Genomic DNA, 144,179 nt, shown 5'->3' on the forward strand with positions numbered 1-144,179 from the left:
AGCATCTTGGAAGCTCTCGATGAAAGCTTGATGGGAGTTTATTCGGAGATTCTCGCTGCTCGCGTATTATGCCCTGTTCTTCCCAGGATTCACTGCAGAGAAAACAATTGATGCCAGGACAGTCAATGAAATTGACAGCATCACCTCTGCCCTCAATAGGAGAAGGTGAAACACCACCTCCTTCCCAACCCAGGGAAGAGACATGCCTATAGTTCATCCAATGGTGAGGGAGAAACACTACGCGTGGCACAGCACAGCGCAAAGACGTTGGGTCGTACGTGCAGTTCAACTGTGTGTTCAGGTGCAGTGGTGACACATCGATAGGGCTTGCGGCGCTAGTCAGGCCGCAGCTTGTGGAAAACGATCACCATGAAGGCACCACGGAGTGCATGGGAAACGTACCCGACGACGGGTCTCAAGCTCTCGGCTAATTGTTCGGCGTGTTTCGTAGGACGTCGAACAAAGCAAGCAGCCTCGACTACCAACAGCTCTTCCTAAGATGTAAGTCAGTCGGGCGTGTTCAAAGGGTTTTTGACGAGGGAGCTGACTGAGCTGGAAAATTCCAAGTACTGCTGTCGTGTTGTCGCCGCTTATAGCGCATCCCTGGGAGCGCTAACCTGGAGTAAATCAGAGTAGGCTCAGCCGAAATTTCTCACGTGTCCAAGCAGTGCCAAGCCAGGGAGGTTGATCACAACAGTGCCCACGCATTTGCCAGGAAAACCATTTGCTAGGTCGTGGTTGCCAGGAAAAAAATAAAGCATGAGAAGGCCTTTGTTAAGTGCTGTACGGGGGTTGCCTACTCAATTCCATTATAATGCAGAGTAGTGTACGTCGGGCCAACCGAAAGATGCTGAATAAGCGGCAAAGGAGCATGCGCAAAAAATTAAGAAAAAATGAGGATAAGTACGCAAATGTTCTGGCACATGCTGTGGCATGTGGTTGTCAACCACATTTTAGAGACACGCAGGCTTTTGGAAGAAGCTTGAAGTGATCGGCACGTCTATCATCGAGGAATATTTGGTAGAAAACAATAAGGAGTGTTGTGTTAGCAAGGCATCCGGGGCGTTGCATAAAAAAATCACAGCATATCCACGAAATGAATGATGATAAATGGGGCGAAGCGTCCGTCCGTGCGTCCGGAGAAATGAACGGTCGCATGGATGGATAGATTGACGGACAGAAGCATGGACGCACATACAGAAGCACGGACAGACGGATGAAAGCACGAACGGACAGATGAGGAGACGGAAGTACGAACGGAAGCACGGACAGTAGAATGGACGCGCGGATGAACAGACGGAAACACGGGCGGACGGATGGACATACGGGCGAACGCTTCGCCTCACTCATCATCGTTCACTCAATGGATGTGCTTTGAAAACCAATAACGCCATCCAGTTGTATTCTTCTCAAGGACATATACACACAACGCCATCTATTGACCAACTCATAACTAGAGGTGGCTAGATACTACTACTACAGAGGAGGAAACGACCCATGGTCAAAAAAGCATCGCCCTTAAAAGGAAGTATCTTTTCCCGAAGCCGGTGCACGTTAAAAAGCCCCAGGTGGTCCATATTTTCGGAGCCTTCAACTACGGCGTCTCTCACAATCATATGGTAGTTTTGGGACGTTAAACCCCACATATCTATCTTTTATACAGGCCAGATATCAGTGCCCCTAGCTGGTTTATCTATTGTTTCCATTTTTTATTTTTTTCTTCCTTTATTGCGTGGTGACTGGTCCTTGCATCGATTGTAGATTCTTTGCTCATGCACACCTTTGTTTTAAATGCGAATTCATTTCTTAGTTGGGGCATGTCAGGCGTCTGTCGGTGTCCACACGCTGACAGGTGTTCTCTCCGCTCTCACTCCCTATCCCATAGCAACAGCTGCGGGCGCGTGCGTTTATCATCGCCCCTAGCAACTGGGCAGGTAGTGCGGGCGAAGCAGCGGAGAGTGAGTAGAGGGGAGGAGCGCGCTGTGACGTGTTAGGGCATTGCGGGAGCTCGGTGGAGCTCCCACGTGTGTGGAGAGAGTGTAGAAGAGGGTAAGTGCAGTGATTCGCTGCTACTTCTCTCGCCGTTCTCTCTCTCTCTCCTTCCTGTGCCCCCCTCTCCCGTCCACTCGCTCGTACGTATATAATAAATGGAGTGAAGTGCGCGCCTCACTCTTGACCGTTCGCTGGCTGATGGATGCTTAAATGAATGGTTACGGTACCAATCCTCGTCTCGTCATTAATTTACGCCATTAAAACTACATCACCGTGTATTCTCGCAACAGAATGCAAGAAATGCATTAACATTTCCTCACGATTTCCTTCGAGGAGGTGGGGGCAATTTTCCTATTGCTTCTGTGCATCGTCATTAGGTTTGTAAGATCGACAGTTACGCACAATACACAGTTGATAGTAAGCGTTGCGTGTGGTGAGTGTGTTTTTTTTTTTTTTGAGCGAAAGCGAGTGTGAATGTGTGCGTGTTCCTAGGGGTTCCTTGTGGCGCTGATTTTACTTACAATACACACAGGCGCGCGCTCTTTTCTAACGCGGACAAGAAGCTGCATTGACTTTGCTCGTATATCTGATGCACTGCCATCTCAGGCCCCGCCGCGGTGGCCTAGTGGCTAAGGTACTCGGCTGCTGACCCACAGGTCGCGGTATTGAATCCCGACTGCTGCGGCTGCATTCCAATTGAGGCGGAAATGATGCAGGCCCGTTTGCTCAGATTCGGGTGCACGTTAAAGAACCACAGGTGGTCGAAATTTCTGGAGCCCTCCACTGCGACGTCTCTCATAATCATACGGTGGTGTCGAACGTTAAACACCACATATCAAATTAACTATACCATCTCAGCTATTGTTGTGAGTAGAGAGGACAAACCTACGTAACATACCTTACTCCGCTATTCTGATCACAAAAACGAGCTCGGCGTGGGATTATTTGCTCCCCGGTGCATTATCCCTTTTATACTCTATTTCATAGAGTGCTCATACTGCCGTTTGGGGGCGTACGCAGCTAAAAACTTTCTTGTTTAGTAAATATAAGAAGACAGACACGTGTCTGCCCTATAACCAACTAACGTTTCCGTCGTATGGCTTGCAAACATCCGTGATCAACCTCCCTTCCGATGATACTCGAATGTGCACGGTCAAATACTAATAAAATTTTCTGGTGCTGTAAACTGTGGAACAATTCGCTCTTTGCGATAATGTCTCAAGAAAAGGTGCGAGAAATTTCCATGTTACTTACAAGTGATACCTAAATTCTAACCAGGCATTCTGAATTTCGGTTTGTTCTTAAAAAATTTCTCGTCCTTATATAGTGTATTCTTAGTAATGATGTGGTCATTGTTCTTTTTTTGCATGGCTATTTCAATATGTATAGTATTAATCACTAATGTATATTATTGCTGCCATTGTTCATTTTTTCTTTAAAAATTTCATGCATAATATTAGTTTTATTGTTTTATTATGTTTTTAAAATATATATCTCATTTGCCGCTTATTATCAAGTTTTCAGTGCAGTTTATTTTTTCTGTACAAGGATCTTAATTCTTAAAGCCCTTTTTGTATTGGACCCGTCACTAGCCGTTTAGGCTATGTGTCCAAATATTTCTGTTCGCATTGTTTCATATAGTGCGATAAAATTCTCCTGTTATGGACTGCTTGTGTTGCCCCGTGTAATGTTCTCTCGCAGAAAACAAAGTAATCAACGAAGATTGCGAGCAAAACTCACGTAGAGATCGGGCTGTCATCACCCGTAAAACGAAATGGAATGTGTAGTTCGCGAAACAAAATAGATAAAGAAGATAAAGAAATGTCAACGTAGGGCGTCAAGCACGAAGTGCAAGTGTATGAAATGGAAAACGCAGTCGTTCCTATGTCTTCCAGACGGGCGTGCCGGACGCACTGCTTCTGTCTGAACAAAAAAAAAAAAAAACTACGAAAAATCAACTCTGTGTGTAAAATGTATCCGACATGTGAAACCTTGTTGAGACAAGGTTTTTGCGTGCCGGAAAGATGCGCCTTGCTCGACGTCTGTTTACGAGCTAGAACTTCAAAGAACTGCTGTATGTTTTCACGCGCAACAAACTGATGCATCGATAAATCATCAAAGCATTCCATACTTCATCGCCATCAAACGGCCAATGTTTTACTGGCACGCAGTTTCCGTGGCACTGAAAAATAAATCAGACATCTGAAAAAAATATAGCATGCTCATGTAAGCATATGGACGACATTAGTTTGCGCAAGTGGGCTTTTCTTGCTACTGATCTGTTTTTTCGTGGCTCTCATTAAACAGTTGCTAGAGCCTGCGCTTTATGCGTGTCTACAGTGCCATGTGCACTTGCGAGGAAACCTTGCTCGAGTCAACAGAAGTGCCAGCACCTGTAACCTAGTGGGCGATGTAAGAAACATTTGAGGGACGTAATGTATACATTTAACGTGACACCTCGGATGACTCTAAAACGGAAGAGTTTCGAATGCATGAACCTTTGAGAGTTAGCAATATCCGCAAGGCGTCCGTTTACGGCTTAAACAAGAAAAGTGAACATCTTAAAATTGAGCTTTGCGGCACCCGTCGTGTAATGATTAGCGAGCGATGGAGCATATAGGTCGCTGGTGTGTGAAATGTCATCTCATTTTCTTCGCTTTCCTATCTTGAGCGGAGTCTGGAACGCAGGCACAATAAACGAAAACGTCTTAGCGGCGTCATGCCAGCTTAATGTGCCTATATAGTTCAAGTCCTTATCCACTAAGATGGTTCGTTGCGTAGTGCCCCACCATGTCACAAAGCACGTCTAGTCACACTCGAATCAGGTACCTCCTTTCGGTCTTTGGCGAAGCTTCGTTTCAATTTCTGTACGCTCAGCCCTACACGAGGAGAGAAATCGAAGATCAGCTTCTGGAGGCGACCCTTACACTCGACTGAGGGATTTGGTCGTGGCACTTTCACCTTGGCTTTTGTCTGCCCTCTGGTACTATCCAGGATGGCCCGAACTTCTCGGGCAGACGAATTTGCTTCGAGCTCGCTCTGCGGTGGCCTTGGCATGAACACAGTGTGGAGCGCATGATAGCAGCATTGATAAATATGGCTACAAGAACGCGCGTGGCACTGGCGTAGCCAATGGAGGAGGGGGGGGTTCAACCACCCCCGAAAATTTTCGCGCACCCCCCCCCCCCCCGCCACTTACCCACTTTTTTTTCGTCGCTTTGCACTGATAAGATTTAGAAGCTAAGTGGTGCTCCTATGAAAATATCATTCCTGGGCGCTTTTACAGTGAATGATGTCGGCAAACGAAAAAAATAAACGTGTCACAGGGTTCGTCAAAGCTCTGACCCTATGAGATTTGGGCAGGAATCTCAGCCGCGAGTGGTTTAAGTTGGCTCTTCGCGACGGGATTAATGCTGCAGCGTTAGTCATACTTTTATCCGCCTGAACAGATTTCGCCGGAGTCGATCACTTCGATAATTTTCACTGGATAGATGTTCGTTTTAATGGTAAAAAGCCAGACACAGTTTCAGGGTCTGATAGGCCACGTTCAAGCTTACTACAGTGTGACTCTTCGTACGTGTGCTAAGGTATAGTTATAGAACATAGTCAAGCCAGAGGATAACATTTGTATATTGAACCTTCGCACGTTATAATAACGTCTACACACACACACACACACACACACACACACACACACACACACACACACACACACACACACACACACACACACACACACACACACACACACACACACACACACACACACACACACACACACACACACACACACACACACACACACACACACACACACACACACACACACACACATATATATATATATATATATATATATATATATATATATATATATATATATATATATAGCCGAGTGATTTCTGCAACTAGCGACATAACGCACAAGCAATGCACAAAAGAAAGAACCATGTGTGCACTAGTCATCATGTAAAATTAAGAATATACATAGTAACCCCCATTTTTTATAAAAAGTTATCAATCTGTGCAAGCAATGTTTAATGTAGCAAAGAGACACATGACATACCAGAAAAGTATTGACTATATTTTGTAAGTGACACAAAGATTGACATGCGTATAGACTAGTGGTCTGGTGGTAGTCACACTCGTTGTGACTTCTTAAATTTTCGAGCAGGTTCTTCCAACGCGTGAACGGAAAGAGGACCAAGGCGCGAAAAACTTGGTAAATTTCCTTGACGGAACTTTCTTTTCCAAAAAGCGCTCATTGGTCCCTCCTGATATTTGGAATACACCAGCTATAGGCAAACATTTCTAGCCGGAGAGGTTAGAACTTCAGTTAATGCTTAATAACTCAGGGAGACGTGTAGTACCTGGTTTCCATCCATGGCGTCATTAGCAAACGTCGTCTAGTGTCGTTGTCCTGCAACTCCTGGCGTACTGAGCTGTTAAACACGTAAAGACCAATGTCGTTGTCAAGAATCGCGTTTTTTGAGCATGCATCATGCTCCCATTGGTTTTCATGAGTTCTTGGGCTCATCAGTTGTAATCAGACAGTGCAGAACTACAGCTGGGAACCGTTTCTTCGGCTGCTCTGTAGGTTTTTCACCAGTTGTCGAGCGTGCACTGAGGCAATTTCTCATCTTCGAGAAATAATCATCAAGCATTATATTATGGCCCTTCAGCGTGGCCATCGAGTCTCATAGAAGGCGCTGATTAACACGGAACACGAACTACCCACCAATAGGTGTAGGCAGCGTATTTCAAGTGGGTGATTTCACATTGCTAGGAAGCAACGCGCTCAGCAAAGTTCGGGATGACACTGAATGCGAGAAACGAGAACTTCAGCGACGATACATGTCGGCTGGTATTGTTCCGTCTTAAACACTAGCGCTCGTTTCTGGCGGAAAGATTCGCGGGTATACATTTCTTCCGCTTTCCTTCAGGTGCCGGTCGCGCTCGCCCAGTATCTTGTTCTGCACGCGAAACGTCTCGCGTTTGTGGTAGCGCCCCTACGGAAGGCTGGTAGTTTCTGTGGAGTTCATTTCATACCACAAACGTGAATGAAGGGCTTCAAAAGGGCTTCAAAAAGGAATGCACGTACTAGTTGGAACTGTGAACACATGGCATATCTACGCTGTGCAGTGAAATATTCGGTACAGTTCTGAATCTGTTGATGTAAAAGGAGCCCCGCCGCGGTGGTCTAGTGGCTAAGGTACTCGGCTCCTGACCCGCAGGTCGCGGGCTCAAATCCCGGCTGCGGCGCCTGCATTTCCGATGGAGGCGGAAATGTTGTATGCTCGTGTGCTCAGATTTGGGTGCACGTTAAAGAATCCCAGGTGGTCGAAATTTCCGGAGCCCTCCACTACGGCGTCTGTCATAATCACATGGTGGAGTTGGGACGTTAAACCTCCCACGTCAATCAATAAATTATTTGTGGTTTACTGTATTTTACTGTGATTACTTTACTCTTACTTACTTTCTTTACAAGCATACCCATTTGGAGAGGGGGGGGGGGAGTTTCATGACTTTGATATGCACAATCTGCTCAAACTACCGCTGATTGTCATGCCAATGAGGAAAGCTGATGCCTGTGCCCCCCCCCCCCCTTCGCATATGGTCGGCTAAGTGTGACCCCCCCCCCCCCCCCTCCGAAAAAAATTTCTCGCTACGCCTCTGGCGCGTGCCATTGGAAATGCACGTGCGTCGTTTGCGGTGGTTATCAAAGAAACACAGCGTGCGAATACGCCAGCGCCGCCGCTCAGTCAACATTTTAACAGTGCAGCTACTTAGCGTGATTGTCGCACTGTCTTTTTGCCAACTCAACATGAACCTCGCACAGTGTTCGTGGGCGTATGTCCTCTTTCAGAAAATTTCTTTCGTTCCGCCTGCAGCATGGAAATTTCCACTCTCGAAGGCAGCAAGGGTGCACACGCAGCAATCTCGTGCTGCTCGTTTCGCTTCTGTCAAATACCACAGATAAATATAAGGACAGGTGGTCACCAGGGGCGCTCGCATCCTGGCAGCAATGCGGCTGTGATTGGGTACGTCGTGAGTGCAGTGAAATTGGATGCCAGACATCGTAGTCGCGTGGTGATATCACTTTTACTTATGCGAGTGTGTGTGTGCATAGTCTACGCGACAAACCTGATAGATTAATCGTGCCGCTCGACGTGAGTACTGCTCCTCGGCAAGAGCAAACGTGGTGGGTGGGCGTACCCGATCTTCGCCGCGGGTGTCTGTCAATCAAACTGATTGACGCGTGGACTCGGGTACAAGTTTGTTCATTCGGCGAAGGCCCAAGTTCAACTCATGACTGTGATGGTGCTGGTGTGACTGCATAGGCGTATCAGCCGGGGGGGGGGAGGGAAAAAGAGGCAAGGGGGGCGCTAGTCCCCCCCCCCCCCAATTTCGACAGTGCTCACTGTTGCCTGCCCGCTGAGGGAACCAACAACTAAGACAAAGTTTTCACTCACCACAGTAATAATGCAAATATATTGTTACGAGTAAATGAAAATGCGAGAGAATTTTACAATATATTGAAATTTTTCCCACATTCCTGATGTGACGATTTTTCTTGAAGGCCCTTTGCGGCGTGGTCCACTTACACGTCGCTTTCGCACCCTCTTTTATTGCAGAGCAGGCTATATAGTACAGAACAGGAGCCTTTTAACATTACATGACCTATCCATGCTCTTATTCTGCTGTGACTGGCAGATGCGGTTATAGATGGAAATGAACAAAATTTTTATGGATCGGTAAAAACATTTTCTGCTTCAAGAAAATATTTCTTATTGATCGAAAAAAAAAATAGCATCACGGCTGCTCTGTCGGAGATGCTGTGAGACGGTTGCGACGAATATTTTTGAATGTTTTAGCTTTGCCGTAGTCTACGATCAACCTGATCTGCCTTGCATATGGTAATTTGGAGCGATGGCGACAGCTTGCAAAGTGATGATGAATAAAGCAGTGGACTCGAACAAGGTGGGAAACTTAGCTTTCAACTTGCCCCACAATTTGACCCACTGTCCCATAGACAAGGAGGCTTAATGAAGAGTTAGGCTAGTTTTCATTCGACTTGATTTGTCTTTTAGGCTCAAAATACAAACCTGACGACAAAGACGCACACACGTGCAGCACTGTTTATTTCTCTCTCTTCCTCACGCTCTCTCAACAAGGATGAGCTCACAGTAATGTGCACACGCACAAACTGCTAAACGCGTAATGCTGCAAGTGAAAATACTCTCTTATACTCATATGACTTCATCTCACCAGCTGCTGTAAGTAGCCGCTGCTAATGTGGTCGGCGGTTAACCTAACTGAACTACGTTAAGAAGGAGATGCTCTCTAGTTATTCCAAAAAAGCTTTAGGTATTGTTCAGCACGTGAATGCGCTGTTTATGCGCATACAGTGTATTAGCCGCATGCCATTTCACAGATTCGTGAAGTCATGTAACAAGCACGCGATCTGACCTGACGCTATCTCAGCACTCACATTAGGCGACAGACGTATAAACTTTATTGAAACGAGGTGCACGCTATGGTGCGATGATGTCAGTATCATTAGTGAGCGAATTCCTCCGTTGTCGAGCAACGCTTGATCCTTGCTTGCTGATTCATATGAGTCCTTATATAATGTTTATGAGACTTCTAAAATCGGAGCTGAAACTGAACCTAAAATTGATGTTAACCAGACATGACGTGCGTGTGTGTAGTAGGAGTAAATATGCAATATTTATCTCCTCGTTGTGAATTAAGATAGAGCTGTCGCCATAATCACATTGCAACGACTTGATGTCATCACAATATTTTTTTTCGAAGCAGATTCAAGACCTTGCGTATACAGTTCTGTGGTAGAATACATGACTGCCACACGAAACACTTATGTTCGGTTCCTGCTGGGAACCATGTTCTTATTCTTCGCAGTCGTCGGAAGAAAACTGCAGGTGCCGGATTTTGTAAAGGTTCTCGCGTTTAAATTACCGACACCTGTTGCCACCACTCCAAGGTAGATACTAAGTTTAAGGCGCATACATACCACTTCCCGTGGTTTACTGGTGAAACACACTACTGAAAGAAATAGTTTCATGACGTACGCGTGACTTTCAGATTATTTTCATGGGACGACACACATGTTTTCATCGCCTATTCTGGTCTATACTAAAATGGCAAGGCAACTACGAAAACAACGTGACGTAGCGGGCCATGCAGATTGATAGAAAAGCAGGTAGAAACGCTCAAAGTATCTTTGGTTCTCCAGGGATTGCTTTGCATTTAAGACCTCGTTTTTTGTGAGCTGCTATAAAAAATGTCGCTTGTAATACTAGTGCAAGCATAACATGCATATATATATATATATATATATATATATATATATATATATATATATATATATATATATATATATATATATATATATATATATATATATATATATATATATATATATATATATATATATATATAATCATATAGTTTTCACCCATTGGGGCTTCACCATCGATTATTGCTTTGATGACTGCCTCTCTTAATGTTTGCTTAGAGTTAGCATAATTGGGATGCCATGAAGGCCTGTTGATGTGCTATTAGGAACCGTTTTTTCTGCCCTTTCCAACTCTCCTTGTCCCGGTGGAGACACTGCGCTAATTGCTCCATCCTCATTTGGTACGGTGCATGCAGCGCTTTTTCTTGGTGTTTAAACTTTTTTTGTCATCATTGTTTTTATATATTGCACTGCCGCATCCCCTTCTAGTCTGATTTGATTGATTGATTTGTGGGGGTTGAACGTCCCAAAACCACCATATGATTATGAGTGACGCCGTAGTGGAGGGCTCCGGAAATTTCGACCACCTGGGGTTCTTTAACGTGCACCCAAATCTGAGTACACGGGCCAACAACATTTCCGCCTCCATCGGAAATGCAGCCGCCACAGCCGGGATTTGATCCCGCGACCTGCGGGTCAGCAGCCGAGTACCCCTTTTAGTCTGACCCCTTGAACTGTAGTTACAAACCTCTGTTTCATGCTTGTCTTATTACTCAGAGAATTGAGATGGTTCCAAAACTTTGCAGCTGCATTTCTATCCTTTTTGTTTGCTTCCGCCATCCATTGGGCCCCCTTTCTTCTAACCTTTTGACTGATCAGATCGGACGCTTCCCTTCTGCAGCGCAAAAAGTTATCCATTTTTTTACATCATCTTCCGGTTCACCCCTCTGTTTAGCATACCTGTGTTCCCTGGAGGCTTCCTGACGTCTTACCAAGGCTCTCTTAACTACCTCATCCCACAAGCTCTTGGGTTTGTGTCTCCTTTTCCTGGTTGATTTGACTCGTACCTTAGCAAGCTCTAACTCAAACAATTGAGTTAAATTTGTGTATGTCCACTGTGTTTTAGTAGCCTCGGTGATTATTTTCTCAATCTCTTTAGTTGCTATTTCGTTTTAATAAATATTACCCTGGTTGCTCACAATGCATCCTCTCCATTTTCATTCCTATGGAGGCGGAAATGTTGTAGACCCGTGTGCTCAGATTTGGGTGCACGTTAAAGAACCCCAGGTGGTCTAAATTTCCGGAGCTCTCCACTACGGCGTCTCTCATAATCATGTAGTGGTTTTGGGACGTTAAACCCCACAAATCAATCAATCAATCAATCAATCAATCAATCAATCAATCAATCAATCCATTTTCATTCCTCTTCCAAAACTCAGCTTGATACGTTTGTGCTAAGCTTCTGGACCCATATTCATCTATGTCAATCACCCTTAGCCGGTCATATATCCTATGTCATATCATTGTGTAATCTATCGTAAACTGCAGCCTTTTCACCTCCCTTGTTATCGGCCCTTCGCATTTTCGATGGTGTGGCAAATGATCAAACCATTCCTTTCACACTTATACATTAGCATTCTGCCTGTTGGGTCAGTATATCCATTCATATCTTGTATGTGCGCATTCATAATGTTACGCGTAACTTATTTAATGAACGATATACGTTGGACCGTGCTCGGCGAACAAGATGGTGACAGTTCATCAATAACCAGCAACCGACGTCGTCTTTTCTTTCATGCAACAAGGCTGTGCCAGCTGTTGTGTATCATAATCCCCCGGTGGTAGAAGCGCCGTCTCGGTGCTTGAGCTACTCGGATGCGGTAGAAGGAGGGTGATAAGGCTTGAGTCTAGCTATGTGCACGATGTCGCTCGAAGCTGAACGGGTTGGCTGGAACGATCTCGTATGTAACGTCAGTCACCTGGCGAACGACGCGGTATGGTCCAGTGTATAGCGTGACAGCCGCTTTTCAGAAAGACCTACACGCCGAGTGGGGAACCAAAGAAGGACAAGGGAACCCGGTAAAAAGTGCACGTTTTGATGTTGTGTATCAATATCTCCTGATATAATTACCTCGCACTCTTCTCTATAGTTCGTCAATGTCATTTTTATGCACTGCACCATTTCTTGGTTTTCCTCTCTGGCTTTTGCCCCTGTCTACAAGTATACAAAACCCAGGAACGTCATCTGCCCTGCCACTTTCGCTTTTAGCAATTAATGTTCCCTGCACTCCTGCTTGACCCTTTGCACGTCTGTACTCGGGCTATCCTGCATATATAGCACCCCTGGTGTATTATGCTTGGGTTATGACCATTGTGTTTCGTCGCACTTTTGAAGCATAGACCATGTAAAAAAAAGCGCATGGTTGAGATCGGTGTGACAAGTTGCCGCAACGATTCCACATGCAGCCGCTAGCAATCTGTCAATGAACTGAATTAATTAATTTAGGTTAATTGTCACGAAAGTTAATTCACCTTTTTTTTAAACGGAGTTATTGTTTGGTGTGATATCTGAGAACTCTTAAACCAGAGCCACCAATTCACAATTTTTCGAAGGATTTTTATGATTATATATCCCCAAAACTGAAGGTGCTCGACTGGATATGCTCGGAAGAGAAACAGGGGTGTCACTGAGTGCTCGAACCCCCCCCCCCCCCCCCGCACACGCACACACTTAAAGAAACTTCGCGCGGCTACAGCAAAGCAGCAGCTTATGCAGCCACATTGGTAGCAATCGATTGCAGTCGGCTCAATCTGTTGTATAATCTATCATGCGATTTGCCACATCTTGAGCTGACCACATACGGTTACCCGTACTCATTCATCAAATCAGTTCATCGTCAACTTTCACGGCCCGTCCAACTAAGGTACCTGTCGGCAAAGAAAACAGCGTCGATGTTCGAAGAATCAATGAGGCACTCGCCAGAATTTTGTGCTCCTACAACGTACAGGTCTTATATATTATACCTGCTCAGAAATTTGGAAGCAGCCTCAAGTTAGAACAGGAGAAGTTTCCACGTGTCGTCTACAGAATCCCATGCGCAGATTGCGCACACGTTTATATCGGTGAGAGCGGCAGTTACAAGAGAAAGTCACGAGATACCTGAACTAACGTGAAAAACAAAAAAGGTGACGTCAAATGCTCCCTCATCGGATGGATTGAGGAGTGGAATAATTTGTTTCTTGTGTTTTCATGCGGGATCCGACATTACCATTTAGTGTGTCACTGTCGTTTCGCTTTTCATTCCCTCAGCCTTTATTTTGCTTAATGTCATCTTTTTAATACATTTTTTACTACGTAATATTTTGGATGAAAAAAAGTGCTTATCCCGCAAGCGAGTGAGTACTCATCTCTCAATGAGTCCGCCATGGTACAGAGGCTACGGTACTCAGCTTAGGACCTGAAGGTCACAGGTTCCATCCCGAGTGCGGCATACCGCCGCGGTGGTCTATGGTTAAGGTGCTCGGCTGCTGACCCGCTGGTCGCGGGATCGAATCCCGGCTGCGGCGGGTGCATTTTCGATGGAGGCGAAAATGCTGTAGGCCAGTGTGCTCAGATTTGCGTGCATGTTAAAGAACCCCGGGTAGTTGAAATTCCCGGAGCCCTCCACTACGGCGTCTCTCACAATCATATGGTGGTTTCGAGACGTTAAACCACACATATCAATCAATCAATACATTGACATATGATAGAGAGGAGGGGGGGGGGGGTGTTACGTCGAACCTTCACCTCTGCTGTAGAGGAACCATGCGCACGCTTATGCCTCTTGCTTCACCAGTGAAGCAAATTTTGTGCAGTCCCCCGATTAGCTTAATAATTCCAAAATAGAAGTTTTAAAATGCTAGGCGTATTTACCTCAACTATTTTGTCCTAGAATTGTCACATGAATTACTTCTTGAAAAAAGAAAAAAAAAAGCTGTTAAAAGTCTCATGCGTCGACATTGCTTAAGGTTCTTTCTTTCGGTAAGTAATACGATGTATAGGGCGGTATTTTCTTCTACGCTTCTACGCTCACTGGTGTGGGGAACGACAACAAAAGAAAATATAAAAAAACTACTCTCACTTCAAAATTGTGCAATGCGCATGGTCTTTAAAGCTTCTTACCTGAGTCACACAGAGAGCATATCGGAAAAGTTAAGAATTGTAAATGGGGCGTTTTTTTTTTCTGAGAGAGCCCAATGCAATTCAACAGAAACTGACAAACACGCACTTTCTTGCTACTAACAGTATGGTCGGGCCTGCTAAAACATTTTTTGTCAGTGTGTTCCTCCCCCCCTCCCCCAATACCTCAAACCTATATTGTGACTATAATCTACAAAGCCCACTGTCGTTTTATTCAGGAGTAAGGTAACATAGATCGGAACATTTCAATTGGCCTTGCATTAACTCGCAAAATAAGTCTGAACTGATTTTATTGTTTGCTAGAGCAATATCATGCGATAAAATTAACATCATCCCTGCGCTTCCGTCGGTGCCGTGCTTCGTCGCATGGGCGTAATGGCGATTATTATAGACTTGTACAGTGAGCGATCCTCCCCGGAAAAAGGCGCACTATTCTGGACTATCAGCTGTGTTTTCTGGTTCTCAGCATCTGTGGAAGGCCTCGTAAAGGGCCCCATTTCCTTATATACCACACCGTTTCGGACCGCTTCATTTTTATGGGATAGATCAGCATCTTCGAAGTAGAAAAGTCGGTATATTACTCTTTACGTTCGAGTGTTGTGATAGAACATCGTGTCTTTCAGTAAGTGACAACTCGCCCTAGAATAACCTGGATTGTGGAGCGCAAACACGATAGCAAAATAATCAGGGCACAATTGAAACATTTTGGATAAGACCATGTTGTTACTTATTCACGATTGTCGACGTGGTGCTGTATTGATGAATGTGGCTCAGTTTGATTCAACCAGTTAGAGTGTTTGGCTTATTTTTTATAAGAAAACGACTTTTTGAGAATAGGTTACAATCAGGAATAGCCCCATTTTGATTCAGACTACTTCAGAAGTTACTTAGGCGCGCCTTTACTAATACTTCAGAAGTTACTTAGACACTTAGGCGCGCCTTTACGGTCCTATGAAATTTAGCCCAGTCTCGGTTTGCGCACTTGGCTGTTTCTGCCAAAAAAAAAAAAAAAACGCCATATACGTAAAATTTGTGCACGATTTCAGGGTAGTTCAACAACATAAGCTGGAAACAAGAAGCGAAATTTCCGTTCTGATGTCGTTGGCAAGGTAAAAAAAAAAGTATCCCTACATACTACACGCGCCATCCCGAGGTATGGAAGATTTACAAATGCCGCAAGACCTCAGCAAACGCTCAGGAGCACATTACCGATATTGTTAAATGAACTTGTAAAAAATGCTACGGATGTAGCTTTGATGTCTTTGAATGAGCCACGAAGTATTTATGTACCATTCTTTAAGGCTTCACATTTTGGCATGGTGCATGAGTTGTGTTTGCTTCCTTCAATTGTAAACTAATGAATTTCTCGTAATATTGTTGTGGATTTATGATTTTTCCTGAATACACAAGTTTGTTCTCTGTTTTAACTGTGCTGTACTTAAAAAGTGCAGTTTCGCAACCTCTCTATTTTTTCCCCTGTAGTACACGTGTGTAAGTCACACCACTGTACACCATGGTCTGGTGTACGCACCGACTTTTTGTTCATGCACCAAACGTCTGACGTATCTTGTAAAAAACCTAAATCAAAAGTTCAGTGTATTGTCTAATAATATGACAATTGCTCAGTCAACTAAGTAAACTATGTAATCGGTTTCGAACCATATAAACGATTTTGATAATTGAACGAAACGTGACGTTGAATGTATAGATCTGTTATTGCGCTGTTACTTTCCCAGCTCCTATTAGAGGCGGTGATTTTGCTCTAGAGGGAAAGTTAACTGCTGATAATGGAGTTTGTGGCTGCCTGTATATTGTGCTCCTGTTATGCACCCAAAACCTGTGAAGCAGGGCAACAGCGCCGTATATATCACCTGTGTAGGAGTGAGCGTTAGAGGCATTACAAGTAAAAGCACTGTCGAGGACAGAATTAAGATGGCATGCTGAGAATCCTCCTTGCCTGTGATAACAACGAGCTCAGGTAAGCATTAGTCTCAAATTTCGGGAGAGAAATCGAGTAAGAAATACAATCGGCTAAGATCCTGTGGTAGTTCTTTAATTTGTATTTTTTTTTTGGCACCCCGCCACCAGTTTGCCAGTTTGACCTTACTATGGCATAGCGTCTTCTCTTAAAACCTTAACGGGTATTGACAATTGTCTTTAGAACGCGCAAATTTGCGTTTTGAAATTTCGAGGATAGAGTGTCGCACTGGTCCTTTTGGTAAATTAAGGATAGCGCGCTGTGCTTACGGGACTGGTTTAATAGCTGTGAATTTAGTGTCATTTTATTCAGGTTCTTCAGTAGCTTCCGGGACACTGCGTTACCATAGATTGAGGGCGCCTGCGATCTAATTGCAAGGTTCTCATTTCTTGGAACTTTCCGTGGTAGTGCAATTTAGAGCTTAATTATATGGAACTTCATTGGTAATCTTGTGCAAGCTAATGGGAGGCGGACGAGTGGCAACGAACTAATATATACCCAATCGTTAGTCTGTAGTTTTAGTGGATATAATTACAAAGATAGAAAATTGAGCTGTTTGTGAGAGGGCATGTAGCAATTTAGCTGTGTGTTAGGCCGCTTAAGCCACTGCTTAAGCTAACTGCAAGTTGGAACCGTCACTATTACTGTGTGTGAAAGTCAAGTGCAGTGTTGCGGATTTGCCACTCCGGAATTGGAAGGACTCCGGAATAATTCCACATTTTCACGACCCTGCAATAGGATTAAGCGCATTGAGCTCGGAATGGAATGGGAACGGAATGAAGGCTTTTTTTTTTTTCAAAATTGAGCAAGTTTTCGTCTACGCGATGTTTCTCAAACATCAGTAAGCCAGATCTTTGAATTTAACAATAAAATACTATTTTTAAATTGGCTTGGCTGATTGCGAGGATGGTACATATATAGGAACAATGCGTACAATTCTGCCATTATATAAATTGTGTTGCTGCGAAGTTTCTCTAGTCTTCACGTAACCGTGGTTGCCATTGGCATCCGTCGTGCGTAACTACAACGGTGCATTCCCCCATTTCGCCTTTTAATTTTTTCACCTCAGTGGAAACCCAGCCGGCTGATGTCTTCCCATTTTACACTTCTTTATTTTTGCTTCTGTCACCGTCAGTGACTGTGTTCTCGGATATTCCGTTTGTACTCATCATACAGGTAACGAAAATGGGTTTCTCTGGAAGAGCAGGCCACCTGTCCCTTGCCTTTCTAGTAATATTTGTTTTTATTTTCGCCTAAAAAGCAGCAGCAACAACAACAGCTTTTACAAAGATACCAGCAACATTTTTATTTATAATGTACACACAAGCAGTGCACAATTTCATAAAAGGCTTGTAAAACACACAGATGTAACAACACACTGACAAAAAACAAAAAGCACGTAGACCACCGAATGGATGGGCACCACCTGTTGTTGAAAAATATTCTTTTGCTCTGCAGTCCGTCCGGTCGGCCACGTGAAATGCACATGTAGGTAGAGTATAGAGTAGAACAGACGGGCGTACTCACAGCAGCACGTCTCTGCCGGAGCCGCACTTTTTTATTCATAGGACGATCCTGTACAAACCCAGCAACTGTCTCGCAAGTGCTCGTGGCAGTCAATCCGATACTGGCGTCTTCATCTCCACATCAGCATGGTCGGGACGCGCAACGAATCGCCCTGTTTCAACTGGGCCGCACGGCCCACTCCCTATACCAAAAGCCACCAGGCAGCCCAAACAACATGTTTCGCATTCGCGACGGAGCCACCAAAATCAGTGGTCTCACAGTTCCACACTGAAAACTCTCGAAGCTAAAAAAGATATGACAGAAAAGCCGAAGCTACGACCGTCGGTGGCGGACAGGCAAACGCGGCCAAGCTCTGCGACGCGAGTTTCGAAATGCCCGGCGACTCCCTAAGCGCCACGTTCCCTGCTGTGCGTGTGCGGTGCAACCAGAGAGAACCACGGCGTTGGAAGCATTGGGTGGTGGCGAGGCTTTTGAAACCGAAGTGTCGGAGTCGAATGGTTCGAACTTGGACGCTGTCTACGCGGCGTTTGCGGCCATTTCTCCGGGCACGTGCCCGGACGGGCAGAGCGTCGTGAAAGACCGTTCGCGTTAACCGGTGTGCTTCTTCTTCCCCCTTTTCTGCCTCTGTCTCTTCATCCGTTAATAAAACACTTTACCGCATGCTCTGGTGTGCAAGAGCCTTTTGCTACGAACACATATCCCCCCTTTACCTTCCTCCACGAACATATATGCCACGCAACAATATCAACCCAGAGTTCACGGAGAAGGCGATCGAAGCGAAGCGTACACACGCACAGAACAAACTGCGATCTGCAAGAGCGGCATGTATATGCGAAACGTTCACAGACTTGAACACGCGTGTATTTGTATAAGTCGACAAAAAATATAGACAACATGCTACAGAGTATACAAACAACAACCGGTTCTGGGCAACTTACTGGCGACAGTGTTTGTACAATGTGTCACTCGCAAAAAAGACTTTTGCTCTTTGCTGCGCGCTGGGGAACATTCGCTGGGATGGGTCAAAGGAACTTTTCAAATGTCTTTTTCTTTTTGTTGCGGTGTTACAGCGCATACAGTAAGCTTTCTGTTAGTAATCAGGTCAATTTATACCCCGCCGACGAGCCTGGTGAGCGACCGAACATGTTTCTGCCTGTCTTTTCACCCCTTTTATGAAAGTCGCCTTTCGCCGTACACTTCTTGCATTTGAAAAACAGAACTCGCCGCATGAATTACAACTGCAAATAGTAGGTTATTGGCGCTGTTAATAACACGTACAGCCTGACGCACCGGAGGTCGCATATACAGGGTGCCCCAGCTATACTTACCCAGAGTTTAAAAATATGCTGACACAGGCAATTACGACGCGACTATATATGCTTGTTGCTTACGGTTGCCTGGTGTTAGTCAGACAATTCTTCGTGTTCTAAAGTATTATTTATTAGGATCTGTTTACCTAACTAACTTTATAAAGAACGAAAATGGATAAAAAATTTGAATGAGACAGTTGTAGATCTTTCTGCAAAACGTCCGATTAGACAGTTGCAAACTTTGTATTTGTTAAATATTCGTGTTTTGAAGCTAACCACAAATGCCCGCAAAATACAAAAATTACCACGGGACAAACCAGCTGGCGCGCCTGTGCGCACGATGATTCTAGTGCTCTAACGTTGCGCGTACGAATAGCGTTTGCTCGATTGTGCTGCCTCGACAGGGCCATGACGATGGTGGTGGCTATACGATGAACACTTTTTGCTATCAGCCACAAAAGGGATAACCACTGTGACTGCTTATTGCTGTCGTGAACCTCTGCGAGGAAAGCGTATCGTTCGTACGCGGAGCGTTAGGGAGCACCAGACTCACGGCGCTCGTAGGCGCGTCTGTGGGTTTGTCACGTGGTATTTTTTTGTATTTTGCGGGCACTTGTAATTACCAGAAAAACACTAATAATTAGCAAATATAAAGTTCAAAATTGTGTAATTCGACGTTTTGCAGACCAATCTATAGCTTTCTCATTGAAATTTTTTTATCCGTCTTCGTTCTTTAAAAGGTTAGTTAAGTAAGCAGATCTAATTAAAGAATATTTTAGAGCAAAAAGAATAGTCTGACTAACTACAGGCAACGGTCAGCAACAAGCATTTGGTCGCATCGTCATTGCGCGTGTCGTCATATTTTTAAAGTCTGGCCAAAGATAGCTGGGGCACCCTGTATATAATATTTTCGTCAGACTGATCCATTCATTTTTACATTAGTCCGTATTCGCACGCCAAATGTGAATGCATTATGGCTGCTTACAAAATCTTGGTTTTTTCGTTGTTATCTTCTATTAATTTCATTGTGTTTTGTTTGTCATGCGATTTACAGTTGGATTCACAACACACCTTGCCAATAGAGTCAATCCTCTAGTGACGTCATTCTTTTCACAGAATACACGAAGGGTCTCCGTATAACTAATGGTCTCTGAGATACACTTATGGATGCATATAACATTCCTATATTGCAGTACCATCAAGACAGCAATGCTCAGAAAAACATTGGCAAAAATTTTGTATTTGCTTGTTCCATATCGTTTATTGTAATACTGTATGTTATTTGTTTTGTGTAGCACGAAAAAGTCGCTTAGGCTTTGAACACCATAGATTTACCTTCGTGATCGATCGGCGTGAACTTGTGGGAACAAACTTTCAGTGAATGTTATTCGTGAGAATGATCGAGTCATAATCTACTCAAGGTGCGTGTGTAGAGTAAGTAATAATAACAGCAATAACAAAGATAATATTGTGTGCGCTCGAAGTATACTCTTTAGTTGCCACATTCAGGGTAATGTTAGACCGGGGACTTATAGCCAGTTTAATCATCAACCGGTTGTGGCAACAACAATTTGCGACGCCGTACCCGCCAACTCAACCCCGCGAACATAGCGAAGGCTAAATCCCTACGCGCTTTCCTAAATATCATAATCTGTTTGGTGGAAGGAATCGTAAGTATGCTAACCGGGATGCGCTTGTAAAAGCGCAGACTGCTTTCGATGAGGAAGCAGCCCATACTAATAGGTAAGCAAATAATCCACAACCTATGTGAGCTTTCCTTTCGTCTCCGAAAGGCGCACTGGTGGACGGCGATAAATCACTGCGTGCGTGTGTGTGTGTGTGTGTGTGTGTGTGTGTGTGTGTGTGTGTGTGTGCGTGCGTGCGTGCGTGCGTGCGTGCGTGCGTGTGTGACACTCAACTTGGACAGTGTGCGATGAGGCTTGAACTGATGCTTGTAAGTTCGCGTGCGAAACTGGGTTGTCCATGAGGTGCTGCCTCCCCACTGCAGCGTTTGGGCGGGTGTGACGTTGCCTGGACCTAAATGCAAGACACACTGGGGGCCTCGCTTCTCGTCGCGTGCGAGTCTCAAGGACGGTGTGCGCGAGGCGAAAGGGAACCGCGAGCCGGAGACGAAGCTAAGCCTGACGTGGACCCCCTCCACTGAAGCACGTTGCGCTGCGGCTCACACGTGTGTTCTTGCCTTTTCTTTCTTTTATTTTTTTTGTAAGCTCGTGCCAAGATCATCAATTTAACTAAAGCAGAACTGACATCTGGAAGTGAACTGGGACGTTCTCCAGAACTGAAAGCGGAAGAATTACTCCACTTCTGCCCAGTGTGAAATATGCAGAAACCGCGGAGCTGTGGTTCTCCTAGGTTACCCTTGAGATTTTCTGTGATCACTATGCGACTACCTTTTCCTCCGAGACCGAGGCAGTTACGCTGTCTATGGGTGTTTCTGGAAACCGGAGCGTGACCACAGCGGACACTCATCTGTCGCCAGACCGAGTCCTAGAAGAACTCCGCGGCTAAAAGCGAACTTCGATTCTGCCTTCCTGAAGGTGGACTGTAAGCATAGGACCCAGATCGGGGGGGGGGGGGGGCAATTCAAAACAAAAACGGTCATTTATTGTGCGGTCCTCGAGCATTTACGGTTCTCTTTCTAATGGAGTCTCAACTTCCTTTTCTGACAGAGGGAGGACTGGTGCGTACGCAATACTCGTACGTAGGTGCACATGAAAGAACCACAGTGCAGAAAACGAACAGTAACAAAAAAGTTACCACTAAATGACCATGCCCAGCACAAACATACAAACCTCAGCAGCAAAGTGTTGCACTATGTTTAACGGTGCACTCGCAATATGTGTAACGATAGGTGAAAAACAGGTGTATCAGTAGCAAGAATTCTCGCCCAGCGCATTTGCGCTTCATTTATTGTGCACGCTGACGATGCTTGTAAGGATCGTGGTATGTTTGGCAAGATAATAATAATCACAGGCATATATATGTTACATATACACCAGTCGCAAAGTGGTGTGATGCAATTAACTGTTAGTGTAAATGTTGCATCCACCAGTCAACGACTTTTCACTAATTAATCACAAGGACCGACATGTACACCCAACTGCATGTCTGTGAAAAAGCGAGAAAAAAAATTGGAGGACAAAGTTTCACCAAACTAGCAAGAAAGCGCTATACAAGCAAATTCACTTATATCACCAGACCGTAAATCGTTTCTATACCGCAACGTTCAACATACGTATGAGAAACCATGTGTATTAAATCAGCATCTAACAACCACGTTTCAACATTGAGGAATTATTTTGTGTGCAACTGTGTTCTTCTTGCGAGGTGTGGGTACGTTTTTATTTATCGAGTATAATCAGGCTGTGATGACCTATCCTTTTAAGTGTCTAAAGTGTATAGAAAACAACCGTGATTTGAAAAAAATATAGTAGTAATAACAGCGGGAATATTCATAAAGAAAAAAAAACGAGTGGGACATTTAATTTTTCACCTCTTACTATCAAAACCTACTATGGTAGTTGAGCAAGCTAACTGAAAAGGAAGCGACACATGTACCACATACACCTCTGGTTCAACAAATGAAAGGATGTGATGGACGTGAAATCGACGACACATTAGAGCACTGATGCAAGCGCAGTTTTTCATCCAACAGTTTTCCGCTTTTCGAGCACAAGCGTTCGAGCTGGTATATCAGGATTATAAGGTTGACTGGTTAAATATAAATAGGTTCAACGACATCATAACATGTGTACGAAGCGTTTTTTCATTTGATATGTACGACAAAGACTATATAGAGACACTTCAGGTGGACACGAGAACACACCTTGCGCACGTCTATTGAATGTAGTATTTTTTTTCTTAAAAATCATGTCACGATATAAACATACTAGGTAATTGTTTATTTCGTTACAAAACAACTGATTAGGCGTGCAGTAAACAATCAACGACCACACTGTAAAACATCGAATGCCTAAAGTATCATTGTAAAAAATGCCTTGTATGACTGTCAAAATCTAATGGATTTCAAGGGCATAAGTGCTTGCAGCTCACAGACGCAAGTATCTTTTTTTTTCCTTTTTTTGGGCAAAAAGTTGCCCCACTAGGTGACCGTTAGTGTCGGCCTTATTTAAGATTCGTTGGCAGAACCGGTGCTAAATAAAGAAAGAAAACATGCGATTTCAACAGCGCTGCATTACTTTAGGTCAGTTAAAGATATCGATTGTAATTAGCGTTCTTTAAAAAAACTTTTTTTTGTTGTTCAGGGTCAGCCCTTTATGAGTAAGAAGGGTCACTGTGACGCATAAATACAATCTAAAATATGAGAAATAGGAAAATGAGGATCCTATTTTCACGGTATAAATTATTATGCTACCAAGCGAAAGTGTCTGCTTAAAGGGACACTAAAAACAAATAACAATTTGCGTCAGAGTGAAATCTAAATGTATGACAACGTCTAAAACTACAATATTATCAACAGCAATGCCCTACTTACTGACAAATTAAGGTGAATGCACAAGGACACATGCACCACAGTCAGGCATTTTCAAAATGATCCCGATGACGTCAGACGAACCACCTACAATTAATCACTAGTAATCAATCTAGCTGCACTAAATAAAAAACATTCCGTGCATCAAGAGACGCAATGAAATTCTGCTTGTTTGTTTCTGTTTGAATCATGGAAAAAAAGAAGCGCTGGACGTTATATGGGGAATGGCACGAGCGGTTCAAAAATTCAATTGACACCAATTCAATTTTCGCGTGGTTAAACTAGACAGGTCGTGCCAACTAGCGGGGCCTGGTTGAACCAATCACGCCTGCAACTTTGAAGGCTATCGATAAAAATTGTTCAATGGTCGTTGCTGCTGCTGTCGCTCCCGCTACTTTTCCGCTGCAGGCAGTGTCGGCGACCGCGCATTAAAGCCAAGCAACGTTGTGTACGGCAGCAGTGACGTCAGACCTTCCGTTGAGGAGGTTAAACTGAAATGTGCTAACCCTATGTGGACCACAAAAACACGATTTTATTTCAAAATTAGCCCTTTCTTGACACAAAAGTAACACTATGAGGTTTCTGTACCGCTTTTTCAACAATCAACGTCGACATAATAGTTGTCTTTAGTGTCCCTTCAAGTAGCGTCACAGAAAGCCGCTTAAAGCAGCTAAGTGGTACCTTAAATTGTGAGGGTGAATTTTAATCACAGCTGACAAAAGAAGTTGTGCACCCTACGCGAATGAATTTGTATGAAGTGCCTTCGTTCCCTGCCTAGGTGAAGCCTCACACTCCTTCCCCCACAATGTCTGATATATATATATATATATATATATATATATATATATATATATATATATATATATATATATATATATATATATATATATATATATATATATATATATATATTACCGCCCCTACGCCCCTCATCTCCAATAAGAATTATGAATAAATGCCTGCCTGTACGTAGGACGACGCGCAACGCTCACACTTGCTGAAGAAGTTACTCCTTACAAGGCCGCTTCCCTCTTTACAGGCCTTCCAAGCTTGTCCCTTTGTCCTCCATTGCTTGCGATGGTTGTCTCTCACAAAGAGTTGAAATCGCATCAAGTGTCACACAGCACACAACGATGGCACGCCACAAAAAGCCTTTTACAGTACGGGTCTTGTGTCGGAGTTGATCGCAGCACTCAATGTAGACGCCGCAAAAATTTACTGCTTTATGCCTGCACTGAGGTCTTTCCACAACGGTCATCGAAAATATTCGCGAAAATACCAGAACAGTTACTTTCACCCAGCGATTGAAGTTAACACTCTGGGGATAAAATCTCGAAAGCGTTTTTTTTTTCTAGAGAGAGAGGAGAGGGGGGGGGGGGTGGAGAAAGAAATGTTCTTGCCTGCACTTCAAGCTGAATTTCCTTATGTTTGGATTGGCTTTCTAGATGGAAAAGAACTAAGATATCAGACCGCTAGCTCAAAGTACCGCAAATAATCGGGTGATAACAGCTAGTAAGTGTACACGTTATGTTGTAAACAAACCAACGCGTTCAATCCGCGCAAAAAAACAACAACAATGTTTTCCAACAAAACGTTGCTTCCCTAGAATTACACAAAGAGTGAGATTGCGTGAAAATTCCTGCTTCGACGACAGCACACTCATTTGAAGGAAGCATGGTATTCTTGCACGAAAAATCCACGAAAAACACGGGAGGAGCTTTAGCCGCAATTTCGTCTCTTGGGTAGCCTGTACGTAAAGAGTTTACTACAGAATGACCGAGGAGTTAGAGGCCGGAAAGTGGGACGCTGCAGAGAACACTGGAAGAAATCAAAAGCAGCGCAGTGTGGGTTCTGGTATTTTGCCTCTGAACCTCACCCAAGCATTGTATTTTCTTCCTGCGTTCCATGAGCAGAGCTCTCCACTATTGAATTTGTCAGCTATGGGCTAACTGATTGATGTCGATGCTAAGCTTGTTCGACTATATTTAAAACCGTGTCGTAGTGGTAGCAGGCACTTAATTGGCTTTTTTTTTTTTCTTTCTTGGTGCGCTTTGAAGCTTTCTGTAGATGTTGATATTGGTGTTCACTTTGAAATTTCGGGCTTCTTAGAATTCACGTTTTCTTTTGTCTAAGCCTAAACGTCTACTTGTTTGGTGGAATAGTTTGGCACTGTGGTTGCGGCTTCTCACCGGAAATCGTGGTCAACAGCTTCGTTGTCTACGTGGCGGACGAAGCGTGTTGGCGAGTACACCTATAAGCAGCAATACGGTGTCGCGGCCGAAGGAAAACAGGGAACGCTTTATTCAAAAATAGAGCGCATGTCACGGCTCTTGGGCAACGATTTCAAGTGCCGGGAATCTTAAATGCAATGAACTAACAGACTTGCAAAACCTCGCCATGAAATAGACACCCGCGAGCCTCAGCTATTTGTACCTGAAGGCCATTTGTCTGGTAGTCGCCAAGGAAAGCACTGCTGAATATTAGTAAGTCAAACGCCTGCCCTGGTAATGGTATGCAGCAACTACAAAAATGATTTCTTTCGAAGAGCAACAGTCGGAGGGAGGGCACCGACGCGTCAACTTCGAACAAAAATAGTCTAGCTTGAGCATGGCAATGCTTCTTCGCGGTTGCTCTGTCGCTCGTTTATTCCAAAAAAATAAAGTAATCTACGAAACAGGGATACATGAATATTTGATAACGTTCTTTTATCGCTTTTTTATCTGTTCACATTTATTCAGGACACCTATAAAGCACTACTGTAGCGCCTGTGAAATGTTTTCTTGCAGTTGAAACAGGATCACTGCTTTAAAAGTTGCTTCCCTAGAATTACCCAGTGAGATGGCGTAAAAATTTCCGCTTTAAGGAATTACGGCTTCTCCCTTCAGTTAAAGGAATGAGTGCATTATTACTGTTAGAATTTGACAGTTGCAACTATAAACTAGTTCGCACTTTATGGAGGAATGTAGTCGTAACCATAGTTCATTAGTAAGTGCGAGCTAAGACAACATGGCATATTTTGTTGTCTAACATTGTTGTCATGCTGCTTATTTTTACATTACAAATAGCAGTTGATGGTTGTGTTTCTGCTCTGCTTGAAATGGCTAGTGACGAAAGCTTCAGCTGAGTTTACTCAGGTCTGGACATTGACTGTGATTTCTGTACAAGCAACAATGAAAACGTTGTTGCTGAATGCGTTTTTCTCTAATCATGACATTGCAATGATTGGAAAACAAGAAAATGTAACCCGTCTTTGTCATAATTTCCCCTCGCATTCTCGAGTTTTCTTCTCCTCCATCCAAGGACAAAAGCACACATAATTCGACCTGTGAAACACAGTTTTCGCAACATTCAGTAGGACGAGGATGAAAAAAAAACACAGAAGTCTGGACCGTTATATATATATGTGTGTGTACGACAAATGCTTCCGTGGCGCTTGCTTTTTGATGTCACGTTTAAGAATACTGAAAACACTTATATAGCACAGACAGATATCGTTCCTGTTTGCACCGACAGCTGAAAAGCAGAGCTTTGAAGGGTTTCACTGCGAAGACCTGCGGCGTAGCACCACACTGAGAAGAGGAGGGGCCCTCAGCTAGAGATCGTAGCTGCAGTGCAGTCCTTTTCCCTGGACGCAGTGCTTGACGGCTGTCTGACTAGAGTCCTTTTTGGCCGAGTAAATGTTCATGGCGGGAATAATGTGAACCCGGAGGCCGACGCCGGAGCCCTGCGGCCCCCCGATGCGCTGCTCACGCGAGGGCCTCGAGAAGGTCACGTGACTCTTGCAGCAGCAGTAGAAGAACAGCTTGTTGAAGGCCACGCGAAACGTCCGGTGCGTGGCCGCGTACACGTAGCTGTAGAGGCAGGAGTGCGACAGGGCCAACCACCAGGCCACGTCGACCAGATGCGGTGGGACCTCGCGGCTGATTGACACGGCGGCCAGCGCCACGCCGGGCACCCACATGGCCAGCGTGAGCAGATACACGGCCACGTGGCTCTTGAGCAGCTCTAGCGCCGCCCCGTCGGGGTCATGGCGTCGCATGCGCGCCAGCGCCACACCGAAGCCCAACACGGTGAGCAGCACGGGCACCACGATGCACAGCGCCGCCACGGCCGCCTGCAGAGGCACGTTACTGGCCATGGGCGCGCCACCGCAAAACGTAGGTCCCAGTCCGAGGCCACGCTGGCCAAGTGCCACGGTGGTGGCCACGATCCAGCTGGCGAGCGCTGCGGCAAGTACGGCACCGCGCGAGCAGCGCAGGGCCAGCCCCTGACTGGCTGCCAGGCAGGCGAACGAGAGCAGGCTCGCTACCAGGCACACGACGAGCAGCGCCCACTGGAAGTGGCACAGGCCCGGGTCGCGCGTCACGCCCGCCAGGATGGCCACGCACGTGGACGGCAGCAGCAGTGCCGACACCAGCAGGTGCGCCAGCGCCGACGACACGAGGAAAGCGTTGCCACGCGTGCGCAGCGGCTCCATCACGATCACTGCACTGATGACGAACACTCCGCCCAGAGAGCCGGCCGCCGACACGCACGACAGCAGCGTGAGCCGGACGGCCGCGTTCTGGCCGGGGTCCTCGTCGCGCGTCCAGCTTGTCACCGAGCCGTTGGCTGCGGTCGACATCGGCAGGCCGCCCGCTCCGTCGCGCCTGCGTAACACACCCGTTTCTGAACAGCAGCCCTTTGTGGCATATGTGATCTTTTTGGCTAATCATTTTTGGCGTTATGAAAACACATTGCCAGCTATAAAGCGTCCCTGGCAAAGTGACGTTCGTGAAGTAAATCATGATGTAACGCCTGTATGCTGTCGACAAAAAAAAATGTATAACGTGGAGAAAGAAAGAGAAAAGTAATAGGAACACACAAGAAAGTCACTAGAAAACTTACTGTTGGGTCACTTGACCTAGCATTACAACTGCAAACCAAATTTAAGGTTGATTAAACTGTGAAATGCACATGGAACAGACAAAAATGTTTTAAACTTTTGCAGGTAAGAAGATAACCCGACTGCGCTTAGTTGGCTATTGTGTACTGCAGGAAAAGAAAACGAGAATATCGCACCGTACATAAACTCCCACATAATTAGGTGTTCATAGATAATGTTTTTACTAATATAGTCAGACAGGCTGGTGCATGTCAAGTAAGAGGAATCTGCTTATTTAAGATCCGTGAAGTAACGTGGGAGAACGGTGGATATTACAAGTTTTGCGCCGAATGCAAAAGTGCGCCTTTTAAACATCCATCATTAAGTTCCCTGTGCTCCTGACCGTGTGCTTAGAGTGACAAAGGACGCGTTTGTTCAGTTTGTTTGTCATTTCGTTGGCGACATTAAGCCAATAAGCCAGGACTATAGTGTGTCACTTGGAACCGAGAGGCGCTTATTTTGTTTGCTCGCAATCGATACACTCCAGGCACTTCGCGTCCAGTGGGTCTACACTAACGTTCCCGGGGAGTTCCTAGTCTTCTTGTTCCATTAGAAGCTCAGTGGGACAGCGCTTCTCTTAATGGGCCATGATTGCAGTGCTGGGAAGTACACGCAATCAGGCCACAAGGCTGGACTTGCCGTCGTCCATGGTCTCTGCAGCGAAGGCGGAAGGCCTGGACATATATGACACGGAAACACCTCGCGCAAGCACAAAATTGCCCCGGTCACACTTCGTAATTGCTCATCGCAAGCGACGTGCCTTCTATAGCGAAGCTTTGCTTGCTATACGATGAATCAGCCCTAAAGTCCACAGCAAATTTCATCATCTGAGAAAAAATAGTTTCCGGTGAAGTTTAAGTTAAAAAAAAATATTGAGCGTGCCAACAGCCATGCGGGAATAATACGTGTGTTGTAGAGTGTTACCGAAGTTTTGTTCCTTGCATTCTACTCAGTATATTACATCGTTTCAGGACTATCAGGTGCATTAAATTAGATTTAGAGTGAACAATGCCTTTATGGTGAGAAATAGTGCTGGGTGTTCACGTGAGCATCTTTGTTTAAATAACAGCCCGTAGCCAAAGTTCTGCTCCATTTCCTATATACATCTTGACATCTTGTATATTTTGGCCAGACATGATATAAGAGAGGAGCAATTTACGGTAAAGACCGCACACCGCTTTCACAGGCTATTCGAATCATTCAGAGCTTTGAGAAAACACAAATCTCAAATCTCTCTTGGCAACATAGAAAGTTTTCAGGTTTGTACGAATTCTGGCTCTCGTTCGGCCGCTTGTCGGGAAATTAGCGTTTTATTTTTGGCAACTAGTCGACGCATCAAGCTGAAACTTTGCATACGATAAATTGTACATTGAAAGAAAAAAAAATGTTTGCAGCAACTTCAAGGTTGTATATAAAATGTGTCAGCTTGTATTCCATTACGGTGTTGCACGAATGTTCCAAACTGCTCTCAAAGGACTTACAGTGCTCCTTCGAGCTGTCAAACGTTTCGATATGTTGATGTAAGCGAACGGCTCAAAATTTCTGCTCTATGCTTCTTTCTATGCTCGCGTTCCAGGTAAACTAACCGCGTTGAAAATCAAGTGTCGCATGTGCCCTTCTAACACCAACAAGTATTTATGAGAGACAAAGCTACGTATTCAGCGCTGCATGTTTAACGGTTGCTCTAGTTGCGCATTCGCGTGTTTGCGCTGGACGCAGAAGAGATAAAGAGGGAACCTTATATGGTAAGCGCACGCGAAAAGCAACATTGCTTCGTTTTCTCTAAATGGCTAGGTATCAAATGCCTTGAACTCTGCTTTCCTGAAACTTGAGCTGCAATTTCTCTACTCTTTTTTCCCCTTTCACTTCTACGCGCACATTATTTTTTTTTTACGCTCCCTGCTTGAGTTTTGCGAACTTCATGAAGTTCCACGAAACCTCCTCTACCTTGAGAGTTTCAACATAACTCATTCGCTCGGGTTATGGTAAGGCCACAGGAGCCGACGAAACACAACCGTTGAAAGCGCGGCGCTAAAACCGCAGCCACGCTCTCCCGAAGGGTTAAAGCTCGCGCCAAAGGATCAGGCGTCTGGCATCGTCGTTCTTCGCGCGGCCCGCCAGCGAATCGATTTCACTTTTGTCGGCGTCCGGCCGCGCCGGCGCTTCTCGACAGCGTTGTCACTGCCGGCGATCGCGGCCTTGACTTTTTCGGCAGGGCGCGATGGGGTTCGGTGTGGCGAGGTTGAATATTTAAGCACAACCCCTTCTTTCCGCGCAGCCCTTCGGCGACAGCCGATGTCGCTCGACCGTGCAAGAAGATGCCCGTGAACTCAACCACCGGCGCTGTGGCTATTTGAGCATCCGATTTCCCGTGCATCGCCTCATTACCCTCTAACACGCACTCACGTGATGCTCTTCAGGTTCGTCTCTTTACACTTCTCCGCGAGCAGCTTTGCATTTCATATATTTATGCTCTTACTAGTTCTACATGCAGAGTGATTTAAATAAACAAGTAAATTCAGTTGCACATCTTGCATAAATTAAATTGATGCGAAAACTTCCCGTTAATGTTCGTTTCAAGTAATCAATGAATGAACACGAGCGGACCACCGCGTCTTTCCTTTGTTTCTCTCTTTATTATTTCTTCACACCCCATGCAACTTTGGTTACCTAACAAGGCCGCTGGAGCTACGTCGATGAGAGTGATTTAGGCACCTGAATACTCCAAATTCATTTGTGAGATAGAGCTGCGACACAGAAAGTGAGGGAGGCGCTCACATGTGCGAGTGCAGTGAACCTGTTCGGCTAACGTTCCACAGATTGCAATAATTTGGAGGTAAGGCGTGGATTTTATAGCTGCCGCGTCCGATACGCAAGAGTTGGAGCTTTGTGCTACGTTTGCCAATGGACGAAAGTTCGTAAAATTGAGTGTCGTCATGTTGGGCTATAGCGTCACAAGCATCGCTGCTTTTGTGCTGGCTATCTAACGCAAATTCACTGGATTACGATGAACACTGAACTGCTTCTGTACGTTCCACCGAAAGATATAACGTTTCTCGTGTTCCTCTTGCACGAAGTAATAAAAACGCAGCAGAAAAAAATGCACATACAGAGTAATTATTCTGGGCAGAACAGCAAAAACAACGAAAAAAACAAAACTACATTTTGTATCTTAATGCACAACGGCTAACACAAACGAAGCAACAAGACAAACACATAACGTAACACTTATACAGTAAAGTCAATCTTCTTAGGAAGATTACCCCGGTGTTAAAATTTACAGAATGGTAAATCCTTTCAGTAACTAGATATAACCAGAAAGAAGAGGTACGTACAATTCTCGCGTTATTCCTCCACTACTTCGAGTCAACATCACGAATAACAGAACTTCTGTGGCGCGTTGTGACGATGTGCGCAGATACGTCGAGTCGTGGTTACTGGTTTCCCGAAGCCTGATAGGGCTCCGACTACCAACCATTTTCGGTAAAACCGCTGTGCCCCACTATCTTGGGCTGTTGAGCCGTTTCTTTTTTTTTATACCACGAAGTAAACTAAACGACGTAAAACTTTGTCTAATATGCTTGAGATCGTTCAAAACCGTACAGCTCGTTTTGAGACTAACAACTATGACTTCAGTGTCAGTGTCACTGCGCTTAAAGATAGGGTGGGATTCGTTGGTATTACGTGCAAAACACTTGAGATTAGAAATGCTGTTCAAAATATTTCATGGGTTGATCAAAATAGATAAAGAATCTTACCATTCACCTCCCCATTTTTTATCTCAGAGAATTGAATAAAAAATAGGGCCATTCAAAATCGTATGCACAAGCTCAACCGTTTTCATGCGTACGCATCTACCGTAACATTGTTCATTTAGTTGTTAAAGATTCAAAACACAAAGCATTTGAGAGCCACCCAGTATGGCGGCACTCAAAACCATCTGTAAAATAGTCTATATACTTTTTGTACATATCATGGTTACCGAATTTGTGCGACAGGTGCAGCAACAAATAGTCTCCAGGTGCTTTCAGCCAGATTGTGTGTACCTCTATCTGCAGGTATGAAAAGGTAACTTCATCATCCGTGCATAGTACGAAGTGTTGTTTACCATGCTGTAGCATTTTTGTAGCAAACGTCAGTGAACTGCAACGCAAGTGTACCTTACGCGCTAGTAAACTATTCCCAGTGGTGGACATCATTTGTGTATTATGGCAAAATGAACACCTGACTGACTAAAGAGCTTTTGTTAATTAACTTTTGAAGTAAATAGAGTTCGACTCGTACTGCTATTTGCAAATTGTAGACAGAAACACCGAGTATCATGTCTATATGAAAGAAATCTTGTGGAAGTGGAACGCGCCAGTTTCTTGGTGTACGCATGCGCTCGCAAACTTTGCGGCAAAATTCATCTGTGATTTGATTGAGTGATTGAATGGTTCACTGATTGATTGATTTGTGGGAATGAACGTCCCAAAGCCTCCATTTGATTATGAAAGACGCCGTAGTAGAGGGCTCCGGAAATTTCGACCACCTGGGATTTTTTAACGTGCTCCCAAATCTGAGCACACGGGCCTATACGTCATTTGCGACTTCATCGATAATGCAGCCGCCGCAGCCGGAATTCGATCCCGCGACCTGTGGGTCAGCGTAACATAGCCACTAGACCACCGTGGCGGGGAATTCATCTGTGATCCATTACTATTTTAGCTCGGAGGTACAAAAATGTGTTGGTTTTTTTTTTTTCGAAAAGGAAAGTAAGTAAAACAACAGTGCCGTTTTACCGCATGTTAGACGTGACTTACTACAAGACTGGTGATAGTTTCAAGATTTATTAAAGAGAAGATGCGCCATGGGAAATCGCTAATGTCGATTAGTACTGTGCAATGTGTGTGCTATATTAAATATTAGCAAAATTTTGTTGATTGTTCAATCGCGAATTTTCATCTCCAATGTATACGGAGTGTCTCTATTGTCGAGTAATCCGACTCCATTAAAATACTTTTGCAATGTGCCACCGGCGATATTGAAAAAAAAAGTACGAACTACCAACACATCTCCATGCCCACTAAACGTACAAGTGACAGGCTAGGCTAATCTCTGCAGTAGTAGTGCACGTGATCGAAGCTAATGAACTGATATGGCGTGAAAAAAAGTATCTATTGCAGAAAAAGAGAAAGAAATATTTAGGCTGGTCAGCAATTGAAATTCACGAAGTTTCGAATGCCGTACATCCTAATGGTACTGTCTTTGGGAATCTTTCTGACTGAGCAAGATCTACAGGTGTGGCACCATCGGAATATGCATGATAATCATCCCTAGCTCATTGCTAACAATATTTCGCCAGCTAATTTTCTATTAGTACCCTAAATGCTATGTTGCGATTACAAAATGGCTGTCGAGCAGTATGAAAACCATTCATTATTATTATTATTATTATTATTATTATTATTATTATTATTATTATTATTATTATTATTATTATTATTATTATTATTATTATTACGTGCAATGTCCTGCGATATGTCATCACATTACTTGCCTTCTGTTCTTCACGTTGGCAGTGTCGGGTTGACAATTTTTTGAAAAGCATGTCGAAACCCATTGTGTACAATTGTTTTTCAACAGATGATGCAAATTTATTTTCACTACTTCGCCTGCCGTCTTTCAAAGCGTCCTCTAATCACACTTTACTGTTACGGCACTTTCAGAACTCTCAGTTAAAAAAAAAAGAATCCATTGCCCCTCATATGTCAACAAAAACTTCCTGCTTTTCTTTGCCATTCATCGAAACACGATACGGCAAAGCTGTTAGAAAGGTCTAAATCTCTAATATTTTAATGACCTCCCGATAATTTTTTTTCTGGAGTGTTGACACGCAGTATACGGTATTCCTGAGGTCACTTTGATGCTGCGCCATTTATTGCATTACAACTGTTTTTTTTTAGTTTTTTCATACCGGGTACAATCTGTTTAAAGTTGCTCAATCCTCATATTCACATTCTGCCTTTCGGGTAGTATTGTTTCCACTACTTTGATTCTTGTTTGTTATTGTGTATATGCTTTGTAAAGGAGTTAAAAGTCTTCTTTATCTGATTAATTTACATGACAAGCTTTTCCATTTGTATGTCTTCTCTCGTTTTCCGATGTGTCGGGCCTAGTCGTCCAAGCCACCACCGTCTGACTTCGAAAGGCCTGTTATCTGTATACTCCAATACAAAAAAAAAAAAAAACACGCGTGCCATCGAGGAAGAAAAATTAAAGACAGAAGAACAAGGGCGCCACGCGTAACTATTTTTATACTTTTTTCGATCAGCTTGTTATTCTGCGCGTGGCCTTCCATTTTGTTGCTATCGCGTTCATTGCTTCGCCTTTGCGGGAAAGCTGTGACATATTATTATTATTATTATTATTATTATTATTATTATTATTATTATTATTATTAATTTATTTCGTGGCACTACTTTTACAAAGCGATCCATTTCAATGCCCATTATTTGAGTTCCAACGCCTTGCTCTGAGTTTATAGCATACCTGTAATAGTTGCATTTCCGGTACTGAATCCACCTCAAAACATAACGCGCGATTCTAACTTAAAGTAACACGTCAGCCGCTTCTCATTCTACAAAATCATCATTTTACAACGAAATCTTTGAAGATAACGACCACAAAAGAATTGTCACTAAAATGACTGGCATATCTCATATTGTATCAGGCTTTTTTTGAAATGATTGATATTTGGTGGCATTTGCCCACGAACAAAGGGAGATAAAGGAGGGTCAAATGCGCGTTTCCTAAAGCCTTTCTGGCTGAAAAACACGCCTCTGTCATAACCATGTAACTCCACGGCGCCAAACGAAGCCCCATGCCGTCCAACTAAGTTTCCCCGGGCTCGGCAAGCTTTCCAAGGTTCAAAGGCGCACTCACAAAATCTCGGCCATCAATCGGTTTCATTGCGCAGTATCCGACCAGACGCTGTCAGACGGTTAATAAACATGGTTCGATGACCACCATATACACAAACCGAAGTCTCGTCTCCGGAAGCTGGGTATCTGGAGTATGACGAAATAGGTCTGGTGTGGCCGTGGTATATCGCAGGTCTTTCGGCGGCGCGCCGGAGGGGGCAACACTATTGGCGTCCCCATTACGGAGCATCTCGGTCAGCACACGGCTTGGAGCGTGGCGCAACATCATCACACTAAACGATCGGTGTTCTCGTCTCTTCAGCCTTTCCGAAAATGCGGGTGAACGACCAGGCAAGAATTTATAAAAATCGGTAGAATGTAACTTGAACTATCATACTAAGCCACTTCAAAGAATATTTACTGTAATGTTCTAATATGTCCCTTGAATCTGGGCTCAGGTGATACTCCGCGCCTCAAGAAACCAAGACTAGAGTACCACGCCAACTCTACTGTCAGCAGAAAGTACGGGCCTCCACTGTTACTTTTCGCCAACTGTAATCTCACAAAACTGTGCAAATGACACAACAAACAATGCGCGAAATGTATACTCGCGCCACCTCATAACACAATCGATTCGCCGTGTCTCCGCGTGCCGTCGGACGCATAGCGAAATAAAAAAAACTTCCTTCTATATATGATCTTTGCTTGGTGCTATTTCCATATAACGTATCCTCACTTCCTTGGAACTTCGACCTGCCAAGTTACAGCCCATTATTGACTCACATGGGAAGATTCGTTAGGCAGCAGCAGAATAAGGGATCTCCTGTCGAGTGGACGCTCAGCGGGCTATACATATCCTATCCCTCGGCGCACTTACAAAGGATAGGGAACAAGAAGCATGACCAATGCGGCTTTTCGATCTCGCTCCTCACTCATCTGCCACCGACCTCCTCGGGATCACCAGAGGCCAAGGAAGCGCTTGTGCCGGTCTTGAGGGGTCGCGCACCCGACTCAAGTGCTGCATCAAACAAATGCAGCGCGTGGTGGCCCGGTCCATGTGTCGCCACGGGCGCAGTTATATTTCATTGCCCGTGGTTCGTTAGCCGACGGGAGGCCGAGATGCCTCCGAAGTTTCACAAACCCTTTGTGTATGAAGGTCGGCATTCGCGTTTAGTGATCATTGTTGCTGTCTTTTCGGTTGTATTTTTCTGCGATTGCTGAAAAGCTGCAATGCATCTGCCTTGCACACCGTTGTTTTTGTCGAGAGGCTTCAAGGCTTACTTCAATTAAATTCTTGTCGTTTACGCATAAAAACTACTATATGTTTGAGGCATGTCGTAGATGGACATTTCAAGCTAGTTTTGACCTTGTGAGCTTCTTTAACGTGCACCTAAATGTATGTACGTGGGCATTTCTGCGTTTGGCCTCTACCAAGATGCGTTCTACCAAGATGCGGCTGCCGTGGCCGAGAAAGGAACCCGCGTCCTTGGGCTTAGAAAGCACAACACCTCGACCGTTGAGCAACTACGGCCTGCTTCCATTCGTTGATTGATTGATATGTGGGGTTTAACATCCCGAAACCGTCATAATATTATGAGGGATGCTGTAGTGGAGAGCTCCGGAAATTTCGAACTCCTGGGGTTCTTTAGCGTGCGCCCAAGTCTAAGTACACGGGCCTACAGCATTTTCGCCTCCATCAAAAATGCAGCCGCCGCAGCCAAAACTTGATCCTGCGACCTGCGGGTCAACAGCCGAGTACCTTAGCCACTAGAACACCGCGGCGGGGTTGCTTCCATTCGTGCAAACTTACAATAATTATTTGAACGCCAGCATATCTCCTTTAAAGATCAGTGAGCAAAAGTGAAAACTTTTGCTCTACTAACATTTAAATTGTGCGCGTCTTGAGCATGCTTACAGGCCTCGGTTCCACAATTGAAATATATAATCAAAGGCGAATAAACAAAAGTGTTATTCTCGAATGTCATTTAATTAGTCGGTTGACAAGCGCACATTCCTAATTCAGTGTTGTCAAGCACCACGAGTAATTAGTTATCGTGATAAAACGCATTTTAATCTCACTTGCTATTATATAAAGAGGGAGAGAGAGATATACTTTTTATTAGGAAAACAGTTTTTTGCCGACGTCTATATAAAAGAAATTCACAACTCACTATAAAATTGGGGTGGAGTTTGCAGTGAAAAAAAAAGACAAAGGAAAGAAAAACTGAGAGATTTATTCTCAGTGCTGTGTGTACGAGAATTTTCAATGGATGCTTAAACGCTCGAGGCTCGTACAAATAGATTTAGGTGCATGTCAAAGAACCGCGGGTGGTCGAAATTTCCAGAGCCTTCCACTATATGGCGTCCCTCACAATCATATCGTGGTTTTGCGAGGTTAAGCTTCATCAATTATTATCATTTACTATATGCGAAAAACCATGTCGGGCTTCTAATAGTTAACCTTCGCTTGCCTCCTGCCAATAGTTACCGAGACAAATATCATCTGCGTGTGCTTAGGCAAGCGTTACAAATACGACTCAACCTCCCAACTGGTATAACTGTACACAACCAAATACAGCGCATGGTCGGCTACCGCATTATTATTTTTCGTTTTAGCTTCATATTTTCACTGCTACAGTCACTCTCCTTTCCCTCTTTGATGCGCCTTTAGGTAAACGTGCTCAGTTTCCTCCAGGTACGAAACTTTCATCTCCTTCTTAAAATAATATTGGTTTAAGGAAAATGCATTTTGTTTTCATCAAAACGTACCAATGTCATGATAATGGGCATCGCTGGGAGGAATCACAGGGAAGCTCCAGCTGCAGACGTATACCAACTCACGTGGTTTAAGGATTGGTGCGGTATATGTCCCATACGACGTAGCTTCCTTATATTATAGCTTCCCCAAATGTTACCGTGTTACTTTATCGGGGAATAGACTTGAATCCAACGACAAGCAGACGCTGGTTTTGAGACCAACACGTTGTCCACCACGGTGGACCAATGCTTAAAGTGCCCGGCTGCTCACTCGAAAATCACGGGATCCATACCGGCCGCGGCGGTCGCATTTTGGTGAAGACGAAATGACAGAGGCCTCTGTACCACATGTGCGATGTCACTGCACCTTAAAGAACACCTGATGGTCAAACTTTCTCAATCCCCTCACTACGGCATACCACTTAATCATATGGTTGTTTTGGTGCCTGAAACCTCAGATGTTATTATACAATTAAGGATAAAACGTTCAAGGTGACCTTTACATTCCAACTCATTATGCTTAACCAAGTTTCCTTTTACAGGTCGGCGTATATTCCTAATTTTAGCTCTTTTGCGTAAAAGTACGCGGAGTGGAATACGTTAATCTGCGTAGAAAGTGTAATTTGGGAACGGTTCTATTCGAGGTGTGGATCAATGCAATACGTCCGAACTATTCCGTGTCCGCGCGCAATAATATTTCTCAAGCAATCGTCACAAACAAGTTAAGTAATCGTAAAGGCACTGAACTTGGCACGGATATCTTGGGAAACCGGAGGACTCTTTCGATGCCGCATAAAACATTTTCACAAATAAAGAATACCGACCGCTTTCAGGCGTTGTTACGCCTTTCTTTGCGCGAGTAACATATGGGGTGAGATTGATCGTCCGTTTCGTGCACGGGTCTATATAAAGCCAGTTGCTGCAGCGTCATGGCAGGCAGCATAATCGTTTTCATTTGTGTGCGGCTCATATATTTCAATATTAGCATATTTTTGTTCAATTTACAGGGCGGGGTTCTCTATTGTTCGCTCGAAAAGCTTGTCGTGAAGTGCGACGACAAATACCAGCTGCCTGCACTTCGCAATGACGCGCATGCCGAACAGTGACGTTTCCTTGTTTATTTGTCTCCATTTGTTTATTGGCTACGGTGACGCACACTCCCGCTTTCGTGGACAGGTAACGGCACCTTCTTGCGGCACGTTTAGCTATACGAGCCCTATTTTAGAACTCTATTTTTTTTCCCTTTATCGTAAGCGGTTGCTGGTTTCAGCCAATATGCAGCTCATCGTATATGTATATATTTTAAACTCGCTTTTTTTTTCACTAAGGGAACAAATATTTTCATTAAGGTTTACTTCTTCTTTACTACACGTGTTGCTTCTATGAGGATGGTGCGGTTCACAATGTCACCGTCAGCAATTTCAGCCACGCATGGACTACTCATCTTGTATGTATACATAAATATTTCTACGGAACTATACCAGAACATAGCTTCTGTTTTCAGAGAGTTTTGCCACTCATCAGATGAGCTCCATGCATGTGAGCCTGCGTGCCGTTTTTTTTTACATTGTTTTCTTTTTCATTTGTTAGGCATCAAAAATTGAACAGACTGCCGAATTCGAGTGAATTCGGCAGCCTACTCTAGCAGCAGTACTGACCACTGCGAGTGTAAATGGCAAGGCCATGGTTCGAATGCGCGCCCTTGATATCGTCAGTATTTCGTTCACTACACGAATTACGCGAATTCCGTTCGTTAGAAACATGCCTGTGAAAGTAATATGCGTTAGCGGCTAGCTAAGAGTGCTGAAAACGATTGAATAAGAACAGCTGTTACCTGCAGAGATGTGGAACTTGGTAGAGAGTGACAACGTGGTGTGAGAAGCGTAACCCGACGAAAAATTCACAACCTGGCAAAGCCGACTAATACGCAAAATACTCCGGCCGCAGTGAAGTGGTGAAGGGCTCTGCACGGAATCACCCGCGAATTGAAAGCGACGAGTGTATCGGCGCACAAAGCCGGCACAGCGTATAGTATGCGTCAAAGAGCCCTGATGACGCCGCATTTCTGCGGCGCGTCAGTGCGGAGCACGTAATGTTTCTTGTTATTTTTATTTTATTTTTCGAACTGCGCGCGACGATGAACTCCGCGAGTCCGGCCATGTTCATGCATTTTTTTTTTGTCAATGCTGCTTAACAATGCACAAAAGCGCTCGTAAGTAACGCACTTGAAGACAATAGAAAAAGACCGGTCAACGTTCAGGAATTCCTCCCTTTGGTTTTGCCAATCAGCCGTCTGCTACTATACACTACGCGTATTTTGCGATAGTCACAGTTTACCTAGCAGTCTTGCACACCTCTACTGCGCCAGCGTCTAACGCTGCACGCTCTTGTTGCGGGATGTTGGAGCAAAAGGCTCCGCAGACCTAACCAAAACAGTTATGATAAGCGTAAAACCAGTGATAACCAAGTAGCAGGAACAGAAGGAAGCATGCGCAGCCATCGGACTTAAAAGTGTTTTATTAGTTTACAACTGATTTGGTTTTCGCTGGTTTTGCGCTTGTAGTGTAAGTCGATTGGCCCAGCAATTCACGCTTCTACGTTAACTGCGTGCGGAAGTACGACGTCACCAGATGTCACTAATGACTACAGCCAAACGTGTCAAACGGTGCAACATCTAATGATCACTACCAGTGGGCAAAAATCCGCGCTCATGTCTACGCTTCACCTGCAATTGAAAACAGTATGATTAATTTTCCAGTGTATTTTGTTACTAGAAAAAAAATCTAAATGGCAGTACTTACGAAAAAACCAAAACAAAGTAATTTCCTCGAATGAACTTATTGACGCCTTACCAAAGCTAGAACCAAATCAAAGCACAATAAACTTTTATGCGAAGGCTATTATTGTGATACTGTAGATGTTCACCAGATCCGCCTTTCTTGCTTGGATATTATGGCATCCTGTCGCTAAAAGTGGGGTTGCAGTCTCAACTACCGGCAGTGGTGACTACATGCACCAATTCAATGGAAATGTGAAAACTCGGGTGTACTGAGACTTGGGTGATCCTTAAACAGCGGCACCTCCTCGAAAGGCCTACTTACAGGAGCCAGATGTAAACTCGCAGAAACAGCTGCATTTGCATTTTGAGCGCGCTATTAAGCAACCGAATCGTGCATCGTTTCATTGTGGGGGGGGGGGGGGAGAGGGAGTCATTGCTGCTCTCTCTCAAATCCTTTTGTCTGTGCACTACCCGGATGTCCTTCCAAGCACCCTCCTTAGCGTGCATGCATTCTGAGATGTTACACTCAAAAGGAGGCTTTCTTGCAAGCTTAGTCGTCTAGGGGTTGAGCTAGTTGTCTTGTTATAGGTAAATAAATGGTAGAAACTGAAGCTGCTAGAGAGTGTACAGCACGGATTATCACAGCCTTAAGTAGACCCTGTGCTTCCCTAGTTTATGCCAGCATAAAACAAATGTATTCGTTGTGGTACAGTGCACTTGCCATAAATGCGCGCCTCATCTTGCGAAACTAAGTTAACCATCTTCAGTATCCGAAATGACAGTGATAATTAGCCTGTATTCACGCAGGCATCGCGAGGCGTATTGAAAGCGATTCCAGAATACGCGCCTGCGTTTTTTATTGCTTGTGAGTGTGGAGCGTTTAAAGAAAAAAAAAGGAAAGAAAATAAGGACGCAAGCGATGACAAAAGTGCTGATCATTGGAGCTCGTGAAAGGCGGGCCCACGTGGCCCCTGCCGCGCTCTCTCTGAGTGAGATATAGTGTCATCTGCGAAGAGAAATTGCTCCATCCACCGAGAAGGCACACTGCATCGCTTGCTGCATTATGTCGCGAATGGCGTCGATATTTCCATAGTACAATGCTCGTCTTTGATCGACCCGTCGGTCCGTCAATTTCCGCCACTCTCGAGCTGTCGGTGGCCCCACCGTGTTTCCATCGACCGCGCTGCAATCGATTGCATTCAGAAACCTGTGCCAAAATGCACGCGCGTGCACTGCGAAAATTGAGGCATCGCACGAAAGATATGCAACCGGCGAAAAGCGTAACAGTGTTCTTTTTTCTATTTTTCCGTCGCATCACTTAAAAAAAGGCGTGTCTGCAAAGGAAGCAAGGTCGTGTGCGAAGGCCTTTATTGCACGGCGGCGAGTTAAACAAAAGAGCCCGGCCAGGCAAAAAGAAAAGAGAAAAGAAAGAGGGTTGCCCTTCGACACGCCTTTGAGCACGAATGTCTCCTGCCTGTCGTTGCGTCAGAGACTGCCGCTGGCTTGCCGAGGGTTAGCGGTCACAAACAGCAACACCGGTCCCTGTATTCGAGGCAAACACTTCGTCGACGCTCGCAGAAGCGCCGGAAGCCACGAAGTGTCTCCGCACAGAGAAGTACGCATCTAGCGCTGAACTCCTGAATGCGAAGTTTTTGGGTGCAAGCAAGGGTGTTATTTTACACCTTCTCTGCTACCGCCCTTGTTGCATTGCAAAAAAAAAACATGAAAAAAACGAACAAGATCTCGAAAACCGTTATCGCACAGCTAGCAGAATTCCCAGTACCCGCGGTAGTTAAATGCGAGACCAGCCTGGGTTGCTCTCTCTGAAAGCACTAGCGTGTTTAAATGCATCGAGATTCAATGAAATGACACGGGTGTTAGTTACCTTACTACTGCTTTTGCAAGTCCATTATTTTGACATCTTCTTTTCTTTTCGTATGCTTTTCGTATGTGTCTTCTTCCGTCACTTAGCGCACAGTTAATTCAGTTACTTATGCCCACTTTCATCTGCTCCCCTGCTCTCTTTCTCTACAAGCATACTATTTTTGAAAAATTCGCAACTTAGTGGGCGAGTTTAACAGTTCTTGTTTCGTGGTTCCTGCAATATGTTCAGCGTTGCAAAACTAAGGTTCGATTCCGTCCCCAGCGCTGATATGTGGATGTAGGTTAAATGCTATAGAAGTCCGTATACTGTGCGAAGTCAGTGGACATTAAAAAGCCCTGATGGTCGGAACTTCCAGAGCCCTCCATGACTTCACAATTATATCGTGCGTTTTGGCACGTAAGACAGTATTATTATTATTATTATTATTATTATTATTATTATTATTATTATTATTATTATTATTATTATTAAGAAAGGAAGACAAAGACAGAAAACCATGGTCATCATGTCGAGAAGAAAATATTGAAAAAATTCACCTACTACTCCGTTGCACTGGGCATGAGCCATCAGAGAAGAAGGAGAAGAGGCGCCACGATATTAGAATTGGGATGTGTGTTGTTCTCGGGCGGTCCTGCTGATACAACTAAGCCATTAATTACCTTGGAGCGGGAAGCTCTGCGCTTGTGCCTGGGGCTGCCTAGATCGACAGCAATTAATGGTATATATCAGGAAACGTTTTAGGGCCGAAGCTCCTTAAAGCGGCACCCGATCATCCCTCGTAGTAGTCGTAGTCGTAGTAGTGTGTAACCAGTCTTACGTTTTGACCTCCAAGGTGGTGCCGGTGGGAGATTTCTCCTGTGGGTTGCTGAACAGTAAAAAAATTCGCAGCATGCGCGTTAACTAAAAGCCGAATTCTCCTGTCTCTGATTCCCCATTAGCAGCCATTGGCATGTACATTGAGCACTATCTGACAAGAAAGGGCTGCAATGTTATACTCGCTGAGCGTAACCTCCTTGGTTTTAGAAAGGTTTAGCGAGAGTTGAGCCGCAGTGCCATGAACACAGTGAACTAGTATATACCATGAACTCGAGGTGGGTAAAGGTAGGATGTAGATATGAAGCGCAAGCCGCAAGAAAGTAAAAGCCGAATTCTCCTGTCTCTCATTACCCATTAGCAGCCATTGGCATGTACATTGAGCACTATCTGGCAAGAAAGGGTTGCTAGGTTATACTCGCTGGGCCTAACCTCCTGGGTCTTAGAAAGGTTTAGCGAACGTTAAGCCGCAGTGCCATGAATCAGTCAACTATAGTATATACCATGAACTCGAGGTGGTTAAAGGTAGGAAGTAGACACGATGCTCAAGCCGTAAGAAAGTGTGCGTGTGCCACCTCTCGTTTAGTCCTTGGAATGTCCGCTGGATGGAGATGCTTCTATATGGGGAATATATGATGAAAAGATGCGAGATGGTGGTACTTAGATTGTTGAATAGATGTACGAACGGACACACAGACAGATGCATCGACTGACGCACGGATGGCTGCACGGACGGATGGACGCATGGACGAACGCAGGGACGGATGCACAGACAGACGCACGCACGGACGGTCACACAAACGGACGCATGGACGGGCGGCAGCAAGAACGAATGGACGGACGGATGCTTCGCCCCACTCTCCATCATTCACTCCGTGAATATGCTGGCATTTTTTTTTATCAGTGACCCATACTCCTTCTTTCGCGCTCATTGGCCACGTTTCCATACACCTCAGATAATCTACGTGCAAAATGAGCTTGAATGTGGAAGTGTTGACATCAGAGAAGTAATAGTAACTAATGACCCTAATCAGTCTCTCATATTAAATAATGGTGAGATTTTCCCTCCGAAATATAAATTTCAATGCCATAAGTTCTTATAGAACAGGTTATAAGATTTCCTGGTACACGTGCAAACCTGTAACATTATAGCTACAGATGCTTCCGTGAAGGAGAAAATAGCAGGTGTGTGAATTGTCTGCGAATCGCTTGGCTGGTCGTTCGCCGCGAGGCTAGCCGATTTCACTACGGTTTTTGAAGTTGAGCTTATAGAGATCATCATGGCCCAGCGAAAAGTTCCGACGCACGAGAGCCGGGTGATAATAACAGATTCGTTTTCGGTGTGCACAGCCCTTTCAGCTTCGCATAACTGGTGAGCCCTCAATACGCTAAGGTCTTTAATTCCACCTCAGTTTGAAGCGCCTAAAATTAGTGTGGGCCCCAGGTCACTGTAGGTTAAAATTCAATGAAATGACCGATGGTTTAGCCCGCACATCACTAGAGCTACAAATATGCAGGTTTTTTTAGGGTTAGTATTTTTCACTGCAATGAGACATAGAAAGTTAGCAATTCACACTGATAGGATTGAATCAGTAACAACATGAACGGAGCACAGGCGCCTAAACTTTCTATGGTAGGCTCAATGGGGCCAATCTTGATAAGCAGAAGTTACGATAATCATATTTTGGTGCCACGTCCCTTCGTTAAACTTATACGTACACAAGGCTGATCTAACGATATATATATTCTGCCAATTCGGCGGATAATCATAAAATATTGCACACTACTTTCTGTCATGTCGACGTTATCCTAATGTTAGAACACAATTTTTTATTACTCCCCTTTCAAAAATAGTAATAGCATTAACTGAAGAAACTGTCTTAAGCTTCGGCGCTTCAGGTGGGGGATACTGCCACAGAAATGTCTTTGATGCAATCTGTGATTTCATTCAAACTACCAAACAGGTACCTATTTAGTGTTGCATTTAGATATTTTCGTTATTAAATGCGGTAAACTTCACTAGTATCCTCAAAACTGTTGTGGTCAGGTATTCATGGCAGTATGGTATATGAGCTCAAAAGCACATTACTTGAAGTCATAATTAACTGTAATGCGTATCAATACCATTTTAATTTTTTATATCTCCTAACATTTTCGGATGACCTGTCAAATTTTCAAATACTCATTCTTAGTCAATCACCCAGAGTGGATACGTGCCATTGGTATTGAAATACAAACAAACAAACAAACGAACGAACAAACAAACAAACAAACAAACAAATGAGATGGACCTCGACCCACCGTGGTGGTCTAGTGGCTAAGGTACTCGGCTGCTGACCCGCAGGTCGCGGGATCGAATCCCGGCTGCGGCGGCTGCATTTCCGATGGAGGCGGAAATGTTGTAAGCCCGTGTGCTCAGATTTGGGTGCACGTTAAGGAACCCCAGGTGGTCGAAATTTCCGGAGTCCTCCACTACGGCAACTCTTATAATCATATGGTGGTTTTGGGACGTTAAACCCCACAAATCAATCAATGAATGAGATGGACGTCAAAACCTCACCATCTTCTCACTGTGTCACTTCCGACCTATCGCTTGTTTGTTAGGCTCCGTCAATAAACCTCGTTACATGTGGTGGATCATGATGGACACACCCATCGTCTGAGCCCTGGAACTCCAATCTCGCACCCTGCCGTCGGCCATGCAAGTTGACGCTGCCTAACAGACAGTACCTCTCGTGGCCGCTACTTGCCCCGGCCCGGTCCACCAGCGAGACTCCCCGATCTTTGTAGGCACGGAACACCAGGACGTCGAGGACTGGCTGTCGTCCTACGAAAAAGTCCGTGGACCCAACAGGTGGGATGACTCTGCTAAGTTGGGCACTGTCAATCTTTATCTCACCAACGTGGCGAAGCTGTGGTATACGAATCACAAAACCGAGTTCGCGAACTGGTCCGCATTCAAGGAGGCGATATCCGCCGTTTTTGGTCGCCCTGCCTTATGGAAGCTACGCGCCGAACAACGTCTGCGCACATGGGCACAAGAGCCAGGTGAAACATTTACTGCCTGTATCGAGGACGTCATCGATCGCAGGCCCGTAATTGCCTCAATGAGTGAAAGTGCTAAGATACAGCATGTTATGAAGTTCGTCGATGACGATGTTTTCCAGATGCAGTTCGCGAAGTCTCCCACCACTATGCCTGAAGTGATAACTAAAGTGATAACTTTGTGCCAGAGTTATGATGAACTGCGGAGGCAACAAGCACTCGCGCGGTGTTCACCTCCGACAATTCAACCAGTCACTGCACTTGACGTCATGCTTGCCCAGTAGTACTTTCTTGAGCCACATCTTGCCGAACGAAGTCTTTAGTTTGCGCGTCAGCTTTCTCTCCTTCCATTCGCTCAGCGCCAGGAGCTCCCTCAGCAGCAGCCACTGCGGCAACAAAACCCATTTGCTCCGGTGCTTCGACAAGTTATTGAAGAGCAGATTTTTGAGGCCATGCCGGTGCCCTTTCAACAGCACCCTGTCGCCACGCCTCTTAAGCCCAAACTCCATAAGCGCGAAAATGCACGCGACAGCGACGAGCGACGCGACGTAGATTGTCTTCGCGCGATCAGTCGCTAGCGCAGGCAAACCTCATTCACGCGACGACTTCGGCGAGCGAATTCCACTGTTGCTGGCATGAGGCCGTCAACTCGCACCAAGAAAACTGCGTAGCGAGCGGTTTCCAATTAAAAAATAAAGTATATTGTTTTGAAATGGAACGGAAAGTGTTTATTATTGCCTTGCAGCATTTTTTATATGCGCATGCGTAATAAACATTGCGTTATTTCTTGTTGCGCACACGACCTCCTCTATAGAGGAGGAGAAGGTCGTGGTTGCGCATACGTGACTCGGGCAGGGTCACGTGCACCTATGTAGTCTTCGTCTTTTCCGGTTTTTCGCTATTGGCTGCTTGAGCCCAGCACTTCCGGGCGATGAGCGACGGTTTCCAAATCTGGAGAACCGAGCGATCGCGCGAAAACGAGCACGCGACACGTCGCGCGAACGCCCTGTTTCGTCGCTCATAGCGTCGCTCGTCGCTGTCGCGTGCATTTTCGCGCTTATGGAGTTTGGGCTTTACTTACGCTGAGGCAGTAATGTGGCAGCAGCTACACCAGTTCTTGCCGTATCATGGAGTGCCACTCTGCGTTTGTAATGATGGAAGCCCTACATATTTACGCGGATCAGCCTATAGCAGCTGCCTGGACTTTACATTGGTTTCTCGCTCACTTACCAGGAAAGTGCACTGGTTTTCGGATCCGGAAACGCGGGGCAGCGACCATATACCAGCTTACCTGCGGATAGAAGGTTTCACCAGCTCCAAGTCCTCACGAGACCTCAAATACACCGATTGGCCGAAATTCAAAATGTTAATGGAAGACTACTGTACCGATGGTTCATCTATATAACCTAGAGGACTAGATAAATGATGTCCTGCAGAATACCACGCAATCACTTTTGAGTAGTCACAAGCGCACCGATTTCGACATGGAGCTTGAGAAACTTCGCGCAATACACCGTCGTGCAGAACGAAGGTACCGACGGACAAAGTGCATGGATGATTTGAGGCTGGCTAGACGCATTCAAAAGAAAATGCGGCGGCACATGGATAAACTGGCTTGGCGGCGTTGGACATCTTTCTGCGAGTCGTTGGATCCGCGAAAGCCCCTATCACTGATATGGCGAACTGTCCGGGGTCTTAGCACAACCTTGGGTCAGTGACACCCGTTTATATCTCTGGCACTTCACCTGCAATGCAGAGAGATTGACGTCGCAGAATTCTTCTGTAGAAGAATTGCCGGTGATTCCAATTTCACGGTATCAGGAATGGAAACACTTGACAACCCACCGCCCTCAAGTGATCCCCGTATGGAATGCCAGTTTTCTATGGATGAACTAGAGGCGGAACTGGCACTGTGCAGACGTTCTTCAGCAACTGGACCTGATGGCATTACCTATCGTGCCCTTTGTAATCTTGGAGACGAAGCTTGGAAGGCACTCTTACGCCTATACAACGACTCCTGGCAGACTGGTACGGTTCCCCAAGCATGAAAGTCAAGTCGCCTCATTCCACTTCTAAAGGCTGGTAAATCTCCTTTGGATATTGCCTCATACCATCCTATCGCGCTTGCCAGTTGTGTGAGAAAAACAATGGAACGAATGAATCTAACACGAATGGAGTGGTATTTAGAGCACTACGAAATCTATCCAGTATCCATGACCGGATTCAGGCGCGGCCATTCGTCAATCGACAATGTTGTTGATCTCGTGACATATGTTCAACACCAGAAAGCCCGTAAGAGACTGTTCGCCGCCCTGTTTCTTGACGTTAAGGGGGCTTACGACAATGTCACCCATGACGCCAGCCTTAGTGCTCTGGAAACAGTAGGTCTTGGTGGCAAGATATATATGTGGGTGTACAGCTACTTACAGCTGAGATCATTTTACGTGATGACAACAAATGGCCTAACACCTGATTATAACAGCAGCCGAAGAGTTCTTCAGGGAGGAGTGCTAAGCCCTACACTTTTCAATCTAACTCTCATTGGACTAGTCGAGCAACTACCTAGCACTGTAGAACTTTCTGTCTACGCTGATGACATCTGCATTTGGACATCAGGTGTGACAAGGCCTCAGCTTCGCGCCCGCCTTCAGAAGGCTGCTACAATGACGTCATGCTACCTTCGTAAACAAGGCCTCGAGGTGTCCTGCGGAAAATGTGCAGTGGTAGCATTCACGCGGAAACCAATGTCTGCTTATAGCATATCAATTAATGAAGAATACATATCGTTCAGCAGAAGCCACAGGTTCTTGGGAGTCATAATAGACAGAAACCTGTCGTGTACTCCACACGTGAACTATGTGAGGAAGCGGCTGATCGCAACACGCCACATGTTCAAATTCCTTGCAGGAAAGAATTGGGGAGTGCCCATACCATCCATGCTACAACTCTACAGAGTGCTGTTTATCGGATTTTTACGGTACAGCTTACCTGAAATATCTAACACCGGCAAGACCAACTTGCGCGCAATTCAGAGCATTCAAGCACTTAAGATATGCCTTGGATTACCCCACTGTGCTTCAACGGCTGAAACTATTGCCATCGCTCAAGATCACTCGAAAAAGACGCATATTATTACCGAGACAATGCACATGCACCTCAGGCATTATGCCAGGACCCCTTCTCACCACCTGGTGAGCCTAGCTGCTGAAAGGCCCCGCACGACATACGGTGCTACTGCCTACAAGCATCGTTCATCGTTTACTGAGACGTACGCACCTGCATTAAAGCCTCTGCTTCCTCCTTGGAGCTTGAGCCGGCCGCGAGTTCACTTAATAATTCCAGGAACGAGGAAAAAATCAGACTTACAGTCACATGCCCTGAAACAACTGAGTCTATTCCTACTGGAACAAAACTACAGTAATCACGTGCACATTTACACGGATGGCTCGACTACGCCGTCTAGTTCAGGTGGAGCAGTGGTTATACCATCACAAGGGGTAACTCGGTGTTTTAAGACTTCACATGTGACAACGTCCACGACGGCAGAACTCGAGGCTCTGCGCAGTGCACTGAAACTCATCAATTCTGAAGACAGACCAGGTGATTGGGCTGTGTTTTCAGACTCTAAACCAGCGTTACAGTGCCTGCTATCAGCTCTCCGACGCGGATGCCACGACCAGTTGACCTACCAAACCGTGAAACTTCACCACCTTTTAATACAAAAAGGCCACAACATCGTCTGTCAGTGGTTACCTGGGCATTGTGGTATAGGCGGAAATGAGTCTGCAGATTATGCTGCTCGCACATCACATGAAGAAGCAAACAGCGTTCCGATTCCGTCAAGAGCGGACGCGGCGAGGCAGATTCGTCAACTGGCCCGCAGTCAACTCTGCCCTCCACCCAGCCTACATCGACGTGCAGCTTCGCTTCTCTATCGCCTTTGGCTGGGAGTTGCTTTAACGAAAGCTTATACCACGTTAATCGGAATTACTGACAGTGTGGCGTGCGATGTTTGCGGCACCGACAAAAATATCGAACACCTGCTGCGCCACAGTCCTCGATTTGCCTCAGACAGACAAGTACTTGCCAACGCAATGTGGCGACTGGATGATCGGCCTCTTACTGTGCAGGTGCTATTACAGCAACGTCCACATGCCTCGACAGCCCACAAGGCAGTGAAAGCCCTGCTGTGTTTCCTGAGAAAGACAGGCTTGTGTGAATGCCTCTGACATGCGGTGGAGTTCTACACGCTGCAGTGAAATTACTGTCAGTCTCTCTCTTTTTTATTTTCCCTCTCTTCCCTCTTTCTGATCTTTCTTGCCCCCTTCACTGATCTCCCAGTGTAGGGTAGCCAACCGGATGTCTTTCTAGTTAACCTGCCTGCTTTCTGCCTTTTGTTGCTTCTTCCTCCACATACCTCACCACCGATCGAGCCACCTGGACTGCTCCCGTCGCTGCCCCTCACTCTGCCGACCACCGCATGGGCTGCTCCTATCGCTGCAAATTTCTGGCGAACGCGTGATAACCGGCCGATCTGTTTTGTGTGCGGTGGCCCTGGCCATATTGCCCGATGCTGCCTTCGTCGCGTGCAAGAATACACAGACGCCTGTTCGCAGAATCGCTACATGGACCATCCCCCACCTCATTATCAAAGCTCGGACCCTCAATCAAGTACGCCTTCACGTGACAATCCGCAACCTATGTCTGGTCGCTCACCTCCATCCCTTCGCCTCTCCGTGTCACCGATACATCGTCAGCCAGCTCCTGAAAACGAGGGAAACTATCCGCCGCAGTTCTCGAGGCAAGAACTGCGCTGTCGGAATGCTTAAGTCCTCGAACATTGCCGTCGATTATTGTAGAGGTTTTTGTGAAAGACGTCTCATGCGTTTGCTTTAGTGGATACCGGAGCTGCAGTTTCCATTATGAACGCCAAACTTTGCCGCAAACTCCGAAAAGTGACCGCGCCTCTTGATATGATGTCCTTACGTACAGCAAATGGAGAATCTGTTCAGCCTATAGCCGCCTGCACTGCCCGACTGATCATCGCAATGGACCACTACATTGTTGAGTTTATCGTCCTTTCATCCTGCTAGCACGACGTCATACACTTATCGCGTAATCGCGCCGTTATCGATTGTGCCAGATCTGAACTTGATCTCTTGCCGTTTTACGACCAGCCCTCCAACCCGCCAACCACGTCCAGCAAGCCGCACACAAACTAGTAGTCAAGGAAGATACTGAAATTTCTCTGACAGCTGTTTTGCTCCCCGTGTTCTGCAACAGCATTCGTGATGAAGCTGCGTTCTTTGAACTATCCAGAGTGTTCTCAAGTCAAAAACCTCTTCTTTTGCCTTATTCGACCCCCTACATTTCTCAAGGAAACAGCACTTTTTGCCTCACCAATCTTCTTTCGTGTCCCATCTATCTGTTGAAAGGAAAATCTCTTGGGTGCCTTCACGCCATTGACCGGGGACAAGTTCTTACCATGCACTGACATTTATCTCGCAGTGACCCCGACGTCATTAGTGCTCTTAACACTTCAGGTGTATACCACCTTCTGAGCTATCCAATTCGTCGATCGCAGAGGGACTGTCGCCATCTGAACGTTTTCATCTTCTTGAGCTGCTGTACCAATTCCGCGAAACTTTTGACGTTGCTCAACTGCCCTTGGTTGAACATATACCATTCTTCACTTCATCGACACCAGATCCAACCCCCCTGTGCGACAATGACCACACCATGTCTCCGCCGCCAAACGTCAAGTTAGCTTGACGTTCGGTAATAATTATTAGCAAACAGGTTGATGATATGTTCAAACGCGACGTGATTCGACGTTCCCAAAGTCGGAGGATGCGTTTCTGGTGGGGACATAAAAATGCATCATACATGTCATATTTGCCACTTCTGGCGTTTCAGGCGGTCAATTCGACCATCAAGCCAGCAAGAAATCAAGCCAATCCTCGTAAAAAGCTTACATGGCCACCTGAGCCGTCTCGAAGGGCCGGTTCACAACGTACCATGCAAGAATGGTTCCACAGTCGCGACGTAACAGCGGTGTTTCCCATACATTGTATCCTATGGCAGCTATGCCGGGGCCGGCCGGAAATGATGCAACAACGATAGAAACACAGCACTGTAGTCTTTTTTTTCTAAACAGCCGTGGGCGATACATTTACGACGTACACCTCGACCAACTCCCCAAGATGGCTAAACTGGTTGACGGTGGAGGAAATGAGCGCGAACCGCCGCCAAAATAGCCAGCCAACGTTATGTTGCAGGTGTGTCAGTGTGCATTGCCTAAGGAAGGTTAAATGTTCAATATTAATAAGAGACAAAAGCGTAATGAACAGCCGTTATTGAGAGAAAGCCAATCAAACATGAACAACTGAAATCAGAGGTGGGAACTTTTATGATGATTCAAAGCGCCGCACCGCGCTACACGCATCTATTAAAGAGTGTTTCATTATCCCCATGGGGTGTGAAGTAGAAAATTTGCAGATCATGACTATTGGTCTGTAACGTATGCAAATGGCGTAGAACAAATGCATTGTTCTAACTTTTTATGTCTCGCTATCAACGCAAGAAAACAAAAAGATGTAATTAACCTTTATAAGGCTCCAAGGTTCAAAAAAGTGATATAAAAGAAAATAAGTGGCAAGTAAAAACATATTTGGTAGCTGACTGCCGAACCCGTAAAGCTAACGTACAGATGCGTGAGCGAAAGCTTTCATGATCCCGTCACTCGAAACAGCATGCTCTTGAGAAGAAAGATGAGGGCAGTGGTGAGTGAGGTGTTGTTGGCCGCTGAAAAAATTAACGAAACGTTTCTTTCTTCCATAGCACCTGGCTTTGTTTTCCGCGTACCATGAGATTGCGTTATCAGCAGTACACGGAAGAGCTCAATCAAACTTTGATCCAGACACTCAAACTTGCAGCAAAGTATGTTCTGTTGTTCGAGATAATACATGTTTCTTCTGTGTAGTGTATTTTGCTTCCTCTTGGCAGCTGAACAGAAATACACTTTATGGCGTGTCGTCGTAGTGTATTTTTCGAAAAAGAAGAAAAAGTAAAACGCTAGGCTGTGAGCACTGGCTGGTTTGAGTTCCCTAAAGTCTCAGCATTCGACTTAACAAGTATAGTTAGTAAACAAATTGTTGAAAAGCTCATAATATTGTTAACATTGCCCGATTATATCTGCTTTAGTCATTCGCCTTAATTCATTATGAAATAATAGTGCTAATGATCTCCTGCATCCATGTTGAACCATCTAATGTTGCTACATATATCGCAAGTAACTTGTGCCAAAGATGTACCTTGTATCTTAAGATACACCATACATCGCACGCACGATGTGTCAGAAATACAAATACTGATGCAGCGTATGCCGGAGGTATCATGATGCAGATATCAGAGACGCAATCAGGATATATTGTATCCAAGATACATATGTATCTTCGATACTCCCCAGGCATGGTCTTGTTCATGTATGTTGCTGTTCTCATTATTTCTTACCTAAGTATAGTGTCTATGACTTTGTAACGCTTGGCCACGGGTCACAAAAAACGACACCTTTTCCTTTTGACCCGTGTTAAAAAGCGAGCTCACTGGCACAGCAAGAGCCACCACAATAAAGACAAACTGCGCCAAATTGGGCGCTTTCTCAGGTGCACTGTTTTCCAAGCGGTGCAGGGAAAAAAAACTACAGACGCAAGGAAGTGCAGACGGTTGCAGAATCCGCTGATACAACGGCAGCAAAAGAACGGAACGCGATACACGTCGTGGTGGCCGCATTCGCGGTAGTGTCTTATTTGCATCACGGCTCTAGCCGCACGTCCCAAATGATTGCGAACTAAAGCAATTAGAGAAGCGAACATAGCAAACAAGTGCCAGCCTGATTCAATAAACACCATTCTTGCCGGTTGTTAGCGCATCGTCAGACATTTATTATTATCTTTTTTCTTGAATAGTTAGGGAACGGGAGAAAAAAAAAATCAAGCTGGCAAGGGTATACTCCTTCGCAAGTGCGGAAAATAAAATATACAAAACCAAGCCATTTCTATTTCTTCTTTTTAGCGAAATAAACGTAGGTAACGTGAAGTACCAGATATTACGAAAATTATCGCCATTTTGAAAACAATAAAAAAGATTTTACTTATGCGCGTACGTAAACTTAATGATGGCAATTTTTGAAACAGTCTTTAAGTTTTCTCTGAAGCTGGGAAAACCAGTTTTCTCACGTGACGAGCTCTAAGACTCGTGTAAGTTCTACGTTGCAATACGCTGAAGAAATCTAAGCAAAAATAAAAAAAAACTGTGCTCGGTTCTGCTGCACAGATGAACACGGATTCAAATCAACGGTATACGGCCCAATATCCTGTCCCGTCTAACACATTTGCTAGAGCACCTGTGCACCTTTAGGTGCAAGTTAAATGATCTTAGGGAGCCAAAAATAATTCCTTCATAATTCACATCAACATCCCTCGTAAATATACGACTATTATGGCGCGTAAAATCTCGGGATTTCATTTCACCACATCACTGTTTCTATGCTAGCGCTCACCCTTTTGAACTTGTGCGGGCGTTGTGCCTCACAGCACACATAGGCATATTTTTCTGACAAAGATAGTGGCCACACTAAACACGAAAACGTCTTCTGTAATACTAATTGTTTGGGTTTAACGTCCCAAAACCACGATATAATTAAGCCAGACGCTTAACAAAAACACCTTCAATAACTTTGCGTAATATTAACAGCTTATGAGTTTTAATGGGCAAGAAACATGACGCGATTATGAGGCATAATGTAGGGGAGACGTCGTATGAACGTGATAGCGTTAATTTAGTACCTGGGGTTTAAGGCAACAGCCATATACCCGACATGTATTTTAGTCGAAGTTTGTGTACCTTTTTCTCGATCACCATAAAACCAATAGTAAATATTTTGCTATCGTTGCGATAATAAGCCCTTCTTCTTCTCGCTGTAGCAGATTTAACACTGAAAATTGTAATGCCGATTTTGTGTAATTTGTTTTACTTCAGGTACCTAATTATCACTCGATAATAGCTATTAAATGTCGTTTTCCAGAAGTGCACTTCCTCACACAACGAAATTTCTGGTTCAGCGTATTTCCTACTACATTATTTAAATACTGACCAAAATTTATGATTCTGGATATTGTGGTTATGAGAAAAAGAAACATAAGTAAAAAAAAGCATGCTTTGAGATATTCGCATTGAAAGTTGAAAATCTTTATTATTTCTAAAGGGCAACAAGATAACAGCAAATTGACGAACCCGTTAATTAGGCCCCAACCAGATACTCATCACCAATATTATTTTTTTTCTTTTTGTGTTGAAATGCCTTGCTTGGCGAGCCTCATTTATCGCCTGCTACGCAGCCGTGTCAGCACAGTACTGTCGAAGGTGCGTAAGCCCTCCGCTGTAAAGTGCCCTATAGTGAAATTCCAAAATAGTTCAGCACATTTACACGTGCTCTAGTGCCATTATTAAAAGGGAACACAGCATCAAGCGTGTATATTTACAGTGTTTGGTGCTCGAGGAAAACGTTTCTTTGGAGCGTGCTCCCACATGACAACTACAACGATTCGTTATGGTTTTGAGTTTTCCCATGGAGGCATTTAGCAAGTAATTCTGAATTAGCTATGGTTCCAGATAATTTGGCTTAACAGCCTCGGTAACAGATGCTTGAAGGTGTTCTTAATGAACAAATGGTTCACCATTCAAGTGAGCTTTGTTGAATTTACACCAAGTTTCGGCGTCCTTCGAGCAAAGACCGTGAAATAGATTGGTATACTTTGATGCCACGTGAAAATATGTGGGCTGGACAGCTTTTCGCATTCACTCCTAGCTGGCTCTAATTCGTTCAATGGCGCAACATCAATAGTTTTGGTGCTTGCCAATAATGACACCACTAAGAGTACTCCGCTTATACAGGTTTTCCAACTGAAAGCTTCATTCCTCTGCGCTTTTTTTCGTTCTCGTAGTTCTCGGCCCATTCTTTTCTGAATATGCCTAAAGCGCTCCAGCTTGCCAACTGTCATTTCTTCATATAATCATGATGCTTGAAGTGCAAGGAATTCCTTGATACGTAAGACAAGGGGCCACCGCACAAGTTTTGAAATATGTAATTTTTAGACAAATGAAATTGAACTAAGGCGAACATACGACTGATTCTGGTTTGAAAAAGGCTGTAGCTTTCAAATAAAGCAAAAATAAAAAATCATGCTTTTCAATATTTTTGCGTAGCCTGCCAATGAGAGAAAATTCGAGGGAAATGCAATGACGATATGAGCCGGAAGGTGTTTGCCCTTTGACTTCCATTGCAGCACACTTTAGGCCTGCGCCGAAAAGCGAGGATCGAAAGAAGGCTAGCGATGGGGAAGGCGAGAGAGAGAGAGAGAGTGTGTGTGTGTGTGTGTGTGTGTGCGTGTGTGTGTGCGTGTGTGTGTGCGTGCGTGCGTTCGTGCGTACGTGCGTGAGGATATCATCATCGCGTTCGACTATTTAAGACAAAGGTTAAGGGCCCCTCCACATTATTTTTGATTTCGACCGCCTGAGATTTTGTAACGTGCACTTATAAATCTAAACAGCGCCGCCGCGGTAGTCTAGTGGCTAAGGTACTCGGCTGCTGACCCGCAGGTCGCGGATTCGAATCCCTGCTGCGGCGGCTGCATTTCCGGTGGAGGCAGAAATGTTGTAGGCCCACGTGCTCAAATTCGTGTGCACTTTGAAGAACCCCAGGTGGTCGAAATTTCCGGATCCCTCCACTACAGCGTCTCCCATAATCATATGGTGGTTTTAGGACGTTGACCTCACACATCAATCAGTTATAAATCTAAGGACGAGGGTGTTTTTTTTTTCATTTCACCTCCACCAAAATGCGGTCACCATAGCCGGGAATAGAGCCCACTTTGTCGAGCTTAGCAGCTCGACATGTTTCCTGCTAAGCTAAAATGGCAGAGGATTACTTCTTTTATTCTGTCATAATTATAGAATATCTTTATAACTGAAACATTAAGATGTGTGAAGAGAACCTAAGTTTGATTTTTTTTTTTCGTATATATTCCTTCATCGCATTGGTCGCTCACTGCGCTAACAATGTATCCAAGGCTTTGCATTTCGACACCATGTCAATCGTAACAATCACGATGCAGCCCGCAAGGCAAAGAAACGCAGAAATAATTCGTTACATATAATCGCTAATAGACAGCAAAGTGCTCAGCTGCAATCAGTGCCACCAAGCTTTCAAACGATATGTCTCGCAGAGTAACATGCGACTCAGTATGATCTTCACGCCGTGATGACGTCCGCGTTCCCAAATGCGAAATTAGTGAATCGTGAAATTAATAATATATTTAAACAGCATACCTTCATCAGATCAGGTGGAACAAGACCGCCTTAGCATTTAACATAAACACACAGGCAATGACCTTGATGGCAAAATCGGTAATTAAAGAAGTTTTTTTATATATTCAGTTCGCACGGGACGGCTAAGCGGTCGCGAAAAGTACGTAGGCCAAGGTGCCTGTAAACTGCCTCTGCAAGCAGATTTTGCGGGGCGAAAAATGGCGCGCACAACACACACGAATCCGTCTATATTTGCGTAAACAAACCTTATACGAACACAAAGAAGGGATGCGCTCAATAAGCATTATTCACACCTCTTCTTCGTTCTTTGTTGTCCCGCCGTCGGTGTTGCTTACTGCCATGCAAGCCACTTCATCAAGCTAAGGCTCTGACCCTTTTTGATAGCATAGCGCTTTCACTAAAATGTCAGCTTCGAAGCCCCTGTACAGTTCGCCATGCGCTCACATGCGCATGAAAAAGAAATGAGGGCTTTTAGTGTTATTTGTAGTTTTATTCTAGGAATCGGCGTTCGAAGAGCGTGACCTTCAGCGCTCGCTTTTCCTATACGACCAGTGCTGTACGACTTAATTATTACTGCGGGCCCCCCCGCTCTGTCCCATTCACTTTGGGCACTTGTATGGCCTGTGCGTTTCCCCAGTTCCGCGTATGCTGCCCTCGGTAAGGAAGATTAGATTGATTAGATGTACTAATTAAAAGGTATTAGGCATGTCCAAACTGTACGGTTAACCTGAACGGCGTCTAATTCAGTTTTGATCACTCGATTATCTCCACTCAGTAAGCGCGCGGCAAGCGACAATATTTCGCATTATCGCCTCCCGCCCCCGTTTACCACGCGTCGTCAAGAAAAAAAAAAAAAACAGGCTTGGCTAGACAAATTGAGCTGGTTAGTTTGGCGCCAGTCATCCGTGAAGATGGTGGTTCCGAGGATAATTGGGCAGTGATCTGATACTACACGATAAAGCACGATAGTTGTGTGCATGTGGGATCGTCAGGGCAGGGGAGAATGCGTACAGCCGCCGTTTCATTACTGCACGCATTCGCGCATGCTCTTGCTCTCTGATCTATCGAATGCAGGTCACTATTTTTGCACCAAACTTTGAGTTTAAATATAATTAGCGCAGATTTATTGGTCAAGCTCTGTTATTATGAGCAGCAGTCACCGAATTTCGGGAGTGCCAGGGCTGTTCCAAAATTAGTGAGCGGGAAAAAAAAAAGTCCAGTTTTAATTCGTGCCTTTCGGACCTATATAGTGACTGATCCGACGCGTCATTTGCGAGTTTGCCTACAGAACCATTCACTGGTTTGTGATTTAATAAGAATACCTGGAATATTGCGTCCCAAAACTATGATATCATTACGAGGGAAGCCATCGTAGAGGGCCACGAAAATTTCGAGCATGTGGTATTCTTTAACGTGCACTGGCACACGGGCCTCTACCATTTCGCTTTCACCGAAGTTTGATCACCGTGGTCACGATGGAACCCACAACTTTCAGGTCAGCAGCTGAGCACCGTAACCGTTCATGAATTGGAGCAAGCTCGAGCTTGAATCCAAAATAGGAAAAAAAAAGCAAATGCAGAACTCCTAGAGTGAGAACGCTTACAAAAATATGTTTGACCTTCCTGTCACCCACGAGTCACCTATTAGTCACCGTAGTTACCTTCCTGAAGACGACCTTTCTGTAGACCTCGTTTGCAGATTTTCTGCAGACGCCGAGCAGACTGCAAGCAGACTTTTCTGATAATGTGAATCCACAGTGCGTGCACGTATACGTTTGTAACATATATGTATGTATCTACACATTTTGGAAGGTGGTACATTTTATAATAATGATTTATTAGGTTTCACGTTTCAGTCACCTAGCAGACACCCACCCTTCACCCCCGTATAGACCTCGTCTGCAAATTTTCTGCAGATGCCGAGTAGAGGGCAAGCAGACTTGTCTGTTAATCTGGCCTCTGAGCGCGTGTGTGGATGCATATAGTATATAAGTATATATCTGTATATTCTGAGTCATGACACAATGAATAACATTAACTAAATGGACTTCACCTTTCAGTCACTTATCAGTCTCCCACCAGTCATACCCCTACAGACCTGGCTAGCAGATTTTCTGCAGACGCCGAGCAGACTTGTCTGTTTATGGGGGCCATGTATGTGCTTGTGTGGATGTATATATTACATACGTATATATCTATACATTATGGGTCATGGCACAATTGATAATATTAAAAAATTAACTTCACCTTTCTGTCACCAACCAGTCACCCACCAGTCACCCCCGTACAGACCTAGTCGGCATAATTTCTGCAGTTGCCGAGCAGACGGCAAGCAGACTTGTCTTTTAATGAGGGGCCCTGCGAGTGCGTGCGTGGATATATATATATATATATATATATATATATATATATATATATATATATATATATATATATATATATATTATGGGTCATGACATATTCTATAACAATAACTAAAGGGGCTCCACCTTTCAGTCACCCACCAGTCACCCTAGTCTGCAGATTGTCTGCATCCCCAAGCAACAGCATGTCAGCTGGTAATTAAATGTCACTAATTAAAAGAGCGTTGCACATTTCACCTATGTGGATTAAAAGCTCAGTGTATGTTTGTTACCTCATGGCCATCATGATTCGACGCGTATTCTGTGTACGTATAAATGTGAAATTTTGAAGCATAGGAATTTTCCTACCGGCACTCAATGGCTGGTCAAAATACCATGGCTATATATACCGGGGGACCGGTGTTAGGTTGTAAAGTGTGAGCAGTTACGTGCTTGGTATTTACTTTGCTGCTATTGCGTTTATGTCTTGAGCGCGTGTTTGGTGGGTGAATGGGTGGTATTATACCCTTCGGTGTTGCATGTTTCTTGAATGTTTGTGATAACGCGAATGGTAGCTATTAATTGCTTTTTGTTCACCGCCACAAAACATTGGCAGAAATGCTGCAGAATTTCTGTACACTTTCTGCAGACGTTCCGCAGATATTCTACAGGCATGCTGCATGCTGTGCGGCTACAAATGCTCTAAAGGCTTTCTGCAGAACGGGTGTACCAATTGCCTACTCGGAGGTGACAGCGGGTGACAGAGAGTTTGTCACTTGTCTTCACATAGCCGTTATTGCGGGTGACTAAAGGTCTGTAGAATTTCTGCAGATAGGATGCAAGTTTTTTTTTTTTTTGTAAGGGAAAATCATGTGCATATCAACAGCTGTGTAGTTTTGCACCACCCCACGACACGTTATTTCGTATTAGTGATATAAGACACTAGCGCAAGCTTTCCTCAAGGGTACCTCGTGAACTTTTCCTTGCGAGGTGCGCCTGCAGTGACTATCGAAAATTCAGGCCGAGCGAGGCCCATAGACAATGCGCATGGGGGCGAATGAACTGGCTTGCATGAACAGCGGGTGTTATTTCGCACGGACAGCAGCGTAAGAAACACGCACATCAAAATTCCCCCCCCCCCCCCGTCCAACTTCTGTTTTTTTTGGGGGGGGGGGGGTGTTCATGGCTGGAACTTAGCTCTATGATTGCCTAATTATCGCTTTAGTTATTGGTTCTTTTTTTATGAAATTCTGGTATAGTGCAGTACGCTGCAATGCTGCCTTTTTCTCTGCATCTTTGTGTTTCACTACTTGCGTTTGTGTAATAGATCAAATGAGATCTAAAATGAGCACAGCATACCAACACGCCGAAAACTATAGCTGTCGACAACTAGCTGCCTTCACGCAACTAGCATCGCTTGACGGAAGCTCGGCTTTTCTTGCAGCAGAATAATTCACGAAAGCCATCTCCCTGCCTCTTGCTTTCTCTCTGCAGACTCCTGCGACAGTTACTGAAGTCTTATATAAAGAAACAAATATTCGAAAACTTTGGATGACAAATACTTGGATGTATGAATCTAATAGTAAGAAAATTTCTAACATTCAAAACTATTTAAAAAAGTATACGTACAATGTGAATTTCGCATGGGGGCGAATGAACTGGCTTGCATGAACAGCGGGTGTTATTTCGCACGGACAGCAGCGTAAGAAACACGCACATCAAAATTCCCCCCCCCCCGTCCAACTTCTGTTTTTTTTTGGGGGGGGGGGGGTGTTCATGGCTGGAACTTAGCTCTATGATTGCCTAATTATCGCTTTAGTTATTGGTTCTTTTTTTATGAAATTCTGGTATAGTGCAGTACGCTGCAATGCTGCCTTTTTCTCTGCATCTTTGTGTTTCACTACTTGCGTTTGTGTAATAGATCAAATGAGATCTAAAATGAGCACAGCATACCAACACGCCGAAAACTATAGCTGTCGACAACTAGCTGCCTTCACGCAACTAGCATCGCTTGACGGAAGCTCGGCTTTTCTTGCAGCAGAATAATTCACGAAAGCCATCTCCCTGCCTCTTGCTTTCTCTCTGCAGACTCCTGCGACAGTTACTGAAGTCTTATATAAAGAAACAAATATTCGAAAACTTTGGATGACAAATACTTGGATGTATGAATCTAATAGTAAGAAAATTTCTAACATTCAAAACTATTTAAAAAAGTATACGTACAATGTGAATTTTTCGTACAGAAAGAAAACTTTCAGCGCATATGTTCTTCATATCTTTTTTCGCGCGCCTATATACAAACACGTAGAAACCCGTCACAATGCAATATGCTGCATAGACCGACAGATATGGCAAAACACACAGGCAATTTCGCCACTAAGTACGCGACAGTGACCATCTGACTCAAATCTAAATGTGCGCATGATTTCATTTTTACCTGTATTGCAGCCGAGACAATAATTACGCCTGCTGGATATTTGGTCCGCTGCAAGGCTCCGGTTCCCAACAAAACTCAATTCGGCGCCGCCCACAAGCACTTTTACAGCGCTTTTGCAACGTAAGATGACAGATACGCGGCAGAGTTTCCTTGCGCTCAAATTTAATAAAGGTTATGAAGAAAGAAAGTGCTGCAGCTTTCGTGTCAAATTCAGAGAAAATGCAATTTCGCGTGTTTAAATGAACGAGAAACTGCTGAAATTTTGTCATTTGCGTGCACCATATGGAGGGCTGAGTTGAGGGCGCTAAAGTTTTTGTTGTGACTCTGAATGGAGAAGAGCAGGAGACTTGTAAAAAAATAAGGAAGACCAGAAAGGAAAAAAAAGCATATAATTATGAAAGTACGCTGTCATATGTGAGCCAGTGGGTTCTTCCTGGAACTGCAGTTATGAAGTGAAGATGAGCGGAGAAACAAACGTGCGTTACTTTTATGACGCGCGTGAGCCCGAATTTAGCTTTTAGGCACCAGCGGACGCGAGAAGCGATGGATAAATGTTTTAGGAAATGACGATGATGAGAAAAAGAAGGATTAAACCTAAAACCCCTATTGATTGCTTGCAGTTTGTTTTCTTAGTTAATTAGCTAGCTTGATCGTAACATACTGATATTACTCGAAAAACATCGAGTGCAAGGCGAAGTCTCTCGGTGGAGACAATATGTACGAACTTATTCTTGCCCTAATTCACGATGACGCCAAAGCCTGTGAGAACGCCTATATGCGCCGTGCTACACATTCAAGGGAAATGTCCCCGTTTCTTTTTTTTCGTCTACCTTATGCGCCACTGGTAATACGGGTAAACTGGTATCGGGTAGAGAAAGACATTTCATACTACACAGTCTAGAACAAGCATGCGTCATTTCATACTACAGTCTATAGAATGAGCATGCGTGTGTCGTATAGAGGGCGGATACAGCTATAGCTACAGGAAGGAGGCGTGTCTCTACGGTGGTGGTAGTGCGTGGTTGGAAGAAGAAGGTGCCTAATTTGTGCAGCCTGGTAGGGAACACGGCGCTGCGCCTTGCCTCTACGGTGGACGATTTGGCCGGCGGCAGCCAAGCCGGCAACTCGAGTGGGAAGGCGGAGCGCTCTGTTCGCCGTGCGAAACAACTGCTCTACGACTTACAGAATCATGTTATCCTTTCCGCGCTTGCCGCGTCCATCGCCAGGCGGCGAAGCGGGCAGCTCCACTGTCAGAGACTGTGCTGTCAACTGCAATCATGCTTTCGGTTATTACCTGCGTAGAGAGAAGAAAAAGAAGAGGTGCCCGTTGGTTCTCTTCAACCACGTGCTGGTGCCGTCCTGAGCGCCATCTATGGTGCCTTTCATTTAAAAGCGGAGCGTTTCCTATAGTCACACGTTGTCACGCTTCGGCGTCGGCGGTGGCTCCATGCACATGATCGAGTCGCATGCCGCATGTTCGCGTCTCGTGCCGGCTCAGGAATACACCCGCAAAACTGTCACTACCCTCCCCCTCTCGCACCTCGCAAGGCCGACGCAGGCAGCACCGGCTAGTAAAAAAATAAAAAATAAAACAACTGCTCGCGCTGCGCAACCGTTGACCTGCCACACCGTATATGTAGGCACTGGATCGTTCGTTCGGAATTCAGTCAAGGGCGTCTTCACTTGGCTTTCGCTTAACGTTGAAGGGAACGCTTCTTCTTCATTCAACAAAGAGGAAAAATAAAGACGAAATAACAATTAAGCATTCCCAAAAATTACGCAACATTCACGCGATACCCCTACCACTCTGCGACGCATTTACTCGAGTTTCCCCCGCCTTTCCCGTTGGTGGGACACGTTAACTAGCGTACTAACTATTTATCCGAGGCTCCAATGGCGCGGTAAGACTATGACCAAAAGATCAGAAAACAAATAGTGCGCAATCGTCGCACGCGCATTTTTTTGTTTATTGGGCGTTTTCTTGAAGTCAATACTGTTTTTATAAGGTGTCGCTGCAGTACGCGGCTTGCTGCGGAATACGTCAGAGGCGATAGCTGAACGCAACTATAACTGGCACTCGCGTGTAAGAAAAACAAAAACATGTACCCCTTTTCCGAAAGCTCGTGAAAAACTCTGCAGTTAGAGGCAAAGTGAAAGGCGGCATTTGATTATTCTACGGGCTAACACTCGCTCTATAGCAGCCCCCAGATGATATAGGCAAGCCTTTACGCCTTTGATGGAAGTGTATGTATGTATGTATGTATGTATGTATGTATGTATGTATGTATGTATGTATGTATGTATGTATGTATGTATGTATGTATGTATGTATGTATGTATGTATGTATGTATGTATGTATGTATGTATGTATGTATGTATGTATGTATGTATGTATGTATGTATGTATGTGTGTGTGTATGTATGTATGTATGTATGTATGTATGTATGTATGTATGTATGTATGTATGTGTATGTATGTATGTATGTATGTATGTATGTGTGTATGTATGTATGTATGTATGTATGTATGTATGTATGTATGTATGTATGTATGTATGTATGTATGTATGTATGTATATTGCGTGCCACGATTTTGGACCCGTTACTCTACCCTTTTCGTCTACGTCAACAGACAATAGGCTAGGCCACCTGTTTCGACAAGACGTATTGCACATGAGCTGCTGCCTTTTTTTTTGCGTGCGTTTTTATTTATGTTTCATACGAAGCCACTTGTCAGTGTTAAGGGAAGAAAACTCTCCCGATGAATGCAGCTCCGTCAAGAAAGTCACCAGCCAATTTCTCAGTGCTGCCACTAACATTCTTAATCTGAAAACATTTTATGCCGGGCCTTCACCGCCACGACTTCAGTGACGTAATTGGTTCACAGAAATGACGTCAGAAATATACACAATGAGATGACAAAGAAAAAAGTTCTGTGAACGGTTCAGAACTTTTTTCGGGTAGGTGGCGACCTTACGCGAAGCATCGGCCTCGCTCATAGCATCCATCCATACCAAAAATAGCTTTGCGACGCGCGCCATGCTTCGCTTAGCACGTTCTCTGCTTACGCTCGCACCGAGAAAAATTGTTGGCTACTGGTAGAGGACTACAGGACGGGTATGACGCGCGTTGCGTTTCCCTCTAGTCGAGCCGTGGTGTTCAGTAACTTTCAAGATACCACTGAATGGTGACGCTAGCCCAAGTTCTGCGTCCAGAGATGCTCACCTGGCTGTCACGTCGATTTCTCTGTCACTGTTAACTACTACAGCTACTAGACCGGTTTGATCATGGAATTCAGCCATCGAAATGGAGATGTACTACCAACCCTCAACGTGGGTGTATGCTTGTAAAACGTGCTGTGGCCTCTAAACACCAATAGACATTGCGCAAGTTTTCGCGTACGGTGAACACGCAACTGTTTCTCGTCTCACTTTCGTGTTATTCCCATGCCGGAAGGATAGCCCCGCCGCGGTGGTATAGTGGCTAAGGTACTCGTCCGCTGATCTGCAGGTCGTGGGATCGGATCCCGGCTGCGGCAGCTGCATTTTCAATGGAAGCAAAGCTGCCGAGGGCCGGTGTGCTCTGATTTGGGTTCACGTTAAAGAGCCCAGGTGGTTGAAATTTTCGGAGCCCTCAACTACGGCGTCTCTCGTAATCATATGCTGGTTTTGGGACGATTAACCCTACATATCAATCAATCAATGGTGGGAGAATACCTTTTTCCTCTGCATACGTAATTAATTGATAGTGCCTAGAATTCAGTTCTCGATTGCCCCGTGGATATGTTTTATAGCTGGCTTTAAATTCGACTGTCATCGGTTTTCATCTTTTCTAACTGGTTGTTTTTTCGATAATTTTTCTCAAAGCAATGTCACTATCTGTGTGCGTGTGTGTGAGTCTGTGTGCGTGCGCGTGCGTGTGTGCATGTGTGTGTGTGTGGGGGGGGGGGCGGGAGAGGGTTACGCGCGCGGTTTCACTTACTGAAGCAAGCAGCATTGTTCTACATTACGTGCTTCACCACATGAGTTGTGATTAGCTTGTGAATAAGTAGTGGGACGAGTTGAGAAGCGTAAGCCTATTTGCGACCACAGAGGCACGGCCGCTCGATCTGCCCCCTTTGGTGCGGCCTGTCGAGACGTTTCCCGAAGAGCACGCGGGAAAGCAACAGTTGACTGACTAGCCACGGGGGGAGGAAAAAGCGCTGCGTATCGGCGAAGTATAAGCCCAAAGTCTCATGTAGGCTTGTACCCACCCAGGTATACGTGTGGGTACAGGCCTACATGAGGCTTTGGGTTTCAGGGACAAACATAGAAAGCTTAAAATTTAAGTCTTCGATAGAAGGAAGTAAGAGACGGTAAGAGTATTGGCGGCAGAAAAGTAGAGATAAGGGACAGAAATAGAGAGAAAATGAGGTCACTCTGCCTCAAGAGTCAAAGATTGAACATAAATTTATTTTTTTTGTTATAATAAGATCAATTTAATTGAAGTAGATAAGACATTAGGTCAACATAAAAATAATTTTTTTTCTTTTACTTTTTCTTGTGAGCCTCGTGGCACACATGTCACCGCCCCGTTATAAAGGGGACGCTCATAGCATCCACCCATCAATCCATCCTACTCGCACTTGAACGTGCTTGCACCACGTCCCACGAAGGTGTAATCTCGCTCATCCTCTTTATTTTGTGACCAGTCGTATCCTGCCGTCCTTCGCTCTGCATGCGATGCCATTTGTTCTTTCAGACTGCCGTTATCAAAAAGATACACTGAATCCATTCCTGCCCAACTGGTTAGAGCTCTTAGCGGCTGGCTAGAAAACGCGCTAAGACATTTTTGAAAACCAGCTGTTCCACAAAACCCTCAGTTTGTGACATCTTGCAACATTTCAGCAATAAATTATGCATATGTAAGACTATTTAGGAAGAATCGTTACTGATAACTGTCTGATTCACATAAATATGTCGTGGAAATAAATAAGCCCCTACGCACAAATAAGTGCGCTCAGTATACGTTTATAAAAATAATCATTACTGATCATAGATTCACATTATAAGCAGATATATGTCACGGAAATAAATACGTCACAACGCGCTAATAAACACGCGCAGTACAACTTGTAAATAAATAGACAAAAACCTCGGCTATTTAGTTGACTCTGAATTTGGAGCCACTAGGTTTTGATTATTCCCAATAACATTATCGGTGCCATGTTGAGTCGTCGTATGAACGACATCAAGACGAGGATCTTGAGCTTACTTAATGCTTCAATCAGACAGCCACACTTCCCGCGTAAGCATGCATGGAAAACCATCTACCTCCAAAAATCAATTATTGGTCAAGTTAGTAGTGCATTACTGGTTTTTGCATATTACCGCAAGCATATCAGACACTTCTTCACTTCATGCACAACAACGGTCTAACAGCTCACATTTAATGAGCGTGTGGAGTTTTTCTTTCTTTAGAGAAATGGAGAAAAAATGTACTTTCTTGCTCCCGCACTTTTTTTTCGCCAGTACGCCCATGTCACTAAAATCCCTAGATATCTACATATGTAGCCCACTACCTTTTGGTATTCAGAGGCAAATTTGTATTTGACTGAACTTGAATTAGCTCGTAACATTTTCTAAATCACCGCGAATTCACGGTATAGATACCATAAAAACATTCGTTCTTAATAATATAATAAAAATATATGGGGTTTAACGCCCAAAAACAACGATATGATTATTAGGGACGCCGTAGTGGAGGGCTCCAGAAATTTCGACCATCTGGTGTTCCTTAGCGTGCACTGAAATCGCGCCGTTCACAAGCCTCTACCATTTCGCCTCCATTGGAAAGCGACTGCAACGGCCGGAATCGAACCCGCGACCAGCAGCCGAGCCCTGTTCCACCGAAGCGGACCGTTAATAACAACAGTAATATATGAGGTTTAAGGTACTGAAACCACGACATGATTATGAGAGACGCCGAAGTGGAGGCCTTGAGATATTTTCAACCATCTGGAGCATAATACACGCGCTTTAACCCCCTCTGCCGGGATCGTCTTCTTTCCTGCGTTCGTCGTATTTCTTGTACGAATATGTGTCACACAGTCATCGGCCACTAATTCAGTTAAAGTGATGCCACCTGTTCACGAGAGCACGACAAAGCACTGATCAGAAACATGGGATAACACCGGCGCAGATAGCCCACTGCAGCTAAAGGGAGAGCTTTTGGACTCGCTCGCTGAATTTCGTGCCGACCGGTTGTGCCCCCGCAATATCCGACGACAGCGCAGCTCTGGCGGACTGTGCTCCCCCTACGCCATCTCCTGCCGCCGACATGAACTCTCGCTGAGTCCGTCCTTGGACTCCTGAGACCGTTTCCATATTTCCTTTCTTCTCTTTACTTCCGTCGCTCGCTGTCCCTGCGCCTCGCTCTCTGCTTCCTCTCTCTATCTATTTACCTTTTAATCCTATCATTCTAATCCCTCCTTACTCCCATCCCTTGTGAGCTACTGTTGAGGTGTCGCACTCTGAAGCAGACAGTTACAGGCCTCACTTTTCTCTTTTTTTCCTTTTAGAATCACATAAGAAAAAGAGCTTTGGGAGAAACAGCTGTGTCGCCTATTGCTAGCGCCATAGCCGTAGCGGTGGGTAGAGTGGAAACTAGTGCTCTCACAGCATGACCTCCGAGATTGTAAACGCGCGGTGGCATGTCACGCGCTCGCCATCTCCGAGGTCATGCTGTTATAGCCCTAGTTCTCTTTCAACCCACCCGCCGCACGCGCGCCATCTCGGAGGCCATACTCACAGCCAGAGAGGATCATTCGGCCGGCCGCACTGAAGGGGGAGATCGAGCAGCCGTGACAGAGGGCTCAAATAATCTCTGGTCGGAGTGAGTGTCCCGGAGCTTGCACGAAACGGTTGGACACATAGGTTATACGTGCATGTCAGTGCTTTCGTTTCTGTACTTGTACAGCGTTCTATTACCGGGAGAAAATATAAGAAAAAAAGTTAAATTCTGATTGAGCCTCAACTTGGAACTCAACTACGTGAAATATCCTCTATAGCGAGCTAAGGGTGAGAATGCATAGGGCGCATGAACCAATGAAGTTATTTTGAATCTAGCTGAGTCTCGAATGATCGCACCTGAAACTGCTGGCTGGCTGACAAGAATGCAAGAACTCCCCTCTTGCCACCCGTACCGCGTCGTATAAACGCCACCAAATTTGCCTTCGAGATCGGCAAATATTTTTTCTGCACTATCTATACGGATATTGCAGATAGGCATGGAAAAAATATATTGTCTTGAAAAAAAAAAAACACTGTTTAAATGTCACTGCTGAAGCAGCTACCAGATGTTCTATAGCTACTGACTATAAACATATGTTCATGAATTGTTGGAAGCTGTGACGTTTTCCCGGCACCTCGGAAGTATTAGATTACACATATGTGCGAACAGTTTCTACAGCCTATCGCTTGCTAAAATAATCGATGCCCTGTCGTCCTTGTTAGCGATCATACTGTACTAACTAACCATCCTATAATAAACAGCTTGTGCGTAGGCGCTGACGCACAGATGGATAAAAGGAGCAAAATCAGCGTGGGTTTGTCATATCTCTTCATAGATCTGTTAGGTGCACCTATTGACTCCTCTAGAAGCTCGGAGTAATTTTCCACAAGAACGATTCGCTGAAAAACTTTCTGGAAGCATTGCATCATCACTTTAATTCGTTCGGCACAGCCGTCTGCGCGTGCACCTCCCTTATCGAGCACGCGGCATGGCTTTACTCTCATCCATAACCTGATCATTCGATTCCTCTGATACACTGGATTTTAGTCGAACTGGGATGCCTCCGGTGAAACCTCTCCTAATTAGAGCAATGAGGCATGAGTATGTATGAAGATAAATTCACACGGTCGCTCTCGCAAAAACTGACATTGAAAAGCCGTGGAAAGCCGACAAGCTGCGGTGCAAATAACAATGCAGTCCCATTACCAGGTATATCCGCTGTCCAAGAGGGCAACCAACTGACACCGTTCGTTATGAACAGCGTCTTCGTTTTTCTTTTTTTTATTTTCCTATCAGATCTAAATGACAATAAAGCCTCTCTGCTCTGTCGAACTGATTCGCACACGTGCAGTTTCGACAATGGGTTCTTGTAGACACAAATGAGTAGCACTGCCATGATTGTTCCGGAGCTCGCACTCGGGCATTTGTTTAGACCTCTCCTGTCACATCTTATATATAGGTGTGTTCGCAGGTATAAGTAACGTGTTATACACTATACATCGACTACGCATGGGAAGTACCACGCTTGTTTCGGCGCAAAAGATACGGGCATACATATACGTCTATATACATATGGCATGTACACGAGCATGTATACGCGATGCAGCACCTCGTAAGCGATGTAAGGCCTCGATCCTGTAGCTTAGCTCACCGCAGTGGCACAGTTGTGTGCAGTGTTCGGCTGCGGACCTGATAGTCATGGGTCCGATGCTGGTCGTTGCAGCCACATTTCGCCTGGATGAAACGCAGGAAGCCCGTGTCCTGTGCGATTGCAGGGCACGTTAACAAACCACCGGTCGTCTAAAGTTTCGGAGCCCTCCTCTACCGCGTGCCTAATAATGATAGTGTAGCTAAGTTTATTGAAATTTCAGAAACATGTCGATGCACTATCAGAGTGCTACTAAAGAGGCATTGTTGGACACCGGGTATCGAAATCAAACAAACATTTTGCTTACTGGTCAAGCAAGCAGTTAGGTAAGTTAACTAATGAGCCTCGATAGTCATAAGTTTAGGTATAAAATAACTTCTAGTGACAACGGCTTAGTGAATAATAAGAAGCGTAGAGATTATAGCATCAGGTTTCTACATTTTTGCTGTTATTTTTTCCCACCAATGACCCCGAAGTATACAAAAAAATAATAATAAAGTGTGACTACCCACTTCAAGAGACGAGGTTAGAAGTATACCGCCTCAACTTATATTCCCCACAACCCACGACGTTGAAGAATGTAAATCAGCCCAGCACTTACAATGACAATTCAGAGCACTTATACCTAAATAGGACGATGTACCATTCACCCTCCTCACAGAAAATTACATAGAGCCCTGGTAATGCCACCTAGGCGCTTACAGACGGGTTCGTACTCTCATTTGGCCTTATTTCACGAGATGTATCTGGATACTTACACTATAGGAGCCCGTGACCCCGTTGCGGGGAGGTATCTAATTTAGAGCACATGCTGGCCCTCGTTAGGCCAGTGGCCCCGCGGCGGTCAGTTAGGCCCCGCGGCGGTCAGGCTTAGCGCCTACCAGTACACTAACGTGGGACGAGCCCTTAGCGCGCCAGTGGCGTCCCCCTGGGTCATTATTAAAGTTTGACTAACCAACCAAGGATTTTCCACTTTTTCCACTGGAACTTAGTGACCCCAGTTGTCGCTTGTCTCGTAATGATATCGAGCTTTAGCTAGTAAAACACCACAACTTACTTTTGATATGAGAAATCAATAAAATATGATAAATAAATACACTATCGCCTATACGGAGTACTTCGTTTACAGAAAAGTTCTGATAGTTAACGTTATTTATAGCTGCCACCGTGTCCAGCGCAACAACCGGAAAGTGGAACTTTAACTTAACTAATCTCTCTTTTGCCTAAATTAAAAAAAGAAGAAAAGCCGCGACCCATAGAATGGCCACATAACCACGTTTGGGTATACGCTTCAGCGACTGCTTCCATCCGCTGATGTCTGCGGCTGCTATATACGAGCCATTTTTCGACAGTAAAATATGAGGGAAGGTCGCAAGAAATATGACGCTAAGCTGTGCGCGTTGAAAGCAGCAAAAAACTTATCCGTGCACGATAAAAAAAATTAATCTCTCAATTAAAAAAAAATTAAAATATCCTTTCCAGCTCACTGTCTCTCTCCTTCAGTCTCATAATTTTTTTAAGGAAAGAAGTTGTATAAGAGGAACGCTCATTGGCTCCCAAGATCTGACAAGTGTTTATGTTTGGCTGGCGCCAAACTATTCACGCTTATCTGCCTTGATTTTCGCAGAACGTACGTTTATAAACTAATCGAGTGACAGTTTTTTTTTTGCGTCACAAGGCTGTCGCAAGCAGCGACGCGACACCACATCGGGCGTTTCGCGTAACTGCTTGTCGCTGAAATTCAAACTCGATGGAAATATACATATGGCCCTCCTCCTCGTCTTTCTCGCGTTCTTGGCACGTGTCGTGACACAGGCCTCTAATGATCAAGGAAAACGAAGAGAGAGAAACAGCGAATCTTCTGTGTTGCACGGAATATGAAGGAAGAAAAAAAAGGCTTATTGACTGATCGCCGCGCGTGCCGTGACCACATTGGTGGCGTGCATTATGCCCCCCCGCACCGCGCCTGCCGACGGCCGACTCAACTTCTGAAGTTTTGAGGCGCCAGCAGAAAGAAATCGATGCAAGCAATATTCCCACATGCGGGCGCTTCTTGATCACTGCCAGGAGACACGACAAAGAGAGAGAGAAAGAAAGAAAAGGCCCAGTTTCTTTCTTCTTTTTTCGCATCACCAACCAAAAGACAAATATTGCTTTTCAATATTCAGGGCCATCGCCTGTGTGCGGGGAACGATCGCCACGTGGATCGATAGTCTCGCACAAAGCGCGCATATAACCGGCACACAATGCAACGGCTTCAGTTTCCTGCCTCTTGTGTGTATGTACAACTATAAGCATACGCGACGCACCCCGCACTGTTATGCGCGTTTTTTTTTTTATGTACAGGCAGTATTGTACGACTAGTGATAAACGGGGATTCATTTCAAGAGCGTTAATTGTTGTCCCCAGGCTCTTCGTTCCTTTTCACGCATGCGATTTGATTAAGAAAATTAGCTGGTCGAGCATCGCCGTGAAAGGACGCCGCTATCAGCTTGGTTTCGGACGTAGGATGCCGCTGAGCCGGACGCTGTATCGTTGCATCGAAACGAGTGTATACTGGCTGCGTGCGTGGACTTGATGAAACGCCGGACTCACTCGAATGTGAAGGCGCGTCGCGCGCGTAGGACATTCTACTGTACTGTTGTCATTCATATACTACCATACGGCGGAGAGAGTTGGAGTGAAAGATTAAAGGAACAAATTTCAAGAAATGAAAATGGGGTAGTTGAACGACAATGGCTCCTAAGGCTGTGGTGCATGTGTCTGTTTTTAAGATTATCGCTTAGAATTTGTTTAAAAATAGTATGAATTGGTCATTACGCGTAATTGTATTGATGAGCGTTTTCATTACATAGAGCTCCCCTAGAATATATCGCAAAGCCGTGTTTGAAACTCTTTGTAATGGGGCAGGTGGGACTCGTATTCCTTCTCATACTCTCTCAATAGGCCATAGTTTTCTATAAAAGCAAGATAGATCATGTTATATGCCTGTTATACGGTGAAGTCTATACCAATACCAAGGTTAGAGTTTCCTTTGATTCCAAATACACTGATGGGTAGCAAACCGCATGCTAATATCTGGTTAACCTCCCGACCTTATACATCTCTCTCTCTCTCTCCTATGATTGTGGTGGTGTTTATGGGAATCAAAGGTATTCAAATATATACAATCTCCATTGTCAGGATTGTCTTTGGTATATCGTATCTCATTTTGTATCTTATTTCGGCGCGGCGATGGCGATGGCGTAGTGGTTAGAGCATCCGCCTCGCATGCAAGAGGTCCGTGGTTCAAATCCCGGTACCGCGCAGTTCCCAACTGGATTAAAAAAAAATCCGCGTGTTGATGGAACTGCATTAAGAGGCCTGGGGTGCGGCCTCACCGGCAAACACCGCCGAGAACGCACTCCCTCACCAGAGAAGGATTGGCCACCCTGGTGCAGTATCTGGCCACTACCTCCCACATGCTTACGTCAAATAACTCACGGCCCTCAGTCCCCAGCAGCTGCGAAGCAACTGACCACGGCGGTGGTCAGATCTGCAACGCAGCAGAGGGTGCTAAGAATCTCTGGATCCGGACAGGCCGCCATTGGAACCTGAACTTTGCAACATTTAACGCTAGAACCTTATCTAGTGAGGGAAGTCTAGCTGTACTATTCGAGGAGGTAGAGGGTGTTAAATGGGATATAATAGGGCTCAGTGAGGTTAGGAGGACAGATGAGGCCTATACGGTGCTACAGAATGGGCACGTCCTTTGCTACAGGTGCTTGGCAGACAGAAGAGAACTGGGAGTGGTGTTCTTAATTCACAGAAACATAGCTGGCAACATAGAGGAACATTATAGCATTAATGAAAGGGTGGTTGGTATCGTAATTAAACTGAATAAAAGATACAAGATGAAGGTAGTACAGGCTTACGCGCCTACATCCAGCCATGATGACGCTTCAGTTGAAAGCTTCTATGAAGACGTTGAATCGGCAATGAGTAAGGTAAAAACACAGTATACTATAGTGATGGGAGACTTTAATGCAAAAGTAGCGAAGAAGCAGGCTGGAGACCAGGCAGTAGGAGATTATGGCATCGGTACTAGAAACGCCAGGGGAGAGCTACTAGTAGAATTCGCAGAACGCAATAATTTACGGATTTTGAATACCTTCTACCGAAAACGAGAAAACCGCAAGTGGACATGAAGGAGCCCTAATGGTGAAAGTAAGAACGAAATAGACTTTATAATGAGTGCACACCCTGGAATCGTGCAGGATGTGGAAGTGATTGGCAAGGTACGATGCAGTGACCATAGAATGGTACGGTCTCGAATTCACCTAGACTTGAAGAAGGAACGACAGAAACTGATACGCAAGAAGCCAATCAATCAGCTAGCACTGAGAGGGAAAGTACAGGAATTCAGAGTGTCGCTGCACCACAGGTACGCGGCTCTTAGTGAGGAAACCAACCTTAGCGTAGATACAATGAATGATAATCTGACGAGTATCATTACGGAGTGTGCAGTGGAAGTTGGGGACAGGGTAGTTAGACAGGACACTGGCAAGCTTTCCCAGGAAACGAAGAACCTAATTAAGAAGCGTCAAATCATGAAAGTGTCAAGTACAACAGACAAAATAGAACTGGCAGAGCTTTCGAAGTTGATTAATAGACGTAAGGTATGCGATGTAAGAAGGTATAACATGGAGAGAATTGAACACGCTCTGAAAAACGGAGGAAGTGTCAAAGCATTGAAGAGGAAACTTGGGATAGGCAAAAGTCGGATGTATGCACTAAGGGACAAAGAAGGCAAAATAACTACCAATATGGATAGGATAGTTAAAATAGCGGAGGAGTTTTACAGAGATCTGTACAGTAGCCGAGACAACCACGACCTTAATACTATAAGAACTAGCAGTAACCCAGATTACACCCCACCAGTAATGATAGAAGAAGTCAGAAAAGCTTTGGAAAGCATGCAAAGGGGCAAAGCTGCTGGTGAGGATCAGGTAACATCAGATCTGCTGAAATATGGAGGACAGATTGTGTTAGAAAAACTAGCCACCCTGTTTACGTGGTGTCTCTTGACGGGAAGAGTACCAGAGTCTTGGAAGAACGCTAACATCATCTTAATACATAAGAAAGGAGATGACAAGGACTTGAAGAATTACAGGCCGATCAGCTTGCTCTCTGTAGTATACAAGCTATTTACAAAGGTAATTGCTAACAGAGTAAAGAAAACATTAGAATTCAATCAACTAAAGGAACAAGCAGGATTTCGAACAGGCTACTCAACAATTGACCACATTCATACTATCAATCAGGTAATAGAAAAATGCTCAGAGTATAACCAACCACTATACATAGCCTTCATAGATTACGAGAAGGCGTTTGATTCAGTAGAAATATCAGCCGTCATGCAAACACTGCGGAATCAGGGCGTCGATGAAGTATATATAAACATTCTGGAAGAAATCTACAGGAGATCAACTGCTACCATAGTGCTTCATAAAGAAAGCAACAGAATACCAATCAAGAAGGGTGTAAGGCAGGGGGACACAATTTCCCCAATGCTATTTACCGCGTGCTTACAGGAGGTTTTCAGAAGCCTAGAATGGGAACAGTTAGGGATAAGAGTCAATGGAGAATACCTTAGTAACCTGCGATTCGCCGATGACATTGCATTGCTGAGTAACTCGGGGGACGAATTGCAACTGATGATTACGGAGTTAGACAAGGAGAGCAGATAGGTGGGTCTTAAAATTAATCTGCAGAAAACGAAAGTAATGTACAACAACCTCGGCAAGGAGCAGCGCTTCGAGATAGGTACTAGTGCACTTGAAGTTCTAAAAGACTATGTCTACTTAGGGCAGGTAATAACCGCAGAGCCGAACCACGAGATTGAAGTAACTAGAAGAATAAGAATGGGGTGGAGCACATTCGGCAAGCACTCTCAAATTATGACACGTAGATTGCCACTATCCCTCAAGAGGAAGGTATATAACAGCTGTATCTTGCCGGTACTTGGCTACGGAGCAGAAACCTGGAGACTTACAAAGAGGGTTCAGCTTAAATTGAGGACGACGCAGCGAGCAATGGAAAGAAAAATGGTAGGTGTAACCTTAAGAGACAAGAAGAGAGCAGAGTGGATTAGGGAACAAACGGGGGTTAAGGATATCATAGCTGAAATCAAGAAGAAGAAATGGACATGGGCAGGGCATGTAGCGCATACACAGGATAACCGCTGGTCATTAAGGGTAACTGACTGGATTCCCAGAGAAGGGAAGCGGGTTAGAGGGAGACAGAAGGTTAGGTGGGCAGATGAGATTAAGAAGTTTGCGGGTGTAAATTGGCAGCAGCAAGCACAGGACCGGGTTAACTGGCGGAACATGGGAGAGGCCTTTGTCCTGCAGTGAACGTAGTCAGGCTGATGATGATGATGATATATGTTGTTTGCAAGGTTTACACACACGTCCTCATGCTCAAGTTTAGGTGCACAGGGTTTGTGTGCCGTCAATGCATGCTGCTGAACTGTAATAAGCTGGGAAGTCTATATTCAACTCCTGTAGCGCGTTTACTTCCAATGCCGTCCACTACTTGAAGCTGTAAATAAAATGATCGATTCATTTTTTTTTAGTTTTATGAGGGCGTCAAGACAGCAGCACTAACATGGAAAGTATGCACGTGTCACGGCTCTAACGTAAACTGCGTGTTTGTTTACTCTCACACCTGTATACTTTCGTCAGTCGCTCTCACGCATAAAAGGTGCGTCAACTCCTGAGCGGTGTAACTCGATCCTTTAACTTCAGCTGCAGCAATTGTTTTTCTCAATCAACGTGTCAATCAACGTGCTTCTTGATTTCCGGCCTCCGGACGCCAGCAAGCTTCATGCGAATCCCTTCCCGTGTGACAATCGTGGCTGCGATGGAAAGCACCACCGCGAGATTATATCAGGCATGCAGGTCGTAAACAGCAGGCACGATGTAGCAATGCGACGGTGATAGCGGACTTTATCGAGCGTCACTCCCGTCGTGTGCTGCACGTCCGCTCGAGACGCGATCTCATTTTCCATGTAGATGAAGAACGCTCTGAAGAGTACAGCCGAATCGTTATGAGGCCGAAAACACTTTCGCCGATATGAGCGACGGCCTGGTCAAGGACGCGATCGTATATTGGACCCGCTCACTCGTCTCTTCCCCTCGCTTGATTTCAAGGAGTGTTTTGCGGTGGAGGATCCCACGTAATACGTATACGCGCAGAGAAAAGAACAGCCACGCGTGCCGTAATACGCAAATGCACTTCCGCCCCGTCACGCGGGCCCAACCCGAATTTTCGGGGGGAAAGGAGAAGGGGTCAGGGCCGCGACGAAGCTCTCGAGTGTCGAGCGCTGCGTAGAGGGACTGTAAACTATCGAGGCGGCGCGTGGAATCGTCGTTCTCGCCGATGCCGGGGCGCCGTAAAGGTTGCTTTCATCGCTTCCACGCGGGTCATAATGCCCGACGAAGCCTTTACGACTGTCCGTGCGCCGCTATCGTCTTGGGCACAGCCCTTCAAAGACGGAGGAGGAAAAAAGAGAGAAGGGCACCGGCACTGCCCGGGGCTTTGGAATGAACCTTTTTCGGTGCGAGGCGGGAACGGAACGCCGCATATCGTGCACGCTGCCCGGGCGGAGCGCTTCGACCAAAAAGAGTGAGCGAATCTGTGTGGGTCGCCCACGGTCGCCGGGATGATTGGGGTTACTTGAAGGAAAATAGAGGGTAGGATAAAACAAAAGAAAACCGTACATATCACAGCAAATAAAATAATTTGCTATTTCTATACATACTAACATAGAAACCAAAACAAAGGGTAAAGAAGAAAACATTTGCGCAACTTGCACTAAGTCGCATAATGGCTGGTCCTGGTTTGGTCAAGCTTTTACCCTGTCACCTCTCTCTTTCCCATGCTCTACTATCCACGGTTGTTTTTCTCTTTCTTTTTGTCTGTCTCTTTCTTGCTGTCCCTTTCTCTGTGGTCGTTCTCTCGCCTTCTATCTTATTTTCTTCTTTTTCTTCTTTATTTCTATCTACTCCTGTCATCCTGTCCCTCTCTGCATTCTCTCTTTTCTCATGTCCACCGCGGCGGTGTAGCAGTCTATGTGCTCGGCTGCGGGCGGGAAGGCGGTGGCTTGTATCCTGGTCGTAAGCGGGTGCTTTTCGACGGAGGTGAAACGGTAGAGGCGCGTGCACTAAGCGACGTAACTGCCCGCCAAAGAACACGAGATGGTCAAAATTTCCGGAGTCCTCCACCATGACGTCTCTCATTATCCTTTCGGGGTTTTCGGGTGTAAAACCCCCATGTTGCTGCAAGACTCACCTCGCCAACAAATTATTTTCACCCGAAATTTATCTTTCTACATATTTCTTTCTATTTCTCTCTTCCTGTATCTGAACACCAGATTGTCGAACTATATGTCGTCTCTCGTAATAATATCATGGTTTTGGGAAGTAAAACCAGCGATATTATAATTATTATCTTCCTCTTTCTCTTTGGTCCTCTCACCAATGATATTTTTTTCTGAGAGCGAAGCAGAAGAGTAAGGAGATGAAGACGATGAAGAAGAGGATAAAAAATAGCGCGTGTCGGTCGACGATTACGATAATTTTCCATCTATGACACACGGCAGACATCTCGAGCATGACATCTCTGCTGAAACTTGGAATGAGTCTATAGGCCAAACCAAAGGGACGTGTTTTGGGACGAGTTGCTAATTAGTTGGGGCCGATGACTGAGGCGCAAAAAAACAAAACATTTCGTGAAGTTGACGAGAAAGCGGGAGGAGCTATTTCTCCTCGTTTGTTCCTTTCGCTTCACGAAATGTTTTTGCGCCTCCGTCATCCGCACCAAGTGAGCAGGCTGAGAACTGCCGCTGAGTACTTATTGATATAATCGGCAAACAAGTAGTAAATGCGTGCCCATAATGAATGAAACAAATTTATGAAGTACCCGGGTTTAATCTAACAACAGCCGAGTGCCTCTGTCGACTTCCATATTACTCCGCCGCTCAATGCGCGATTTTAGGGAAAGTTCCTGCAACTCGCTTTCAATATTTTAAAGGACCTCACTGCATGCCAATTTCTATAAGTAACTCATCTAATGAAAACTACCAGCTTGCGATTCGAATCAGCGCTCCATGCAGCCAAGTAGCGTGAAGACCAAGGAGATTCACGTTGTTGCTTTGGTGCAGAAGACCGTTGCGAAGATGCCAAATTCGTACTAATTTTTTTTTTTTACAGGCTGGCACCCCAGAGATAAAATGTCACATGGAAACGCATCTCTCGAATCAAAATCGAATCATGTGGCACTCAGTATCGACAAAGAATTGCGAATGAATATCACCAAACACTCAAGACACGCAAGCCCAAGAAGCCTTATCACCCGGATAGCTTTCACCAGCAGCGAACAAAACACCGTCAACACACCAAACACCACCGGCAATTCACGGAATGACGCGGAGGTGGCGATTTTTTCCTCTGTCTACTTCCTCATATTATAAACAAACAGGGGGCGTTGAAATCGGAGGTGCTCGCAATTCAAGGTAAAAATATAAATAAACAATATGATTAAAATATGTGCACGTATTAGGCTCTTCAACGTACAGCCTTCAATCTACAGCTTGGCGAAACCGGAGCCAATGACCTCAAGAAGCCGTATGTTTTAAAGAACAGGTTCTTGCCCTGATATTTTTTTTAGCATTAGTTTTACTTACTGCTCTGAGTAAACCGCTGAAACGTTCCGAAACCAACCGAGGTCTTGCTGAGCTAACATTGAAAGAGCCATTTCATCTCGAGGTCGTATCGCTAATCTCCATTGTCCCGTCACTCAGTCTACAATCGCAGATGCAGTTGCTGTCCTGGCACAAACAAGTTCATGTGTCGACACGTTCTCTCCATACGCATTGCTTGTTCGACCACTACTTATCGCCTGAGGCAACTGCACTAATGCACAACTCTCCATTGTGAGGCAAACAAGCGAAAAAGAACATAGATATCCCACAACGAAGATCATTATAGAAATTAAATTACGGAATACTTAGTATATGTAGTACGAACGTAATGCTGCCGTTTTGAGGTGAAGTACTGAATTTCTGAATTTGTTATTTTGTTATTCCCAATAAACAGCTATAGTTATCATGAAGAAGAATGGGATGTTACGAATGAAATATGCTGACCTGACGACTCAAACACACGCACGCACGCTCGTCTGTGCGTGTATTTGTGTGTTTGTGTGTGTGTGCGTGCGAGCATGCCTGCCTTTCTGCATAGATGCATGTGCACGTGTGTACGTGTGGATGCACGCACACACGCATGGAAGTTCGTTCGCAACCGGGAGCATGATTTTGTATGCGTCGCGAAATTTCAATGTCCAAGCCGTATTCATCGAACGTCGCCAGAAACCATTGACGATTGCGGCAATCTCTTGAGCATGTGAAATATTGCTTGCTGTCAGGTAATCGCTGTTGCACACGAGGAGCGTCCATTAAAAGAGCTTATGGAGCAATCAAGTGTCTGTCTGGTAACCAGGAGACAGTTAGCCAAGAAGAGCATTTCGGTGTCTCTAATTTGTTTTTTGTTTGTTTCTGTAATACGAAATTTATTGCTTCGGTTGGGCTTGTCCAGCTTGCGTCACGAACGTGATGTATGGCACTGTGTTATTTCTTTTTAGCGACAAGAGCCGCTTTCTACAAGTGCATTAATACTTAATGAGTGCGTAACTATATTGATCCTTACTTGATATACTTTCTTTTTAATTGCCCCTGGCATGCTCTCAGTTGTAGTAACTTGTTCACTTGCAAGCTCTACGATTAACAAACTTGCTGAGGACAAAATGTGTATAGTGGAGGACTGCATGTTTGTCTTTATTCTCTCGATTTCTGTCTCAATATTTCATTGATTTTTGCTTTATTTCTTTTTTCATATCCGCAACAAATGATGACAGATGGAGTTTATTATCTGGTGACATCTCCAATCGGAAGCCGCCGAAATATTTATAGAGGGTCTGGCAAAGATATAGCCAGTGTTGTACACGTTCCCCAGAACAAGTTACTAAATACGTTACTCATTATTCTAATAAGTAAGGAATGCGTTACCGCCATACGTTACCGGAAAGTATACAGTAATGGACGTTACAACTGTCGTTACACCACTATGATAAGTTTAAACCAATGTGTTTTTGTAGTACGAACCCAAAATATTTATTTTATAAATCTCATGTTTATGCTTGACATAAAACGTCTAACTCAAACGAAGATTATACCCAATATGCTCAATTGATTATAGTTTTGTACAAATTGTAGTATACCGAACCTTATCAATTAATAATACAGTAGCTTAAAAATGCATGTGGTAACTTCTAACTGCGCTAGTTGGTGAAAATATTTTACTCATTGTGGCACTATACGCAATATTATATTCAATCATTCCCGCTATCAGCAAAAAAAAAAAATAATAACTGAACTCTGAAGAAATTCACAATAATCGGCCTTTTCCGGGTCCGAACAGCATATCCAGTAGTGATCATTGAACTCAAAACAGGTGGTTTTTGGCCTCCGAAATTGCTCGCCGCACGCCAGTATAGCAATCGCGGAGGCCTGCATTGACGCTTTTTTTTTTTTTTGGAGGGGTGAGGGGGGAGTGGCAAACATTTGCAACTTTGGAACACCATGATGTCCCGTGCTCCACACGTGTTGTCGTGTCTTGGCCACTAAAGGTCATGTAAATTCGCAGCATATACCTACCCGGAAAACGCCTGTTTTGTCGGCGTGCTTGTACACTAGCAAAACAGATTCGCCCATTCGTAGCAATAAACAAATGCTTAACGGCCCGGTCATGCAAAGGAATATCTGTGCATACTTTGTTTTTCACTTTCACCTCTATATTTGCCACAAATGTTTCGAGAGTTTATGTCAGGGTGTACAAAATAAGCTTCACTCGATCAGGAGTTGAGTAATCAAAAACGTCGCTGCCCTTTTTGGTTATTCAAGCAAATTTTGTTTTCGATGCAACAGCGATAATTCTTATCAACATTGTAACAACTGCTGCACAACAACTATTATAAAATTTCGCATATTTATACATTTTTCAGACGTAATTTTCTGAACTCTACAAACTTGAGACAATGTTAGTTTTTGTGGCGCATACATTTCCTATACGCAAAATATTTTCTTTGTAACCACAATATTTATCTGTTCCACCGTCGTGAACTTTCGAGAACTACGGATAATGAAAGTGGTTCCTTCGAGTTGAATATGTTTAATAATGTTTGCCTCTTAAATTAGGCGCTAAAAAAACCAAAATTCTTTTAGGGGTGCTGGGTGGTATATGTGCACATAAAATATAAAATACTCAACAAATCTACAATATCCATTTTCGGAATCGTGTCGCTGTTTCACGGAATAGCCCGTTTGCGATAACCATGGGTTGGACACTAACTGAGGTTATGTCGGCCGTGTGGCTACCTGTAACCGTACTCAGCTGTAGTGTTCATGTGACAGCAAATAATTGGTTTGAGTTGAAACAGTGCCCCACAGCGCCCTCACTGCGAGGAAGCATGCAATTTACAGCACACGCTTTCGCGATGCCCCTCGTTACGTGCGCATAAGGACCTCACAGAGCATAAATGGAGCTCGGCCATCAAGAGCTCGGAATATGAGCATCAACTCTGGGCTGTCCAGAGAGCCTACGATGCGGCGGTTAGGGTAGGACTAACTGTCCCCACGTGAGAGCGGCCCGCAGTGTCACCTTATGGAGTGGCACTTCTCCGGATCGTTCGTTAAAGTTCTTCGTACCATAGTTGAAACAGAGAGACGCCAATCAAGGTAGCGAGTAATATATATATATATATATATATATATATATATATATATATATATATATATATATATATATATATATATATATATATATATATATATATATATATATATATATATATATATATATATATATATATATATATATATATTTGCACTACAAGAATTGATGTTTCGCGCCTATATACAGTAGCATTATATCTTTGTGAGGATTTTCTTCCGGCCATGAGGTCGCTCTATTCTCCACGATTTGCAAAATTCCGCTGAGCCAGACTTGATCGTAAGTGCACCTGTAAACCTGCTGTATTTAGCGGCTGTCTTCTAGAATTGACCATTTGCGTAACTACATTTGCGGAAAAGTGAACGCCACCTGTCGGGTCAACAGGAAAGCTTCGCTCGTGCTTTTGGTTGAAAACGTGTTCGCCAGCTAACATGTGCAAGGCAGTGTTCAGCAGTTCACGTGCGCTTGTTTCGTTGATTTAGGGCCGAAAATGCGTGCCTATTATTGAAATAACACGGTTGAAGAGGCAAACATTCTGTTTACGCTAGTAGAAACAGGGCGGAACGAGGATTTTTTTCGCGTTTCAGCTTGAGCAACGACCAAGTGACGTGACACCTGCACTCCACTACCTCGATTGTTCACTGCAGGCTCATCGTGCCGGCTCCTTCAAGGAAGAACGTGATCAGGCATTCGAATGTCTGACGATGAAATAGGTTTGGTGACGGTCTGCGGGGTCCGGTGTTTACGTGACAACGGCCGGGTCCGTTGCTATACTGCGGGTCACATCGTTGGAATGCAGTGCGACTGTGTTGCTGGAAGAGATTTCTATATATAGGTAGAGCGTGCTGTAAGCGTTTGTAGTACATTGTAATCTAATCTTCTCCAGTCAAAATGTCCGAATTATCAAATGATGATGTAAATGGCGCCAATGCGCTCGCGAGTACAACAGTATTAACGGAAGAATGCGCTTACCTGATACGCAACATTGCACTTTCTTCACATGACAGCGGTTTCCCCATACATAAAGCGACCATGGATGCAGCTCCCCACTGTGGTGATTATTAGGTTACCCGTACTGCTTTCTCACTCATGGATCACCCAGATACGTCAGAGCGCCCCCTTGCATCCTAACGGCAGTATTTGGTGGTCTGTTACAAATGCTAATATACTCGAGACTATGTGCTGCCGTGCTACACTAAAAAGATGCGAAAATGTTAGTTCGGCACCCACGGCGAGCCGCGCGCGCCGAACTCCTCTGTTTCTATAAAGGTTTTATCCTCCTCCGCCAGCATTCTGTAGGCGCAAATGCCGTTATCCGAGCAACCCTCATTTCGGCACGTAGCGTCGTGGAGGGAAACCTGTTGAAGTTAGTGCTCATATAGCGGTTTAAATGCGCGAAAAACCAGCGACAACTCACGACAATCGAAGGCACATTCAATCATACAACATCACCGGAATATCGCGTAACTTTTCTCACACCTAAACATGAACTATCCGGTCCGGCTCTTCACGCTCCTTCTTCAGTAAAATAATTCGCGCAGTGGGTTGGCATATTTGCCCAAACTACGAAAGCATGCCCGCTCAACCACGGCGCACGAATGTACGACCGGCGGCCGGTCGGGCTCGTGTTTTAGAACCAAAACCAAAATGCCAGCAGAGGACGCTACCTGTGCCGTTTCTGCTCATGCGCACTAGCTTTCCCGCGAATGGTCAAAGCCGCTTGTATTAATCAGCCTCTCAGTTGTAGACGCGCAACTTGCGAAATTCGATGCGGTGGTCGTTCACCACGCCGTGCTCAGCGAGTATATCCTCCTTTTTCACTGGAACTTGCGGATGTCGTTTTTATGTTGCCCTCGGGGAAGTTCTTTCCTTCCCGAACGTAGCCTCATCCTAATGAACACGTCCACGCGCTTTCACTTCGAGCTGCCTGTCTTTTGGGCACGGAAAAACCAGGCGCCATCAATACACCTGCTAGAATCCCCTTTCACGAAAAGCATGTCCGTGCAGTTTCTCATGGCGGACTCTGCAGCTTTCTTCAAGCTTTGAGAGGCGATGGCCCAACCTTCCCTACAGGAAATCGGCATGTGTTTAAAGTTTCTTCCCGCTGTTTTCACAAACAATTCCGATTATGCACGCGCATTTTTTTTTTTTGTCTACGCCTGGCAGGCTAACAACTGTCCGACGCTGCGTAGAAAGAATTTGTTGTGGGCGAGCTCTGAGAAAATTGCACCCAGCAGATGAAAAAGTAACGAGTAAGGCGACACCCCACGTTACCGAAAAATGGTAACGGAAGTACGTTACCCGTTACAGTTCTGAAATTGTAACGAGTACGTTATTAAGTTACCGACAAAAGTAAACGCGTTACCGGTAACGGCGTTACTTGTAACTCGTTACCACCAACACTGGAGCAAATAGAACCAACATACGTAATACGGGGCCTGCGGTTAGTTACGAGATATAGGTGCACTGGCTGATACAAAAATAACAAAGAAATATTGTGAAATTTAAATTTTGATTATCTAGACATCTTCACGTGCCCTGAGGGTTATATACGAACCGAAAGTGTACCACGGCCTGGTTGCCATCTTTTGTATATCACTGTTTCCGTTCTTCATGGCGTCCCGTGTTTTGTTTGACAACGTATTAATGCCACCGTGCCATCCAGTGCAGACATATCTGAAGACACTTCTGTCGGATTCGGCCAGACTTATATGTCCGCACGGATGGCACCTCCAACTGCTTCTATGTACATAATGAAGCTGTGACGAAACACTGATTTCATCGCAAAGCGGCTCGGTCGAAAGGCCTAGTGGTGACTACTATATTAAGTATATAGTAGCAATCAGTGCTACAATACGCCGCTTACTCCTTTTCTCTTCACGCGTAACGGGCCCGTTGTACTTCCCTTTGAAATCGGTTTGCAGGTGTTACACTCGCGTCCGGCACAAATCAAATTAGCGCGTTGTAAAGGACTAAACCCCGGACGCTTCGAAAGGAAAGCAACGTTTCCTTTTCAAAAGGGGTTGCAATTGACGCACGAGCCCGAGCTGTCACATCGCGAGGAGGCCGCTTTTGCTGTGAAACGGGGCAGACGCGGTAGCCCGAACGTTTCCACTCTGACTCACAGCGGGGCCAGAACCGTAGATGTGAATGCGCGCTGTCTCTTTTTTTTTCTTTTCTTTCTTGCTGCTTTACAGATTTCGACCGCGCTCTTTCAGCGTGTCGCTTTGGTCGCGTGTCAGAGAGATTGAAGAGGAAATGGCTGAGCCCGGCAATCAGGGACACCTCCACGTAATCAGAGCCGTGAACAGTCCATTGAATTCTTGCGGCTATTGATTCGCTGTGTTATCGCACTCGCTTATAGATCACCTCACTTCCGAATACGCCTGTTTACTATATATATATATATATATATATATATATATTGATTGGTTGATTGATTGATTGATATGTGGGGTTTAACGTCCCAAAACCACCATATGATTATGAGAGACGCCGTAGTGGAGGGCTCCGGAAATTTCGACCACCTGGGGTTCTTTAACGTGCACCCAAATCTGAGCACACGGGCCTAAAACATTTCCGCCTCTATATATATATATATATATTGTACTGAATTCCCGTTTCCATATTCCTGTTCCGCATATCTCACCTTGCCCTACATAAAACTCTTTCAAACGCATCACCAACAAGCCCACATTGCAATTCTCGTCGTAGCCAGATGTATCAACCATTTGAATTTTGAAGCGGATTCTGAGGGTGGCGCTGGCATCGAAGTTTACGTTCTAAAGGTATGCGACGAAACGCGCTGTTGTTTGTGTAACTTTTGAGCCCCTATGAATCAAAAATGTCTTATTCAAACAAAACAGAATCGAAAAACATTCGTTTTCGTTTATTTTACTTCAAGTTTGACCACCCTCGTCTTGGAACTAGAGGTGTGTTTCAGAAGTCTTATACTGTTTCCTAATGTATACCGTGAGTAATCGCCGGCTTCACTCAGCGCATTGCAATATGCATCCTCGAAAACATTGTTTATATTTCAATTGCTGAAATTGTTCTTTGATTTTTTTTGTTTTTTGTTTAAATAGCGTCCACCTCTTCATATAGGTCAGCTTCTTGAGTCGATTTGTGCTATACGCTAGAGTGCATGTCTTTTAAAATACTATTATCGATAAAGTAAGACGTTCTGTATAACAATATCAACAGAATGAAATACAAAGAGAAAGGCAGGAAGGTTGTCGAGTGTGTGTACCACCCGACTTCGCTGCGCCAAGAGAAGGGTTAAAGGAAATAAAAAGTTATAGTGGAAGAGAAGATATAAAAGATGATAAAAGTGAACGTTGCCCCTCGTATAGAGCCACTCGATAAACATGACCTCCAGTTTTAAAGAAACCGGTTTCTCTCGTAAGGTAAGCAGGTTTTATAACATTTGCCCCTACACCTTAAACATGAGGGCACACAAAAGAAGAGCCGCGGTCGTAAAAGCCTTCTATGTGCGTGCTTACGATTTGTTTAATAATTGCACGCATATGTGAAGCTATAGGCTGCATAAGTCAAAGCCGGCTGACCGATACGTAGATAAAGAGTTTTAACAAGAGTAAACACAGACATAGCACGAACAAGCGTTACTCTTAGTTTACAAGAAATGTGGACCAGAAAAACGAGCAAACAAAGCTAACAAGGTCAACAAAAACGAAACTATGCGCTAAACGCCCGTATGTTCCATTCATAATCGGCACTGAAGTCACTATCGTAATTATCCGTCTGTGACTATTTCTGGTCGCTATACCGTATATATATGCAGACTCAAACACACTGGCCACCAGTTCACGTTCGCACCACGAGGATGACTTCCAATGAATTCCCAGTCATGTCGGATAACATAGGAAGCTAGGTAGCCGACCAAATGACATCTAATAATCACACCTTTACTTTGACGACCAATCTAGAGTTCGTAAGATTTGACGTCAAAAGCGTTCTGTGTAAACTACGCGGAACAATGTACGAAGACTCATAGTTCAACCAACTAACAAAGGCGTCATTCGTACATCGAGTGAAACCTGTAGGCTCAATGGTTTTCTGTGAACGATAAAGCTAATAGTGCATTGGGTACCATTCTGCACACTTGGTGATTGAACATGGCCTATGCATGCCACTTTTATTGCACCGTTTCTTTTTTTGAAAAAAAGAGGGCAACCTCCAAATGCACCTGGTTTAACATTCCCGATGCTTCTGCATAGCGCTAGCTTAGACTGCGCTCTGCATTTGCGGATTCATTTGTGAGATAAATTAGTAAATGTGGACAAATCCGGCTTTTCTGCGTGCACGAGCTCTCAAAGTAACAACATTACCTCCTGTGATGATAACGACATTCAAATACGTCCGGTCAAATATGCAATCGATGTTGTATCTGCTGTACTGGTATAATTATATAATTTGTGCTTACAATGTGCACAATTTCCTTTAAGCATGCAAGTTGCTAGGGTAATAGTTCTATACGAAAATGCGATATAAACAATTTTCAATTATCGACCTATTATTATTTTACCAGTTTTTTCTAAAGGCCTTGAAAAAGTTATCCTCCAAGGCATTGAGAAATTTTGTGAAACCAACAGTATCATCACTAACTCCCAATAAAGTTTCAGGAAAAACCGTTCCCCTGAATCAGCCTATGCATCATAAAAAAAACACATAGACTGCTTTGAACAGAAGAAAACTGTCCTAGGAATACTTGTGGATTACGTCAATGCCTTTGATAGAATAAATCACGAAATTGTTTGTCAGAAGCTAGAATTATACTGAATAAGGGGTCATGCCTTGCTTCTCAATGAATCATATTTGTCATCGCGAACTCAATATGTTCAAATTGGTCAGTTTAAGCCGTCATTACACCACGTTGTCTGTGGTGTACCCCAAGGCTGCACTCTTGAACCGCTACTTTTTAATTTATACGTTATGATATCGTAACCATTGATGAAAATTTCCGTTTGATAATATATGCGGATGACACAAGCATATTTGTTTCAAGTGAAAATCCCAATGACGTAATCATTCAAGCGAATAACGTACTGCGAAAACTAGGAAAATTGTCGGACGAAAACATGCTTACTGTCAATGTGTCAATGTCTAAAGCTATCATTTTTCGCCCTAGGAATAAACATGTTATGATCTCCGCAAATATTTCATACTATTCATTTCCTCTTGATATAGGGTCGTCTTTTAAATCACTTGGGGCATACTTCTCAGAAAATATGCAGAGGGACGACTACATTAACCACGTGCTCTAAAAAACATACATCCCGCGTCGCGGGACGTCTTATGCGGTACAGAGACCTGTTGCCCCCAAAAGTAAAATTAATGTTGTATAACTCCCAGTTTTGCTCCTACTTAAATTACTGTGCACTTATGTGGGCAACCACAAAATGAAATCTACAAAGAATATCAGTTGTGCAAAAACGGCTACCAAAGATCGTCTACGGATTGCCTTATGGACATACAACGAAGAATCTTTTTGTGTGGCTCGATACCCCGAATGTGTTTAACTTATACCAATATAGATTACTACGAAAGTAGATTAAAAAAAACACCAGGGCAGCTTACGCAGACTAGCCTCTTTGAGACTATTTCAATATCACTACCCACAACGACAAAAAACAAACTGCTTACACGAAAAATAAACGTGTCCTTGCGGAGGTGGTTGATGATTCGTAGTGCATTGTTTTGCCAAAAGAACGATGGAGTAAATGCTGCAGTAACACATTTCAATGCCACGCGAAGAACGGTGAGCAGCTCCAAATTGCTGCGCACACCTCAAGCAGAAAGCACGCAGGAACTGTGCATACACAGGATGAACGCGGGCTAACAACCGTCACAGTTCTTACTTCGTGTGTGAGCAGCGCACTCCTTTCGTAAACGCGGCTGCGGCAGTGATCGAATTGACACTCGTGCTCTCTTTAACTATACTGTAACTTTGAAGCAAACTTGCGGTAGAAGCACAAGAGGTACAAAGCACCTAAATTCCAAGATAAGCGCCCGCGCGAGTAAGCCACTACCACGCTAGGGAACATCTATACGCACATTGAACACGCCATGTGGAGGTGCGCGTGCACAGTGACGCGTGTGGTAGCGCGGAACGACGACTTTGAAAGCGCGCGCACCCAACGCGCGCTTGTCGTTCCAGCGCGTTACTGACATGGCCCCCGAGATGGCGGGCGCGTGGCGGGTTTCTCTACACGCCGCGCCACCACCATATCGGAGGCCATACTACTGATTACTAAAACGTGCTGATGTTTCAGAGCCCTGAGGACCGTCACCAGTACATGGTGTATATAAATGGCTCGCCGTTCTCATCTTCCAGAAGGGTCCGCTCTGGGGCTCAGTGGTTTGCATTGTTCGACGCTCCACAGCGGAACTTTTCCTTCTCGTTTTTTTTTTTTTTTGCAATCTGTTAGTAAATATTTCACAACGTCATATCCGTGACAAAATTACGTCACGGAGCCATGATGGACCCCGGCATAAAACACTTCATTGCCTTCCAACCAGCACGCACTGCACGTTCAAGCTGCGACACACGCTCAGATTCGTTCAGATGCATTACGAATAATCTGTCATAGCTCTCAGCTCGCGACAACGTATAGACCCATTCCACGATTGTAAACACAGGTAGGCGGACGTCGGCATTATGGGTAAAATTATAGCGTCTTCTGACGTAACTTCCGCTCACACTTTTTTGCAGGAAAGCCCAACTCTATGCCACGCGCCATGCCGTTGTCAGATAGAAAGGAGACGCGGCCCCCGGAGGCGCTTTCTATTAGAGTCTCACGTAACACAACAACCCATCATCATCCATACGTCTGTCCCGGCATGTCCTTTCCCCTCCCCCCAGGGCGTGTGAGGAGGCAGTTTTGTTTCGGACAGACGACCATACCCTGGCAAGGGGGCCGCTCCTCGGCGCCAAACAGACGCGGCCTTCCTCCCGGCATACAAGTCAGGGAGACCCAACATAGGGACTACCCTTCGGTGCGGTAACTTCGATCACAACACGCAAAGCGTACGTACCCTGACAAGGCGGGATACCACAGCGCGTGGGGCGCGCGGTGGTCACAGCCCGTCTCCTGACCGCTAGGGCCCAGCGAGACACAATGCCATAAGCGCTGAGGGCTGCGATGTGCGCCAACAAACAATACAATGTTGTGAGACGCGACTCGCCATCACTCTCCATGTTTGGCACATGAACAGTGATGGCGAGTTCGCCCGTTTTACGACTGCAGCCATTTCTTGCAACGGTCCCCATCAAGTGGAAACTGATAAAAACTTATGCTGCCTTTCTTAAAACTTTCAGCTCATTCAATCGCTACGCAGCTCATTAGCATACCGTTTTTTTTTTCTCGTTGCTTGAACTGAGAACACCACATGCGCCGTCGAAAACCCAGCCATGAACTGCGGAAGGCAGAACGTCTTTTGCCTACCAAGCGAAACCGAATGCCGTACGACAGCGCCACCACATACTCGTGACGTATGTCCTGTGGAATTTCTCTCTCTCTCTCTCTCTCTCTCTCTCTCTCTCTCTCTCTCTCTCTATATATATATATATATATATATATATATATACCTTACTCGCACAGACTGCTATACCATTCCCTTTCTTCTGCGAATATATTTAGGCAACCGCGAAATCGAAATCAGCATGCTGCACCAGAAGCGTTGCGTACCTGTGTGAATCCCGTCGCCGCTTTCGTCTAACCTTCTTCTCTCGCGAACATCTGCGAGACAAGAATTTACACTCAATCGAAACTAGTCCGATGATGCGTCTGCTTTTGACGTAGTCAAGGGGTCCGCCAGGACCCGATCTCTCGCCGCCAGGCGCGCACGGGTTTCTTTTTCATTTTTTGCGTGCAGCTGTGTTTTCAGCCCGCTGAATCAAGACGCGCATGTTTCTTGCGGGCGGCTCTTTCTGGCGAGCTTCGCGCATCGTCGAGACGACGACGGTGTGCCGAGCGGCAGCTGTAAACAAGGCGCGTGTGACGCGGTGCGCATACGTAGCGCATGATGCTAACTGGCCAATCACGCGTGTCGCCAGCTGCCAAAATGCTTTGAGAGTGGCGACTGCGTGCGCGCGTGTGTGTGTGTTTGTGCGAAAAGGCCAATTTTTTTTTTTCTTTTTGGCTGGACAACACACATTAACGTCGCGAGATGCGTACAGTGAGACAGAAATGCAGGCTTCAGACTCGTTAGTTTTCGTTAAGAGGGTCATGCCCTATACGTGGCGTGGCGCCAAGTGAAAAAAAAACAAAATAACAAAAAAATAACGGTACGGCATCACGCGCCTTCCCTTCGCCGCGCGCTCCGCCACCTCCTTTTCGTCTGCACGGAAAAAGCACGCCGTCGCGCCGTTGCGTCCGTTCCCCCCTTTTTCTTTGCTTTTTATACTTTTTTTATTTCGACCCGCCAAAGACAAAAGACCCAAGGCCCGCCAAAGTTTCATCGATGCCACGTGGCTCGCTTTATTTTCCTTTACTTTTTTCTTTTCGCTTATAAGAATTTGAAAGGGGTTCTTGTGAAAAGGCGTAGGCAACCAGGACAAAAAAAAATAATAAGCAAGGTGAGAGACCACGCCACACGTGCCGCTCACTGTTTTGAAATGGCACTTGGACGCTCCGGAAACCAGTGAACGTGCGTCACACTGTTCGGTCGGGAAATAAGTGAAGATGGCACTCGCCGCAAACAACACAGTCGCTCCCATTCCAATGCTCTCGGAGAAGCGGAGCGTGCAACCGTCGTCTTAACACACACACACACACACACCACACACCGCACGCACGCACGCACGCACGCACACACACACACACACACACACACACACACACACACACACACAGGCGCGCGCGCTGACTCAATTAAATACGAGGGAAAAACATGCAAACAAATAGGTTTTCCGGCCATAAGTGAAGGAATGCGGGCGACGAAAGGAATATGCTAAGATATTTGTTCAATTTAATAAACTTAAAGGACCGCAATGAGCAAGATACGTGAAGCTGTCCTGTCAGCAGTGCCAACACCATACCTCTGTTTAGCAGGACGTTAAGGACGTAGAGGGTAAAGAAAACAAAATAGGCGTGGTCCGTTATTTATCACAGGTTTCACCTAGGCTTGATTCAGCGATGCATTATGGCGCTTCTGCCACTTTCATGTCTTCAGAGGCTTTTGACAGTATTGCTGAAAGGGGCCCTGCCATACTTTGTGTGTGTGTGTGTGTGTGTGTGTGTGTGTGTGTGTGTGTGTGTGTGTGTGTGTGTGTGTGTGTGTGTGTGTGTGTGTGTGTGTGTGTGTGCGCGTGTGTGTGTGTGTGTGTGTGTGTGTGTGTGTGCGGTGTGTGGTGTGTGTGTGTGTGTGTGTGTGTGTGAGAGAGAGAGAGAGAGAGAGAAAGAGAGAGAGAGATAGCAAATAGCGAACTGATGGTGCTCCGGAAATAATGAACTCACAAATAAGCCCCTGGAGCAATGCCCAGCGCCGTATATTATCTCCCATTTTTTAGCAAGTCAAAGTTTGGAATGCGTTTTTGCTCTTCATCGTAACAAGGGTGCATTTTCTTCAGGAAGCAGCTTTACCCCACTGAGGCTCCCGTTAGGTAGGCAAAGTCTCCCTGGAAAGCAGAGAGAAGGCCATGTTCAATATTTAACGGCATGTGAATTTGCATTTTCTGTGCGTGTCCCGTATCGGTGTCTAGGTCAAAAATGGTAATTGCTCTGTAAAGAATTCGTCATTAGCCCTTCATTTCGGCCAATTTAGCCGAACATATTATTTTGGTGGACAATATTTCACATGCCATACTTTCCAACCATTATGTTTCTTTGGGGTAATCTTAGGGCTTAAAATAGTTGCATCCGTTTTATTTTTGGCGGATGGAGTGGGATTTTCATGTAAAAGCGCTGAAGTCGACAACGCTGCTTCTAAGAGATTGCACAGGCCAACTAGTGATTTTTCTTTTCCTTCTAATATATAAGTTGGCATCACTTTAGTATTTTGCTCACAGCAAATTTCTTGCACACTTCTAAACTTGTCATTACTTCGGGAAGCAATGCGGAGGAAACGAGGGGTCATACTTTTGAAATATATATGAAACTTTGGATGACAAGACTCAAAGTAAGGAATAAAAAAAATTCCGCCATATCCACGAAGTGAATGATGATGAGTGGGCGAAGCTCCGGAGGTAAACCTGGTAAACCATGAATCCTCTGTACATTTTGCCCCCTCGATTTTATTACATCGCTCCCCCTAGCGTACGTCGCCGCACTAAATCGAACGATTGCCTTCAACCAATGACACGCGCCATATGTGACATCATTCCTATTTTATAAGATCTCGCGTCTTTCATCAACTACAAGTACCGCTTTCTAGTTTATAACATCTTGCATCTTTTCATCATCAGCTACAAGTACCACCATCTAGTAAACACTACAAGAACTAAACGAGAGGTGGCTACATACAGGAGACGGTACCGCCATCTAGTGAACACTGCGAGAACTAAACTAGAGGTGGCTACATACAGGGGACGGTACCGCCATCTAGTGAACACTGCAAGAACTAAACTAGAGGTGGCTACATACAGGCTACAGGGGACGCACAGCCCACGCCCTAAGGAGCTTCGCCCCTAAAAAAGGTTGTTATGCACATCTACGTGGCTCAGATTCACCTATAGTTTCAGAGAAAAAAAAAGAAAGCAAAAGTTAGATGGTTACTGTTGGAAGGATATGTATAAAAGGTTATACAGGCAGTGGATATATAAGGATGTTCCATTTCCCCTACCTTTCTCTAGTTTATCTACCACTACTGCGAATGAACTGAAGTAGTTAACGCTGCGTACTACAGAGCGGCCAAAGCGGTATTTTTAGAAATTAGGCTAATCCCAATTACCTTGGAAATCGACGTTATGCGAAACAAGCGGAGGAAAGCTGACACGTTATGAAACGGCGCTAAATATATGTACAAATGTTCACGCACACACATATGTTGAACAGTTGCAGATGTTTAGATTACCGGTTGTTTGCACTTGTGCAACGATGCCAACAGGAACACGAGTATTAACAACACCGGAAGCGATAAGCTGATATGAAGCGCTGGTGCTCGCGAGGACGGTATCTTTGGACACTGCTACATGAATCAACTTCAACGCAAGGTACCTAATTACAATTGACGTTAACCAGACGTTAGGGCTGTATCATATGAGTACATATGTAATGTTTATTAAATTGAATAGCCGACCCTGCAACCACAATTAAGGTTTCATGAACATTAGGGTCTACTTGAAAAGTATAGTTCCGAGACCTCGCGTGACTCTGTGGCGGAATACTAATTGCAACACACAGTGCTGGGGTTCGAGTTGTGCTTGGACCTCGACATTTATTCTTTGCATTCGTCGGGTCAACGCTGGTGATGTCAGATTTTTCTTCATGCTCATGCGTTAAAGAAAACGCCAGGCCTGCGCACACTCCCAGCGACAGCTAGAAGAGCGGCCTTTCAGAGCTTTTACAAAACACTAATTGGGTATAACTACTGCAAGCACACTTGCTTGATACCCACTAAAGCATTATGATACATTTTTTTTTGCGTAGTAGGCTGGCATTCGCTGTGCTATTTTTCGTCATTCTTCTGAGAAGCTTGGTATCCGATAAACACTTGAAAGGAGTTTTGTGCCAATTGTTCATGCAGTGGCGCCAATGAGGAATAATGGCTGCAGTATGCGCCACTGTTAATAGGGGAACAAGAACAAGCTTCTGTAATGGGTTGGAGCATTGCACGGCCCACTCGTTACGCTATTCGCATTTTGCGACGGCTGGTATGTCTTTCGTTGTTTTAAAATGCTTTATAAGTCGTATTTATAAGTCGTAGACAATTAGTCAATTTGTCTTTTTTTTGTATTAATTTCAGTTGACGGGTTTAGGCAGCAAAGGTGGGGACTCGGGGGAAAAAAACGGGTGTATTCGACTCGAATGAGTGTCATTACGCGCCAGCGAACGATTTTTCACTGCTGCGTTGGTTCTTGACAGTAGAATGATTTCCTTCGCACCATATTCACGAACATTCTTAACAGTATTATAAGTACGCTTGTTGGCGTTGGCGTTGACATTCGCGATTGCCTAGAAGCCACTGAAATGTATGTCATCACCTTTGTCACTTAATTGATGATACACTTGTCTTTTTTTTTAGCTCTTGTCGGTTTTGTAGCCCCCAACATGGAGCTGATAACATACACAGTATTCATGGCTGACTCAACAGTCTGTGACTGTGTTTCAATTAGGTGGTGGTTCTGGTTGAAACTTGCGAAGTGGAGTGTGGAGTGCCGCGAGGTCTGCGGCGGTCGACGTTGTCCTGTAATACGCTTTAAATTGAAAGAATTCTGCTTTTGCAGGAGTGACCACCAACTCGCTGACTGTATAATGTTTCGGGTTTCACGTGCTAAGACTATCCTTGCCGCTGTAGAGCCATCAGAAGAAGCTGAACATACTGCTTGTGTAGCGTGACTAGGCATCAGGCTTGGCAGTAATAAAATTACATTATTTGAATTACTTGACTTTTATTGAGTATTGCAATGAATTACTTTAGCGGACTGATACATTGGTAACGAAGTAAGTTACTTCGAGTGAGCGATTTCTAAAAAAAAATTACCTTTTACTTCACGAATTACGTTTAAGAAATAGCTTCCGTGAAATAGTTGAAAATTTGTAGCCGCCGGTTTTTTATCGAAATCAAATTATACGGGGAATCGTACCCAGTTACCAGCCAAGGCTTGCGCTTATCACTTGGTTGTTTGTATAAACTAATTACAAAAAAAAAGTTTACATGAGTCTATATTGGATATGTACGCGTGTTTTCTGCTGATGTGCAATACAACAGTTTTGTCCACTTTTGATCGATATGGGAAGCTCTTCAGAGAATCTTATCGGGCTCTTCAACTGATTTTTAAGAATTATCTTAAATTAAGCGCACTTCAAAAAACTATTTTACTGACTAAATTTTACTTAATGAGAATATTGTTTTCCTTTACCTTCCAATGCAATCCTCTGCTCGCAGTTTGCATGTAGTTCCTGGTCGTTTATGTGACCTTGAAGCAACCTTGACACGTGTCTATGGGCCAAGTACTAAAAAAGAAAAAAAAACAGCCAGTGTTTTTTTTTTCCGAGCCCCCGGTCCATTCCGCACAGAATTCCAATGATTAGGCTAAATACGCGCGCCTGAAAAGGCAAGGTGCCCTTAAGAATTTTCCTTCTATCAGCGAGTGCTTTGAGATGCTAAGCGCATTAGACGCATTGCATTGCAACAATTTACTTACAAACTCCCAAATTCGAGCGTCTTCTGGTTGCCGATAAGAAAGAAGTAGACTGAATACGTTTCTCGCTGAAATGCGCTGCGCCTCTCTATAGCCGTGCTGGCACACTGAGGCGCGCTTTCACAACGTCAGACATGCCGTGTTTCGGGATTCAGAGCATTTGAATTCTGATTAAATGTTTCACCTCCTCTTCAGCATCCACTGTTGTGGCTGAGAGACACGCGAGTTTATGTCTTCGATTCGGAGTGCGTTTTTGGTCACGATGCGAAAGCTGTCGCGCATACAGAGGTATCAGCACGAAGTTGGTTCTGCCGGCGACATTCTTTCGAATGTAACAAACTCATCTAAATAACTGCAGCGGTTAACGAAAAGAAAAAAAAGAATTTCTTTGTTTAGATGTTACATAGGACCTCCCGACCTTAATTTCAGCAACCATCTGCATCAGCGTATGCAAAGTCACTCAGGCACTCAGGTATGGTGTGGAGGTATTGTAGACCACCTCAGCCCGTATGCATCGTCGGCACTTCAAGACTGTCCTATTTGGGCCGCGTGGTGTAGTCAGTGCATATATAGAAAGAAGAGATGGTCGGTATTTCCGGAGTCCTCTACTAAAGTGTGCCTCATGCATGGGCGTCCGCAGGAGGGTGCAGGGGAAGGGGGGGGGGGGGGAGGCAGGTGCCTCTTTCTCTTGAAATTTCGGATTATATATTTTTATGCATTATCAACAAGCTACATAGCTTGATTAGCACACTCAGGTTCCACATATCCATGCGAAACATCTTTTAGGGTTTCTAGCCAACACGGCATGTTACATACAATAATGTCTTTAGCCTTGCCGATCATGTCATGGCAGCGAAAGAATTGCTGCCAGTGCTGAATGTTCCCCACACGGATACACCCCTCTGCGAGAAGTTCTGCAGAAGACCATGGCCTCACATTACATTATCGTTGTTTCCCTGAAATTGTTGTTAAGACGGTTCCATTGACATTCCGGAAAGAGATGAAGTGAACATATGTGGCGTTGCCTGGTAATATGGCAAGTGTTCTGTTGAAAAGTGACCCTGGTGTTACCACGCTCCTCCAGACAACATTTCAGTCTGAACGGCGGAAATACGCTAAAAACAAATCCGCAAAAACGAGCTAATGGGATATATGAACTTACACTTTGGTTTCACTGAGCACGTCAACTAGGCACTGACAATGTTTATAAGTCACGCCATGCAAAATTCGATGACTCGTAGTCCTGTCCTGCAGTTAACAAAATGACAAAGTTGGAACCTTGTAGAATGGGCGGACGCATTTCAGTGACGGCCAACTGAGATCACACTTTAGGCATCTGGTAAGAACAAAAAAGTATAGCAAGGAGGTAAAAATGAGGCTTGCGCATTATACAATCAGGTTCCCGGCATGAAATATTTCAGGAAACGTCTCGGGCTGTTTTTCACAAATCAAGCACAAAACTACAGACAAGTGAAAGGCGCTTGTGCACACTACTTCACCAAAGCCTTTCTGTCTTCATCCCCCGAAAAAAAATCGCCTTATGCTACTTTTCACCGTAGATTAAGCGAGAAGTTTTACCGAAATATGGATACGTTACGTCATACTCGGAATTCGCTCGTACAGTTTAGACGCCACATAGCTGACAATATTCGCCAGCAGGAATTCCTCTTTGTTCTTATTTCTGAGGCAATTATGAATGCAGCACTTGAAACGTGTTACAGGCAGCATGTTGCCGCTAATAGAGCAACCCGTGTCGCAGCGGCTGCAGTAAAAGCCAGGACTACTGCGTGGCTGCTCGCGTCGCCCCCTGGACATAATCCTATAATATTTCATACGCCGATTTTTTCACTATCTTCGAAGAATGCGGCCAACCTTCACAACAAATTCAGGGCACACTCACGGTTGTAACAGACTGTCTACGAGCCGCATGAAATTGATCGTCCACGGCGCTCTTTTCTTTCCTGCTTCATATTTCCACACTCCGCTCTTTTCATCAAACCGCTCAGTAATTCACTTCGCTTTCCATCCAGTGCCATCTTTTTTACCCTAGTATGCATGGGCACACACACAAACTTATGTTCGTGTAAGCGCATATGCGTTTCGTCTATTCAACAACATGGAATGCGCGAGCAACAAGAATCGCCGCTGCCCTATTTCGCCGGTGCCTGCATGTTTCCGGCCAGCAATCTGTCTGCGTCCATGACAGGCTCTTTCAGTGGAAAAGGGTAAATCATAAAGCGCGTAGGGTGGTGATATACGTACGCTATAGCTTCAGCACCCTTCGGTAAAAGTAATGGCGCTGCTCTTTCCAAATGATAAAAGCTCGTCGAACATGGCGAGCAGTGAGGTGTATCGTTTACGACGGTAGCTGGAAAGCACACGTATGCGAATGAGATGGAGAGGCGAGCCGGGGCAGCGAAGCAAGCGCACAAAAGCGCCAGTAGAGAGACGGATACAAAATTGCCATCGCGGCGGATGTTTTTCGTTTGAAGCGAAGCTCTGTTTGTTTTTTCGCTGCTGTCCGTTAGTTGCTAAATACACACCAGCTCCCTCAGCCGCACGTGCCGACAAGCATGAGCTTCGTGAAGTCCGATGGTTCGAATGGAGGATCTGTAATATGCGTGGAAAGACCGGTGGGATAAATTCCTTTTGTAGCCTTTGTCTCACACTGAGGTAGCGGTGAGAGAGATAGGTGGAAGTCAGGTCCACGGAAGCGCTGTCACTAAACACAACTCCCAAGAGATGAATCAACATTGTACACGTAATACCGCCGGCGCTATACACCTACCGGCCCGAGTCAGCGGTTTCGTCCGTTACGTAAGTACGCAACATAACAGCAGTGCCGCACTTACTCACTCCGCTTGAAGAAATATATGCGTCACGAACCTTATTGTTCCTTAAATAATGTGCATAGCGTTCTCAAAACGCCCGTCTATTCGTTTGCATCTGCAAGCGTAGTCGACGGTGTGTGTGCAATTTTCTTTCCTTAACTGTCTCATCATTTCTGTATTGTCGTGTCCCCGTTATTCTTTCTCCGTCTTCACTGAGGCATCATCCCTGCGCTGTCATATCGTCGATGGTGCCTTGTCGTCACATGTTTGGGAAGCGGGGAGTAGGGAGACACGGTTGATGTACGGCTGAAGCTTCGTAATGTATGTTAGAACGGGAAAACAATACAGAAAATAAAAGTTTATGACTAAGGGTAACCAAATTCCCGGACCGCCATCTCCTTGGCCTTCATCGTAACGTACGTAATACAGAAATTTAAGGAGGACAACATCGGGAAAGCACTGTTTGACCTTTTCTAGCTGAAAGTCTTTCTGGACACGTTATTCGAAGGTCGCAGGTTGAGATCCTGCCAGTGGCAAGTTATTTCTTCGTTCACTTTTCTTTCCCATTTACCAAACAATTATATATAGTAACATCCCCTATACTTTCCCTGGCATCATTGTCTGTTACACTCTAAAAAGTTTTGTGGGCAAACTGCCCAGTTACCCCCGAAAATGGCCCTTTGCTCCTCCTAAAGACGGAATGCGTGCCGTGTGCAAACGAGCCATCAGTGCCTACACAAGTCTGTTTCTTTGCACATGGTGCCGTAGCGTGGTGTGGTGTTGTGGTTAGCGCACGCGCATGCTGATTGAGTGGTCGTAAGTTCGAATCCCGTGTGTTTGCTGCAAATTTTCTGAAATTTATTTCTGAATGTGATGCTTGCACACCGATTGTACATCTAATCAAATGCCAGCACGTACTTCGAAAGGCTGGTTAAAGGGAAACTAAAGGCAGCCATTAAGCCGATGTTGATTGTTGAAATAGCGGTACAGAAACCTCGAAGTGTTCCTTTTGTGCCAAGGAAGGGCCTATTTTGAAATAAAATCATGTTTTAGCGGTCCGCATTGGGTTAGCGCACTTCAAATTACCCGCCTCAAGAAGCGGACCTACTAGACCGACGCACGTCACAGTTGCCATGCACAACGTTGCCCGGCTTTACTGCAATAATAGCAGCAGACCGAAAGCAGCGGGAGCCACAGCAGCAACAACGGCCATTGATCCAATTCCCGCCATTGGCTTCGAGATTGAAGACGTTTTTTGGTGCAACTGTGCCACGCTAGATGACACCACCTGTCCTATGTAACGACGCAAAAATGAAACTTTTCAACCACTCGGCGGTTCTTTTTTCCATGAATAAAACAGAAACGAACAAGCAGCATTTTGTTGCGGCTCTTGATGCACGGAAGGTTCTTTATTTAGTGCAGCTGGATTGATTACTAGTGATTAATTGTAGCTGGTCCATCTAATGTCATCGGGATTATTTTGAAAATGTCCTACTACGGCGCATGTGTTCTTGTGCATTTACCTTAATTTCTCGGTAAGTAGGGCACTGTTCTGGATAATATTGTCGTTTTAGATGTTGTCATACATTGAGCTTTTTCTCTAACGTAAATTGTTATGTGAATTTAGTATCCCTTCAAGACAACTAAAACCTGATTTTTCTTTTGCTAACTGTTAATCTTTTGAGGAGTAACTGCGAAAGCGTAGTTACCCCTTCGCAAATACTCCCAAAATGGTGTGATGGGTGTGGCAAGTTAGTTACTTCTCTCAAGAAGCAACCTCTATACCCCTTTTGCTCCTTCGTAGAGTGTAGTTCTCACTACTACTGTGTCTAACAAAAAAACAAGCCCTTAAATTTACTCTTCTTGCCTGAAAATGTTGAAAGTTTTTGAAGTTTCCTTGCTCGCTACAACGCGTATGCTATATTCGTGAATGCCCCACGTAAAGTATACCGTAAATGAAGGGCCATCCGACAGCATCGCGGTTCAACGCGTTTTAACGCATGTTTCTTCGGGATCCAAGCCCCCATTTCTGTCCAGCATTTGTACAAACGTTCTGCTAGTTCATTTTCATTTAGTCACATCACAGCAATTTTTTACCACTAAAAAAAACTTGAAACGGTTTGGTTGGCAGCTATTCAAGAGAAGCCCACAGCAGATTTGACCAAATTAGCGGCATTAAGCCTGGGGATCTTATTGTAATCCTTACGGGAACATCGAAACACACACAAACACACACGCACACGCACACACACACACACACACACACACACACACACACACACACACACACACACACACACACACACACACATGCTAACTCAATGAATTACAAGGGGAAAAGATGCAAGGAAATAGGTCTTCCGGCCAGAAGCGAAGGAATGCGGCAACGAAAGGAATATGCTAAGATATTTGTTCAATTTATTATACTTAAAATACCACAGTGAGCAAAATACATCAAGCTGCTCTTTCAGCAGTGCCTTCACCATACCTCTCTTTAGAGGACGTAGACGGTAAATACAACAAGATAGGCGTGGTCCGTTATTTATTACAGGCTTCACCTAGGCTTAATTCAGCGATGCCTTATGGCGCTTCTGCCACTTTCACATCTTCAGTGGATTTTGACAGTATTGTTGAAAGAGGCCGTGCACCACTTTTTTAAAAGCATGGCCAGAAAACGCTGCCGATTGGTTGTAGAGGCAACCGAAAACACGTGAGCCAAATACTGTAGTGCAGCACGCGGTCAGGAACTCACAATAAATCATCAAAGTCAGCTTAAATTTCTTTCTCTTCTCTCAAAAAATAGCAGAATACACTCATAAATGACTAGTGAAAGGACATCTATCAGCCCTTGGCTGAATTGAACACGGCGTGCTCAGTCGTTACAGGGATCACCGCGGGAGGCCGCGTCTTGTCCACGCGTGCACGTGTGATCACATAGTAAAAGCAGCGTATGGAAGAAAAAAAAAAAGAAGCGCTCATGGTCACGAGGCACGCGTGACGTATTTTCATTTGCCCCTGCCATCCCTCCCTGCTTAGCTTCAGCGCTTTCGTCGGGACGTGAGAAGAGAGAATGCGATTGCAGCGTGTGACGAATCTTTGTAACTTCTCTCGTGTACTGGTGGCATTCTCAAAATTTTTGCTACGTTGAATTCGTGACGCAATAAGCTGTTTTAGTGAAATCATTATATGAATACTTGACAAAAATTTTCAGGGCCCTTTTAATATATAGCCGAGCAGGAATAAAATAACAATTGTCGTATACCTCAAGAATACATTGTGAAGGCATGTACGATCTGCCCATGTGCCATTTTTGTCGAGCGTAGAGAGGTCTTTTTTTTCTCCGGTATCTGCTTCATCAGCACGCCCTTACTTACACACATGTTACGCGTGATTTATTGCATGAAATTCAAAGAACATCCTCCTTGGCACTCTGTTATTATTATCGATACGTATTTGAGCCCGACAGATCGGCCTTTATGTGCCGTGCATGCATGCGTGTGCATATAGTCGCGTTGTACGTACTATCATACAACAGCAACATACAACAGTATTAGCTCGAACACTCGAACGCGTGATGAAGAGTCCCGAACCATACATCGGCTGATTTTCAGCGGCCGCTGTTGGAAACAAAGAAAGGGCGGCGTGCTTCATATAACTGTTGACACTTCCGCCTCGATATCGTCTGCAAAACGCAGCTTACAGCCTGTCAGTCGCTGTTAGCAGTCATGTGAGCTCACATCAGCACGCACAACCACAACCAATGACCCAGCAGACTATGCAGCTACAAAGATATTGGCCGTGACATAACCTGCCGTGATGCACAAGTCACGCTTTTATTATACCTAGGTGCCCCGCCGCGGTGGTGTAGTGGCTAAAGTACTCGGCTGCTGACCCGCAGGTCACGGGATCACGTCGAGGCTGCGGCGGCTGCATTTTAAATGGAGGCGAAAACGCTGTAGCCCCGTTTACTCATATTTGGGTGCAGGTTAAAGAACCCCCGGTGGTCGAAATTTCCTGGGCCCTCCCCTATACGGCGTCTCTCATAATCATAAAGTGGCTTTGGGATGCTAAACCCCACAAATCAGTCAAATCAATCACATCTAGGTGGTACGTGTTCGCTGACCCTTTTGATGCGCACGTTTCGCTTATTTTGTTTTTGGTGCATTTTCATTTCGTGCTATAATTTCTAGCGGCCCATGACTCGCGATCAGCTGCCGTTTTACAGCCATGATTATGTGGAAGTGCCATCCGTCAATGGAAGAGCACCCTCCTTTCCACTCCGCTTTAGGCAACGCATTTTACGTATCATGTAAAGCTCGGCTGTGAGGCTACTTGCCACATGCTCACGTGTTCAAGCTCCGATTGCTCACGATAGTACAAACGTATACTCAAGTACTCGTGTAGATTCATGAAATCGGCTGTGGCGGCTGCATTTCCGATGGAGGCGGAAATGTTGTAGGCCCGTGTACTCAGATTTGGGTGCACGTTAAAGAACCCCAGGTGGTCAAAATTTCCGGAGCCCTCCACTACGGCGTCTCTCATAATCATATGGTGGTTTTGGGACGTTAAACCCCACAAATCAATCAATAGATTCATGAAATCAAAGCTGTAAATATTAATAAAGATAGAAAGATGTTCATTATATATGGGAGATCCGATCCATTATATTAAATATTGCTATCTATCTATCTATCTATCTATCTATCTATCTATCTATCTATCTATCTATCTATCTATCTATCTATCTATCTATCTATCTATCACAGCTGACCACATATCGCCGGGCATGATGGTGGCTGTTACAATGTTATCACTTGCATCTTCATCTATCAAAACGTCCTCGTACGCTGTTCCCGGCTATATAACAGAATAATGCTGTATAGACAGATATCGCGTACATGAGGCAGATAGTGGCGTACACACAGCGTGCACTTTCCCCTGTTCGTTCTCATGTGTCACGGCCCAAGTATAGAACAGTCATCCCACCCACATTTGGGCGGGAAGTCAGCGCTCCGATAACTTTGCACCCGATTGGCGTAGTCACCCTGATGACTGACCACACCCACTTTAGACCTGCCATTGACAACCACAGCCATTCATTACCTATTTGTAGCACCACACTGATGCCCATTTGTGCCACCACCTCAACGCCAAGGAAAGACAGGGAGGTTAGTTCATAGACCAGCTGGATGTAGCGTTTGAGCAATACTAGAGAAGAATGAGTTTAGCGAGGCACTTGGTAAGATATGTAAGTACATCGAAATTGTGACACACACCTCCCTTAGCATAATGTATACGAGACGAAGTGGCCAACATAAAGACGCTCATAATTTCAGCCACTTTCGACGGAACTCACTGAAAAAGTTTGTGTGTGTGTGTGTGAGTGTGTGAGAGAGAGAGAGAGAGAGAGAGGGAGATACTTCAGTGTATCCCAGATCAGCAGAAGTTCCGTAAATACCGCGATGTTTTTGCAGCCTTCAGATATCCAGGTGGTAAACCTATTGGCTGCACATGCAGCTAGCGGTATCGCCTTATGTCAGTATTTTCGGCCATTGTCAAAAGTACTGCGTTCACGTATAGGCGTCATGTTCAGCTTTTGTCTTCTGCGTGAATTCCGGTGGGTTTATGAAAAGGAAGTCGTCAGGAGGCGAGCTCTTTTTTTTTTCTTCCCCGTTTGTGTCTAGATAGGGCGAGTCCAATTCGCGGCTATAGTGATGCCATAGTTGGCTTACCCCGGCGAAGAGATGCTGGTCTTGTTCGCGGTCCCGTCCTCACAGTTCTGGCGAGGAGTTCATGAAGAAGAGAGTTACTTTTGATTCCTAGCGCTTAATACTTCTGTTTTTATCGCGCCCCTTTAGGAGAAGGGTGTGCAGCGCACCTTGAAGAAAATTTAAAAAAAAACAAAAGACGACGAAGGAATGATAACTGCGCCTCACGATATCTCCTCAGTCAAAATCTGACATAGTGTGAAGAAAAATAGGCGAGAACGTAGCATTACGGCGCCCCTATGGTGCCTGCAACGATGGAGCACGCGGGGAGGCACTGCTATCGCAAACGCGGTATGTGGCTTCCGTCATGGCGCAACAATATTTGTGCATCGAAACGTCTATGCCAGTATACGCTGCCTGGCGCTGTGCGCGGAGCGAGGCCGACGAGCAGGCTGAGCACACCAGGCACTTCGTCTTTCGCGAAATTCCTGTTGCGTCAGCCTGACGTTCCGTTTATCACTTGCGTCCTTCCGTGGACGTCGTCAAAGGTCAAAGAGCTGCAAGTGCGCGTAAGCCGTTCAGCAGGTGTGCCCCGCGTGTTTACAGACTAGAAGAAAAGAATAAGTATCGTAGTCTGAATAAGACGTATGCGCAGTTTGTCTGGTATTTCGTCAATAAAGGTCGATCGTCGAAGTGCGATTTTTTTTCTCTGCCGTTTCAACTCACAAGGCTGGTGCAGATGCGCCGTTCAGACAAAAGTGTTTTGCGAATACGTATGATGGACGTGTTTCGTGTGAGATTCATTTGCGTGTTTACATCGACGGTGGCGCTTCCATCGTTACGGCGACCTTTCGGATGACAGTTTCCAGCCTTGCTTTCACAGTATGTAAAAGTATGCGCGGGAGCATAATAATAGACGAAGGTAAAAGATTTTTGTTTCAGCATTTCTCATTGCTTGTATTCTTTTTGCGTGTTCCTGTGTGATGCAGTCACGCAGTAGGCAACAACTTGTGGGAGCATACGAACCTAATGTTTAATTACTTCCGGCAATACAAGCTATCCCAAGCGATATAACGCTGCAGTAGTTTCACATCTTTTTTTTTCTTTGCAGTGAATGATAACACGTAGGTAGAATATTTTTCTAAATATTGGCGGACGTAAGCGCTATAGCTGCTGAGGTTTAGTACCCTAAAGAAAAAGGAAAGAAAAGAAATGGAAAGATCAACAAATCACAATTGAATGGATTTCGGTATTCAATCCACTCATTTATTTCGTCGGAGCTCCTTTAACTTCAAGTAATTATCTCTTCGTTTTATGTTTTCATTTTTTGCTTCACCAATACTTGGGCAATGTCCATCACTGCTACCAATGCAAAAAAAAAAAAGAAAATGCTTGACACCTTCACGGCCTCTTTCATTAATTTCGTAGGATATCCGCGTCTGATTCTTCGGGTAAGCTTTAGTGAACGGACATTAGGCTTTTGCGTGTGCCATTGATTCGTAAAGCAGAGGTCAGCTTAGTTCAAAAGCCGCCCTCGTAACCTTTTATCAACATTATCCATGGACATCGAATAATGATCTATATTCTGTCTCATCCGTAAGGAGCTCTCCCAGAAAGGTTTACTTCTAGTCGTTGTTGTTTTGAATTATGGACCACTCGTATAGTGTGGTTTGTGCTACAAAGAGTGCGCTTTTCTTACTCTGCTTTTATTTTTTCAACGAGTTCTGAATTATTCGCGCAGAATCATGGTTTTTTTATTTGTTTGTTTATTTACCTATTTATTTTGTTATTTTGATAAAGTGCACGGTACACTCCAGCTTAATGCAACATTACAAAGCCTTTGTGTGTCTTTTTTGTCCTTGTTTAACTTTCTAGGCCTGTGTCGCACTTATCAGGAGGGTACACTTTGTCTCATCTTTTGCGTGTTATGTTTGCCGGAGCAGAGTTGTAAACCAGACATACCAACTATGTTAACCTCGCTGCCCTTTTCATTTATTTCATTTAATAATTGTCTCTCTTTCAAAACTCATTATTCAAAATGCCAGATACATGCATGGTACAAAACAACCAACACGAGGTACGATCCACATAGAATAGGTAGCATTGGCGCTCAACCGGTCCGGCTCGGAGGAGGCCAAAACTGATGCGCTGATAAGAAAAAAAACATCAAATGCATACTGAGAATTCCTACTAGCACTAGCACACAGAAGCTACTCGAACTATGGGTGCACAACACACTCACGGAGGTAACAGCAGTGTAAAGAACGGCGATGACCCCTATATGCTATGACAGTCCGAGTTGTGAGAATAACTCCGACCCATGGGAAAAAGTATAAATGGGAGAGAAGCCGTTACGTCCCACTTTGTGAAGCCGAAACTAGAAAAGAATAGCGGACTCCTCCTCGCAATGTTGGGCTCATTGGGCACGCTACGGCGGCTCGCGCATGCGCAGCGGGCGCCAGTGAGAGGGAGGCGAGTCGCGCGAGGCGATTTCGAACGAGCTAGATAAGCGATACTTTTGTGCTGATTATGAGCAAACGTGCTGTGATACTCGCTTGTGGTGTGCCTGTGCGCCATCCACAGCCTTTTTACGGCTCACATTGGGAATCTGCAATGAACTTATTGTTCTTCAGGTATTTATGTAAAAGTGGTTGGAAGCGTAAATGGTCCCAACAAACGACGAAGCTGCTTGCGGTTTTATGAAGAAAACTTTATGAAAAGCATGAACAAACAAGCACACACACGTACAAAACAAACAGAGTAAACACAGCAAACAGAAAAAGCTAACTAGAAAAAGTTTCCGAAGAGCAAAACGTCTTTGGCTATGGTCAATCTTAGCGGATGTAGGCTCACCCTTGAATGCGCCTGGTGACGCGAAGACAAGACAGACACGGCATGGATCCAAAGCGATTGGCGACGGTTTCTAAAGGGTTCGGCGATGCCTTGCATGAGATGACGAAGAACGTCTTGCCGAAGGGAAGCGTCGGAGGAGGAGGAAGTCAGCGGCCACGTGAAGCGGCAACGTGATCCATAAGTTGAAGCCCATAGCTTCAACTCGTGGATCGCGTCCCAGAGCGTCTACACTCGGGCCCGGTCACCCGACTGCATCGAACGCTCCGTCTGATCATGTGTTTCCTCTTCCTCCGCGAAACTCCGAATCTCGGCACGTGCACACATATCAGCACGCGCCCCAGCATCTTCGTCGGCGTTTTCTAGCACTCACGTAACACTAGGGCACTGCACATTTTTCGGGCGTAGATCACAGCGCCATTCAGAGCCTTTTTTACCGCTAATATTGTGAATCTGCAATAAACTTGCAGCTTTGCACTTCGTGTGCAATCCGCTGAATGCAAGAGAGCAACGGCGCGAATTGGCGGGATAATCGCCAAGACAGGCTGTTTTTTTTTTCTGCAGATACGGTGTTTTCGGGGTAGGCGCCCTATTGTAGCAGTCAAATGTTACAATTTGTCTTGCTATTTAGTCAAATGAAGTACCTCCAAATCATTATTTGTCGTGTGCACGTGTGTCGCGATACGTGCGCACGAGTATCTTCGTAATGGTGCGTGGGTTGGCTGACTGCGACCATATGAAAGAAAAAAAAAACTTGGCAAAAGATGAGGTTACCGCGTGCAAAACGTAAACAGGAAGCGATAATGAAAAACAATAAATCACGTTCTGTGGCAGCACGTCTAATTCTACACTCGGCAAGCTCTGGTGAGAACAGTGGGCCACGTGCTGCTTTGCGATAGTTGTAACCATCGCATACATGAGAACGGTTCACCGCCCCCTCTCGCATTAAGAGCCGTAGACGCTGCAGTTCACGTCTTGGAGATATAAGCTTCCTTCGCTGAGGCACGCAAGCACAGTGCCGAAGGAAAACATCGAAGCGGCGGCGCCAACCATATTCGGGGAAGTGGTCACGAGCTTCGGAAACGACCACTATCGATCTCAAGCGATATAAAATAAACTCGCAACCGTGAAGATCAACTCTCACTTTATGCTCGATACATTACGTCATCTTTAAAGTGCAACAGCTGCAAAAAAGTCACAGCTTTGGTGCAAATTAAAGCGAAGCAATGAACACGATAGCAACAAATTGGGAAGTCACACATAGAATGGCCAGCAGATAGGAACGTGCCCCACGCTTCTCACGCACAAATGACGCACGAAACGTACTCACAGGTACCGTGATGAACGTGAATAAGCGTCTTAGTTGTTACTTCGCTGTGTTTGAATAGCGCGCTCTTGGCGCAAAAGGAGACTGTGCAACGATTGCAGTGATCTTTGTGCACCCGGTAAGAACAACAGAATCGTTCCTGTTAAAGCCAAGACCAGCCAATACGTATGATCCTTCCCACTGCGAGATAAGGCGTGGGCGAGCGTCCACCCCCTCCTCTCCGCAGGGCAAAGTACGCTTCGAAGATGAGAGCGTGAGCCGCCGCGTCGTGACGATGTGGCGACGCGCGCTCATCGTGCCATCTTGCTGGTAATGCTGAAAACACGATAGTTCCCCCCTGGCCTCTGAGATTGCGAAATCGCGGCGGGGTTCTCTCCGGCTCTCCTAATCGACGCGCTCCCCAGCAAAACCAGCGAGTATTGCCTCATGCGCCCGGCTACCGCGAGGGGGCGCGTTTAATGTGGGTTCCTCAAGCAGTGGATACCACGGCAGAAAGCAGAGCGCACAGGATTTCAGCGTGCGCATAATTTTTTTCTCGCGTTTGAGCAAAATCGCCGACAAACCTTCTGACTCCACTGAAGGCAAGTATTTTTTCTGTTACTGCTTTTTTTGGTCCACTTGTGGAATAAAAGCATGAGAACTGCTGAATTTTTTATATTTGGGTCATTGTAAGGAGCTATTATTTCATCTGTGACAGAAGCATTCCAGCATTTCCCCTTACTGGAGACGCGTATGTGAGTGAAGACTGGGCTAGTTATTGTCGTTGAATCATATTGCCCTTCTATCGTTAGAGATCGGTTTACTATTTTATCGCGTACCGACATTTCTCAGGTGGTTAACCAAACGCCACTTACGCTCTAGACAGCTAAGTGCGCTGATCGTGTCACTTATTATTGTGTTCAGTCATTTTGCCGGAATATTGTGAAAGGCTACGATTAGCCGACCTGCATTTACTCCCTACGTCCTTCACAGTGAAAGTGCTTCAGTTATCATCGTCTCCTTATTTCGTCGTCTGTATTTTGGTTATAATTTTGTAGCACAATGGAAATAGCAGTATCGTGTTCATTTACAGTTATCTCTACTGCATCCAAACCAAAGGGTCGCACATGCGGCCGAACGGCGTCTTCCAGAAAACCAAGTATTTGTCGAGGGAGGGTATCGGAGAATAAAAAGGATCGGCCTGCCATTTTTCTTTCTTTTTCGCCAGTGCCTCCCCCCCCCTACTATACAGCCTGAGAACTTCGAAGTATAGTTTTGAGCACATGCGGATCTCTTGCGAAGGCATCGCAATTTTAACTGTTCTAATAAGGCGGCGCCAATCTACAGCAAAATAAAAACCACATTTGAAAATAAAACGGCCCAGCGTTCACTTGTCCTCACGTATACATTGACCCAACATTTCCAAACGAACACAATATTATATAAAAGCGCTAAATTCATTTTTTCTCGTCACATAGAAGCTTCGCAAACAGCGCGGCAGCCTTTTCGACCGAAATAAAGAGCGCCGCGGTGCGGCAAAAAGAGTGGGATACGCCCACCTCTAGGAACACGCACTCTCCGTGCGATTGGGATGGCCGGAGAGAAACCCGCCACGAGCCTGCAATCTTGGAGGCCATGGTGTGTTATATATAAATATATAACAACACATCCGGGGTCAACGAGAGCATACAAGGCCCGAAAAATAGTTTTTTTTTTAAGTAATGAGTTCGACAAGTGTTTTGACGAGCAGTTATGTGCTGTTATATATTTAGCGACGTGTTCTCTTGTGCCCCGGTGTATACAACTCTCACAGAAATGTGTACTTGCTACCTTGTACTTCCAAATTAAGGTCTTTCCTATTTATTTTCTAGCCATTTTCTTCGATTTTTTCTGTTTATTTTACCAATCCTTTACTGCTCATTCACTTTAGGGTAAGAATTTTATTTATTTTGCCAATGAAGAGAGAAATGCAAAAAGAGAGCAGAGTTCAAAGAAATGCAGATGTTGTTTCTGGTCTTTTACAAGGCGCGTCAAAAATGGAACAGTAGAAGCCGAAGGGTACGCACTGATTTCGAGTATATATACGCAGCACTACTCCAAGTCTTTGTAGTGTTATCAATTTTGCTGGCGCTGTAACATAACTGTTAGCGCCAACCGTCGGCTTATATAACCCACAATATGATGGGTGGTTCATGCGTTTAGGCAGGATTAGGCTCACACACACAGAAAAGAGAGCGAGAGAGAAAGAAGCAGCTGTGAAGCGCTGCATACGTAACCATTTTTTGTTCTGCGTTTGCGCAGAAAAGCCTTATTAGACAATTTTAGCTGGTCGTACGGGGAAGTTACGTACGCTGTGAAAATTACGTTGCGCCCGCTGTAGGTGAAGCGTGCAACGATACTCTTTAGTTTAACGTACCTTGATGCGTTTCACTCAACTAGATAAATCCTATTCGAAATGCAAGGGTTCGGAATGCTTATCAGCGCCACCAACGCTAGAAGTATGCTAGGTCTCAGTATTAACGTGGCCTCTGTAATCTGCACGAAAAACATCCTGACTGCCAGGGTAATTAAGGGCCGCGAGCGTACAAGTCAGGCCGTGGCGTTCGCAGTGCAGAAATTTAGCATCGTTCCTAGGTGCACTGAATGTGCACGTTCACCTTTGCTATTTTGGAACTTGTGTGCGCAATGTAAGAACAGCGTCTCATCGGTCACGGCCGCACTGGATCGACCCCAGCGTTCTATACAGCGCTCCTGTGGATGTGGTTTAGCGTATACCCCGCAACAGGTGGTCACGTTCCAGGTATTCATGTCATTACGATGTTCTACCAGCTGATTAAAGGCATGAAATCTCGCAAAATGACCAAGGTGTGTTAGGTTGCACTATGAATAAAAGTACGTATAAAAGTACGTACAAGGCTGCCGTTTTATTTACGAGTTTATTCGCCGAGGGACCTGGCAGAAAGAGACGCGTTCCAGCACACAATCTATCGAAGGCGATTCTTGAGGATTTTCGTGAAACGCCAGGCAATTTCTTCTGAATCATCAGGATGCCAGAACACGCCGCTCGAATTTACCTCGTCTGACATGAAAACATTGCCTTTTATTGTGAAATACACATGCCTTGCATCAGGTCCGCTGTTGCTGTCTGCGTCGAACACCACTGCTCCCATCATATACTTTCGTTCTGGTTTCTTCGAGGTATCGCGAGATTTGATTGATTGATTGATTGATTTGTGGGGTTTAACGTCCCAAAACCACCATATGATTATGAGAGACGCCGTAGTGGAGGGCTCCGGAAATTTCGACCACCTGGGGTTCTTTAACGTGCACCCAAATCTAAGTACACGGGCCTACAACATTTCCGCCTCCATCGGAAATGCAGCCGCCACAGCCGAGGTATCGCGAGAGCGTAACGTAGTAAGCGTTGCGTTACGTACGCAACATCCTATTTCGGGAATATGTGCGCATCTCTGAAATAGATATGTTGCGTACTGCACATGCGCAGTTCTTTCCTGCTCATGCTTTCCTGCACATGCGCAGCTCATTTTTCATCATGCAGTGGACCACCCTGTCCGCAGATACAGTGCTTTTGTATAGTTTGATCAGACGTCTGAAATGGCACCAGATCTTAGCATAGCTCAGTATTGCGTCAGTTTCTGCAGAAAAAATTGCACTTTTTTTTAATATGCAAACTAGTACAGTCTGAAGGCGTGGTTTCCCAAGCAGCGAAGTTTTGGTCAAGTTGGTTTCTATTAGCTCTATTTCAAGTGGTTCCAACGCTTTTAGATTGCCTAAAGCTCCGAAAATGAAAGAGGCGTTTGCTTTTATGATGATGGTGCAACGTGTAACATTAAAGTTTTGCTTTATATTTGATCTGTCTCTCTGATGTAATGTTCTCAGTAGTTCACTGCTTTAATTTCTTGTCTTCCTTAGTTTTCAGCCTCCTGTTCCAGGCTTTCTTTTTGAAAATTGATATTTGTCATCTATGTATACTTGTCGATGACCAATGAGGCTAAATCAAATTAAACGACAATGCACTGGCTTCGTGCACAGAAAAGAGTATTTTATTCTGGTAACCGTAAATATCGAAGCCCGCAAATATTGGTTGATTCAAAGTTTAACAGTTCTTTAAGGCATTTCATTCAGCGAGCTTTATTAAAATCTCGTGATTTCATTACTGCGAAAATGTCATCAATAGCTTCCGCCTCCATGAAGCGCAGCACAAAAAAATTTAAACACTAGTTTTCATGAAGAAGCGGAAACTACGCCATTTGGCGTCTAGGATGAACAGTAAAAAACGAAAGTAATGCATTCAGGACCACCTGAACTTCGGCGTATCTCCCTCGTTAATGTGCACGATGAGAAAAAGAACAGAACTAATTTCTTGCCACAAGAAAGGCCTGGCGTCACTGTTAGCGTTTAACGCACCGCAGCCTAATCCCTGCGCGGACATTCTGTCCTATATTAACGAGTATCGCATTGCGCCACTTGAGGCATGTTACTTGTAAACCAGGCAGTCTATCTCCATATTCTAGTTGAGTGACTATAATCATTAGCGGAAACTCATAGTGTGAGCAGAGTACGGGTTCCGATGCTGCCCCTTTGTACACTCCTGTGGGGATATGAGCTCAGGGCGTAAATAATTGGAAGGAAGTGGAGACGGAGAGGGCCTAAGGGCACACCGCAACTGCGGCTTAGGTCGCCACTTTTATTCCTGGTCATGGTGCCATCTTCCGTTTAGTACGCACGTACGTGCAATATAGATGGAGCCTATACTGGAGAAATATGAAGATTGAGAAGGACCTTGTTTAGGTCAAGTAGTCAAAGATGGCTAATAGAAAGTTGGAACATATGCTGATTAGACAACAGAAAAACGACATTCCATCTGGCAAAGCAGCTTTTTCAGGGGGTTGCTGCATATGAATAACCCGCTACGAAAGCTCTATGGTGCTCAACTGCATACCCGAAGGTCACAAGATGGAAACATGGCCATGGCGGCTGAATTTTCGGTGCAGGCGAAAATGCTTGACGCCTGTCTGCTTATACAGCATTAGGTGCACGTCACATAACTACACTTGGTTGAAATTTTCGGGGCCTGCCACTACAGCGTCCTTCATAATCATATCGGAGTTAAATAATAATAATAATAATAATAATAATAATAATATTATTAATAATAATAGTAATAATAATAATAATAATAATAATAATAATAATAATAATAATAATAATAATAATAATAATAATAATAATAATAATAATAATAATAATAATAATAATAATAATAATAATAATAATAATAATACGGGTGCGCAAAAGCACGCATCATGCTAAGTGATTTCATGCGGCAAAGCCGCCTTGCACAGTTTCTACGTTCCGTGTGATGATTGGTGCGCTGTTTTTGCATTGCTGTGTGTGGTCTATGACAGAAGCCACGAAGCGGTAATGTTCCTGGTAGCATTCTACCGCGACAAAGACCGCCTCATGGTTGCGCCCAAACATCTTTGACATGGCTCTGGCTCTACTGACACGTCTGCCCTTGTGTTCAGGGTGCATGTTTCTTGGTATGGGTGGTACTGTGAGCTTGGCACGAATAGTGCGTGGTATGTCGTGTTTGTCTCCGTGTTTAATGTGGTAAGAAATTTCGAGATTATGTAGAATCGGGCGGTCTGGCTTAGTCTTAGCTAATCACTCGAGATTTGTTGCGCCTCGATAAGCTCCTCAAGCGTATTGTGTAATACACAGTTGAAGGAGGAGTTCGGTGATGGTGTTTTGAGGCAAACCTAGCGCTTGTTTGTAAATTCTCTTGATTAGGCTGTTGAGTGATGGCTTTTCTGCAGAGAACCATCGGTGGTACGCCACCGTATAGGTGATGTGACTTAATACGATTGATTGAATCAGTGGGATGATGCCAGCCTCTTTCACGCCTTTGTGTTTATTGGTAATGCCCCTAATGAGGCGCATCGTGTTTGACACTCTGACCGCAACAGGGAGTAAGAAAAATAATCTAGGTGTGGACACTCTCCACCAGCCGCGATGGAGAGCGCGTCCAGTTGCAGTCTAGCCCGACCGTGAATGTTTGGCTTTAGTACATACACCAGCCGCAATTTTGTGGGGGGCGCTGTGACATGGGGGCTTAAGAATCCAAGCGTGATGAGGCGAACGCGCGTTTTTCTTTCTTCTTTTTTACACCTCATATAAAGTATTTTATTTTTAAACCGTGCATGCTAGAAACTATATATACTCTGTTTAACAAGTTGTTGGCAGCGTTGTAGAAAGTACAGGCACTTTCAGCCAACCCTGACCGAGCGCACTTAATAAGTGTTTTCCTACGTGCATGTCGCGTCCGTCAATTTGACAGATGGCTTCATCTGTGTGGAAGTAGACTATACTGATTATATCTCATTTTCTTCTTTTTTTTTCTTTTTCATAACATGATGTTTATAACAAGCAGGATCACATTGTATATAGTCTCATAAAGTTTTCAATCAATCAGTCCATCAAACAATCAATCAATTTTGTATCAGATGACACTTGGTAACTTTTTTATCTATTTTTATCTGTTTTTCTTATTTTTAGAAGGGACGACCAGCGTTGCAATGAAACTGGTCCGACCTTTTCTATTTATATTTAATGTTATCGTCATCGGTTCCTATGAGTTCTTGTGACGTCCGAGTTTTAGGGGCGAAGCTTGTTATGGTCTCCATCCCTCCGACGTAGCCAGCCCCGAATATCCTAGGACGGATGGATGGACGGACGCACGGACGGACGCTTCGCCCAATCATCATCATTCACTCCGTAGATACGCAGCGATTTTTTGTAATTGTTTAGACAAAGTGTATCAGAATAGAGAGCTTTAGAATATCGTACACAAAGCTTGCGGGCGTAGCGTTCACGTATGGGTGCCATGAAAGTTTACGAATAGCGTTTGGCCCCGAAAACGCTGATGCACGCTTGCAGTGCGTTCGATCACCACAAAGGGGCTTTGCGTGCCTTGCGGGCCGCACGCTATTTCGGATTTCTTGTGGGAGGACCACAAACATGACCGGTGGTGCGCGTTACGACACATGCCCTGTGGCAGCGACCGCAACGCAAAGACTTGCGGTACGCTATTCAAGAACATCCTAATATTTACTTAGGTCACTGAATCAATTAACGAACAATTAACAATTGATTGAGTAAATAAATCTAAAGCTTTATTTTACTTGTAGGTGGTCAGTTGCTTGACTCTTTGCCATAATAGCAGATAGTTCTCTGTTTTTTTTATTTTGGCTATTCTCGCTGCGAATGATCCTGACCTGTACGCACGCATGTAATGATTGACTTGAACACGCTACGAGGGTTCCCATGTCATGGTTCTCATCACAACTTGAATCTGAACTTCTCACTGTTTCGTTCTTAAGAGCGTTCTGAGATCGTTTCTTGTACTTGAGCCAAGCCTTTTTAGCATCCTTTGCATCGACATCGTTGGCCCGGTCGGTAGCATCTTCTCTTCCGGGAAACGCTGCACCACCTTGGCGATAGTTTTGTAGTGTTGTAGTGTGGGTTGTGAAATAGAACTGGGTTGCTAAAACATTCCAGGACCTCTTTGCTGTGCCCCATGCAGCCCTGATAAGACTAGAGAGCTCTACCTTGCACTGCACTGTCAACAGCTTGTGAAACAGATTATAGAGCTAGAAACGTATAGCGCGTTTCTCGCGACCGAAAAACTCCACGTGCGGCGAACGCCGCAATTGGCTGCATGGCGTTAGCAAAATAAAGAAGTCACAACTTTGCCGCAAAGACAATGCAATGAACGCGATGACAACAAATTGAAAGGCCACCCGCTGAATGGAAAGCAGATCGAAACGTGCCCCGCGTTTCTCACGCACAAATGACACACGAAACGTACACATGTACAGATGCACGCGAATAAGCGTCTCAGTTGTTACTTCGCTGTGTCTGAAAAGCGCGCGCTTTTCGCAAACTGAGACCGCAATGATGGCAGTGACTTTGTGCGCCCGGTAACAGTATCGTTACAGGTAAAGCCCGAGGCCAGCCAAGACGTGTGATCCTCCTCTTCTTCCCACCGCGAGGTAAAGGCGCGCGAGGGAGCGTCGCTCCCCTTGTCTAAGCGGGGGAAAGTGTGCGCGGGAGATTAGAGCGCGCGATGTGGCGACATTTAGGCGACCAGTGCTTATTGCGCCATCTGGCTGGTAATGCTGAAAACACAATTGCTCCCGAGATGATCATGAGCAGTGGTAAGTGGTAGATATAAATGGCTTGCCGTTTTCTCGGTAAACGACGTGCTCTGGAGTGACTCAGTGGCTAACGCCTTGCTTTCGCGGCGCAGAGGTCTCTCGTTCGATTTCGTGCGCTGTAGTGTATACTATTTTTTTTCTTGCATTTTAATATATATATATATAGACACGTATACATATACGGTGAGTGATGGTGATGCCGACGCCGGCGTCGCCGTCACAATAAAAATATTGCGTCGCCATCGCAATAAAAAAAAGATTATGATTCTAACGCTGAGTTCTCACGGCGCAACACCGTTACGGACGCTACCCACGCAGCTCGTCATCTTAGTACATGCCCCGGTGGCGGTTGCGGGGGGGAGGGGGATGCGGCGACATGGGGGCCGAGAGGAGAAAAAAAGGAGAAAATTATCTGTACGCACTGCCGGTCGAAGTGTCCACTACTAAATTATTACTATTTTATCCCGTGGTTCGCACAAGGGCTTAAGCTCAAAACAGCTAGAGGCACGTAGTGCCATGACACAAATAACAATGCTCTGATGACAACAGGAATGTCTCCGCATGCCAATAATGGCATGCAGGGTGTGACATATTATGATACATTGTCACGTAACTGACACAAACGACCTCAATAACATGACGTATATACATTAAAATGATTGGCAAGCCTTTAGCAAACAAGGGATACGTTAATGAGAAGATGAACGCTTGAAGATATAAAAAAAACTCAGACAATTACGATACACCCTAATGTGAATTCTTAGCCCAGCTTCGTGTTGGGGCAACGCCAAGTAAATTTGAAGTTCTGGGCCCGGATTCACAAAACTCACTTACGAAAACATTTTTGCGCAAGAGAAATTTTGTTGCGTAAGTCGATTCACGAAACGAAAAAACGTCGTAAGAGGCCATAGTTGTCACATCGGCCACTGCAAATAAAGCGCGCTGTGACTGCCCGGGAACATGTCAGCGATGGTGATGCAGTTGCTCTATTTGCTTACGTCACTGAAAAGTGCTCGTAAGTGGATTCACGAAGCGAAATTGTGCGTAAAAACAGCATGGCTGAGAGAAAATCCCAAGAGTGGTCCGGACCACTCTTAGGAACAATGTGGCTACTTAGAACCTGCTGCCGCAGCGGTATACTTTGGTGCCCTGGCTGGTTTTGAGTTAATTCACGCCCATTAAGGGCTGCCTGATGACTGCTGGTGCGTTTTTATTTCTTTCGGCGCTTTGAGCTTCGCGTGTTGTTTCCCTTGTACGCAGTGGATGGTGTTGACAAGCACCACCGTCCAATAAGTTCGAAGTCGCAGTAATTGAAGAATTCTATTGGGCGTCAATGGCATAAAACTACGCATGTAAAGATTTGTGGTTGGATGAAAACCAATGTGATACGTGAATGGTCGGTGCATTCGAACGCGACATGACATAGGATCAACCTTATTTGTTATGTTGTTGTGTTGCGCCCCATCTCATCCAATTAAAAGTGCGACTCGAGATCCTTGCCTCATTGGTGGAAATTACCACCAAAGAGGTTAATGGGAGCACATTCTTCGCACGCTATTGGAAATAAAAATGAGAGGAAGTTTTCAGTGAGTGGTTCATAAAGTTTGTGCTCTAGTGTACTTTCATTGGCTCTAACTGTCCAATGGTTGCGATCTCTGAAATACAGCTGTCGATACACTTTGGGACGATCTGGAACAAAGCGTACTTTGTAAACCAAAGCCTATTAGGGGTGCGCGTGATTACGCATGGAACTACAAACAAATCATGCATCTTCACCCTCACTGTTCAGACACCGATATGGACCATGATAATATGGCAAGCAATCGGAATAAAATGACCCTAGTAACTTTGTATGACACCGAAAATATGCAAACCCTCACTATTCTGGATCAAACCTTGGCTGAATTCACCCCTGCGTCAATTACCAGCCATTTGACTTGGCGCACGAACATCATTCAAAGGTAGAGCGAGCCACTTACATGTATTTTGAGCGACGCAGCGGCCACTTGACCTGAGAATAATAGCGTTGCGAAGGCGAATCCCCTGTCGCATGCTCTGATCGAAGCAGACGACAAACGCGAGCAGACGACGACTTGGCCGACAGGCACAGCTTGTGATTGGTTGTGAAGCAATACCCTCTGCATCAGCTCACTCCGTGACGTTGCCAAAACACTTCTTTCATCTGGCGCGCCTGTCCTGTTCGTCATATCACCCCCCTCGCACATAAGAGAAATTTTTTTCATGCCGTGAAAATAGTGCAAGTACTTTCTAAGAGCTCTCTTACGTGCGGTACAGTTGTCGAAAACAACATGGCGTCGTAAACAGCATATCGGTCGGTGCGACTTTCAGCAAATTCTTCTCGCACGAGTTACTTCAGCGTTTACCGGATGTGTTGTGATTACAGCAGCTCTTTCAGTGCGTGTGAGCAGTGCGGAAAGCTGTGGCAGTGCAATGGTATACGGTGAAGCGCAGCGAAGCCTGTGCGTCAGTGTGGTTATCAAGCGGGGATCGGCGTCGATGTATCGACGGCAACTAGCACTCGAGAAGCCTGCAATGTGTGTTTGTGTGCCGGTAACAGTTCGTTCGCTTGACTTTCCAGTCTCTAAGTTGGGTGCTGTGCGACATTTTGGATTGACAGCGTTTTGACGCGTTACTTGAGTGACCCCAAGTACGTACGGAAACGTATGAACTACGCGCTCGGTTCTTGCTTCGCCACTAGTTAGCCCGTACGCTTCTATTTACTTGAGAGCAATGTACTGTTCGGCAGTGAAACGATGTTCGTTGTGAACAGTGGTGCTGTGTTGACGTTCCAAGAGTTGTGAACAAGCTGTGCTCGTGTGACCGAAAATTGAAAGACAGCGTTGATAACTGTTTTGCCCGGCGAAGTTTTGGTGGGGCAGCTTGGCGCTTTTGTTTATTAAGTCTTCACTTCTCCTTTTTGTGATAACCATAGTCCTAGCGCTGTGATGTGATCAACCAAAACTGCGAGATGCTACATTCTGTTGTGGATCGTGTTACTTTGGAAGCGCGCCTAGACGGTTCTTCGGTAACAACTTGAGAGTTCTATGTGGCTGCGAGAGCCCGTGAACGTCAAGCTTCCCTTCGGCCCCCAGAAAAAGCAAAGATTTCACCGGTGCCTTGCTTTGGATGAAGTTGTAGGCCAATATCGCCTAACTACAGGTTTCCGAGTTCGTCTGGCCATCGTTTTTCACGGCACTAGAGCCTTAACAACAGCCGGTCATGGCCAGTTCTTACACTTTATCAATGGACATGCACGCCTGGCCAGCCCTTCATTGCTGTCATTGACAGCTTCCAGTCTGCAGATGCCCTTTGCCTGTTGGCCGTTCTTGGTTCCTCATGACACCAACGGCTACTAAATGCTGCCATCGGTGAGTTCACCTTGCAGAACTAAATTTCACCAGTACTATAATTCACGCAGTTCTATAACGTGTGCAAGTTTTTAAGCCCATCAGATGTAATGTTTCTCTATGGTAAGTTGAAGCATGAAAAATATACTACTACTGTTATATACATACATATATTATGGAGCAAATACATAAAAAAATTTTGTGATTTGATACAAGTGAGCTCTTGTTTGATTATGAGGTTGGGCCTGTTGATTGACCACGTTTGATAGTTGGAAAGTTAATGTGAATTTATTTTTCAGAAGCCAGGTTGCACTTAAAAAATTTATGTTATTTTGGAAAATTAGTTCTATAGACGATTACCACTGTGCTAGTACTATACTTCAGTAAGACAAATATATTGCGGTACGTAAATTTTACATGAGGCTTCAGTATATTTCAAAATGATTATAGCAGATTTTAGGTCACATTAACGAAGTGATAGCTTCCTCAAATAAGTATTAGAAGTGAGTGCTTTAATGATTGTTTTTAAATATCTCGTTTTTGGCTCTTCACAGATCGCAGAGATTGGTTTGTGTAAGTCCTGTGATTCATCGGTTGAACATTCTGGCACATCAATCCTCATCATTACTTGGAGCACCTGTACCAAAATAGGAAGGACACGTTCTCCCTAACTATGCAAGCCTATGTCACTGCTGGGACTGTTATCATTCAGCGGATGGGGCGTGAAAGCATGCATGGCAGCCTCATCTGGAAGGACTGCGATCTGCTTGGGAGCTTCGAGCGCACAAAACTGCCTAACGGCTGGCTGCAAGGTTAGTTTTTCTTTAATACATACGATTACGTGAACACCACTTACTGTGCACAAATTGAAAACCCAAGCATGGTTGCTTTCAGTGGATACCTGTAATATTCTTACACATAATTCTTATTCAACATTTATAGAACTAAATTGCAAGATAATTGGGAATGTTGAAAGCTGAAAGCCTGCAGCTTATGAATGAAACTCCAATAATCTGAGGCTCAAAAGCTTGTGCTTTGAAACGAGCACAAATACTTTGATTCCTTATTGAGCTCTCGAGCTTGTGACTCCCTCTGTGGATCAAGTGCTCTGGAAGGGAATAGCAAGTGGGTGAAAATTGCCTGGCGGTTCACAACTTGTAAGGAGAAAGACCTATTGAAGAAGCTTCAGATGACATAGGGCCAGTAACTGTATCTTTTACCTAATATGTAGCTTTTTCTCTCTCAGTGCTGTTGCTTACGTTTCAGCCGAACATGTTCACCACGATTGCATAGTGATATATATTTTTCTACAAATTGTACCTGACCTAAGTATGCATTGTTGATCTCTAAAGGTGGCGTTCAGTGTGTTTCAAAGCCATGGCTTCTCATTTCTCTGTCTGTAGCTAGCCTATTTCAGCAGCAGAGCGATGCAGCTAGCACACATGCAATCCAAGTCATGGAGCGCTCCTTTGGTGTTCTGTGCAGGACGCAGCATATCCATCCGGCAAGACACTGGTATCAACAATAATGGTGAGTGTTGGTGGCACCTGTAGGAGCCCGTTGTGTTTGTTGCGTATGATTATTTCCCCTGATGAAGTGCATTTTTGAAAGGTTTTCTTCATTTACAATAATAGATGTCAGCAACAAGCACACTCATAATCCACAAGTTCTTTGTTTCTTATAGACTGCCCATTTGCTCCTATATGCGGCATGGTGAGCTGGTTATGTTAGACAGCCTTAAAATTATGAACATTGGCTGTTGTGTTGTAATGCAGTCAAACTTGTGTTTCTTAGTGAACTTATTTGTGGTCTACTTCTCACACCTAGTGTAAAGTCGAAATTGAAGAAACTCTATTGGCTTTTTATGCCTGTCAGAAGTTTCATGCCTTCATCTATAACATTGTAGTTTTGCTCTTGTATCATATTAAATATATTTTCAGTCTTCACTGTTTGTGTGTGTGTGTGTGTTGAGGCTTGTCATTGGCTTCTGAAAATACAATATCTGTAAATATGAGCACATAATTGACAACTATACACTCTTGCATGTAGCATGGTTGTAACAATGATCTGTATTTTTCTAAGTTCCAGCAGTAACAAGGGGTTTGGTGCTCCACGGTCATGTACAGTGTATCAAGAACAGAGCACAGAAGACCAACAAGTATAAAGGGACTGCCAGTGACTGTTCTCCTGCTCAAAGTTTACAACAGCAGAAAGAGCACATTGTGATGTCAGGAGCAGCTGCTGCTTAACTTCTTAGCAGTGCATTATTCAGCAGTTCATTTGCTTGCATTCAAAATTATTTAAATTTTGCATGGAAGATACCAAACTATGACACAAATTTAAAGGCTGCTGTAGTGTTAGTGGGCAAATATTTTTGAGCTGAAGTTTTTAACATGTGTGTCAAGTGCCTGCGTGCCTCTACATTTACATGCCAGAAATCACAGCATCCATGGTCGCCAATGGTAACTGTGTCTGCATTCTTTGTAGTACAAGAAGTAAAGCCATGGATGCAGTAATCATGTACTTCGTCGATGTAATCCTTCAGTGTACACTCATTTGTATAGCAACAATGATGCCATGAGTGTATAAGCTCTGGGAAGTGAATCTATGTGGATTATTTTATTTGGAAGGAAGTAGATCATCACTACTCCTAGTATATCTTAACACAAGATTTAAGTGCTTGGGTATTATCCCACTGCCTGTCCGTCCTTCAACAGTCTACTTATCTACTGTGTAAGTGTAACTTTTTAAATGTATACTTTGCTCGGATAGGTTTGTTCATAATGTAATGCAAGTGACTTATCATCTATGCAGCTCTACTCAGACTAGAAATAAAAGTACTTATTTTTATATGTAGCTATACCATGCATTCACTTGTGTTTTTCTAGGTGCCTGTACAATTGTTTAGCCCTACAAAAGTGCTGGTATACTCTAATATTGAATCTGGCATCTTAAAATAGTTTGTTAGTGGAAGTAAGAATGTGTTTACAATCAATATTGCTATCCTCAGATGAACTGTGTAAACTCTGTGGAAGTTTATTTACATTTTTTGAACTTTGTGAAGGCAAATGTTGTTATGTTCTTTTATTGTGGTCCCTGTTTCATGCAAATGACACATAATTACTTTGCAGTGGCATAGTATTAGTTGTTATTTTACACATATGTGCTGAGCAACATCGCAGTTGAGGCCAGCAGCAAGACATACATGCAGTGCACTGGAGCATCACCTCACATAGTGTACAGTCTTTGCCCACCAGTAAACTGAATATTTTTCAAGCAGACTAATAGACAGCTGTATGGGAACTGTGTTGGTGTGCAAACTTTAAAGTCTTCTTGAGGAGTGTTTTTCATCATTTTTGTCCAAGTGAAGTAGCTACCCAAGGCCACAACTGGTGGGAATGTGGTGGTTTCCTCTCTCCAAAAGCATTCTTACCAGCTGCCTCAATGTTAGCATGGGGTGAATTCACGAACTGGAAAAATAATTGGTCTTTGTTTTCTTGGCCGAAAGAGTCGCTTCCACCATTGAGCCACCACGACGCGCCAGAATAGAAACTTTTAGCTAAATAAAGTTGATTCTACTTTTGAGAAGTGTTTTGGGAAAACGAAATGGCACCTATATCTGTCAATATAAACACTGTTTGCACCAAGGAGCTTAGTAGCTTATAATTGTATTATTCATGTTTTGTCTAGAATTTACTCGTGCAGTGCCAACTTTCAGCCCAAGTGTCCTAACATGCTTTGTTAGTGGGTTGTGAATGAGCCAAGCTATGTAAATAAACAGAGTGATATTGCAGACATGTACAAAATATTGATGCACAGCCCTTTTTTTTTTAGCATGACATTGTCAAGGGCTTTATTCTTGTGTTCTTTATAAAAACTGCTTGTCACTGGGCAGCAGCAGAAAACTATGCATCAAGCTTTTGCGAGATAATTCGAGAAACACCGTGTTCAGACATAACAGTGCCGGTGGATATCTCTCATAAGTTACTTTCTGTAGTATATTCAAAATGAGTGTATTAGAATTGTTGTTTTATAGCCATTCATTTTAATATTTACACCTGAGTGTGTGTATGTATGTATGTATGTATGTATGGGTGTACATATGTATGTATGTATGTATGTATGTATGTATGTATGTATGTATGTATGTATGTATGTATGTATGTATGTATCTTTTAAATGAGAATCCGTTTATCATTGGTGAGTAAGTTTGGTAATGATTTGCCTGAATTTGTTTCTAGTTATTTCTCTTTTCAGCCATTATACATTTCAATTTGTTTTGTACTGCATGAAAATAAATGTAACCTTACACAGAATATGTGTGTTCGAAGAAGTTTCATTTACCAACCTACTCATGGGCAAGAAATTGGGTAAAATGAAACGAACCTGCGAAGATTAGTTTCGAGCATAGCTACTCTACATGGCATATCTCGTACACATTGCGTTGGTTGAATATGTCGATTTCAACCTTTCAATTTTAATCAGAATAAGCAAGCTATCACCCGTGGTTGTATATGTGTGTGATATTTATGCATACTGTGATACCGGTTCGCAATTACAATTAAGGTCACAAACCTAGTCAAGCTGAATACACGATTTTTGCCCATGCACCTTTCATCTGCACTGGAACTGTTGTTAATAAAAAATAAACTTCAGTTTAGAAATTTATTCTAGTAGCCAAAAGCACGGTATCTCTTTATCACACAAATCAAATTGCCATTGTTCTGTTCCATTTTGGACAATACGGGACCCTCTCAGCAGAACTCGATTAACTGCTATAGTTCATTTAAACCATTGACAGCGACATTACACTGAAGCATGCAGCATGACAAATAGCGGGAGAGAAGACACAAACTAATCACTCTGTTTGCATCAGCTCTAACTGTCCGTGCTCTTTGGTCTTGCTGCATGTGATGATGCCCACCAAATTAGCACGAAAGCGTGTCCCTACAAAGGCAGTCAACTTGACTGCAAGCAGTTAGCTCACTGCATGTGTAGATATTCTTCAAAACACCGTGACGACTGATTGCTGGTCGAATATCCAAACACGTGAAAAGTAATATACCAGGTATGATGTTGGTATTTCAGCACTGGACACTTTTTCGATAAGAGAGGATGGAGGAGAAAATTATGAACCCTGAATTGTTTAATTTTTGAAGGAGCACAGTACAGCGCTTTTGGGTCAAAAGGGGAGTGAAAGAAGCAAGTGCGAAAGCCTACTTCTCAAAAACTTAGTACCCGCCACCACGCATACTGTCAGGCCGGGCAACCTCTTGAAAAAAAAAAAGTGCTCAGTGATTCTGCGAATCGAACCAAGTACCTCCTAGATTGTAGTTGAGCGCTGTAACCGCTCGTCCACTGCAGCAGTGCTTGCATTCGCCCTATTGCTGATATATCGTCATTCCTTCGAATGAAGCCAAATGCAAAAACGTCCGGTGAAACTTTGTCAAAAATAGAAAAAATAGTTAGAGTGCGTTTGCCCAAGGTTACTAGAAGATAGAAACCGCCACGTGTGATTGTATAACCGTGCGCTATTTATTCTTGTACATTACTGTCATGACGTTGGGATAGCCGGCTCTAACGTACGCTACCTTCTCATAGTTTTCCAAATATAGATAAGAAAATAAAAATATATATCGGCCTGTGACAACGCTAATCTACTATTATGAGTTCACTGTCACTAGTGTCACTTTCACTAGATGAATGCTCAGTTTGCTTTCATTATTGTTATTTAGGAAAGTTTTGGCTCATTAACTCAACTCTCTTAATTAGCATTGATTCTCACACCTAAGGACAGTCACACTTCATCTCGCTTTCTGAGTGGCTGTCACTCTCATATAACGCGTACTCCACTTTTTTATGCTCTCCGAGCATCTGACCCTGTTTTCCGGAGACTTTCCCTGACGTCTGCTGGGCCAGAAAATTGTCTTTATTATCTATCAATTTCAAGCTTTCGCGAAGCCGAAACGAGAGTCTCTCTCTCTTTTCATCCTTTTCGCACGTGTGATAACGTCTCTCGACCTCAAGACTCGTATACACATTCCTTGCTTTGCGCACTCAAACAACGCTGGGCGAAATATTTGCACCGTGTTTTGTGAAAAGCATTAGCACTGAGACACCTCCCGACGAGTCTCCCTCATTTTACGTAGACATATACCTAAGCGTAAGCGTATGCACGTTCTCGCATTCCGGCTTTATAAAAATGCTGCGGTGCATGGAACCAGCGAAATTGCGCTCACAATTTCATTTGATTACTGCTGTTATCTATTTCCGCACAATTCGTCTGTAGGCACCAAAGTCGCTCATGTGTCTTGTAATAAGAATATTGTAACAAAGGCTACCTTTGACTATAGGTACAAAACACCCTTACGTTCACCGCTATACCGTGCTAGATTGCACCGAATTAGTTAAGTAGCAGCGCAGCTTCAATGAAATGTAAGGTAACTGGTCGCGTTAAATAGGGGAAGACATTCGAGGCACATTTTCAAACATTGCATGCATCGATTTATTTGTGGTTTCATTTATGTGGTACACCTGGAGTGTTGTTTACTTGTACTTGGCAAGATAGTGCATGGATTGCTCGATGACTTAAGGCCATCGAGCAATTTCGTTTTTAGCTACAGTCGTTGATGAAAGGCGAGTGCTTGGCTTTGCACAGCCCGCCAAAACGCCTATTACAACGTACGCTGCATCCCGTAAGCGCTGTAGCAGACGCTCGCGGAACTGAAACTTAGATGCAGCAAATCATTGGCTGTCATCGTATACTCTCGATGCTAGACGCTTTGCGTGCTACCTTGATATTATCGGCACACACTTCTTTCTTTCCTTGTCGTTTCATCAGCTATCGTGTGTCCTCCTTGCCCTCTTAAGTGCCGAATAAGTTAAATTCATACCCGCGCTATAGTAATCCCTCCAGATAAGAGAACTTTTGGCTAAGAAAATGCGTAGCCAAAGAGAAAGCTTTGTGAATTCGGCCCCTGGCTACCGGCAGTCGGAGCATTGCTACATTCGTTACTGATTGCCACAGAAACTGCCAGTGCCGCAGTGCTACGCGCACCACTTTGTGCATTGCAGGCGTCGCGAACGAAGCGAAACGCTGACAGGCCCATGACGACAAATGAAGCCAGCATCAGTGACCGTGCCAGCCCTGCATAAGCACGAGCACTGACGGAGGGGACAGCTCGCGTGACGGAGGAAGAAAGCGAAGCCAGAGATCTCGTGACATCGAACGACTCCTAACGGGCCTCCTAAGAACTGCGCTCTAAAATATTCAAAGGCGGGATGTTGCTGCAGCCAACGTTTCGACAAGTGGTGTTGTTCTCTCATTCTTTTCTCGCATGCAGCCAGCGTTTGCTGGCGTATTATGACGCGTAATTTCACTGTACTCGGTGTAGTCGCGCACGACGACTCCGTACATTCAAACGGGGCATTCAAACGGGATTTGTGCGTTAAAAGACAAGGTGTTTCTATCAATTCCGGCGGTACGGTGCTTCGAAAAATGCAAACTCAGTGGTTGCTTTCAGATGTCGCCTAATAATAGACACTGCGGCCGCAGATTCTGCAGAAATCACCTTTCGTGATTGAGCAATAGGCGTGTGGTAAGATGTGTACCAGCATTCTCTCTTACACAATCTTCTACGAAGCATCGATGGCGGTCATGAGCACATGTCCGTTGTAGCAATGCATGCTCTTCTACCACGACATCGCATCAGCATAATTGCTTCAGAAGGTTTTACTCTCATAACCACCTTCGTATTAATATAGTTCGTTGGGTCAAGAGAAGCGCCAACTAACGTTATTTTACTATCGTTTTTGTAACTATACTATAGTAACAAAAGCTTTTTGTGTCATTGTGGTGGGGGGGGGGGGGGGTGTCCAAAATTTGGACCAACTCTTTCGCGAGTGGATATATATATATATATATATATATATATATATATATATATATATATATATATATATATATATATATATATATATATATTTATATATATATATATATATATATATATATATATATATATATATATATATATATATATATATATATATATATATATATATATATATATCCAGCGAGTGTCTTCTGTGAATTCAGTGATGAATAGAAATTGGCTTGAGCGGACAAACGTGCGAAAACTTTTATTGCTCCTACGTTTCGGCCGGGGTCCGGCCTTCGTCAGGGAAGGCCGGACCCCGGCCGGCCGAAACGTAGGAGCAATAAAAGTTTTCGCACGTTTGTCCGCTCAAGCCAATTTCTATATATATATATATATATATATATATATATATATATATATATATATATATATATATATATATATACGAAGGCATGGTGGTTGAGTGGCCGTAGCGTTGCATATAGTCCAGTAGATCCTCCGTGAGCGGTCACAACGTGGTTTATTTCGACGTTTCGGCCTAGAGTCTAGCCTTCATCAGAATCAATCCTGATGAAGGCTAGACTCTAGGCCGAAACGTCGAAATAAACGACGTTGTGACCGCTCACGGAGGATCTACTAGACTATATATATATATATATATATATATATATATATATATATATATATATATATATATATATATATATATATATATATATATATATATATATATATATAATAAGGGAAAGAAGTGTATACTTAAGGGCTCGTTTTTCCGTGTTTTAACACAATAATAATGAGATCTAACAGACAGTAATGCCAAGGAATGTACAGGGGAAGTTATTAGAACCAATTGAATGTAAATAAGAAGAAAGAAAAGTGGATGAAAAAATAACCAGCCGTGAGCATATATATATATATATATATATATATATATATATATATATATATATATATATATATATATATATATATCAAAAAAGTACTCCATCAATGAGCTCGCACTTTGACATGAATTTGCATATACAGAGGTGGCACAACTCGCTTTCTTAGGTTTCATGACGTTCAATCACAGTTTAACTGAGGAATGGTGCCCTTAGCCCGATTTTCGCGTCCACAACGATTCGTCACACTCATCGGCTCGCAACAGTTTCGACGGAGCAGCGTTGACGACATATCTTTTATGAAGAAAATTATTTTCTGGAAGCAGCAAATGCTTTGACCGGTCTTTAAAAATTTTGCTCGTTCCTATCCGTAACTTCATGAACAAGTCACAACAGAATAAAAGTATGAACAAGTGATGTAATATTATAGTCCCCTGTTCAGCGCTTACCCGCTTTGAAATAATACAGCAAAAGACGCAAAGGCATCGCATAGGCAACCCGCACCGCTAAGAGCCCACAAGGAAAATCATCACAAAGGAAATGCTGGCAAACTTTTGCTGTGTTGTTACATTGCCTCGTAACATTTTCATTCTCCCGTAAGAACATAATTCAGTGATTGCTGTTGTGATGGAAAACTTCACCTTTCTTGTTGGGTTCCCCAGCACGCAGCAAGAGTGATCACTATCAAGGGGGAGGGGGGGGCTGGCGCCTTTTTTGCCCCCCTCCCCCCGGCTGATACGCCTATGAGTATTCCTATGAGAGCGTGGCCTGCAAACTTTTGACCCCACTTCTCACCCCCACCCTGTATGTTCACGTGCACAAAATGCAATACAACCAGTTTGAAAAAGTCGTGCCGTATATCACGATGCTCAGCTGGCGTGATACCGTGAACAAGTCTTGCTGGTGTCCCCGCTTTCAAAAGCTTCTTATGCTTCGAGCGAGTCCATTTAAGACAATATAATCTAGATTGAAATATCGAAGTCTGTTGTCTTGGGGAACCTTCATCAAAAGAGCTTCCTGCCTTTCTCTTAAGGATGATGTTTCAAAAGAAATCTATCCGGTTCATTAGTTGAGAGCAGTAATTTACAACGCTGAAAAAAATTTTAATAATCGGGTATCTACGTCTATGTGCACGCTACACGTCAGTGGTGGCCTTTTAATGTAACACCCTGGGAATTGAGACAATAGCCCGATTACGCAAGTGGTGAGTGTGGCGACAAACGATGTCAGGATGAAAGCTTTTGTCGTCACCAAAACCACGGAAAATGCTGTTGAAGGAGATGCGGCATTTTTTTGTTTTTTGTTTTGAAGCAAAAACTGTTTGTAGGCATTGTAATATATATATATATATATATATATATATATATATATATATATATATATATATATATATATAATATGGGGGATGCTAGATGAGCAACAGCATGCCCTAGAGCTTTCTTGAATATTTGAACTACGCTAGATGTGCGCCACTTCGTAGAATTCCTGGCTCTCGTTCCCTTTATATTCCAGACAGCGTCAGACGGGATGAATGCCAGGCCTTTTTCACAAGCGAAGATCCCTGAATTACGGCTCTGCGCTAGACTGGAGCAATGAAGCAACCCGGGCGTTGCAACACAACGCCGGCCAGTCTGTGTGGTCGTTTATATAATTGAAGTAGACTTTCAAACGTGTGCGTAACGGTTCAACAAGGAAATGCATAGGCACGTGTTCAATTTAGCTTTGTCTCGCATCAACTGTAACATTAACGTCACATTGAGTTGTCATTGTAGCACCTTAGACACCCTCACATAACTCATACGGATACTATAGTAAAGATGTTTCCAATTTTTATTCGCCGATCTCGCTATATCCATGCAATTTTCCTTTGAGGTGTAGTGTGCAGCATTTTGAGCACAGACAAAACTTGCCGATGAATAGAATGGATGGTTTTTTCCTTTTTTCTCGTCTTCTTTTTTGTTTCTTTTGGCGCAGTGAAACCCAGCGAGCTTACTGAGAAACTCAGTCGATTTAAGCCGAGAGTTGTTGGTATGGTCATTTAAGCCTCTTCCAGTTTACGACAGTGACGGCCGACCAGGGTATGGGCTCGTGGTAGATAAGCTTATACAACGAGGTCACTTATCTAGAGCCTCACTTTGCGTCTAACAGTCTCAGGAAGGGGGAGGGGGTAGACATTGGCTGATAAAATAAAATGCCGTTGTTGTTTTTACGTGTTTATAACCTTATTTGTCACCTCAGCTTTGTACCTAATGCTGATCTATGGGAGGTGCTGTGGCACAGTATGAAGATCGAACTCGGAACAAACCATATCGAGCAAGAGACGGGGAGGGGTAATTGGAACAAAAGAAACTGAACTTTATGGGTTAAAGTCTCGAATAATGTTCCATGCTATATGAGGCGCAGTAGTGGATAACAGCGGTTATTGTGTTTGGCAATACAGAGTTCCTGTGTCTAACCAGCCAAGCTATAGGGTCAGAGCTTTTTTTTAAAGCTCTGAATCTCTTTCTCAATCTATAAATAGATTGCGTGGGTAACACAAAAGGCACGCTTGCAAGCTCTTATATGACATCCTACTTTGAACGAAAGAGGGGATTTCACCTGGAGCAAAATAGTTATTGCAATCTCCAATGCAGGGCCACCTACATGATTCCGGATAGAACTGTGGCAAGTTTTCTCTCAAGAGCCACATGCCACATCTTGAGTTTCGCCATGTGACACTATATATTGTCATTCACGTGATTGGATCCACTCGGCAGCCGATACTTGGGAAATATATTGTCAACGAAAAGCAATTGCCGTCATGTCAAGCTTCTTCACGAGCAAACACTCTTCCCGTATTCTCCGTGTTGATGCCCTTGTCCTTGTTTCCTCCAGGCAATCCTGACTGCTGCTTGCTTTAAGAAAGGTGCAGTGATGTCTTTGTAACAAATACTAGCAAGGTGAGCACAACTTCTAAATGACTATTTTTTTTTTTTCGTCTTAAAGGTCCGACGGGCTTATGGCAAATCTGACCAGCGGAGGCGTATGTTTTCGTCTGGCACGGTAACAGTGCTGCAGCAAGTAGTCTTCCCTAACTCCTTTCTGCAACAGCGAAGCTGAAATTGCTTTCTTGGCCTTCGTGACTGACAGGAAGCTTCGTTTTCATACAACCACTGTAGCTTACACATGGGCGTACGAGAGCACCCGAATGCAATTAGAGAGAAAAAGCTTTGCGAGGGAGCTTATATTGGTAAACTATTGCGCTGACAGAGATAAGAAAGATGGAAAGCCAGGGAAGTAAACATTTATCAGCGTGCGCTTTGCGATGACGGGCAGAAGGAAAATGAAATGGCACATTCGGGAGTATAACAACAGGTTTGCTACCCTACACTAGGGGAAGGCGAAGGGGAAAGAAATATAGAGAGAAGAGCAGGTGCGCGAAAACAAACTAAAATAAAATGGATGTGCGGACCGAGAGTGTACTATAACTTATAGCTTATGGGCGGTGGCATTTTGGATATATCCAGAAGGCCATCACCACGCGAAACGTTCAGTAAGGCCTAAATTGATTTCCGGTGCAACGACAGTTCAGGTCTACATTCTCGTACTGATTGTCCGGACAGAGGTATAGAATAAAGGTAGGCCAATACAGCCACGAGGGGCAGTTTGTGCGCGCTGAAACGAGGACAGCGACGAACAACGTGGCTACTGCAGTTTGTTCGCTACCGCAGTGGTCGCAAGTAGCAACGTCTTCCATGTCGATTCGTGTTCGAAATTAAAGAGCTGCTCCATGACCTTTTCGAGCAAGGATATAGCATCACGTTTTTTATGGCTCTAGGGTCACCACGGCAATTTGGTCCAGGAACACGTAGATGCAGCTGTTCTATGATTGATGATTGATTATTGATTTGTGGGGTTTAATGTCTCTAAACCACCATATGATCATGAGAGACGCCGTAGTGAAGGGCGCCGGAAATTTCTACCACCTGGGGTTCATTAACGTGCACCCGAATCTGAGCACACGAGCCTACAAAATTTCCGCCTCCATCGGAAATGCAGCCGCCACAGCCGGCATTTGATCCGGCGGCCGAGTACCTTAGCCACTAGACCACCGTGGCGGGGCAACAGCTGCTCTATGTGCGCGTGAACACGGCGTACAAGATTCAGTCCCGTTCTCAAAAGCAGACGCTGCACTGAAAATTCGTGAACTCGAAAATGTAGCCACCAAATCATTGTGGAACAAACCAAGTTTACAGCGCACACGACTGCACCCACTGGACTGGTCTCGTTGACTTCGACTGTGACCGAACACTCGTGGCTTGAGACACCCATGCTTGGCCGAATGTGGCTTTGGGTCGCTTTCGAGAGCACTGAAGTTACGGGCACGGCCGCTTCCTTGTCTAGAACTCGCTCTGCGGGGTGTTTCAGCTATATGTTCGTCCAATCTCTAGAATATAAAAGCAAAAATTTGCAAAATATATGGTTAACAGAACTGCTCGTGTTTAGATATATGTACATATCCGTCCATATCACTATGCTTCTGGCTAAGTAACTCGGCTGACGATTATTATTATTATTATTATTATTATTATTATTATTATTATTATTATTATTATTATTTGGTAAGCATGCTAAAATAAAAACGAGACAGTGAGTGGTCTTAGTGATTTTTTATTGAACTGTTGACAGTTGCTATTATTACTCCCTTTCTAAATGATGAATTACGAACATATCTCACATTCACAATATATGTAAGTGCATAAAAATTGTTTGTGTAAGGGCTATCTCCGCAGTGTGAACACGTTTGATGTTCCATGGACTGTGTTCTTAGACTGCTCGTGCTTTATACACCTCATACTGCATATGTAGTACATAATGCTTTTGGCTATTTTTATTTTCTTATTCTTTTAATATTTCAACATTTTTTGTAATTGTGTGTTTATTCAATACCACTATCGCGGTGATGGTATAACCGACTCCAACGTGCCCTATCTTCCCATACTTTTTTCATATTTAAATAAAAAGGACACAGATTAAATAGTGAAAGAACAACAAGTAACGGAAATAACGTATTGACAAACGTTATCTGGGGCACGCTTCGTAGTACGAAACAATTGCTAATACTTTCACCTATTAGGTAATACTTGTGCGTGTATATGCCTTTTCCGAGCTTTTTTTCATGTGTATGTCGTTAGCAGTTTTGTTCAATTCCATGTCTTTACCACCACAGCTTATGGCTCGAGAGATTACCAATAACTATATTGTTCGGCAAATCGCAAAAGAAAAAAGCAATTCAGTAGACATATCTGAAGTGATTTAGCACAGATTTTTTTCTAGACCGCACAAGACGAACATAACACACACAGGCGCTACTTTCAATAAGTGATTTATTTGAGTTGATATCATACATATTTATATATTTACCCAACTGTTATCCGGATTCAGATTAATCATTTGTTGAAAGTAGCGCCTGTGTAAGTGTCCCCTTGGTCTTTTCCCGTCTATAGAAAAAAATATGTACCTAATCCCTTCGCATATGTCGTACCAACAAGGCTGCAAGTGAGTCCTTGCAAAGTCAGAAGACTTTCCCCGAAATTCACGGGTCCACATGCTATGAGAAAAGTGGGTGAACCTTTGACCGAAACTTGCAGCTCGGGGTACTTGTTAAGTCTTTACTGCATATATATAGTCATGACTTCGCGACATACTGTAATACTTCGAGCAAGCAAGTCATGTAATGCGTGCCGCTTTAATACCGGCTGTCAAGTACTTACTGGCAACGTAGCTTTCAGCATAAAGAATCTGGCACTGTCTTGTGCAATGTATTTGATGCTAGAACCAATTATTCTGAATATTACAGCTGATGGCGAAGAGCGCAAAGCGCGTTGCAAGAGCGCTCACTGTGATCTTTCTGGGCTGACTGACGCAAGTTCTCTTTTCAATAATTTTGTTTATATGGTGTGTATGCGCTCAAGACTTGGCACGCGACATGTTGCGTAGTTCTGAAGCACCTTTTTTATTGCAAGGTCTTCGCTTCTGTGTCAAGTGGAGAATTCGTGGCATACATAAAACTATGCACTAAAGGTGAATTTAGATACAATTTTAACTGAGGAATTATTTAAATGTTGCAATTTAAAACTGAAAAATGAAAACATTTTTTCTCTTCTCTTCAGCAGCTGCATAATTACGGCATTAAAGGGTTAAAATAACGGAAATTTTCTATTTTCTTTTTTTTTGTGCTTTCTACATATTGTGACACGAAGCCGAGTTATATATGATGGAATGCTCGGACATGTACACAATTGTTTATAACCCTTTCATTGTGCTGTCGTTCTCTCTGAATATCAGCGCAGCATTAGCGCATCAGCCACAGAGCTCGACTGTACACTGTACACACGAATATGCATGTGATCTTTGTTGCCGTTATGTGTGGGTGAAGTTCAAATATTGATAGAAAATAGTTTTACGAACTTTTCAGGCAGTGAAATTTTCACGTATCCTTATTAGTTTGAGCGGTCAATATGAGCTGAAAGTATAGGCCCTGACAATGCCTAATACCGTATTTGCCGTAAGGCAGGAGGCCAGACCCATACCTGACTGATGGCGTTAAACGGTACAGTAGACATGGTTGGCCTATAGTATAGACGCGTTTATGAGGAATGCTAGATAGATTTGTCACATATCCCTGCCCTTTTCCACCCCCCCCCCCCCAAAAAAAACTATTTATACTTGCATAAGCCAAGCAAGCAGCAATGTATGGCACCAAAGCATGGGCCTATCACAACACGGCAAAACGTATGGCTGCTTTCGCATTTCATTCTTATGAGAAACGTGACCGCCACCTGTGACTAGCAAACGAAGTCGTCAGCTCACATACACCAGCAGAACTGATCATTTAGTCGCCCTTGTGAATTATATAACAAACCAGTGAAATTCGCTTTAGTTGAATAAACTTATACGACTGTGTGAATTCGTGCTACTGTGAGTCGTAATAAAAATTGTTCTTGATATTGCATTCATACTCTAATGGAACATTCGCGTTAAAAACTTGTCAGACAGTCGTTTCTTTCTCAAATATAAGAGAAAACCACAATTACAGAAGTCTTTGCGACGGAATATCACTAAAAGCCGAGGCTATTTTGAGTGATTTTGTTGCACAATCGCTGCAGATAATGTAGAGACTTGTGAATTCCTTTGCGAACGCATGTAACAACCTATATTTTCAGTCATTCTGCAAGAATGCTTCACCTTTAGGCAGCCTGTACAGTATAACAATTGATTAGTGGGGTTTAACGTCCCAAAACCACCGTATGATTATGACAGACGCCGTGCTGGAGGGCTCCGGAAATTTCGACAACCTGGGGTTCTTTAACGTTCACGCAAATCTGAGTACACAAGCCTACAACACTTCCGCCTCCATCAGAAATTCAGCCGCCACAGCCGGGATTCGATCCCGTGACCTGCGGGTCAGCAGCCGGGTACCTCAGCCACTAGACCACCGTGGCGGGGCAGCCTGTACAGTATAGCTTTGCTGTCTCGGTATACGCAAAGCTTCTCTCTAAATATCGTTTCATTCCGATTGTCTCTCTTTAAAAAGGCGTGCCACTGCATAATTGCATTTCGTCCCTTCAATGAACACGACACCCTCTCAGTCCGCTGGGACATGATGCTCTCTCGTTTCGCTATATATTGACTTTTTCATCACGCACTAATGACAACAAGAACAAGCTTGTCGTCTGAAAGCTCATCAGTTAACCGGACATACTGCTGGCCTTCTCGCTTCTCGTGAGTTTCATATTTCGCCTCTTCCTTCAAGGGCCACTCACCACCCCGCGTTTGAAGACGCGGTGGTGATCTCGTCTCCTTCATACACTCGATGCATCTTCCTCGCCCTTTAGTTTTTAAATGCGTGTGAACAATATCAGCACTAAGCGCTAGAACCTATCAGGATTTCGCGCTTCTCAGCTGCATGCTGTTATAACTGCTTGCCCAGTTGCAAACACAAAAAATGAAGTTTGATCGGTAATTGCGCACGACGTTCACGCGAGACAAAGAATAATGGACGGGAGGCTGCATGGCAAAGTGGTGCAAGAATCAAATCACATGTGACATTTCGCTTATAACAACGAATCGAGTGCATGTATGCTGTACACGTCACGCGAAGTATGCTGTCTACGTGACAGTAGTGTGCCAAGAAGGACGAGATATATCAGGAAATAATATTGCGCTCTTTTGTTTGTATTTTGGGAGCCTCATGAGTGGCCCTTTAGGTATAATTGAACAAATTATTCGATGTATGATTCTATGTCTGACGGTCTTCTTTGTCGAATATTTGTGCGCAATTTCTTTCGGTGCAAACACCACTGGTTATGAGGAAACGTTCTTTATTCGCTCATGCAAGATCTTTCCTCTTCATGCATAAGTGCTAACGTATTTGGCTTTTTCCCCCCGTGAAATGCTTTCAAAAACAGATAATCTTTTCCAATTATTCTATTTTCCTAGAGTTTTCTTGTATTGACCTATCAGCCTTGCAGATCGTTTGTCAGTAGGTTTTGCCAGCAGGAGGCGCTGGTTGTGCTGTCACAACCTCTACAAGGCTTGGGCCGGCAAAAATATGACACGATACCAAAACCCCTTGTGATTATGGGGCACGCTGTATGTAGATGACTTCAAATTAAACTTGGCTACCTGAAGTAATTCAATTCACGTGCGTCTAAATACACGAGTAAATTTACAATTAACGCCATCTAAAAATGTGGCAGCCGCGGCCACGGGGAAAACCCGCTGCGTTATAGCATTGCAGTGCTACGTCCTCACGTGGAAGGTGCTGAGGCCTTCTTATATCCTCACCACGGAAAGCATTCCAAGAACCAACCGGACATGCGTGTTAACAATGTATCATCGCTGGCTATGTGGCCGCATCATCCGCCCTTTGCAAACCGTGACTGCTGGCACCAAAACATGGTCCTATATTACAACACGGCAGAGATGAAGGACGGTCATGTATGTAAGCACGAGGTTCGCTGCGAGAGTGTTCGGGAATGTTGGAATCGGGGGGCGTTGCAAGCTGCTGTGCATTTCAAGCAAGAAACGCACACTTTCGGCAATGCTATATCGACCACTGTTGTTGCTGCTAGGACACCGCTGATAGACGCTCTAGAGGCTGTTGAAGAAGGAGAGAAAATGCAATAACGCTTTAGAAAAGCAAGTGACAGAGGTGGTGGTTTGACAAGGAGTCCTTGACAGCCGCGCCTATATATATATCATCGCATTTGAGAACGCATTATGTTATGGAGGTCTTTGGAGACACAGCACTGACAAACTCCACCGAAAGTCGGCATTTATTAAATCCCTGGCCGAGCGCCTTTTTCCAAACCCGTAAACTAGAAATAGCAATCACGAGACTGTGCTGCCGGGTACCAAATCCAAATTGCCACAAACACAGGTGCGTTCAAGCACCTTCACCACTGTGAGCAGTCTGTGGTGAATTTGAAACAATAGATAACTTTTTTTTACCTGCAGGTGTTTTACTACAGTACGCAAAACCCATTTCGAAATACCTTTGCGTGATATTGGAATGGATTTATCTGTGCCTGTCATTTTGTGTTATAGAGCCTCTATTTCTGGGTTCTTCAATGCGAAGGTATGCGGGGCTGTCAAGGACTGTAATAATGAAACTAATCGGTTCACTAACTAATCAGTATTATTATCCTAACGTGTTTACAACATTATATACGTGTAAGAAACAAGTGTATTCTATTATTTGATTTGCTCTTATACAAAAGAGAGTTTCCTCTCTCTCTCTTTATATATATATATATATATATATATATATATATATATATATATATATATATATATATATATATATATATATATATATATATATATATATATATATATATATATGTGTGTGTGTGTGTGTGTGTGTGTGTGTGTGTGTGTGTGTGTGTGTGTGTGTGTGTGTGTGTGTGTGTGTGTGTGTGTGTGTGTGTGTGTGACGCAAGGAGGTTCTATACTATGTCTTCTGGAGTGGAGGTGCACCCCGATAAGTGACGCCGGTCGCCGCCATATTGGAAAAGGAAAGACTCTGAAGCAGACGACAAAGTGCGCTTCGTAGTTTCACCCTCGCAGTGGCCTTTGAAGACTGTGACATGCTTTTGTGAAGCAGTTAAAGAATTTACAAGGTCATGGTGACTTCGTGCGTCGCTAATGGCTGCACAAATTGCATCGAGAATACGCCTGGGATCACTTTTCACGTGTAAGTATTCTCGCTTCGTTCGCTGACGATCGCCTCTTTTTTTCGCGCATTTTGTTAAATTAGAAACTATATCAAAGGTGCGCATGCGCGTAATACATGCGTATAGCTGTATAGAAGGTAACTTGAAGCTTTAAATGCTCGCTGACATGGCGTTGTCCCTGAGTTTCAAGTTTATGGACGAAGGACTTGCGGTCTGTGGCTGAACGTATCAAACATTGGAGCGAGTAGGACGTCTGAATGCCCTTTGAATTCCAAGTTTTCTGGTGTTTTCTTACAAGGCAAGCCTGACGGCGTGGATGCATATTTTTTGGCAAGTGAATATCGAATTTAGTGCATGTTTATTGAAAAATTCTTAAACGTAGAAGACAATTCCACCGTGATTATCCGTGTTACATGTTTTCGAAAGACAGTGCGCTTCGTACTGACTGGTAACGTGCTGTTCGAAGAAACAGTTGGAGGGCTACGGACGGTGACCAGCTCTGTTCTAATCACTTCAAAGAATGCTACTTCGACAGAACGAGGCAGACAACCAGCTGACTGCGGCCTGGCATTGCACCTTCGATTTTTCCTGCTTTCCGAGCGCATCTGCAATAGTCTGTTCGTTTCAACCTCCTTGCATATCAATAAAATGTAGTACAAAGATAAGCAATTGCGTCTAAAACAAGATAAGACACCTTTAAAATCTGTTCTATCTTGCCGAAGAAACCGAAACCAAAACGTAGATCGATAGACGAAGTTGCCAAAATGAGTGAGTGGCGTTATATCAAACATCGAGCTACCTTGTTTCTAGGCTTTGAAGGCTGCGCTTGACATGACAACACACGTCGCCAACGGAAGTTGATAAATATTATGCATAACTAACGCCACTGCAATCGTTCTTATAAACGGTTCATTTGGGGTGCGTCTCCTGGAGTTTGTCGGTTGCACGCGACATCGGTGTTTCGGTTTTGGTTCCGCCTGTGAATTGGTTAGAATTCGATAACTCTAGAAAAATTACTGGTGACTCACAGTTCACTTGATTACTTTTTTTTCTAACTTTAGCTTTAATATTTCAACTGTCTTATATATAATCTCTGGTAATCTGCCGACACACACACAAGCACATATATGAAAGAGGCGATCAAATGTCGCGTTCCCTTTGATCTTGAGTATCTGCAGGCACATTTCTTAAAACACACAAATATATACTACAACCCTTTTGTACCGCAATAGTCCACCAGCAAGCTCGATATGCGAAGCATCCCTCGACAACAGATTGATCTGAAAGTGTGCAGTTGACAATGGGTGCATGAAATAATTTGTTTCATAAACAAGAAGAGGCATTTATTCGTCGGTGTAAGCCAAAAGTGGTTTCCATCTTTTTTTTTATCGTAGAACTGCAAACCAACGCACGTATATGGCGGTTCCGCCCTGTTTTTCCTCTAGCAATATGGCCGCCACGGCTTCACTTGCTCCCGTTGGCGGTGGCCGGGACTGCCACTCCAGAGGTTCTACAGAACCTCCTTTGTGTGACGCTCATATGCCATGCCATGTTTATTCTATTGTATGTATATATATATATATATATATATATATATATATATATATATATATATATATATATATATATATATATATATATATATATATATATATATATATATATATATATATATATATATATATATATATATATATATATACATGTAGCCTACATTATTCTAAAACTTCATAGTATTTTATGAAACCATTCAATTATTGGCCGATCCCCCACAGTGGGTATGCACTGCAGTTAGTAGGTGAACAAAAAGAAGTGGAGGAAAAAGAATGCATGTTGCTTAAAACTTTGTCGATGATCAACTGTACAGTATATTTAGGTTTCTGCTTCTATAATTTACCTTTTTAAATGTTAAGGCAGTTAGTTTGAGTTCAATAAGCCCCTCCAGCCCCTCTGCCTCCCCACCTTACAGATCGACAACCTCTGTGTCGCCTCCCACGGCCAGAAATTACGTCTACATATGTTCCCGCATGGAACAACCGTAGCTTTCAGTGCTTGTACTCATCGTTCCCTTCGTCCATTGTCTACCTTCTTTGCCTTTCAGCTGTCAAAAACATGAACTCCAACTAGCCGGCTCCTACACCTTGCTTCAGTTTATGTTACCACCATGATAAAGCAAAAATAAAGTAGTAACACTTGAAAATAAAGAGAAAAGCGTAAAAAAAACTGACAGTAAAATTTTGCGTGCACCATGTCATTAGCGCACATTGTGCCACAGATGGAAGTTCCGC

At 44.3% G+C, this 144,179-nt stretch overlaps 2 protein-coding genes across 4 annotated transcripts; one reads left to right on the top strand and one right to left on the bottom strand.

Moving 5' to 3' along the window:
* Window positions 1-25,141: 25,141 nt before the first annotated feature.
* Window positions 25,142-93,215, bottom strand: LOC119176391 (uncharacterized). 3 transcript variants are annotated; one of them, XM_075877579.1, is made up of 3 exons: window positions 92,990-93,209; window positions 64,215-64,325; window positions 25,142-28,409 (listed from the first exon to the last, which is right to left on the bottom strand). In XM_075877579.1, the coding sequence occupies exons 2-3, from the start codon at window positions 64,220-64,222 to the stop codon at window positions 27,353-27,355; spliced, it is 1,065 nt and encodes a 354-aa protein (XP_075733694.1). In that variant the 5' UTR covers window positions 64,223-64,325; window positions 92,990-93,209; the 3' UTR covers window positions 25,142-27,352. The 3 variants fall into 3 exon arrangements, with proteins under 3 accessions (XP_075733694.1, XP_075733695.1, XP_037283547.1); XM_075877580.1 differs by lacking the exon at window positions 64,215-64,325 and having other exon boundaries at window positions 92,990-93,215; XM_037427650.2 differs by lacking the exons at window positions 64,215-64,325; window positions 92,990-93,209 and adding an exon at window positions 40,178-40,331.
* Window positions 93,216-121,955: 28,740 nt separating this feature from the next.
* On the top strand, window positions 121,956-127,223 carry LOC142775733 (uncharacterized). Its single transcript, XM_075877581.1, has 4 exons — window positions 121,956-122,928; window positions 123,462-123,719; window positions 124,393-124,437; window positions 124,990-127,223. Exons 2-4 carry the CDS (start codon window positions 123,581-123,583, stop codon window positions 125,154-125,156), a joined length of 351 nt encoding a protein of 116 aa, XP_075733696.1. The 5' UTR covers window positions 121,956-122,928; window positions 123,462-123,580; the 3' UTR covers window positions 125,157-127,223.
* The last annotated feature ends 16,956 nt before the right edge of the window (window positions 127,224-144,179 follow it).

Source organism: Rhipicephalus microplus, chromosome X (assembly GCF_043290135.1).
Source record: "Rhipicephalus microplus isolate Deutch F79 chromosome X, USDA_Rmic, whole genome shotgun sequence".
NCBI lineage: Eukaryota > Metazoa > Arthropoda > Arachnida > Ixodida > Ixodidae > Rhipicephalus > Rhipicephalus microplus.

Excerpts from the sequence above, each read along its gene's own strand:
- LOC142775733 (XM_075877581.1), top strand. The coding sequence starts at position 123,581 with ATGCAAGCCTATGTCACTGCTGGGACTGTTATCATTCAGCGGATGGGG. Across the intron at positions 123,720-124,392 it reads GCCTAACGGCTGGCTGCAAG|GACGCAGCATATCCATCCGG; the intron begins GTTAGTTTTTCT and ends TGTTCTGTGCAG. Across the intron at positions 124,438-124,989 it reads CACTGGTATCAACAATAATG|TTCCAGCAGTAACAAGGGGT; the intron begins GTGAGTGTTGGT and ends TATTTTTCTAAG.